Source organism: Entelurus aequoreus, linkage group LG01 (genome assembly GCF_033978785.1).
Source record: "Entelurus aequoreus isolate RoL-2023_Sb linkage group LG01, RoL_Eaeq_v1.1, whole genome shotgun sequence".
In the NCBI taxonomy this organism is placed as follows: Eukaryota; Metazoa; Chordata; class Actinopteri; order Syngnathiformes; family Syngnathidae; genus Entelurus; species Entelurus aequoreus.
The window spans coordinates 31551012-31662070 of NC_084731.1; the positions used below are offsets into that span (position 1 = coordinate 31551012).

The 111059-nt window shown below is 41.5% G+C and overlaps 4 protein-coding genes across 5 annotated transcripts in view; 2 read left to right on the forward strand and 2 right to left on the reverse strand.

Annotated features, from left to right (window-relative positions):
* pmepa1 (prostate transmembrane protein, androgen induced 1) overlaps nucleotides 1-11897 on the reverse strand; it is a 41262-nt gene extending 29365 nt beyond the window's left edge. For both annotated transcript variants that reach the window (XM_062047727.1, XM_062047719.1), the window contains exon 1: nucleotides 11649-11897. In XM_062047727.1, the coding sequence (XP_061903711.1) occupies nucleotides 11649-11733 (85 nt within the window). In that variant the 5' untranslated portion in view covers nucleotides 11734-11897. The remainder of the gene's footprint in view (nucleotides 1-11648) is intronic.
* Nucleotides 11898-35588: 23691 nt separating this feature from the next.
* LOC133660896 (uncharacterized) lies at nucleotides 35589-37758 on the reverse strand. The gene has a single exon (XM_062064391.1). It carries the CDS (start codon nucleotides 37521-37523, stop codon nucleotides 35904-35906), a length of 1620 nt encoding a protein of 539 aa, XP_061920375.1. The 5' UTR covers nucleotides 37524-37758; the 3' UTR covers nucleotides 35589-35903.
* A 4088-nt stretch (nucleotides 37759-41846) lies between these two features.
* Nucleotides 41847-59359, forward strand: ccndbp1 (cyclin D-type binding-protein 1). The gene is made up of 11 exons (XM_062047706.1): nucleotides 41847-42041; nucleotides 45760-45819; nucleotides 46071-46150; nucleotides 46237-46318; nucleotides 47903-47999; nucleotides 50511-50584; nucleotides 53672-53748; nucleotides 53832-54085; nucleotides 54752-54812; nucleotides 55696-55742; nucleotides 59118-59359. Exons 1-11 carry the CDS (start codon nucleotides 41954-41956, stop codon nucleotides 59224-59226), a joined length of 1029 nt encoding a protein of 342 aa, XP_061903690.1. The 5' UTR covers nucleotides 41847-41953; the 3' UTR covers nucleotides 59227-59359.
* A 156-nt stretch (nucleotides 59360-59515) lies between these two features.
* On the forward strand, nucleotides 59516-95996 carry tgm8 (transglutaminase 8). The gene is made up of 15 exons (XM_062047694.1): nucleotides 59516-60061; nucleotides 74836-75018; nucleotides 75267-75515; nucleotides 78120-78238; nucleotides 78340-78468; nucleotides 78552-78729; nucleotides 83513-83648; nucleotides 83775-83884; nucleotides 88592-88707; nucleotides 88817-88943; nucleotides 89036-89193; nucleotides 91992-92166; nucleotides 94893-95056; nucleotides 95155-95288; nucleotides 95630-95996. Exons 1-15 carry the CDS (start codon nucleotides 60037-60039, stop codon nucleotides 95778-95780), a joined length of 2154 nt encoding a protein of 717 aa, XP_061903678.1. The 5' UTR covers nucleotides 59516-60036; the 3' UTR covers nucleotides 95781-95996.
* The last annotated feature ends 15063 nt before the right edge of the window (nucleotides 95997-111059 follow it).

Consider the following 111059-nt stretch of genomic DNA (forward strand, 5'->3'; position numbering starts at 1 on the left):
ACCAGGTACCGTGAGTATGCAGCCTTGGCTGCTAAACATTTGATAGCTTGACCGTATGTGCGCGTCACGTACGTAACTTTTTAAAAATATATAAGCTTTATGAACCTTGGGTTAGGTGAACGGTCTTTTGGGCTGAGTGATTGTGTGTGTTGATCAGGTGTTTGAATTGTATTGGCGTGTTCTATGGAGCTAGGAGCTAGCAGAGGAGCTAGGAGCTAGCATAACAAACACGTAGGTGTTTTTATGCAGGATTAATTTGTGGCATATTAAATATAAGCCTGGTTGTGTTGTGGCTAATAGAGTATATATATGTCTTGTGTTTATTTACTGTTGTAGTCATTCCCAGCTGAATATCAGGTCACCCCCGGCTCTCACAGCATCTTCCCTATCTGAATAGCTTCAACTCCCCACTAGTCCTTCACTTGCACTTTACTCATCCACAAATCTTTCATCCTCACTCAAATTAATGGGGAAATTGTCGCTTTCTCGGTCCGAATCTCTCTCACTTCATGCGGCCATCATTGTAAACAATAGGGAACTTTGCGTGTATGTTCAATTGACTACGTCACGCTACTTCCGGTAGGGGCAAGCCTTTTTTTTATCAGATACCAAAAGTTGCAATCTTTATCGTCGTTGTTCTATACTAAATCCTTTCAGCAAAAATATGGCAATATCGCGAAATGATCAAGTATGACACATAGAATAGATCTGCTATCCCCGTTTAAATAAAAAAAATTCATTTCAGTAGGCCTTTAAGAACACACATTAAGGTGAGTTCAAAGTTTTACTGCACATAACTATTATCAACTGTTTCCAAACAACAAGTCATTGTTTTATGTCAATATTATAGATATATGCTGTTTTTATTTACTGTAAGCAGATAAAATGAATAACAGTATAGGGTTAGGCCAAAGAAAATGTACATAAAAATAAATACATACAGTGGGGTGTGGGGGCCCCCAGAGGGAGTTGTAGGGTGTCCCCTGCTAAATGACAGTTAATAGTAATGGATCCTTATTGGGGCCATTTGGTTCCATATGTCCACTCTCATTTACATTATCATCATTACCTGTATAAGAACTTAAAATGTAGCAGTTGGGCAGTTGCTCCTTCTGGAGACATTGCCCCCTGGTGTTTTGGAAGAGAATTACAAGTCTGATGCCACACACCCCCACGGAAGAACTATAAAATAAGACGCCGTCAGAGGGGACGCAAGCTACGTGACGCGAGAGTATACACCAGGCTACAACAGGGCCTATGACAATGAACCTTTCACCCTTCCCCCAATTCTCAGATGTCATAAACCTCTGCTTTCCCAGACAGACCTCGGGAATTACATCCATTTGATGTAAAATATGTTGATTTTAAAGTAGTTGATATAAAGTGAGTGATATGATCTCCATCCATCCCGTTCGGGGTCGCGGGGGGTGCTGGAGCCTATCTCAGCTGCATTCGGGCGGAAGGCGGGGTACACCCTGGACAAATTGGTATAATCTCAATCCAGCATATTTTTATTTAGTGAAGACAAAAGTGAAGGTAGCCAGAGCAACAAATAAACAGCAAGTAAAAGCCTGCAAGCAAAGCATCTCCAAAATGGAGACTCAGAATTTGGTCAAATCTACGCAGCCTACACTTCAGGCCCTCATTGACAGTGACAATGATGCGGCCGTCTTAGAGAGGAAAGACACAGGTCCAGTAATTAGTCAGCATCCGATGACCTCACGTCTTCAGCAGACATGATTAACAAGTTTGGAGTCATTTCAAAAGCCTGCAGGCTAATTAAGCAGAGCACAAACACACGGAGGTATTTATGGATAGGACACTAATTAAAAAGGGACTCAGCATGTGTGGAGCTACACATATTCATGGCTCAGAATGCAGACTGACTTCAGATTAAATAATGGCACAACGAGGGGGCCCAAGACTACCAGGGCTCAGGTTAAACGCTGGCTTGTATGCAGATGATATGCACGGCGTCACCCCAAACCCAGCAAAAGTGGCTACGACCGTGACCTCCAGACGCACACGCTGCCTTAATTTGCATATATGCACGATCAGACGCTCTTTGTGGCGTGTGAGAGAGTCGCTGGCGTCTAGACCGGGTAACAATACAACAGCTGAGAGGTCGATTTAGAGGAGGAGTGATTCGTCCCCTTTTTTTTTAAAGCACGAGGACTGGGCGGCAGGAGGAGACAAGGAGACAAGGAGACAAAGACGATAAGGAAGGGAACACAGACAGCAAACAAGAATGTTCTTGACAGGTCCAGACATGTTTGCACCAGCAGCAATCAGGACGCAGAGGATGCGATGAGTCAATGAATCAGCTCAAACAGAACTCTTCCTTTAGTATACTTCACCAAGTATACTGAGTGCACTTAGTTCCTGAGTGTGCAAGTTTTTACAGTGTAGTGTAGGTTTTTGTCAACTATACCCTGGCTATCGCTTGTCAAATATCCTCCAACATGCATAGAATTCCTATTTTGATCAAAATAAAGAGCTAAAAGTGTTTTGTTAGCCAAAAGCCTTGACCCTCAGATAACCTCTCCAAGTTCATAACGACACTAGAGTCAGGACCTGGATTTGCTTAGTGAGTCCAGGCCAGCAGTGTGAGGAGCACACACCCTCCTAATGATCTCATACTATACTGAAAAGCACACACACACACACACACACACACACACACACACACACACACACACACACACACACACACACACACACACACACACACACACACACACACACACACACACACACACACACACACACACACACACACAGCTAGCCTGTGAGTAATGCTGATGTCATGTTCTTTTGACTAGCAAGTCATTCACTCAGAACAGGTGTGTGTGTGTGCGTGTGTGTGTGTGTGTGTGTGTGTGTGTGTGTGTGTGTGTGTGTGTGTGTGTGTGTGTGTGTGTGTGTGCATGTGTGTGTGTCGCCCTGCAATTAGAGGGAGTTGGAACTAGACGAGGGAGGATGTAAGGAACTAAACATGACTAAAGAGAAGCTCATGTGTTCCTGAGGAGACAAACAAATGTGGCCATGCATCATCAATGACTATTTGTCTTCTTCTAAATACAGAATAGACATGCATACAACATATAAGGAATGTAACGATGAACAGTAGCAATGATAACCGCGGTAAAACTCCCGACGGTTAGTATTACCTTCTTCAAATGAAATTAAAGAAAAACAGTAAATGATGACTTCACTTTGACAAACTCCCGGACTGAATAGCGCCAGCTCGATAGCTTAAATGCTAACATGAAAACAAGAGATGATATATAGATTCTATAATCTGAGGCATACGAGACCCAGGTGTTTTTATGGTGAGTTCATTATTTGTTACGTACTTTTCAATTAAATAAATCTTAATGTACTACAGTACAAACCAATATTTAAAACAATAAAAGTCTAGCCAATAAAGCAGATAAGATATTAAGACTAAAACACTATCAGTGAAGCATAGGAAACACACATGTAAAATAGTGTTTATTCTAACAGTGTGTCTATTTTAGTTATTAAAATAACTTGGTCAAAAGATTTCAGTGTGTGTCTTTTTCGAGCACATTGAACAATAATGCCATAATAATGTTAACTGTTACATGCATTTTTCATGTCATTACATCCCTTTTTTGACTAAAGGAGTGTCTCGTGTGTGTGTAAAATATGTTGGTTTCAAAGTAGTTGATATAAAGTAAGTGTTATGATCTTGTCATGATGCGTCATCTATGTTGCTGCTTCTTGATCTTAGCGCTGCTTTCGATACCGTCGATCATAATATTTTATTAGAGCGTATCAAAACACGTATTGGTATGTTAGACTTAGCCTTGTCTTGGTTTAACTTTTATCTTACTGACAGGATGCAGTGCGTCTCCCATAACAATGTGACATCGGACTATGTTAAGGTAACGTGTGGAGTTCCACAGGGTTCGGTTCTTGGCCCTGCACTCTTTAGCATGTGCATGCTGCCGCTAGGCGACATCATACGCAAATACGGTGTTAGCTTTCACTGTTATGCTTATGACACCCAACTCTACATGCCCCTAAAGCTGACCAACGCGTCGGATTGTAGTCAGCTGGAGACGTGTCTTAATGAAATTAAACAATGGATGTCCGCTATCTTTTTGCAACTCAACGCCAAGAAAACGGAAATGCTGATTATCGGTCCTGCTAGACACCGACATCTATTTAATAATACCACCTTAACATTTGACAACCAAACAATTACACAAGGCAACTCGGTAAAGAATCTGGGTATTATCTTCGACCCAACTCTCTCGTTTGAGTCACACATTAAGAATGTTACTAAAACGGCCTTCTTTCATCTCCGTAATATCGCTAAAATTCGTTCCATTTTGTCCACTAGTGATGCTGAGATCATTATTCATGCGTCCATTACGTCTCGTCTCGATTACGGTAACGTATTATTTTCGGGTCTCCCTATGTCTAGCATTAAAAGATTACAGTTGGTACAAAATGCGGCTGCTAGACTTTTGACAAGAACAAGAAAGTTTGATCATATTACACCTATACTGGCTCACCTGCACTGGCTTCCTGTGCACTTAAGATGTGACTTTAAGGTTTTACTACTTACGTATAAAATACTACACGGTTTAGCTCCATCCTATCTTGCCGATTGTATTGTACCATATGTCCCGGCAAGAAATCTGCGTTCAAAGAACTCCGGCTTATTAGTGATTCCCAGACCCCAAAAAAAGTCTGCGGGCTATAGAGCGTTTTCTATTCGGGCTCCAGTACTATGGAATGCCCTCCCAGTAACAGTTAGAGATGCTACCTCAGTAGAAGCATTTAAGTCCCATCTTAAATCTCATTTGTATACTCTAGCCTTTAAATAGACCCCCTTTTTAGACCAGTTGATCTGCCGTTTCTTTTCTTTACTCCTCTGCCCCCCTCTCCCTTGTGGAGGGGGGGACACAGGTCCGGTGGCCATGGATGAAGTGCTGGCTGTCCAGAGTCGGGACTTGGGGTGGACCGCTCGCCTGTGCGTCGGTTGGGGACATTTCTGCGCTGCTGACCCGTCTACGCTCGAGATGGTCTCCTGCTGGCCCCACTATGGACTGGACTCTCACTATTATGTTAGATCTACTATGGACTGAACTTTCACAATATTATGTCAGACCCACTCGACGTCCATTGCATCCGGTCTCCCCTAGAGGGAGGAGGAGGGGGGGGGGTCACCCACATATGCAGTCCTCTCCAAGATTTCTCATAGTCATTCACATCGACGTCCCATTGGGGTTGTGAGTTTTTCCTTGCCCTTATGTGGGCTCTGTACCGCGGATGTCGTTGTGGCTTGTGCAGCCCTTTGAGACATTTGTGATTTAGGGCTATATAAATAAACATTGATTGATGATTGATTCATGATCTTAATCCAGCATCTTCTTATTTAGTGAAGACAAAAGTGAAGGCAGCCAGAGCAACAAATAAACAGCAAGTAAGCCCACAAGCAAAGCATCTCCAAAATGGAAATTCAGAATTTGGTGAAATCTATGCAGCCTACACATCAGGCCCTTGACAATGATGCGGCCGTCTTAGAGAGGAAAGACACAGGTCTGGTAATTAGTCAGCTACAGGATATTGAAAAGTGACGGACATCTGGCATCTCTCATGGGAATACGACAACACTACAAGATCCTGGAGTGCGTTATTTTGTGAGGTGTTAGTTCTTCCACACCAACCTCATAATTTGAATTGTTTTTGTCCTCTGGGAACACAAAAGGGTATTTCCCAAAACGCCCCCACGATTTTAGAAGCATATTGTACAAGCACAATGTCCAAATGTCTTGCTGAATGATTAAGAATCAAGATTCAGGGACAACCTCTTATTTATATATTTATTAATTGAACTAAAGTTTTCCCCTTCACAGTAAAATATATTCTTGTTTGCAATAGTGTGTATTAGTAGTGAGAAAAAACAACAGGTGTGTGATTCATGACTCAATCAACACATTTCCTGCTTTATTTAGTATTTAAACGTCATCTTCATCATGCTGTTCACATTTTGTTATTATAAGGCTAAGACGACAAAGAACTATTAATAAACATAGGCGGCTTCAACAGGATATTCTCAAAAGGTAAGTAGCCACTGAGTTTAGAGCAGGGGTGAGCATTATGTAGATTGCAAGCTACTGGTCGATCGCCAGTCAGGGATTAAAAAAAATAGTCCTAAAAATTATCGATCATCAATCTTCACTATGATGTCACTTTCGTCACTTGATTGACATTTGCGGCACCCGAGGATCTTGTGAGATGACGCTGGTTGCAGCAAGCTCAGTATTATGTAAAAAACGACTGACAGGAAAGCAAGAAACACTTTATTTCAAAGACCGACCGCACAGTTCCTTTCTTCACAATAAAAGTGCTGCTCTATTCTTCCTGTTCTAACAAAGTAAGAGTCTCAGAAAGCTCGCGCACACAAGCTAGCAAGCTACGGATTTTGCAGTCAATGTATTTCTTGTAAAGTGAATAAAAACGAAAGTGAAACCTGGACAAATCAGATGCCAAAAATCAACCACTTTCATGTGGTATTGGACAGGAAGGAGGACTTTTTTCTTCTGTTTCTCCAATGTAAATTCTAAAATGTAGACGTTAGCAACACTACTGTGAATCCTGTCTGATTCCAATCGATTCAAGTCATCAGAATCAGGTAATATACCAACTTATATTACCTGAATTCTATATGAAAGAAAGGAATCTGTATGTTATGGTTTGAGTTTATTTCAAACATGCATACAATTACAACATGATACATGTGCTAACCATACATGTATTTTTATTAAACCCCTTTAACATGTTAACAAAAAAAGAATGTTACATAAATAAATGAGTTATATACACACACACACACACACACACACACACACACACACACAAACACACACACACACACACACATATATATATATATACACATACACACACACATATATATATTAGGGCTGCAACAACTAATCGATTAAATAGATTTAAATCGATTATAAAAATAGTTGGCGATTAATTTAGTCATCGATTCGTTGGATCTATGCTATGCGCATGCGCAGAGGCAATTGTATTTTTTTATAAACCTTAATTTATAAACTGCAACATGTACAAACAGCTGAGAAACAATAATCAAAATAAGTATGGTGCCAGTATGCTGTTTTTTTCCAATAAAATACTGGAAAGGATAGAAATGTAGTTTGTCTCTCTTATCCGATTATTAATCGATTAATCGAAGTAATAATCGACAGATTAATCGATTATCAAATTAGTTGTTCGTTGCAGCCCTAATATATATATATATATATACACATATATATATTAAGGCTGCAACGAACAACTAATTTGTTAAGATACATTTTTGATTATTATTTCTCAGCTGTTTGTAAATGTTGCAGTTTATAAAGGTTTATAAAAAATTTTTAAAAAAATGTAAATAAAAAAGTAGCCTCTGCGCATGCGCATAGATCCAACGAATCGATGACTAAATTAATCGCCAACTATTTTTATAATCGATTTTAATCGATTAGTTGTTGCAGCACTAATATATATATATATATATATATATATATATATATATATATATATATATATATATATATATATATATATATATATATATATATATATATATATATATATCAGGGTTTCCCGCAGCGCTTTGTTGTTAAGGCGGCCGCCTTAAAAACAAAGAGCCACCGCCTAAACTAAAGTCTTAACCTGCTCAGCTTAGTTCTGCCTCTGTCAGTACGTCTCTGCAGCACCAAGCATTTTCCCACCCACAAAACCATCTGATTGGCTGTTACCGCTCTGCGTGTAACCAATCATCAGTGCGTATTCAGAGCGCATGTAACAGCCAATCAGCAGTGCGTATTCAGAGCGCATGTAACAGCCAATCAGCAGTGCGTATTCAGCGCGCATGTAACAGCCAATCAGCAGTGCGTATTCAGAGCGCATGGAGTCAGTGCTCATGGCAGAGGCAGGCAGAGAGGAGAGGAGAGGAGAGACGGTGCAGGTGAGCAGAAAGGTGTTTTTAGCAGGTAAGCATAAGGCAGCGGCCTCTCCCTAAATTATAATAAACACTTCCAAGTCAAGTACTAGTAACATCACTATGAGCCCGTTGACGTTCTAGAAACATAAGCGGCAGCTCAGCTCGCTCGCAGTCATTGAGGTGAAGGCTAATTAGCTTTTAGCTTAACGTTAGCTCACTGTGCGGTGTGTGTGCGTGCGTGTGTGTGTGTGTTACAGACAGCAAAGCCCTGTCTGTCTGAGAGAAAGACAAGCACTATTATTATTTGAATTGCAGGGTCCCTGCTATCATATGTTGATAAAAATATAACATTACATAATAAAAATCCACTACGGGCTTCCTAAATGCTGTAATAAATTAAAGGCCTACTGAAATGAATTTTTTTTATTTAAACGGGGATAGCAGATCTATTCTATGTGTCATACTTGATCATTTCGCGATATTGCCATATTTTTGCTGAAAGGATTTAGTATAGAACAACGACGATAAAGATTGCAACTTTTGGTATCTGATAAAAAAAAGGCTTGCCCCTACCGGAAGTAGCGTGACGTAGTCAGTTGAACATATACGCAAAGTTCCCTATTGTTTACAATGATGGCCGCATGAAGTGAGAGAGATTCGGACCGAGAAAGCGACAATTTCCCCATTAATTTGAGCGAGGATGAAAGATTTGTGGATGAGTAAAGTGCAAGTGAAGGACTAGTGGGGAGTTGAAGCTATTCAGATAGGGAAGATGCTGTGAGAGCCGGGGGTGACCTGATATTCAGCTGGGAATGACTACAACAGTAAATAAACACAAGACATATATATACTCTATTAGCCACAACACAACCAGGCTTATATTCAACATGCCACAAATTAATCCTGCATAAAAACACCTGCGTGTTTGTTATGCTAGCTCCTAGCTCCTCTGCTAGCTCCTAGCTCCATAGAACACGCCAATACAATTCAAACACCTGATCAACACACACAATCACTCAGCCCAAAAGACCGTTCACCTAACCCAAGGTTCATAAAGCTTATATATTTTAAAAAAGTTACGTACGTGACGCGCACGTACGGTACGGTACGTGTTATGCTAGCTCCTAGCTCCTATGCTAGCTCCTAGCTCCATAGAACACGCCAATACAATTCAAACACCTGATCAACACACACAATCACTCAGCCCAAAAGACCGTTCACCTAACCCAAGGTTCATAAAGCTTATATATTTTAAAAAAGTTACGTACATACGCAAAAAAAAGTTGCGCACATACGGTCAAGCGATCAAATGTTTAGAAGCCAAAGCTGCATACTCACAGTAGCACGTCTGCGTCTTTGTCATCCAAATCAAAGTAATCCTGGTAAGAGTCTGTGTTGTCCCAGTTCTCTACAGGCGTCTGTGTATCGAAGTCAAAAGTCCTCCTGGTTAGAGTCTCTGTTATCCGAGTTCTTCCATCTTGACTGCATCTTTCGGGAATGTAAACAAAGAAGCGCCGGCTGTGTACTGTTGTGGCTGACTACGTTCGAAAAATACGTCCATTTCGCACCGACAACTTTCTTCTTTGCTTGTTCAGCTTCCTTCTCCATAATGCAATGAACATGATTGAAACAGATTCACGAACACAGATGTCCAGAATACTGTGGAATTATGAAATGAAAACAGAGCTTTTTCGTATTGGCTTCAATGTGGAAGGCATACCCGTGTTCCCCGGTCTACGTCACGCGCATACGTCATCCTCAGAGGCGTTTCGAACCGGAAGTTTAGCGGCAAATTTAAAATGTCACTTTATAAGTTAACCCGGCCGTATTGGCATGTGTTATAATGTTAAGATTTCATCATTGATATATAAACTATCAGACTGCGTGGTCGGTAGTAGTGGGTTTCAGTAGGCCTTTAAGCATGATGAGTTGAGCATATGTCAGCATGTGGCCCCACTTTTAACTCTTTTTTTCAAATGCTTATTGTATATACAGTATATCCCAATACGAAGGTCTCGGGGTCTTTCTGTGTGGAGTTTGTATGTTCTCCCCTTGACTACGTGGGCTCCCTCCGGGTACTCCGGCTTCCTCCCACCTCCAAAGACATGCACCTGGGGACAGGTTGATTGGCAACACTAAATTGACCCTAATGTGTGAATGTGAGTGTGAATGTTGTCTGTCTATCTGTGTTGGCCCTGCGATGAGGTTGCGACTTATCCAGGTTGTATGTGTGTGTGTATATATGTGTGTGTATATATATGTGTGTGTATATATATATATATATATATATATATATATATATATATATATATATATATATATATATATATATATATATATATATCCCAGCTGTACACTACATTATATATGTATATATATGCATATAAATATATAGGGTGTACCCCGCCTTCCGCCCGTGTGCAGCTGAGATATGCTCCAGCGCCCCCGAGCACACACACACACACACACATATATATATATTAAAGTTAAAGTTAAAGTACCAATTATTGTCACACATACACTAGGCGTGGTGAGATTATCTTCTGCATTTGACCCATCACCCTCACCCTTTGGGAGGTGAGGGGAGCATTGAGCAGCAGCGGTGGCCACGCCCAGGAATCTTTTTTGAGATATATATATATATATATATATATATATATATATATATATATATATATATATATATATATATATATATATATATATATATATATATAAATATATATATACACACACACACACACACACACATATATACACACACATTATATATACACATTTACACACACATTATATATATATATATATATATATATATATATATAAATACACGCATAAATTCAATATTCATCATTGATTTTTTTTTTAGTTGAGTTGTATACAAATATATTCATTTTATATATATACACACACACAACTGAAAATAAAAAATAAAAATCAATGATGAATATTGCAGTCAAGGTCCTTGTTGGAGAACAGCAAGGTGTGCAAAATTTTTAACATTGCCACATTTAACAGTTGGACAATAAAACGTTTAGTAAAGGTGAAATTATAAACCCACCTGTTATTTCACCCGATAATAGTACTAACTTTTTGTGAGAATTGTATGTACTTTAAATAAACAAACACGCATGACAAGCAACAATAATTCAGACATGCTGATGACCTTTAATGGACCCGCCGTGACCACACTTGCACACACACACACACACACACACACACACACACACACACACACACACACACACACACACACACACACACACACACACACACACACACACACACACACACACACACACACACACACACACAGACAAGCTGTGGGACTTCCCGGATGCTCGCACAGCAGACGGCTAGACGTCTGGTTTCGGATGACGAAGCCACGATGACAAAAAACTCTCAAGCCAGCCTCTTTTTGTCCTCTTCCCAGCTATCGCAACCCGCTAGCTAGCCTGTATGTCCCACACTTTCTTCACGCCACCGACAGCCTCGCGAGCAACAAACGTCAAAGTTGACATTTTCTATCGCCGCAACAAAATGCTGACAGCAACTTCAAAATAACGCCAATTCTACGCAAGACGCCAAATGGGTCAACTGGTAACTTTGGGGGAAAAAAACAAAAAACATATAAAACAAGAGTTTTACTTACTGATGTCCATGACGTGCACGGAGCTGAGGCGCGTGCAGTCACACGCACACGAGACATTGGCGGCTGTTGCGTTCAAGACGCCCATTAAGTAGGAACATTTAAACTCATCGACCTCCTTTTCTTCCTTACTACTATATTTATCTATACGAATTTGGACGTTGCAATAAACTATTTCTAAAAGGCTCAGTTCCGTTTCGTCCGCCGTATGACCGGCGACTAAACTGCTAGCAGACGTCTGGCAGCTCTAGTCTAGCCCCCCCCCCCCCCCTCTCTCTCTCTCTCTCTCTCTCTCTCTCTCTCTCTCTCTCTCTCTGCGCGCTTGTACGTGCACGCGTGTGCGTGTACAACTGATGTGTGTTGGTCCACGTCATTACCCACTCACAAACCACGCGTGTGCCCTGTCTCATTGCCAAAGCCATCAGCGCTAATACAGAGTTAGCCAATTAGCATGTGTTATGTTTTTTTCTTCCTGTAAATACTAACAATAACGACGCTACGTAGATGACGTAGTCCTGCAGTCGTGGACGACGGGACGACAGTCTGGACCAATAATGACGTCATGTGATGACTTCACTCGTGATCACAAAGTGTGAGCAAGTTCGTTTTAAAGATGTGCTTTTTGGATTTACACTGTATGAAAAAAAAATTGTATGAAAATGAATTTTACCTTTGCAACCTCATTATACTATTGGCTAAGTTTTATATTCATAAATGTAAGTTTTTCAACACCCGACCTGTTTTTTGTGCCTTTAAAAAAGAACTAGAACTCTACTTTAAAATGCTCTCTACCTCTAACAACCAAAAAGCTGTGAAAACTATGATGCTGTGTTCCAAATTTAAATTATTTACAGAACTTGTGTGAGTGAAGTAAATTATATTTATATAGCGCTTTTCTCTAGTGACTCAAAGCGCTTTACATGGTGAAACCCAATATCTAAGTTACATTTAAACCAGTGTGGGTGGCACTGGGAGCAGGTGGGCAAAGTGTTTTGCCCAAGGACACAACGGCAGTGACTAGGATGGGGGTAGCAGGGATCGAACCTGGAACCCTCAAGTTGCTGGCACGGCCGCTCTACCAACCGAGCTATACCGCCCTATGGCTTTACATTTTGTTATATATATATATATATATATATATATATATATATATATATATATATATATATATATATATATATATATATATATATATATATATATATATATATATATATATATATATACTACCGTTCAAAAGTTTGGGGTCACCCAAACAATTTTGTGGAATAGCCTTCATTTCTAAGAACAAGAATAGACTGTCGAGTTTCAGATGAAAGTTCTTTTTTTCTGGCCATTTTGAGCGTTTAATTGACCCCAGAAATGTGATGCTCCAGAAACTCAATCTGCTCAAAAGAAGGTCAGTTTTGTAGCTTCTGTAACGAGCTAAACTGTTTTCAGATGTGTGAACATGATTGCACAAGGGGTTTCTAATCATCAATTAGCCTTCTGAGCCAATGAGCAAACACATTGTACCATTAAAACACTGGAGTGATAGTTGCTGGAAATGGGCCTCTATATACCTAAGTAGATATTGCACCAAAAACCAGACATTTGCAGCTAGAATAGTCATTTACCACATTAGCAATGTATAGTGTATTTCTTTAAAGTTAAGACTCGTTTAAACTTATCTTCATTGAAAAGTACAGTGCTTTTCCTTCAAAAATAAGGACATTTCAATGTGACCCCAAACTTTTGAACGGTAGTGTATATATATATATATATATATATATATATATATATATATATATATATATATATATATATATATATATATATATATATATATATATATATATATATATATATATTGTGGTGACCCAAACCATATAATGAGAGACATTCACCTAAGAGGACACTGTAGCTTTAAGAGAAGAGGCGGAGGGGGAGTTAGCTTCTTCTGTTTCCGGTTGAGAGGTCGTTGTTGTTGTCGGATGTATGACATGCTAGGTTGGAGCTAGTAAACTTCCTCGACTACGCTCACGTCTCCTGTCTCGTTGTTTACAAACTCCACATTGGTGACCCCGAGAATACGAACTACGAATACGAGCATGTCAGACAATGAAGGCGCTGACAATTTTGTTGATGCGGTACCCGCAGACGGAGTAGCTGCTGCTAACAACAACATGGCTAACGCGGGAATCTACGCCGCTACTGTGAAGTTACCCGATTTCTGGCAGCATAACCCACGGCCGTGGTTTCAACACGTGGAAGCCCAGTTCCAGCTAAGGGGAATAACGCAGGATGCTACGAAGTACTTCCATGTAGTGGCGGCGTTGGACGCATCAACGACGGCGCGAGCGATGACACTGTTGGAGGCTCCACCGCCTGCTGGCAAATACGATGCTTTAAAGGCTTTCCTCCTGAAGTTATTTGAGCTGTCGGAGCTGGAAAAAGCGGACCGTTTACTGTCCCTACATGGCCTCGGTGACGGGAAACCGTCTGAACTGATGGAAAAAATGCTGTCTGTGCTGGGATCAGCCGACCCGGCGTTTCTGTTTACACACATTTTCCTGAGGCAGCTCCCCGCACCGGTACGCACACCGATAGCCAGTTCTCCACTCGCCGCCTCCAAGGACTACCGTGCTTTGGCCGCTGAGGCGGACAGGGTTTTCCTGGCCAACCGGCAACAGTTTGTGCATGCCCTGCTGCCCCACCAGGCCGTCCCGCCACCTCCTATGGATGACTATGTGGACACCGCGGCTGCGGTGACGGCTCGCCGCCAACCTGAAGACGGGCTCTGTTTTTACCATGCCAGGTTCGGGGCCAAGGCGAAGCAGTGTCGCAAACCCTGCAGTTACAGGATTCAGGGAAACGCCAGGGCCGGCGCTCGTTAGCGGCTACGGGCGCCGGCCGTGACTGCAAGCTGTTGTTCATCAGGGACTCCTTGTCGGGCCGGCGGCTGCTGGTGGACTCTGGTGCGCAACGCAGTATACTACCAGCACAAGCTGTGGACACGATGACCGGCAGCCACGGCCCCCAGATGGACGCCGCCAACGGCACCTCCATTCGGACGTACGGTGTCAGGCGCGTGGATGTTAGTTTTGGCGGCCGACGATTCGGTTGGGATTTTGTGATGGCTGCTGTATCCACCCCGCTGATAGGTGCGGATTTCCTCTGTGTGTTCAACCTGCTGGTGGATATTAAGAACTGTCGCTTGATTGATGCCGTCTCTTTTGCGTCATACCCCTGCACGCTTGGGGGGGCTGGGGCGTTGTGCCTCGCTAACACACTCGCCACCGGGGATCCATACCAACGCCTGCTCGCCGGTTTCCCTGGGCTCACCACGCCCACCTTTTCCTCGGCGGTGGCCAAGCACGGTGTGGAACATCACATCGCCACTGTGGGCCGCCCGGTTTACGCCCGGGCCCGACGCCTCGACTCGTCCAAGCTCGCAATAGCCAGGGAGGAGTTTTCGATGATGGAACGCCTCGGCATTGTCCGCCGTTCGGACAGCCCGTGGGCTTCTCCGCTACATATGGTTACTAAGGCCGGCGGGGGTTGGCGCCCTTGCGGAGACTTCCGTCGCCTAAACAACGCCACGATCCCCGACCGGTACCCCATACCGCACATCCAAGATTTCTCTTCCCACTTGGCGGGCGCTACCATCTATTCCAAAATTGACTTAGTGCGAGGCTACCACCAGGTACCGGTCCACCCGCGAGATGTCCCAAAAACGGCTGTCATCACACCCTTCGGGCTCTTCGAGTTCTTACGTATGCCGTTTGGCCTTACGGGGGCGGCGCAGACGTTCCAACGTCTTATGGACTCTGTGCTCCGGGACATGCCATTTTTGTTTGTGTACTTGGACGACATCCTTGTGGCCAGCGCGTCGGTGGAGGAACACATGACACACCTCAGGCAGCTGTTCGAGAGGCTTAGCGAGCACGGCCTCATCATCAACCCAGCCAAGTGTCAGTTCGGGGAGTCGTCCATCACTTTCCTCGGGCACCACATCACTCCGCAAGGGGCCGTTCCCCTGCCCGACAGGGTTGAGGCTGTCGCCGCGTTCCCCCGTCCCCCTACTGTACAGGCCTTGCAGGAGTTTTTGGGCATGGTGAACTTTTATAACCGTTTCCTGCCTCGTGCTGCACACGTCATGCGTCCCCTTTATGGGGCCCACCGGGGGAAGAAGTCTAAGGACAAGTTGGACTGGTCCCCAGAGATGGATGAGGCTTTTGAGGCTGCCAAGTCTGCGCTGGCCAATGCTGCGCTGCTAGCTCACCCATCGCCGGCCGCCCCTATAGCCCTTACGACGGATGCCTCCGACTATGCCGTTGGGGCCGTATGTGAGCAGTGGGTGGCTGGTGGATGGCAGCCATTGGCGTTCTTCAGTAAACAGCTCCGGGAAAATGAGCGCAAGTACAGCACCTTTGATAGGGAGCTACTGGGACTTTTCCTCGCAACCAGACACTTTCGGTTCCTGTTGGAGGGCCGGCGGTTCACCGCTTTCGTGGACCACAAACCGCTGACGTTCTGCATGGCCAAAACTTCGGAGCCGTGGTCTGGGTGTCAGCAGCGCCATCTCGCGGCGGTCTCTGAGTTTACTACGGACATACATGTGTCTGGCAAGGATAACTTTGTCGCCGACTGCCTTTCACGGGCTGTTGTTAACTCCGTTCACTTGGGGCTTGACTACGCCGCTATGGCAGCGGACCAGGCCAAGGACGCGGCCGTTCAGGACTACCGGTCGGGCCCTACGGCGCTGCGCCTGGAGGACGTGGCGTTCGACGCGGCTAACATTACCCTCCTCTGCGACGTCTCCACCGGCCAACCGCGACCCCTGGTGCCTGCTTCCTGGCGGCGCCGGGTTTTCGACACCGTCCACGGCCTTTCACATCCTGGGGTGAAGACCTTGACCAAGATGGTGAGTGTCAAATTTGTTTGGCCGGGGCTCCGCAAGGATGTTAGAGCCTGGGCCAGCTCGTGTGTGGCGTGCCAGCGCGCCAAGGTGCACCACCATACCAAAGCCCCTTTGGCGCCGTTTGTGGTTCCAGAGAGGCGGTTCGACCACGTGAATGTTGACCTTGTGGGCCCTCTGCCTCCCTCCCGTGGTTATACCTTCCTCCTCACTATTGTGGACAGGGCTACCAGATGGCCGGAGGCTATCCCCTTGTCCTCGACGACGGCCGCGGAGGTGGCACGGGCGTTCATCGGCTGCTGGGTGGCCCGTTTTGGCACGCCTGGTGATATCACAAGCGACCGAGGCTCCCAATTTACCTCTGAGCTCTGGACGGCGGTTGCTGAGCACCTCGGGATGAAGATCCACCGCACTACTGCCTACAACCCGCAGAGCAACGGACTGTGCAAGCGGTTCCATCGGGACATGAAAGCAGCTCTGCGGGCCAGCCTCACGGGCGGCGACTGGGTGGACCGGCTTCCGTGGGTCATGCTCGGCCTGCGTTCAGCCCCTAAGGAGGACCTCCAGGCATCCGCCGCGGAGCTGGTGTATGGCGAGCCTCCACGGGTTCCAGGGGCGTTCCTTCCGACTGCTACGGCTCCCTGGTCGCCCGCCTCTCACCTCAGTGCGTCCCGGAGCGCTGCTGACGCCTTCGTTCCCGTTCCGACGTCTCGACACTGCCTTCCCCAGTCCTACGTCCCCAAGGATCTGCCATCGGCGAAATACGTCTTCATAAGACACGACAGCCATCGGTCCCCGCTGCAACCCCCATACGACGGGCCCTTCCGTGTCCTGGAGGCGGGGGATAAGAACTTTGTGGTAGACATGGGGGGAAGACCGGAGCGGGTGACTATAGACCGTCTCAAGCCTGCTCACGCGGACATTGGGGAGCCGGTGCAAGTGGCCCTGCCGCCGCGACGGGGGCGCCCTCCTCGGTCGGCCCCTGCGCCTGCCTCTCTTCCGGCCCCAGCTCCACCTGTGGCTCGCGTTTCGGGCCCATCTGTTTCCCCTCCTGTCAGGCACAGCCGTTACGGACGGAAGGTCCGCCCCCCCGGCCCGTCACCTGTTTTCCCATTGACTTTGCACTGTGTTGGTTACTGTTAATTTACTGCAGGGTCATGTTTTTCTGTTATGCAATTGCACTTGTTCTGTTTTGCAGGGTTTTGTGTAGGTGAATTCTGGGGGGGCCTGTGTGGTGACCCAAACCATATAATGAGAGACATTCACCTAAGAGGACACTGTAGCTTTAAGAGAAGAGGCGGAAGGGGAGTTAGCTTCTTCCGTTTCCGGTTGAGAGGTCGTTGTTGTTGTCGAATGTATGACATGCTAGGTTGGAGCTAGTAAACTTCCTCGACTACGCTCACGTCTCCTGTCTTGTTGTTTACAAACTCCACAATATATATATTGCATTCTATTGTAGTTATTTTATTGAGTTTACAACCCCCTGCCACTGTTTTGTACTGTTTTTGTACTGTTTCTTACGGAGCCCCTAAAGTTAAAGTTAAAGTGCCAATGATTGTCACACACACACTAAGTAAACGAATAAGTGCAGGTGTGGATGGGGGAAAGTGACCACATACAGGGGCTTACGGATCCACCAGGGGAGGAAGAGAAAGGAGAGCGAGAGAAAAGGCATACAACATCCTTGCACTGCTCTGGCAGATAAGACAAGCAGGACCCCCAGCCGGGGAGAGAACCACAGAGCCGAGGGTCCAAACATTGTTGGTATGCGGTTGGTAGAGGAAGAACTTCCTGAGCGGAGCAGTACCCCCCTGGCATGTGAGCATGCTGAAAATAGACCTGCCAGCCCCCCAGTCACCCAGCAAACAGAAAAGAGGGAACCAGGAAGAAAGTGCACCATCAAGTGGCCTAGAGCAAGTGATGTGAAGACATGGCAGAAACTGGACTCAGACCTCAGTCTAGTGCTGGAGCACTCGCTACGTGGTAAAGTGGACAAGAAACTCAACTTTCTTGGGGACATCCTGTACAAGGAGTGCAAAGCTAGATTCGGTAGCCTCACCAAGAAGCAGCACAATCCACCCCCAAGAAAGGGCAGGAGGGAGGCTGAGATTGACGCCCTGGTGCAAGATCGGCGCCAGCTCCGCAGGAGATGGAGGAAAGCATCGGCAGGGGAGAAAGAAGGCCTGAAGGTGTTATGGGATGAGGTGAGACAGAAGCCGGGCAGCATGCGAAGAGCAGAACGTATTCGCAGACGCAGGAAAAGAAAGGAGAAAGAAAGAGCTAGCTTCATGAGGAATCCTTTCAAGCACGCCCGTCAGCTTCTGGAGGAGAAAAGAAGCGGGAAACTGGAAGCCCCCAAGGAGGAGCTTGAGCAGTACATCAGGGGCCAATACAGCGACCCAAAGAGGAATGATCCGTTAGGTTCACCAGGATACGTCCCTCTTCCACCTCCTCCAACCACGCAGTTTGACGGCTGCCCTCCTCGACTGAGCGAGGTAAGAGCAGTCGTCAAGAAAGCGAGGTCAGCATCAGCTCCTGGGCCTAACGGAATCCCCTACAAGCTATACAAGAACTGCCCCCAAGTGCTGAAATGCTTGTGGAAGCTAATGAGCACAGCATGGAAGAATTTACTCATCCCGTCGGAGTGGCAGAGAGCTGTGGCAGTGTTTATTCCGAAGGAACAGGAGTCCCATAACATCAGTCAATTCAGGAGTATTGCTCTGTTGAATGTCGAGGGAAAGATCTTCTTTGCAGTCATGGCCAAGAGACTAACCTCTTACCTCACAAAGAATGGCTATATTGACACCAGCTGCCAGAAAGCAGGAGTACCAGGTTTTCCAGGATGCGTGGAGCATTCTTCAATGATTTGGGCACAGATCCAGAGGGCCAAGCAGGAGAAGAGCGACCTCCACGTGGTGTGGCTTGACCTTGCCAACGCTTATGGTTCTGTCCCGCACAAACTCATCCAGTTTGCATTGGAGTTCTTCCACGTCCCTGTTTCCATCATCAACCTGGTAAGCAGCTACTTCAGGGACTTCCAGATGTGTTTCAGCTTCCAGGATTTTACAACAGGTTGGCAGCGTCTGGAAGTAGGCATCGCCATGGGGTGTTCCATCTCCCCAGTCCTCTTTGTCGCAGCTTTTGAAATCATCCTCCGCGGAGCCCGCCAGACTGTAGGAGGAATGAGGCTGCAGACAGGGCAGAGGCTTCCACCACTCCGAAGCTACATGGACGATGTCACTGTGGTGCTGCAAACAGCCCCATGCACGAGAAGATGTCTGAAGAGGCTGGATGAGCTAGTGACATGGGCACGGATGAAGATAAAACCCTCCAAGTCACAAAGCCTCTCCTTGCACAAAGGCACCAGGAGCGACAAAACCATCTTTGTTGCAGGAGGTGAGCAAATCCCTCTACTGGTCAACCAGTCCATCCAAAGCCTGGGGAGGCAGTACAATGCGGACCTGTCGGACAAGCACGCAGGCAAGGCAGCACGGAAACAACTCTCAGAAGGCCTAGCGAGTATTAACAAGAGCCAGCTCCCCGGAAAGTACAAGTTGTGGTGCTACAACTTCACACTGTACCAAAGGGTTATGTGGCCACTGAAGATTTGTGAGATTCCATCCTCAACAGCCAACGGGTTGGACAGACTAGCCAACTCCTACACCCGAAAGTGGCTGGGCCTACCGCGTTGCTTCTCCGACACTGGCTTATTTGGGGAAACTTCGCTGCATCTGCCGATCCAGTCCATCACCCTGGGCTATAAGCAAGAGAAGGCCAGACTGGTTCTTGAGCTGGAAGAATCTTCAGATCCTACAGTGAGGAATGCATGTGTACCCACCCGAACAGGCCGGAAGTGGCAAGCAGGGCCAGAGGTCGCCAAGGCCATTGGCAGGCTCCAACACCAGGAGATAGTCGGCAGGGTGCAAGTGGGGAGAGCGGGGCTTGGCTGGGGTGATTCTCTGGTCCAAGGCCACAAAGAGGGAACGCAGAGCCATGGTTGTGGAGGAGGTCTCAAGGGCAAACCAGGAGCAATATACTATCAAGGCCGTGTCTCAAGGTCGCCAAGGAAGATGGACCACTTGGGAAGGTACCATCAGCAGACCCATCAGCTGGGCCGACCTATGGAAGATGCCACAAGCCAGACTCAGCTTCCTACTCAGGGCAACTTATGACACCTTGCCATGCCCCAGAAACCTCCACCAGTGGTTCGGCCAGGAGGAGAGCTGTCCCCTGTGTGGTGCTCCCAACGACAGCCTGCAGCACTTGCTATCAGGCTGCAAGATCGCGCTGACACAGGGTCGCTACAGATGGCGGCATGATCAAGTCCTGAGGAAACTGGCCGAAGTCCTGGAGAGCAGTAGACAAGAGGCCAACAGCCAGCCCATAGCCAAGCAACTTCCTGTCATGTTTGTGAGGCCAGGGGAAGGCAAAGGAGACACCAGCCGACGAGGCCCCCGCAGTTTCCTCTCTCTGGCAAGGGACTGGAGTATGAGGGCTGACATCGGCAAACAGCTCCAGTTCCCCCGTGAAATCACCACCACTTCACTCCGCCCAGACATCGTGCTGTGGTCTGCTGTTACCAAGGCTGCCATACTGATTGAGCTCACCATTCCCTTGGAGGAGGGAATCCAGGCAGCCTACGAGCGCAAAGCAGCCAAGTATGCAGATCTGGCTGCTGAGTGCAGAGAGGCAGGTTGGTCCACTACCATCTACCCTGTGGAAGTAGGCTGTCGGGGCTTCGTCGGTACATTAACTATAAGGCTGCTCCGAGATGTGGGAACGACTGGGGCAAAGCTCCAAAGGGAAACTAAGGCCCTTGCTGAGGAAGCAGAAAAGGGAAGCTTCTGGTTGTGGCTGAGGAGGAGGGATAAGTACTGGGGGTCAAGGCAATAAGATGGGTCAGCTGCAGGGGGTGGCAGGGAGACGTCCCTGCCACCGCTCCGCCACCAGGAGGCGTTCCGGGGTTAAAGAGAGCGAAACTCCAATGAGCGGTGGTCCCCGGCTGATGACCCTGCAGCTGACCCAAGGCGCTGTAGGAGGCGCGTCAGGCATACTTGCCCAGCAGAAACAACACCATATCTGTACAATCAATCTGTGGCGAAATTATTCTCTGCATTTGACCCATCACCCTTGATCACCCCCTGGGAGGTGAGGGGAGCAGTGGGCAGCAGTGGTGGCCGTGCCCGGGAATCATTTTTGGTGATTTAACCCCCAATTCCCGCCTCCACCCGCGAAGCGGGCGTAGACAGGAGACATTAAACCCCCCTCCTCCCTCCATGGGAGGGAGGCGAGTTGGGTGCCCTAAACCCCCCCGGTCAGAAGCGGATGCCGGTTCACGGTTCCGAAAGGCGAGCGGCCCGCCAAGAGACATGGAGGGAAAAAAATGTTTTGCGAAATCTCGCAAAAGTTTTTTTTCCTATGTCAGTGAACCGGAAGTAAAACAGACACAGCGATGGTCAACCGGAAGTGAATGGAGGAGCCTACCCATCATCCGTGGGAGAAGTTTATTGATTTCTATTTTAGTATTGGCCTAACATATAAAGACATCAAATCGTATTATGGTCCCACAACAGAGCACAGAAAATGGGTAGGCTCCCGAATGCTCCCGCTCCTCCATCGCTGTGTCTGTTTCACTTCCGGTTCGCCATCGCCGTGTCTGTTTTACTTCCGGTTCACTGACATAGGAAAAAAAAAACTTTTGCGAGATCTCGCAAAACATCCATGTCCCTTTAGGGCTCTGTAGTTTCTGTACTTGTTTTTGATTATTATTATTTCTTGATTGTTTGTAAATGCTGCATATTATAATTAAAGGTATATTAAAAAAACATCCATCCATCCTTTTCCTACCGCTTGTCCCTTTTGGGGTCGCGGGGGGTGCTGGAGCCTATCTCAGCTGCATTCGGGCGAAAGGCGGGGTACACCCTGGACAAGTCGCCACCTCATCACAGGGCCAACACAGATAGACAGACAACATTCACACTCACATTCACACACTAGGGCCAATTTAGTGTTGCCAATCAACCTATCCCCAGGTGCATGTTTTTGGAGGTGGGAGGAAGCCGGAGTACCCGGAGGGAACCCACGCAGTCACGGGGAGAACATGCAATCTCCACACAGAAAGATCACGAGCCCGGAATTGAACTCAGGACTACTCAGGACCTTCGTATTGTGAGGCACATGCACTAACCCCTGTTCCACCGTGCTGCCGGTTTATAAAATAAAAAAATAAAAAATAAAAAATGTGAGCAAGTTTGCAATTGCAAACATGGTAACTACACTAGAGGGACACATTGCTCATTATTAGTATTGATGTTATTACAGCGTTAATTCTGTTTTAATGACAGGACAACGGTCTAAAAAGCAGTCAAAGTAAATCAAATCTACTAATCCTCCTGAGTCACCTGCCCTGAAAGGGCAAAGTTGCAGCAGTGACCCGGCCTCTGCTGCCCCCTCCTGGGGCTCAGTGTGTACACAGGCTGCCAGGCTGGACAAGACACTTTTGACACAGTGGATGAAACAGTGCCTTACATAGAGAGCAGCATAGCCGTGTTGTGCGTCACGGTGTCCTTGTGGTGTGTGGATGTTGACACACAGTACTGGGGAAACTCACTGGGTGACATAGGGGGGGGACATATTGGGAAAACACACTGGGGAATATAGATGTGTTGTGCATACACTGTAAGTTGTAGATGCTATGTCAGCACTCCTTCATTATGAATGCATTCCACTTCTTGCTTACTCCACATTTGATGTTAAATCAGAGTTTTAGGACATTTGAATGAGGACTATGCTCACACACGCGCGCACACGCACACGCACGCTGCAGCAGTGTGTGAGGTAATGTCTGTCTGAGTGTGCAAGAAGAACAAATCCTCTCATCCCTTTTCTATCTTATTACCTGACACTGTCTGCCTTCAACAACAACCCCCCCACTCCCCCCACAGCCACTTTCCACCTTCACACACCGCCACATGTCCATGTATAGGCACAGACAGAGACACAGACATGTGTTTCTTTAGAAGTTGATACTGTTCCAGCAAATTGGTAAATACTTTGCATCCCAGTTTACAGCATGAAACTGCAGCGCTGGCTAAGCCGATTATAGTGTGTGTGTGTGCGTGTGTGTGTGTGTGTGTGTGTGAGACAGAGAGAAAGAGCTTGGCAATGCGTAATTAACCCAGACATACACACACACACACACACACACACACACACACACACACACACACACACACACACACACACACACACACACACTGAAATGCTGTGTTAGGGAACCCTATCAGTCACACAAGCTTTATAGTGTGTGTTTGTGTGTTTCCCGTGCTACCAGGATATAAATGCTATTCCACATTCACGCTGCGGGGTACTCTACCTTTTTTTTACTACCTTTTTTTTACTGCACGAGTGTCAAACTCTAGGCCTGGGGGCCAAATCTGGCCCGCCACTTCATTTTATGTGGCCTCCAAAAGCCCGGTGGAAATAATATGCCTCAATAAAGTGCTTGACAGAAAAAATTTAAACAATGCATACAATTGCATATATTTTAAACTGTATTACAAACCCCGTTTCCATATGAGTCGGGAAATTGTGTTAGATGTAAATATAAACGGAATACAGTGATTTGCAAATCCTTTTCAACCCATATTCAATTGAATGCACTACAAAGACAAGATATTTGATGTTCAAACTCATAAACATTATTTTTTTTGGGAAAATAATAATTAACTCAGAATTTCATGGCTGCAACACGTGCCAAAGTAGTTGGGACAGGGCATGTTCACCACTGTGTTACATGGCCTTTCCTTTTAACAACACTCAGTAAACGTTTGGGAACTGAGGAGACACATTTTTTAAGCTTTTCAGGTAGAATTCGTTCCCATTCTTGCTTGATGTACAGCTTAAGTTGTTCAACAGTCCGGGGGTCTCCGTTGTGGTATTTTAGGCTTCATAATGCACCACACATTTTCAATGGGAGACAGGTCTGGACTACAGGCAGGCCAGTCTAGTACCTGCACTCTTTTACTATGAAGCCACGTTGATGTAACACGTGGCTTGGCATTGTCTTGCTGAAATAAGCAGGGGCGTCCATGGTAATGTTGCTTGGATGGCAACATACAGTATGTTGCTCCAAAACCTGTATGTACCTTTCAGCATTAATGGCGCCTTCACAGATGTGTAAGTTACCCATGTCTTGGGCACTAATACACCCCCATACCATCACAGATGCTGGCTTTTCAACTTTGCGCCTATAACAATCCGGATGGTTCTTTTCCTCTTTGGTCCAGAGGACACGACGTCCACAGTTTCCAAAAACAATTTGAAATGTGGACTCGTCAGACCACAGAACACTTTTCCACTTTGTATCAGTCCATCTTAGATGAGCTCAGGCCCAGCGAAGCCGACGACGTTTCTGGGTGTTGTTGATAAACGGTTTTCGCCTTTCATAGGAGAGTTTTAACTTGCACTTACAGATGTAGCGACCAACTGTAGTTACTGACAGTAGGTTTCTGAAGTGTTCCTGAGCCCATGTGGTGATATCCTTTACACACTGATGTCGCTTGTTGATGCAGTACAGCCTGAGGGATGGAAGGTCACGGGCTTAGCTGCTTACGTGCAGTGATTTCTCCAGATTCTCGGAACCCTTTGATGATATTACGGACCGTAGATGGTGAAATCCCTAAATTCCTTGCAATAGCTGGTTGAGAAAGGTTTTTCTTAAACTGTTCAACAATTTGCTCACGCATTTGTTGACAAAGTGGTGACCCTCGCCCCATCCTTGTTTGTGAATGACTGAGCATTTCATGGAATCTACTTTTTTACCCAATCATGGCACCCACCTGTTCCCAATTTGCCTATTCACCTGTGGGATGTTCCAAATAAGTGTTTGATGAGCATTCCTCAACTTTATCAGTATTTATTGCCACCTTTCCCAACTTTTTTGTCACGTGTTGCTGGCATCAAATTCTAAAGTTAATCATTTGCAAAAAAAAAAAAGTTTTTAGTTTGAACATCAGATATGTTGTCTTTGTAGCATATTCAACTGAATATGGGTTGAAAATGATTCGCAAATCATTGTATTCCGTTTATTTTTACATCTAACACAATTCCCCAACTCATATGGAAACGGGGTTTGTAGTATCTAATCATGTAATATAATGTTAAACCTTTTTTTTTGTTCAAATAAAAATAAATACCTTATTTTACAGACTATAGAGCAAACCAGTATATAAGCCGCACCCACAAAATTTTATAAAACATTTTATTTCCATATATTAGCCACACTGGACTGTTAGCCACAGATACGTTGCGAAATTAGTTATTTACACAGAAATATTTGGTGAATGTTTATTAACATACATTAATTGTTTCCAAACAGTTCATGTCACACGACAGTAAAACATCTGATCTATTAAAACAGAAGTCATCGTCATGGACCCACTAGATGCAGAATCTCGCTCGCCAATCATCTAAACAGAGTCAATTACTCCACAATTACGTTTTGGTAAATTTACAGAGGAATTTGTGAAACTGAAACAAAACAAAAATAATTCCATTGTAAGTTAATAATACTAACACAGACACTCGTAAATGTGTTAGCATATTAGGTAATACTAACGACGCTAGCTCGATTATATTACAATGGCACGTACAAATATGCATGAAAACACTACTACTGACATCATACATGGGATGGTTTAGTATTTATGAATTATTTTAGTTATGTTGTAAAAGTTACAAAAGTGGCTTGGAGTGATGAATGAAGAATCCATACGAGTAGACGCTATGGACGGCTAGAAGATGGAAGGGCTATTGTACATCCGGTTATAAGCTCTAAACAGAAGTGGACTGCAGCGCTGCAGCACCTGCAGTGAGCAAACTCGTCCAAAAGATGGCATCATAGCACAAACAATAGCACACCTTTGCGGTGTCTTTGCTTGTTTTTTTGAAAACTATATGCATTATGGCAGTCAGCGAAGAAAAATCCATAAATTAGCCACACTGTTTTATAAGCCGCAGGGTTGAAAGCGTAGGGAAAAAAATAGCGGCTTATAGTCCGGAATTTACATCACTATAATCAAATGCATAGGGAATGGTGTATTGATATAATGAAGCAAATCCATACATTTACATTCATATATTATTTACTGTTACAAACGGCCTTCTCAGGGCAGCCATAACTGTGCTGTAGCCCTCAATGAAAATTAGTTTGACACCCCTGCCTTACTGAAAATGATGGTACACATCTGCAGTTTATGTTAATTTAATGTCAGTAGATTTACAGGAAAAAATAACCTACCAGTTCCCATAGCAACAGTCATTTTTAGGTTTTTGACTGACTTTGCTGAAGTAAATTTCAATTGATTGTATGGACTTCCTGTCTGATGCTATATAGCATTATAGGCATTAATATTTCAGGATAAAAAGATTCCAGTTTTGCCAGCTTTTAGTAGGGCTGGCACACTTCCATACTTACATTAAACGTTTGAGTGCACAAGTGTGTTTACACTGAGAAGTAGGGCAAAATGCATTGCACCGTCAGTGCGCGAAGGTTGCAGTCAAAATGGACAAAATGGTGACACTTAGCACCCTCAATCGTCGCCATCTTGACTTAGAAGCGGAAGGGGAAATAAGTGCACAGTGTACATATTGAAGTGTGTGTGTGTGTGTGTGTGTGCTCTCACCTGGATCTATTAGCCTCTGCAGTAAGCCCCGCCCTTGTCTTCTTGTGTGCAGCAAATCAGCCTCTTGCCTGCCCACCTGTTTATCAGAGTATGGTTTATTTTGTTATATATCATGATATATACATGGATATGAATATGACACATTTTTAGAGAGGTTATTCTGGAGGTTAAGTGTACACACTCTTATGTTCACTTCCATCGTTTTGTTGTTGTCTGCCATTTGGCCGTGTTCCCCTCCAGCTCCTCTCTTCTTGCATCTTTTTTCTCATCCAATCGGCGTCTCCCTCTTCCCTGTCCTCCTCCTCCCCGCCGTGCGCCCCTCCAACCCCCACCTCATTATTCAGTATAATCTGTCGTCTAGACAGTGCACACACTCCCCACGCAGATCACACCTGAGGGAGGGCGATAGAGAGAAAATGGGAAAGGAAGGGAGAAAAAGAGGTGACAGAACTTGTGTGTTTTAAAATAGATGAAGAGAAGGTGAGAGAGGGGGAGTGGGAGGAAGTGATGGAGATGAAAGAGAGGTGGTGAAGAGACTGCAGCTTGACAAGATGAAGCATTGTCATAACTTTTATGCTGGCGAGGACCTCCTTTCTTCATAAACACATTATTATTATTGTTATAAAGGCAGAATATTACATCCAGCAGGGGGTCCAAACTTGTTCCATCAAGGACGGCATACTAACAAATCAAAGCCTATTTTAATAATTTTTATTCTTCAAACAGGCAAAAACCAACCCATGTTGATATACTTGGACATTACACCCATTTGTTCATTATCTATACCAGTGTTTTTCAACCACTGTGCCGCGGCACACTAGTGTGCCGTGAAATACAGTCTGGTGTGCCGTGTGAGATTATGTAATTTCACCTAACTGGGTTAAAAATATTTTTTGCACACAAGTAATTATAATCCGTAAATAATGTGCCGGATTGTAAATAATGTAAATAATTCAATGTATATACCCTGATGATTATCTTGTGAGATGACTGTATTATGATGATATAGTATATATCTGATAGTATATATCTGTATCATGAATCAATTTAAGTGGACCCCGACTTAAACAAGTTGAAAAACTTATTCGAGTGTTACCATTTAGTGGTCAATTGTGCGGTACTTCACTGTGCAACCTACTAATAAAAGTCTCAATCAATCAATCAAAAAATTGTTGAGTGTCGGTGCTGTCTAGAGCTCGGCAGAGTAACTGTGTAATACTCTTCCATATCAGTAGGTGGCAGCGGGGAGCTAATTGCTTTGTAGATGTCGGAAACACGTTGTGTCGTGATCACAATATGCAGACGACAGCGGGAGGCAGCGTGCAGGTACTAAGGTATCTTATGCTTTAACCAAAAATAAACAAAAGGTGAGTGCCGCTAAGAAGCGAAGTATATTTATATAGCGCTTTTCTCTAGTGACTCAAAGCTCTTTTACATAGTGAAACCCAATATCTAAGTAACATTTAAACCAGTGTGGGTGGCACTGAGAGCAGGTGGGTAAAGTGTCTTGCCCTAGGACACAACGGCAGTGACTAGGATGGCGGAAGCGGGGATCGAACCTGCAACCCTCAAGTTTCTGGCACGGCCACTCTACCAACCGAGCTATACCACAGAAAAAGGCATTGAAGCTAAGGCATGGCTATGCAAAACGAAACTAAAACTGACCTAGCTGCAAAGTAAACAAAACACAAAATGCTGGATGACAGCAAAGACTTACAGCGTGTGGAACAGAGACGGCGTCCACAAAGTACATCCGTACATGTCATGACAATCAACAATGTCCCCACAAAGAAGGAAAGCATCCGCACAACTTAAATAGTCTGGATTGCGAAAACAAAGCAGGTGCGGGGAATAGCGCTCAAGGAAGACATGAGACAGGAAACAGGAAAATACCAACAAAACAGGAAAAAAACACCAAAATTGGAGCGCAAGACAAGGACTAAAACACTACACACAGGAAAACAGCAAAAAACTCAAAATAAGTCACAGGGTGATGTGACAGGTCATGACAGTACACCTACTTTGAGACAAGAGCTAAAGTGATGCATGCTTGGTTATGGTTTGAATTTATATCCAACAATTGCGAAAACTACTTTTTATTGTCAATATCGGCTACTGAGTTTTGTTTTTTAATGATTTCTGCTTGTGGTGTGCCTCAGGAGTTTTTCAATGCAAAAAATGTGCCTTGGCTCAAAAAAGGTTGAAAAACACTGATCTATACCACTGGAGCTTATCCTAGCTGACTGCAGAAAATAATGTAAAACACATACAAATGACGAATGAAATGAATAAGTCTCTAATAATTCATCCCGTCCCCATTTGAGTTACCAGTTCTCACCACCTCCAAAATGTGCGTACGACCACCGAAGAATTTGCGTTAACATTGCCGTAAAATCTTACTTTCAGGTCTTATTTTGTGCTACGCAACTTTTATAAATAAACCTTTAATTTTTGATGGGTGGTGTGGTTATAGATTTACAAAACTGGACCTTTACAATAATCTGAAATTTAGATTTTATGCAGTTTGGGTAACATAAGTATAAATTAAAAAACACAAAAACATGCACCTGGGGATAGACTAATTGGCAACACTAAATTGGCCCTAGTGTGTGAATGTGATTGACTGATTTTCTATCTGTGTTGGCCCTGCGATGGGGCTCCACCCCTTGTGACCCTCTTGGGGTCACAAGGGGAAATGGATGGCAAATTAACACAGCAATTCATGAAATATTACTTAGGATACAATATTATTTTAACAACTAAAACTATGAATGTTTGTGGAGCTGTGTACTTCATAAAAAAAAAAGGTGAAATAACTGAAAACGTGTTTTATATTCTAGTTTCTTGAAAATAGCCACCCTTTGCTCTGATTACTGCTTTGCACACTCTTGGCATTCTCTCGATGAGCTTCAAGCACACCTGTGAAGTGAAAACCATTTCAGGTGACTACATCTTGAAGCTCATCGAGAGAATGCCAAGAGTGTGCAAAGCGGTAATCAGAGCAAAGGGTGGCTATTTTCAAGACACTAGAATATGAAACATGTTGTGAAAGTCTCTGTGTGGGTTCTCCTTGGACCGACAGAATCTGCGGGACCCGAAGTCCAGGTTCAAACAAGTCTTTTATTTTTTTGGTTTATAATGTGCAATGTTCTGGTCTATCGCTCGCGGCCTCTTGCTCGCTCGTCTGTGTCTGCTCCTCTCTCCCCCTCATGGCCTCGGACGCTACTGATAAAGTAGACAGGTGATTAGATAACCACCCCCTGCTGGGCAATCTACTCACCTGTCAGCTGGGCTTTGAAGCCGGGCCATACACACTCCCTTCCGCAGGAGGCGTGCCGACCACGCCCCCCTCCACACATGTTTTCAGTTATTTCACCTTTTTTTGTTAAGTACATAACTCCACATGTGTTCATTCATAGTTTTGATGCCTTCAGTGACAATCTACAAAGTAAATAGTCATGAAAATAAAGAAAACACATTGAATGAGAAGGTGTGTCCAAACTTTTTTTTGTACCGTTACACCCCTAATATATATATATATATATATATATATATATATATATATATATATATATATATATATATATATATATATATATATATATATATATATATATATATATATATACATACATATACAGTATATATAATGAACCGAACTGTGACCTCTAAACCGAGGTACGTACCGAACCGAATTTTTTTTGTACCGTTACACCCCAATATATATATATATATATATATATATATATATATATATATATATATATATATATATATATATATATATATATATATATATATATATATGTATATTAGGGGTTGTACCGTTACACCCCTAATAATATATATATATATATATATATATATATATATATATATATATATATATATATATATATATATATATATATATATATATATATATATATATATATTAGGGGTGTAACGGTACAAAAAAAATTCGGTTCGGTACATACCTCGGTTTAGAGGTCACAGTTCGGTTCATTTTCCGTACAGTAAGAAAACAACAAAATATACATTTTTTGGTTATATATTTACCTAATTTGTAAACAATGGCATAACATACATATACACACAGGGTCCATTGCCAGGGTTAATGTGGTCAAAATATATAAAATAAAAACTAAATAAGATAAGGCTCAGAATGGTTTCTTAACAAAACATTTCTACATATAAAGTGTTTTTTTTGATTGATTGATAGATTGAGACTTTTATTAGTAGATTGCACAGTAGAGTACATATTCCGTACAGTTGACCACTAAATGATAACACCCGTCCCCAATACGTTTTTCAACTTGTTTAAGTCGGGGTCCACGTTAATCAACATTAAACTGCCTCAAGTTGTTGCTCAGATTAAATAAAATGACAAAACTTTTCTTCTACTTCTTGGAGACGGCGTGGCGAAGTTGGTAGAGTGGCCGTGCCAGCAATCAGAGGGTTGCTGGTTACTGGGGTTCAATCCCCACTTTCTACCATCCTAGTCACGTCCGTTGGGCAAGACACTTCACCCTTGCTCCTGATGGGTGCTGGTTAGCGCCTTGCATGGCAGCTCCCTCCATCAGTGTGTGAATTTGTGTGTGAATGTGGAAATACTGTCAAAGCGCTTTGAGTACCTTGAAGGTAGAAAAGCGCTATACAAGTATAACCCATTTATTATTTATTTACATACAAACCCCGTTTCCATGAGTTGGGAAATTGTGTTAGATGTAAATATAAACCGAATACAATGATTTGCAAATCATTTTCAACCCATATTCAGTTGAATATGCTACAAAGACAACATATTTGATGTTCAAACTGATAAACATTTTTTTTTTGCAAATAATGATTAACTTTAGAATTTGATGCCAGCAACACGTGACAAAGAAGTTGGGAAAGGTGGCAATAAATACTGATAAAGTTGAGGAATGCTCATCAAACACTTATTTGGAACATCCCACAGGTGAACAGGCAAATTGGGAACAGGTGGGTGCCATGATTGGGTATAAAAGTAGATTCCATTAAATGCTCAGTCATTCACAAACAAGGATGGGGCGAGGGTCACCACTTTGTCAACAAATGCGTGAGCAAATTGTTGAACAGTTTAAGAAAAACCTTTCTCAACCAGCTATTGCAAGGAATTTAGGGATTTCACCATCTATGGTCCGTAATATCATCAAAGGGTTCAGAGAATCTGGAGAAATCACTGCATGTTAGCAGCTAAGCCCGTGACCTTCCATCCCTCAGGCTGTACTGCATCAACAAGCGACATCAGTGTGTAAAGGATATTACCACATGGGCTCAGGAACACTTCAGAAACCCACTGTCGGTAACTGCAGTTGGTCGCTACAAGGCGAAAACCGTTTATCAACAACACCCAGAAACGCCGTCGGCTTCGCTGGGCCTGAGCTCATCTAAGATGGACTGATACAAAGTGGAAAAGTGTTCTGTGGTCTGACGAGTCCACATTTCAAATTGTTTTTGGAAACTGTGGATGTTGTGTCCTCCGGACCAAAGAGGAAAAGAACCAATCCAGATTATTATAGGCGCAAAGTTGAAAAGCCAGCATCTGTGATGGTATGGGGGTGTATTAGTGCCCAAGACATGTGTAACTTACACATCTGTGAAGGCGCCATTAATGCTGAAAGGTACATACAGGTTTTGGAGATACATACTGTATGTTGCCATCCAAGCAACGTTACCATGGACGCCCCTGCTTATTTCAGCAAGACAATGCCAAGCCACGTGTTACATCAACGTGGCTTCATAGTAAAAGAGTGCGGGTACTAGACTGGCCTGCCTGTAGTCCAGACCTGTCTCCCATTGAAAATGCGTGGCGCATTATGAAGCCTAAAATACCACAATGGAGACCCCCGGACTGTTGAACAACTTAAGCTGTACATCAAGCAAAAATGGGAAATAATTCCACCTGAGAAGCTTGAAAAATGTGTCTTATTTAATTATGTTGTTAATTATTATTTGCAAAAAAAAAAAAAAGTTTATGAGTTTCAACATCAAATATCTTGTCTTTGTAGTGCATTCAATTGAATATGGGTTGAAAAGGATTTGCAAATCATTGTATTCCGTTTATATTTACATCTAACACAATTTTCTAACTCATATGGAAACAGGGTTTGTACATCTTTGGAATAATCTTGCTAACTAAAATGGATAGCATATCCAGACTTATCTACCCGGCTTGTTCCCTGCTTACTACAACCAAGATTGTTAGAACTATTAATGATATCAACCTAAAATTTATTTGGAAAAATAAAAGTCATTATATATAAGAAAATAAATATGGTTAAAGATGTCGAAGAGGGTGGCTTAAATATGATTTACTTTAATATAATGAATGGGTCAAATGCAGAGGACAAATTTCACCACATCTAGTGTGTGTGTGACAATCATTGGTACTTTAATCCCTGCTTGGCACTCAGCATCAAGGGTTGGAGTTGGGGGTTAAATCACCAAAATGATTCCCGGGCGCGGCGCCGCTGCTGCCCACTGCTCCCCAAGGGGATGGGTCAAATGCAGAGGACACATTTCACCACATCTAGTGTGTGTGTGACAATCATTGGTACTTTAATCTCTTTAATCTTTAATGAATTCTCAAAGCTAAAATGGTTAAAAAAATGATCTTGTGAATTCATGTTCAATCCATCCATCCATCCATTTTCTACCGCTTATTCCCTTCGGGGTCGCGGGGGGCGCTGGAGCCTATCTCAGCTACAATCGGGCGGAAGGCGGGGTACACCCTGGACAAGTCGCCACCTCATCGCAGGGCCAACACAGATAGACAGACAACATTCACACTCACATTCACACACTAGGGCCAATTTAGTCAATCAACCTATCCCCAGGTGCATGTCTTTGGAGGTGGGAGGAAGCCGGAGTACCCGGAGGGAACCCACGCAGTCACGGGGAGAACATGCAAACTCCACACAGAAATATCCCGAGGCCGGGATTGAACTCACGACTACTCAATATGGTACATAATTCCAAATGTCATATTCCAGAGATTGGGAGGTATACATTTTCTGTTGCTTTGTGACTTTCGTGTAAACTCATTACCAGTCTAACTGTCTGATTAGCACCAACAGACCCTACTTTACTGGAAATGATTGTTTAAACACAATTTCTCTCCACACAACACACCTATATGGAATAACCTTTACATTCTAGTTAATAGAAAATCCATATATATAGAAGAATGCTACTCTGTAAGTATTGGTGCTGTCAGACATTTTATGGATAGCTGTGGGATTTTGTTAACCTATGAAAAAGTGTGTGAAAAGTATCAATGTTGTTAAAAAAATCAGTTTCAGAAGATCACCAAAGTATCTCTATCCTTAAAAACTATGGTGACTCAAGATGTTTTATATTCAAACACGACTCTTTGTCTGAGAAACTTTAATATTGAAGATGTTCCTTTCTGTGATGAAAAATGTTCCAACAAATATATGAGGGCAGTTTTAGTGAAATAATACAGTATTTTCCGGGCACAAGTCATTGACAATATATCCTAAAGGAGTTTACAAAAGTTGAGCTAAGGAAAATAAGGACAATTTATGTTAAATACCCAATTTTTCCCAAAGTTAAAGAAACACATTTTAAAATGATTAATAGAATACACCCTCCAAAGGGTTTTTTGAAACTAAAATTTAACATTGAGGTTGTATCATCTGTGGAGCTGTAGAGGTTGTCAATCATCTGTTTGTGGAATGTGATACTGTACATCTGTTTTGGGAGGAGATCAGAAATTGGCTGAGAGAAAAGGGTGTGGCGATGTCCCCATTTACAATGGAAGAGATCAAATTTGGCATATTTATAAATGATGGCAACATAGAAATCCTTGTCAATGTTATTATGCTGCAAGCTAAATTTTTCATACATAAATGTCGATTTCTGAAAGTGAAACCTACATTTTCTCATTCGCTTAATGGTTTCAAATGATCAATTAAATCTTGGAAAATGGTTAAAAGTACAAAAGCCCTTAAATTTATATCTTTATTGGAGAAATTTAAAGTGAGATTTAGATTAGCCTTTGTAATGGCAATCTTCACCTTCAAATGTTCCAATTTATTGTCATTACTCAACAGGTTTGAGGGAGTGATCCTACGCAGTATGAAACATTGTATATGAAGGAGGTCCAGTCGGAAATCCAGTTTATGCATATTTATTAACGAATTTGCAGGGTGAATGAAACATACCAGGGATTATTGCAGTGATATTGTGTTATATGTTCTCCTGCCTGTTGCTGTTGTCTGCTGTGGTCTGCTGCTGTCTGCTGCTGGTAAGAACGGTTTGTGCTCCCACACCTGAGTCCTTCCTCGTTTGGCTCACCTGTGCTCCTACATATGCCTTCCCCCCTGCACTGCTCAACCCAAAAAGCCCGCCACCTAGTGACAAAAGAAAGTAATGCCAACACAAAAATAAGGATGCCTTAAATGGCTCCTACACACGGGCCCCTAATTGTTTACATTGTAACAACTACTTGGAAGGGAGCCATTCAAATTCACTTTTACATGATTCTTCTTCTCAGTTTTTGTTTTTTTTCTTTTTTTCTTTCTTTCATAATTTCAAAATAAAAATATGTTGGCATTTATAGTTCATTAATCTTGAATCTTCATTAATCTTCAATTTCAGTCTTTTGGAGGAGACATATCTTGGTTATTGGTCTTTCCAGTATGCTATTTTTGTTCTTTTCCTTGTCTTTGCCTTTTCCTTCTTTGTCTTTTCCTTTGTCCACTTCATCCTCTTCTTCCACCACTTCTTCTTCTTCTTCTTCTTCTTTAATTTGACAGGATCATTTTCAACACTACTCACAGCAGTTTGAACTTCTTTTCTTTTCCTAGTCAGTTGCAAGAGTGTGGTCTTTACTTTTAAAAGCCAGGCTATTGCAATCTTCAGTCTCATCCAGGATGAGAAGTAGTGGATGAAATAGTTAGTTGGGTTCAACTGACTTTTGACAATGGCATTTACTGTGATGCCAGGTTTGATCTCTGGATCATCAACAGAGATTTTGGATTCAACTTGCAAGATTGGCCATTCTTGGTTTGCTTTCCAGAGAAAATCTTGTCCTCTTATCCAATTTTTGTAGCCTAGGAAGCGATCTGCTGTCAGCCCTCTTGATGCTGCATCTGCAGGGTTTTCCTTTGTGCTCACGTATCTCCATTGTGATATGTCGGTAGCATCCCTTACAAAAGAGACTCTGTTTGCTACAAATGTTTTAAAGCGTTTGGTTTCGTTGCTTATGTATTTAAGCACGGTTGTGCTATCCGTCCAGAAAAATGATTTCTCCAGTTTTAACTGTAGATCCTTTCGCAGCATTGTGTCAACTTTGACAGCGAGGACAGCTGCAGCCAGCTCCATTCTGGGAATTGTCATTTGTTTTAATGGTGCCACTCTTGATTTTCCTATGATGAATGCAACATGCACTTCTTTGTTTTTGTTTTCCAGTCTTAGATATGAGACGGTTCCGTAGCCACTCTCACTGGCATCCGAAAAGTGATGCAGCTGTGAGTGTGTGATTTGACCAAAGTGTGTAGGCTTCATGCACCGGTCAACTTTAAACTCCTTCATTTTGCTGAGATCTGCTAACCATCCTGTCCACTGTTGAGAGAAAACGTGTGGTATGGTTTCATCCCATCCAAGATTTTCCTTGTAGAGCTCCTGCATAATCATTTTGGCTGGCAGAGTAAATGGTCCTAGAAATCCTAAAGGGTCGTATACAGAGCTGACCACAGACAAAAAGCCACGTCTAGTGTGTGGTCTTTCTGGTACAACAACTGTGAACTTGAACACATCAGTTTCCACACACCAGTGTAGTCCTAGGGCTCTTTCCATTGGTAGATTGTCCTTGTCCAAATCCAACTCCTTGATTTCTTTAGCCCTGTGCTCTTGTGGAATAGATGTTAATACAGCACGGCTGTTGCTGATCCATTTGGACAGAGTAAACCCACCCATTTGGCAGAGAGCAGTCAGATCTTTTACTAATTGTACTGCTTCTTGTTCTGTGGGAATCGAACGTAAACAGTCATCTACATAAAAGTTATGGCGTACTGTGTCTGTCACCTCAGGTGGAAAATGAGCTTGGTTGTCTTCAGCAGTTTTCCTCAAAGCGAAATTTGCACAACTTGGTGATGACACAGCTCCAAATAGATGTACCTTCATCCTATATTCAGTCAGATCTTGCTGCATATCACTGTCAGGCCACCATAAGAATCTCAGGTAGTCGACATGCTTATCAGACACCTTAACCTGATGGAACATGGCTTTAATGTCTGCCATCAAGGCAACCGGTTCTTGTCTGAATCTGATGAGGACTCCGATAAGTGAGTTGGTAAGATCAGGACCCTGAAGTAGTTCACAGTTCACTGATGTTCCTTTAAAGACTGCACCACAGTCAAAAACAACTCTTAATGTTCCTTTTTTTGAGTGGTGCACACCATGATGTGGAATATACCAGAGTCTTCCATCTTTTCTATTCAGCTGGTCTGCTGGTACCAATTCAGCATAGCCACTGTCAATCATATCTGTGAGGAAAGATGTATATTCTTTATGGAACTTTTCATTTTTGTTGGACTTGTGTTTCAGGCTCTGGATGCGTTGCTCTGCAATACAACGGTTGTTCGGCATGATGGGATCTTCTTCTTTAAAAGGTAAGTTTAAACAGTAATGTTCATCTTTAATCTTTGCAGAGTGACTCACAACATCAAGAAACTTTTCCTCTTCTCTTGACATTTCCTCTGTTTCCTTACTGGATCTTTCACTGAAATCTTGGTTGTACTGTTTGACTAATAACTCCTCCAGGTTTAGAATAGATATTCTATTGACATCAGCAACAGGGCAGCCATTATGCCTGCTGGTGTCATCTCCTTTTAAAGGACCATAAATGACCCATCCCATTAGGGTCCTCACTGCGTATGGCCCGTCCTCCTGGCTATTGACCACCTCCCAGGGTTCCAGTACCTTAGAGGCATTCGTGCCAATGAGGAGGTCGATGTCAGAGTCAATTTCAGGTAATGTGATATGATTTAGATATGGCCAGTGTTTCAAATCCTGCTGTTTTGGAATATTGTGTGGTGAAACTGGCATGGTTTTGTGTGTAAATACATCAGGCAATTGAATAAAGTCATTCGTATTTATCCCGGCTATTTCCAGTCCAGTGATGTGGTAGCTGGTTTCGGGTTTCACTTGATTCATGGTTTTGAGAAGGATGTTTGTTCTTTGTCCTGTAATGTTCAGTGTCTGCATCAGTTTTTCTGTGCAGAATGTGGAGGTGCTTCCATGATCCAAAAATGCATATGTTTGTAATGCTGTGTCTCCCTTGTTGCTTTTAACTTGTACAGGTACAATGGAGTAGATGGGGGGGTCATCCCCGGCCCCAATATGACCACAAGTATGCTTGGGAGGTGGGACAACAGTATTGGTTCCAATTGATTGGGTTTGTGTTTGTTCTGTCTGTTCAATGTGGAGTATTTGTGGATGTTGTTTTTTACAGATTTCACATAATAGACGATTTCTGCAGTCTCGACTTAAATGTCCTATTTTCAGACAGCCAAAACAGACTCCTTTTTCCTTTAAGAAGTCTATTTTTTCTTTGTGCTTCTTCCTCTTGAATTGTGGACAGCACTCCAGTGTGTGACCACTCTTCTTACAGAACAGACAACTGTGAGATTTGACAATCACATTCCTTTTTCCTTCATTTGACTCCACAGTTTCTATGGGTATTAATGTTGTTGCAAAGCTGCTTCTTGGACTTGACTTTACTCTTGGCTTAGGGACGGATGAGGGTTTGACAGTTGATTGCTTAGTGTCCTGAATGTTACCAAACAGTGGATCAGAGAGTATTTTGACTTGTTTTTCAATAAAGTTCACAATGTCTGGGAAAATGGCACGATGGCCTTGCTTCTCCTGTAGGTCACAGGCCTTGTTCCTCCACTGCTCTCTGAGCTTGTATGGAAGCTTTAGGATGATGGTCCTCATATTAGAAACAACATTCATTTCTTCCATATAGGCCAGATTTTCCATTGCATTGGAACAACTTCTGAGGAATAGAGAGAATGCTCTCAATCCTTTTATATCCTCCAATTTAATTGTTCCCCAGGAAAAAGCCTTTTCCATATATGCTGTTGCAATATGATATTCATTACCAAAATGTTCCTTGAGTAGCTGTCTTGCCTTCTGGTAGCCTTGGGACGGAGGCATATGTTGGCAACTTTGAACCAGCTCTTTTGGATGCCCTCTAGTATATTGTTCCAAATAATGCAAACAGTCATAGGTGTCACACTTTTTCTCCACTCCATATTCAAATGCCCTTATAAAGGTTTCATACTGAAACGGATCTCCATCAAACACAGGTACGTCTCTTGATGGTAAAGAGGAATGGACATTCTGCTTAACTAATAAGGCATTAAAATCATGTTGTGCTTTTAGTAAATCAAGAATGTGATCTTGTTTGATGGCATTTGTGACAGGGGATGTAGTGTGACCTGTATGACCTTTAACATCCTCTTTTTTCATTGGTACAGTTGATTTTGACAGATTGTCAGTTTGCATTAAAGAGTGAGCAGCCTGTCTTGGAGTCATGTAATGAGCTTCGGTATATTTTTCATAAATGAATTGTTTTGGCTTCCCAACCTGTGTGTCAGAGAGGGGCATTGTTTTCTTTGGAGCAGCAGCTCCCTTGTGTGATTCAGAGCTCATTCTTGACACTCTTGATCCTTCCCTAGATCCCATGGTTGCAAAAACTTGCTCCCTTGCATTTGCTGCTGCCAGCTTGGTTTCCATTTCCAACTTTTCCTTTTCCATTCTGAGTTGTTCCTGTTGTTTTGCGAATTGTTCCTGTTGTTTTGCGAATTGTTCCTGTTGAATTCTTTGTTGTGATTCAATCTGATGTTTTTTCTCCAATGCAGCAGCTTCTGCCATGAGAGCAGCCTTTTCGGCCTGGGCTCGAATGCGAGCAGATGAGGTAGAAGAGGTTGTTGATGTTATGGAACTGCGTGTGATTGAGACATTCGATGCCCTGTCCTGGGCTCCAATATCAGAAAGTGTAACACCTAAATGTTCATCATGGGCAAGTGGGACATGCATTTCATCTTGGACTTGTGTTTCAACTGAGCCATGTGTTTCAGAGACATGCAATTGGGAGTCCTCTTCCACAGGGGGAGTGTCATGTGTGGTTAGCTTTTTCAACTTCTGATAACCATTCATGCACAAGTTTTATGAAACCTTCTTGTATCTTAATCTTTTCTTGAAACCAGTCATTTTTTCTATCAAGTTCCTCTTCAGGCAATGGTAAGGCAATCAATGAGGAATGATTTTCCCTTGCCTCTCCACACAAATGAATCAATTCATCCAATTGACCTCTTACAGCATTTGCATTTTCATCATTTTCATTTGAATGCATGAGTTGCTTCATTGTGTCCATTATTTTAGCAGCTTTTTTAACACATGCTCCTGTTGCTTTATGATAATTGTCAACTTTCATTTCCAAGCCTTTGGCAGTATACTTTATGGCTCTTTTTCCCTTTCCAAAATATTGTACATTTTCCTTTTCAGGATCCACATTTTCGCCACCTTGTGGCTGTACATCATCTTTGCCACCAGACATAATTGGCCACGTCCCTTGTGCTGCTTTCAGCTCCACACAACTCACCCTATAGAGCTGGCAGGTGTTTCCAATCACCCTGGCTGATGAGCAGCAGCGTGGCCGTGGCACAGTTTGTCCTCTTGCGGCTTTTTGATGTCCTTCGGTGTGTTCTTCTTGTTGTCCTTTTCACTCGAAGAGCAGCGTTCTTACTTGAATGTAATGGCAATCTTCACCTTCAAATGTTCCAATTTATTGTCATTACTCAACAGGTTTGAGGGAGTGATCCTACGCAGTATGAAACATTGTATATGAAGGAGGTCCAGTCGGAAATCCAGTTTATGCATATTTATTAACGAATTTGCAGGGTGAATGAAACATACCAGGCATTATTGCAGTGATATTGTGTTATATGTTCTCCTGCCTGTTGCTGTTGTCTGCTGTGGTTTGCTGTTGTCTGCTGCTGGTAAGAACGGTTTGTGCTCCCACACCTGAGTCCTTCCTCGTTTGGCTCACCTGTGCTCCTACATATGCCTTCCCCCCTGCACTGCTCAACCCAAAAAGCCCGCCACCTAGTGACAAAAGAAAGTAATGCCAACACAAAAATAAGGATGCCTTAAATGGCTCCTACAGCCTTCTTTTGTATTTTGTATCTTGTCCTATTTTTTTTATAACTTATCGTTATTTTTATATTCTATTTGTATTTGCTTTAATTTTCTTTCCTTTAATCATTTCGTGAAAGACAGCATTTGCTCAACCCGATGGATGTTTGAAATTGTTGAGATGTGTTGAAAGTGCCTTGTTTTTTGTGTACATTGCTCGATAAAAAAAAAATAAAATAAAAAAAATCAATCAATCAATCTATGTTTATTTATATAGCCCTAAATCACAAGTGTATCAAAGGGCTGTAAAATAAAAAAAATACCGGTTCAAGATGGCAGACGAATTTTCTGCGCCACAGCACCCAATGCGGCATCTATTATGTATGATATTTATGTTTTTTTTTTTTTTTAAATGAACTTCCCCCTGTTGCCTCGTCTTTTGTCATCCCCCGGTAAACAAACATGCTTCACGTCTTTAGTTCCACAACACGCACGGTTGAGGCTGAGTGGAAACTTTTCTTGTCGACATGAGTGTGGACAACTCGACTGAAGATGTTTGTGTCACTTTACGCAACTTGCTGAACACCATCCAGTGCGTCACAGCCCGGGTCAGAGGTCAGTGTGACGATGCACATATTTAGCTAGGAACGTGCTGGCGTGACGTGATACCGAGCTCAAATGTGAACGTTAGCATGGTTAGCATCCACACAACGCGTCTTTGCCAGCCTCTCCTTATGTATTTCGATATGCGCGTTCGCTGGCGGTCTAACTTTCGAATCACGTTAATTTGTACTTACTGGGCGGTTGTCTTGTGTGTTTAATGATTGGCCACTGGTGACGCAGGCGTTTCCTTTGGGCTTGTTTTGCTAATAGCCAACAATCAGAACATCACACATGTCCGCTTGTGTGGTAAACCAACGAATCTCAAATATATGTACATATGTTCTACCTACATAAGCTTGCCGTAACAGCACTTCTAAAACTATACCAAATGAGTTGGACGAAGTGAAATATTACTGCATTTAAAGGCCTACTGAAATGAATTTTTTTTATTTAAACGGGGATAGCAGATCTATTCTATGTGTCATACTTGATCATTTCGCGATATTGCCATATTTTTGCTGAAAGGATTTAGTATAGAACAACGACGATAAAGATTGCAACTTTTGGTATCTGATAAAAAAAAGGCTTGCACCTACCGGAAGTAGCGTGACGTAGTCAGTTGAACATATACGCAAAGTTCCCTATTGTTTACAATGATGGCCGCATGAAGTGAGAGAGATTCGGACCGAGAAAGCGACAATTTCCCCATTAATTTGAGCGAGGATGAAAGATTTGTGGATGAGTAAAGTGCAAGTGAAGGACTAGTGGGGAGTTGAAGCTATTCAGATAGGGAAGATGCTGTGAGAGCCGAGGGTGACCTGATATTCAGCTGGGAATGACTACAACAGTAAATAAACACAAGACATATATATACTCTATTAGCCACAACACAACCAGGCTTATATTTAATATGCCACAAATTAATCCTGCATAAAAACACCTGCGTGTTTGTTATGCTAGCTCCTAGCTCCTCTGCTAGCTCCTAGCTCCATAGAACACGCCAATACAATTCAAACACCTGATCAACACACACAATCACTCAGCCCAAAAGACCGTTTACCTAACCCAAGGTTCATAAAGCTTATATATTTTTAAAAAGTTACGTACGTGACGCGCACATACGGTCAAGTTATCGAATGTTTAGCAGCCAAGGCTGCATACTCACGGTACCTGATATTCAGCTGGGAATGACTACAACAGTAAATAAACACAAGACATATATATACTCTATTAGCCACAACACAACCAGGCTTATATTTAATATGCCACAAATTAATCCTGCATAATAACACCTGCGTGTTTGTTATGCTAGCTCCTAGCTCCTCTGCTAGCTCCTAGCTCCATAGAACACGCCAATACAATTCAAACACCTGATCAACACACACAATCACTCAGCCCAAAAGACCGTTCACCTAACCCAAGGTTCATAAAGCTTATATATTTTTAAAAAGTTAGTACGTGACGCGCACGTACGGTACGGTACGTGTTATGCTAGCTCCTAGCTCCTCTGCTAGCTCCTAGCTCCATAGAACACGCCAATACAATTCAAACACATGATCAACACACACAATCACTCAGCCCAAAAGACCGTTCACCTAACCCAAGGTTCATAAAGCTTATATATTTTAAAAAAGTTACGTACATACGCAAAAAAAAGCCAAAGCTGCATACTCACAGTAGCACGTCTGCGTCTTTGTCATCCAAATCAAAGTAATCCTGGTAAGAGTCTGTGTTGTCCCAGTTCTCTACAGGCGTCTGTGTATCCAAATCAAAAGTCCTCCTGGTTAGAGTCTCTGTTATCCGAGTTCTTCCATCTTGACTGCATCTTTCGGGAATGTAAACAAAGAAGCGCCGGCTGTGTACTGTTGTGGCTGACTACGTTCGAAAAATACGTCCATTTCGCACCGACAACTTTCTTCTTTGCTTGCTTGGCTTCCTTCTCCATAATGCAATGAACATGATTGAAACAGATTCACGAACACAGATGTCCAGAATACTGTGGAATTATGAAATGAAAACAGAGCTTTTTCGTATCGGCTTCAATGTGGAAGGCATACCCGTGTTCGCCGGGCTACGTCACGCGCATACGTCATCCGCAGAGGCGTTTCGAACCGGAAGTTTAGCGGCAAATTTAAAATGTCACTTTATAAGTTAACCCGGCCGTATTGGCATGTGTTATAATGTTAAGATTTCATCATTGATATATAAACTATCAGACTGCGTGGTCGGTAGTAGTGGGTTTCAGTAGGCCTTTAAAGCATGGGTAGTGTGGAACATCCGGCCACTCTATGACGTCATTTATTTGAATTTGTAGCTGCCGTATTGTAATTGTTGTAAACAAACTCGGAAGGATATACAGTACAGGCCAAAATATTGGACACACCTTCTCATTTCAATGTGTTTTCTTTATTTCCATGGCTATTTACGTTGTAGATTGTCACTGAAGGCATCAAAACAATGACACCTGTGAAGTGAAAACCATTTCAGGTGACCACCTCTTGCAGCCCATCGAGAGAATGCCAAGAGTGCGCAAAGTAGTAATCGGAGCAAAGGGTGGCTATTTTGAAGAAACTAGAATACAAAACATGTTTTCAGTTATTTCACCTTTTGTTGTTAAGTACATAACTCCACATGTGTTCATTCATAGTTTTGATGCCTTCAGTGACAATCTACAATGTAAATAGTCATGAAAATAAAGAAAACACATTGAATGAGAAGGTGTGTCCAGACTTTTGGCCTGTACTGTACATCTATATATTTTTAAGATATTTAATATTTTGTATTGTATTGTCTCTTACTTTTACCTTCTTTAACATAGTTTTGTTTGTATTAGGGTGTTGATTGCTAAACCTAGTGGATATTTTAAAATATTGAAATGTATTAGAAGGGCCTTAATTTGTTTGTACATTGTGAATACATATTATCTGTGTGTTCAATTGTTCAATTAAAAAAACTCAATCATCGTCATCTTGGCTACTGGTGGAAGGGGTTGGTGCTAACTAGAGTGGTTAAAGGAGAGAAGAAGTGAATAAATATTGATACATATACCGTATTTTTCGGACTATAAGTCGCTCCGGAGTATAAGTCGCACCGGCCGAAAATGCATAATAAAGAAGGAAAAAAACATATATAAGTCGCACTGGAGTATAAGTCGCATTTTTTGGGGAAATGTATTTGATAAAACCCAACACCAAGAATAGACATTTGAAAGGCAATTTAAAATAAATAAAGAATAGTGAACAACAGGCTGAATAAGTGTACGTTATATGACGCATAAATAACCAACTGAGAACGTGCCTGGTATGTTAACGTAACATATTATGGTAAGAGTCATTCAAATAACTATAACATATAGAACATGCTATACGTTTACCAAACAGTCTGTCATTTCTAATCGCCAAATCCGATGAAATCTTGTATGTCTAGTCTCTTACGTGAATGAGCTAAATAATATTATTTGATATTTTACGGTAATGTGTTAATAATTTCACACATAAGTCGCTCCTGAGTATAAGTCGCGGCCAAACTATGAAAAAAACTGCGATTATAGTCCGAAAAATACGGTAATTATTTCCGGTTAGTGCGCAACATTGCATGAAACACAGCCACCTCACGCTGCGATTGATATAACTTGAGCCTTTCATCAAGGCCTTCATTACATTACGTCTACATTGTTTCTAAATTACATACTAATGTCCATAAATGTGTAATATAAATCTTTCTGTCGTAGATGGAGAGTCCAATGAGTCTGATGGAGACTTCAACCTTTCTACCTTTTGGGACACTTTGAGTTGAGTATAGTTTGTCACAACTTGGTGTCTTTTTGCTGTCCTGAAAGAAACAACAAAAATGGACAACATCTCATACATTTAAATCCTTTACTTTAAAATTCAATAGCAAATTTTGCTTCAGTTGTAGTATTCATGTGAGAGTCATTGTTACTGCCGCCGTTTGTTTCTTCAGGATTGGCAAGTGCTGACTATTTCTTCCATAGCATATGATTAACTCACATGGATGTTGCATTTTGATTGTGTGTCCCAGACCAGGCGGGGAAAGTTGTGTCTCAGGAAGCCACCAAAGTCAGCCTCGCCTTCTCCAAGCCGCCGCTGCCGTCACCGCAGGTCTCAGCAGACATTACGGGAATATGGTGCTTTTGACTTACATCAGAGAAAATGTGACACTACTCTTTTGTGTTTCTGTCCTGCAGGATGGAGGGACCCTGGCTGAGTCCATCCTTAAGAGTGTTCTGAGCCTTTCAACAGTTTATTACTGGCTTCCTAAGAGTCAAGGTAACCACCGTTACCAACATCACCACCAGTTAGTAATATGTGTGGCCTTTGCTGTCATCATAAAAAACCTAATGTTATAACACATATCATAACACAGTGCATCTGGGAAGTATTCGCAGCGCTTCACTTTTTCCACATTTGGTTATGTTACAGCTTCATTCCAAAATGGAATAATACCTCATATTGACAATGTGACAATTTTTTTTTTAATTTAGCAAATTTATTAAAAAAAATAAAAAATAAAACAATCACATTTACATAAGTATTCACTGCCTTTGCTCAATACTTTACTTTGTTGATGCATCTTTGGCAGCAATTAAGTCTCAAGTCTTTTTGAATATGATGCCACAAGCTTGGCACACCTATCTTTGGGCAGTTTCGCCCATTCCTCTTTGCCCATTCGTCTTCGCAGCACCTCTCAAGATCCATCGGATTGGACGGTAAGCATTCGTTTTCATCCAGGATGTTTCTGTACATTTCTGCATTCATCTTTCCCGCTATCCGGACTAGTCTCCTCGTTTCTGCCACGGCAGGATACTTGAGGGTGCATGGGAGTTTGCCCAACCAGTCTAAATGTGTTTTGTGGACTTGGAGAAGGCATTAGATCGTGTCCCTCGAGAAGTCCTGTGGCGAGTGCTCAGAGAGTATGGGATATCGAACCGCCTGATTGTGGCGTTCCGCTCGCTGTATGATCAGTGTCAGAGTTTAGTCCACATTGCCGGCAGTAAGTCAGTCCCATTTCCAGTGAGGGTTGAACTCCACCACGCCTGCCCTTTGTCACAGATTCTGTTAACAACTTTTTATGGACAACATTTCTAGGCGCAGTCAGGGGGTTGAGGAGATCCGGTTTGGTGGCTGCAGGATTAGGTCTCTGCTTTATGCAGAAGCTGCGGTCCTGCTGGCTTCATCTGACCAGGATCTTCAGCTCTCACTTCTTCGCAGTTGAGTGTGAAGCAACTGGGATGAAAATCAGCACTTCCAAGTCCGAGTCCATGGTTCTCGCCCGGAAAAGGGTGGAATGCCTTCTCCGGATTGAGGAGGAGATCAGGTTTTTGGTCACCTACCTGACTATAGACCAAGATGAATGCAGCAATGTACCGAGACATCCTGGATGAAAACTAACGCTTCCTATTCAAACTGATGGAGAGTGACAGGTGCTGCAAAGAGGAAGGGACAGATAGGAATGGGCGAAACTTCACAAAAAAGTTGTGCCAAGCTTGTGGCATCATATTCAAAAAGACTTAAGGCTGTAATTTCTGCCAAAGGTGCATCAACAAAATATTGAGCAAAGGCTGTGAATACTTAAGTACATGTAATAAAGTGTTTTATTTCTAATACATTTGCAAAAAAAAATTAAAACCTTTCCACATTGTCATTATAGGGTATTGTGTGTGGGATTTTGAGGACAGAAATGAATTTATTATAACAAAATGTGAAAAAAGGGAAGCGCTGTGAATACTTTCCGGAGCTTTTCCATTTTTAAGTTGTTGAAAATCCTGTTGATTGCTTTGCCGTAGCTAAGCTAGCATTAATCCAAAAATACCAGTGAACAGCTTTTACCGCGTTTGTCTCCTGTCATCGCAGGCATCAATCTGCGGCAGCAAGTCCGAGAAGCTACCGTCGAGGTCCTAGAGGGGATCGCACAGCTGCTGGAGGTCATCCTGACTTCACCGCTACAAAGGTATGCCAAGTAAGGGCACGTATGACATCTTACCCTGGGATTCCACCAGGTGCATTTGTGTTCCGTTGTGGCCGTGCTCCGGGTTTGCTGCGTGTTACGTGCTCCGCCGACATCAACCAGCTAGAGTGATGAGACCAACAAGTTCTTTAAGGAATTTGGCACATTTGCAGGAGAAAATTGATATGTGGGATAAATTCAACAACAAACAGGCAGAAGATCCAGCTGGAGAAGGAGAATAGGGGTGGATTTGCTTAAATTTGTATTTTACGCTGGTTTATTTTTTTTTGCTTTCAACATGAGTTAGTAACCTATTATTAAACATTGTGCATTTTTTAAATGAAAATAAACCTGATTTATTTTATGTGTTGGACTTATCTGTGCAAAGTTGCTTTGGTTTTGCTGCAAATAGAAGCCTTGAGTATTTGCTGGCGACGGAATGGACACACAACGCAAGGGAGTAAGTGGAAGTTGAAATATTAATTATAGTGGAACTGTATTGGCTCTGAAGCCGTACTGAACAAGCACTCGGTGGGAGTTTTTTGGTCATTGTAAGCAATACTCAGCGCATTTATTTCCGTTTCCATAGCAGCGCATTTTCGACTTCCAGCGACAAATGTGTGTTCCAATTTCCGGAAACAAACGTGAGTGCGTTCTAATCATGGGAGACTTGGTAAGAGACAACGAATCATTTTTGGACAAATGAGGATTCACATCCTTATCTTTTTGAAGCTGAATATATGGAAGGTGAACCATTGGTTGTAGAAGCTAGCACGAAAAGAGGCTGTAACGTTCGAGCAGACAGAAGCCGAGAGAGTGAGGTCGGCGTGACTTCAAATTCAGATTCAGATAGGTTTTATTTGAACATATATAGTTTCAAAATGATGCATCACATTTAAAAATGTTTTCATTTTCTTTACATGTCCAAAATGAGTAGGAAGAAGCAGTGCTTATTTAATTCGACCCTTTTTCCACTTCATATCAATTACTTACACATATGTTCACTCCCTGTACTGTGCATGTACACATTTCTAACATTTTGCACATTACAATCGGTGTACTGTTAATACAACAGTTTTTTTAATAACAAGATAAGTCACTTTTTATGAGATAAAAATCTTCTTTTTTTATTTTATTTTTTTTACTCAAGTTTAGGACATTTACCAGTATTCTTCTTCTTTGTACTTTGTAAACACTTGTAGTTTGAACAGTTTCTTGAAGTGGATCTTGTTAGTACATTGTTTCACTTCTTTACTTTATCCATTCCACAATTTAATTCCACATACTGATATGCTAAAAGTCTTTAGTGTTGTGTGTGCATACAAATGTTTTAGGTTACATTTTTCTCCAAGGTTATATTTCTCTTCTTTCGTTGAGAAGAATTGTTGTACATTATTGGGTAACAGGTTATAGTTTGCTTTGTACATAATTTTAACTGTTTGCAAATTCACCAAATCATTTAATTTCATTATTATTGATTCAATAAATAAAGGGTTTGCATGTTAACTATTTCCAGCATTGTGTATTATCATAATTTACCTTTTTTGTAACACGATTAGTGATTGTAATGTGCTTTTGTAGTTATTTCTCCATATTTCTGCACAATAACTCTCAATATGGTAACACTTCTGAGCAGTAGAGAATATGAAGTGATTTTTGGTCCAGAACATATTTTTCTTTATTCATTATAGAAAAATATTTCTTGGTCATTTATGTTGTATATTTTTTACATGAGATTTTCAGTTTATTTGATCATCTATTATTACACCCAAAAATGTGTTTTCCCTTAATCTTTTAATATCTACTCAAATGCTTCTCCAAGTTTTCCATCTATTGGACATACTATTCTGCTGTTACCTACTCAGTGACCTAGTGGTTAGAGTGTCTGCCCTGAGATCGGTAGGTTGTGAGTTCAAACCCCGGCCGAGTCATACCAAAGACTATAAAAATGGGACCCATTACCTCCCTGCTTGGCACTCAGCATCAAGGGTTGGAATTGGGGGTTAAATCACCAAAATGATTCCCGGACGCGGCACCGCTGCTGCCCACTGCTCCCCTCACCTCCCAGGGGGTGATCAAGGGGATGGGTCAAATGCAGAGGACACATTTCACCATACTGATGTTGTGTTACTACACTAGAAAAAGAGTTCCCCCGTGTTAGCTCTTACAATAACAATGTCGCTACAGCTTGGGTATTACACAGGTTAGGGAAGGTAAAGTTAGTATTGTTGGAGGTTTTTGAATGCATTTTTAAAGTGATTTAGAGGCAAAATGGATTGATCCCATTTGCTGCTATGCCACCTAGAACAAGATTATTATTACAAATTAGAATGCAAAAAAACTAAAAATTGTGTCTTTTTGTCTCTCAAAATGATTGTGAACTATAGGCAAAAAAAATAAAATAAAAGTGCAGTTCCCCTTTAAGCAACAATTGGAAAATAAGGGTCTTAAGAGTATTATTTTCCCACGTTAACCTTTTTTTTTCTTCTCTGCCCTCATTCTCCTTCTGAACAGTCTTACCCAGGAGCAGTTGACGTCTACCGGAAGTGTGTGGTCAGCTTGTGATCACTTTGCCCAATTGCCTCAAGGTTAGTCACTATCTATCTGTATAATGTAATTGTCTATTTAGAAAAATGAGCAACGACGCATAAGTGTGTGTTTTTGTGTAAACGGGTAAAACAGACCTTTTGCGTTGATATCGGAAGAAATGTGCGACATATTCTCAATGTTTTTAAAACGTTGTTTTATTTTGTGCAGTGTTAGATGCCTGTGCATACGCCTTACAACACGGAGAAGCAATAAAACAAACGCTTATGATGTTTTCGTGAGTGCTGATTTTAAAGATAATTTACCCGACATTGTACGTTTAACATATTGCTATGTACTGTATGTAAACCTATGTGTTATGCTGCATGCCAAGTCAGTTGTGGTATGTGTCTAATTAATGGATGCCTGCGAGTGTGGCTGTATGACAATATGTTGCTTAAACCTTGGTTGGTTGGTTTTCTACCCCTTGTCCCAAAAGGGACAAGGGGTAGAAAATGGATGGATGGATGGATGGATATATTACATATTTTACATATTTTCTTTACAACATGTCCAAAAAGGAGTAGGAAGAAGCAAGGCTTATCTAATCCTCCCCCTTTTTCTCTTCATAGCGATTACTAACACATACTTTCTGTTCTCAATTTGTACTCAATTTACATCAATGTGTTCTTTTGTCACATTAACGAGGAACATAGAAAATGGGATTTCTATGTATAGAGTCATTCCAGTCTTCAACTGACCCAGTAACTGGAATCATTTGCTCTAGGTTGGTTCCAATATTTACAAAGTAGTTATTAAAGTGTTCCACTACTTCGTTCATATTGTCGTTTGTTACGTTTCCATCTGTGAAGTATTTAGGGTAATCCTTCTTTGCGCTGTTTTTAATGATACTATTGAGTATGACCCATGTAGCTTTTTTTTTAAAAGTACCAATGATTGTCACACACACACTAGGTGTGGTGAAATTTGTCCTCTGCATTTGACCCATCCCCTTGTTCACCCCCCGGGAGGTGAGGGGAGCAGTGGGCAGCAGCGGTGGCCGTGCCCAGGAATCATTTTAGGTGATTTAACCCCCAATTCCAACCCTTGATGCTGAGTGCCAAGCAGGGAGGTAATGGGTCCCATTTTTATAGTCTTTGGTATGACTCGGCTGGGGTTTGAACTCACAACCTACCAATCTCAGGGCAGACACTCTAACCACTAGGCCACTGAGTAGGCTCATGTTATTTTTGTTATTGTCTAATAATTGACTGTTATATTCTTTTGTACATGTTTGTAAAATGTTGGTTAGCTTATTTGTATACTTTTTGTAACTATTTTCTGCCTCTATAGATTTTTGTGTTATAAATATTATAAATACAATTTTTTTTTCTTACAAGCATTTTTCAGGCCTTTTGTCATCCATGGTTGATTGTTCTTTTTCTGCCTTCTACCTAATTGTTTCCATGGACAATGTTTATCATAAAGCGTCATGGACGTACTGAAAAAATGACCATAAGCTTAGTTTATATCATTTTCACTGTACACATTAAAAACTAACTATTAATGTGAAGCTATAACACTGAAACACCCTCAGGAAGAGGTGCTTTAAGACATGGCTTGCTAGCTAGCGGCTAAAGTCCAGCCCCAGTCGGCAGTGTTATATCTACTTCTAAATCACTAATCCTCGCCTCCATGGCGACAAATAAAGTACGTTTCTTACAAGTATCATCCCTGCAGGACGAGGAATAGCTAAACATGCTTCACTACACACCGTAACTCACCGGTGTCAAAATGTAAACAAATGCCATGGGTGGATCTACACCTAACATCCACTGTAATGATACCAAGTACAAGAGCGTATCTATTCGATACTACTATGATTACGTCAATATTTTTTGGCATCACAAGATCTTCTTTCATTTAAAAAAAATATATTATGTTTATAAACTCAGGAAATATGTCCCTGGACACATGAGGACTTTGAATATGACCAATGTATGATCCTGTAACGACTTGGTATCGGATTGATACCCAAATGTGTGGTATCATCCAAAACTAATGTAAAGTATCAAACAACAGAAGAATAAGTGATTATTACATTTTAACAGAAGTGTAGATAGAACATTTTAAAAGAGAAAATAAGCAGATATTAACAGTAAATGACCAAGTAGATTAATAATCAATTTGTACAGTTTGTCCCTCATAATGTTGACAAAATAATAGAGTGATAAATGACACAATATGTTACTGCATATGTCAGCAGACTAAATTAGGAGCCTTTGTTTCTTTACTTACTACTAAAAGACAAGTTGTCTAGTATGTTCACTATTTTATTTAAGCACTAAATTGCAAAAAGAAACATATGTTTAATTTACCCTAAGATTTTTTGTTAAAGACAATAATGCAATTTTTTGTGGTGCCCAAGTATAGAAAAGTATCTAAATAATTTTATTACCGGTACAGAAATATTGGTATCGGGACAACACTTGTGTGGCACAGTGATTTGTAATTCTGCTTGGCTTTGTGATTTTTAAATATAAACTCATGCTATACACGTTATCAAATAAATTGTCAATGTACTTTTCACTCCCACATGGCTTAAGAGCTGCTTGGACAGTTGGTTGACAGCCCTGAGCTTGTACCTCACTGGCTAACACCGCTCGACTTAACTCCTGTGTGCGTATGAGGTGTGTTAAGAAGCAGAGTTATAATGCCATTTATTGTACGGAGTTAGAACGACAAGCTACAGAGTCAGCGAAAACACAAAAAGAAGCACACAATTCTTCTGTGGCGGTACAGATTTAATTTAATTAAGCTAGCCACTGTATCTAGCAAGATAGTCTACATCTAATTTGCTGTTGTTTTTCTTACCAATGCACAATAGCAATTTGTGGCAATATTGTAACTACCACTTTCTAGATCCAAATACTGAAAGAGAAAAATATGATAACAAGAATTCAATATTCAATATTACATGCGGTAATTTTATTTTAACAAGAAACACTTAAATGGGAATTTAGTTTAATTCAATATGATTATATGTTGTATATAAATGGATGAACATATATTTTTTAAATATGTTATATTGGAGCACTTTTATAGTTGTATATACTTCTAATAAAGTTGATTCATTTTTAAATTTGCAGACAATAAGGCAGCGGCACTGGTGGTCCTCTCCAGTCAGACTGGAGTTGTCAAAGACGCCATTGAGGAGGTGGAACAGGTACACACGACATGCAAGATCAAGCGAGAAGAATAAGACACAGTATCAGACAGAAAGTGAAATGCATCATCTCCCAAAACCAGGCGCTGTCCGAGGCACACGACCCGTTCAGCGACGTCCTCGATGATGAGGAGGAGGAGCCTCGTGGTAACCAAGACACCTATTGGTCGGAAAAGGACCGGCGTGTGATTGCCGCGTGCCAGGGGATGATGAAAGTGTCGGCGGCGTGCCTAAGAAAGCTGACGTCAGCTGTTAAGGCAAACGGGGACGCCGGCACGCCCCAGAAGGTGGCACAGCTTGACGACCTGGCGGATATTGTTAAGCAGATCAGCCCTGAGTACGCATGCGTGCAAACACACGCACACACGCACACGCACACGCACACGCACACGCACACGCACACGCACACACACACACACACACACACACACACACACACACACACACACACACACACACACACACACACACACACACACACACACACACACACACACACACACACACACACACATTGCATCATCTCAAAGCCATGGAACATTACAGTTGTAGAGCAAGTTGCAGAGGACAGTGGCTACTTCAGTCCTATAGGTGGTGGTAATGTGCATTACAAACTACTGAAGCAAACCTGATTTGTTATCATAATTTTTCCTCAGAACACCCAAAGCCCCACCATAAAGTTTAGTAGAACATTTTCAATGTTTCTTGTGACGAACGCACGTACTTGCTGTAAAGACATACACTATTGCATGATAGCAATGAGAAGAAGAAATACTTTTAATGATGTGGTTATTAAAACCTGTCACATTTCAAACATGACGGAGAAACTATTAAAGGCTTAGCTGCTTTTATTGTCAGTTTGGTTTGTGTTTGAAGAACAAGATCAGGCTTGTTTTAACTTACTAGTTTTTTTGTTGTTGTTGCTCCACACCACAACTGTCATCAAACACAAATGGAAAAGCATCCCTTAAGATTTGTTCCTCTTTTTGTTTGCTCTTGTCAGAGTTGACGACCTGGCTCTCTGTCTTTACCCCCCTATGGACTACAATGGTGTGGAGAACAATGTAAGTATATATTTACTGTATATTACATGTAATATACAGTACAGTGAATCAACTTATTAGCTTACCCTCCAAGCACAAAACAACATACGGTCTTCAACTCCAACCTCTAGCTCACAGTGCGGACAACACAAACACAAGACATGCTGGGAAACACACACTGACCTTCCCCTTTGCCTTTCTGGTTGTCGATACAGTTTTTAATATATATATTAGTGTGTGAGTGTTTGTTTTGTTTCTTCATACAGTCGTTGCTTACCATATCGCGTTTCGAAGTGAGCAACTTCACTCTATTGCAGTTTTTCAAAGTATTTTTTGCCTAAATTAAGCATTTTCAAACATAGAACTAAATTAACTAAAATTATCAATACTACATTAGTATTGACCACTAAATGAGACTACACCAATCAGGGCATTGTTCAGTATTATGGCCACTGATTGGCTCAGCATCAGGCATCATTTCTATAAATTGAATTTAAACTGATAAAGAGTGTAATGTTGACTATGTGAGTGTTATTTCTTGCCTAAAGGGTGCTCATAATGTTAAAAACCGTGTTTAGAAAGTCGGGAACAGTTTATATAATGCTCTAGCTATATAAAATTGATTAATAATGAATTGATTAATAATGTGTGTTCTTGTCTCTCATAATGATTGTGAACGATTGGCAAAATTCCCCAAAAATTGCAGTTCCTCTTTAAGAGCAAGAACTTTGTTGGCTGTTTAAGCAGACGAACAAGACCCGGTTGCACTGGAAAATGATTCAACAAACATTTGCGTCCTTTACTCAACAGCATTAAATACTTAAAAAAAGAATATATTGAAAACAGTTTAACAATTAAGTACTACACTGTAGCCACAATAATAAACATGTGCTTATGTTTACAGTTGTCTAAACTGGCTGCACTGATGAAGAACCTTCTGGCAATCATCAGGTGAGCGGCGTTTTTATTTAAGGCAAAAGTTTACATGCACACATTGGTCACCCTTCTGCTGTCGCTATGAGGTTTTAAGATATTTTTGAACTGTTGTGTCTGCTTCTGGTCGTCTGGCACATGATGGGTTTGAACTAGGGTTCACAAATCCACACTAACTGAAAGTAATTTAAGGTAGTGGTACCTAGGGCTGGACGACAGTGGACCAAAACCCATATCCTGATATGTTTTGGCTGAATACTGATATGCGATATGTATCACAATATGTTTGTTTTTAGAAAGTGAATTTAGACAAAGTCAAACTCTAATATGCATGTCAAGTTATTTTATTCAAACAAATACTTGACAAGAGTAATTTTCTGGAAATTTTAAAGTTTCATTTATAGATAGATGCACATAAAAAATAGTAAAAAACCTTGAAAATATTATAGGAATAGTTAAGTAGAGTCCTCAAATTTCCTTTAAAGCAAACCTTTAGCTATGCTCAAATACTCAGCTAATAACAAAACCACACAAGAACAAAATATAAAATGCAGTCTTGTTTAAGGGGACATTTGAAACATCAGCAGCAACTTAAAAATAATAGTGTTTTTTAGCTCAACATTTTAAGAATACACTCATTTCCTTAAATATTTAAGACAGGATCACCAAGCTGTCAACTGCAGGATGCTGTGTGCCAGGTGACAATATTGCCACTGCAGCAAAACACCCTTTCAGATTGTGTATACATTTGTTGTGGCAGGGCCTCTTGTGCAAACTAGTTGTGACTGGGAAGCTTATATAACGAGGTAATTATTTCTGGCAACTTTTTATATCCGTTTTTTTCATACCGTTGCAATTGGGAGCATATGTATTTACACAAAGTTGGTATTTTGACAGAACTGTCTTCTCCATCGTTTTTAATTGCATCTCTCTCTCTCGCGCATCGTTGATTTGATAGAATCATGTAAATTGCAACCCGCCAGCCTGCTGTCATGAACGCGTGTTGCCCTTAGTGATGCCGAGTGTTGCAGAGGCTTGAGTCAAACGGACCCGATCGCTGGCAACGTGCTAAACAATAAATACAAACTATGAACATAATAAATCAATCAGTTACTGCACAATGTCTGCTCTCACTGGGATGCTACTGAGGGTATGTTCATATTTTCCCGTTTAAATAAAAAAATTATCATAATCTTCCTGCAGGTTAAAAAAAAAAAAAAAAGGGTGACTCAACACAGCATGTTTTTGTGTGTTTCTTGCCACCCCTAAGTTTAAGTTGAATGTCTAAGTTGACCAAATTCTCGTTTTATGTCTACAACCTTCTACTATACTTGTGACAGGCATGATTTCTAATCTAGAATTATCTTTTACCAACTCAGAGGCGATGCAGCAGCAGCTCAATATGTCTACAATGTAGCTGCATTAGCTAGTTAGCTCTCTGTGATCACGGTGCTGCTAAACATAGTTCCTCAAGTTAGCGCATATAATAACAATATTGCTAATACTTGGTGAATAGTCAGGTCACGAGATGTAAATGGAGTATTGTTGCCAGATTTGGGATGTTTTTAGAGGGTTTATAAGCACAATAGAGTACTCCCGTTAGCTTTATTGTTAGCCACCTCGTACTTGCCGTATTTTATGAATTAGAATGCATAAAAAAACAAAAAACATATGTGTTCTTGTCTTATATAGGATTGTGAATGATAGGCAAAATTTAAAAAAAAGTGCAGTTCTCTTTTTAATTTTTTTAATTTTTATTTTATTTATTCATTTATTTCAGGCAATGACATAAAAAAGTACAAGGTTGACAACACATAATTATATAAATTAATTTAATGCAAAAGGTAATGTACAGTATAAAAGCATGAAGCATACTGGTCCAGTTTTGCCTGAAAGGGAGTGGGAAGAAGATTATTTATTTAATCCCACCCCCAGTTTTCAATTCAGTGATTAATACATTGAGTTTCACTGTTACTATGTTTAAGGATTATACAAATGTTGTATCATAGTGGCATTACCACAGGTAACAATAATTATTACACTGTAACAATAATTTGTATCAACAATGTATGTCAAGGTGTGTTGTTGACGAACCCCAAGATGCAGAGATGGCGGCAGGCATTGAGCGGGAAAACATGATTTAATGTTCATAAAATAAAAGATAAAAACACAAACCAGGAATTAGGAATAGCCAAAACTGAAAACAGGAACCAGCAAACAGAAAAACTGGAAACAGCTAATGGCTAACAAGAAAACACAAAACAAAAGAGCTAGGAGAAAGCAAACTACAAATAGCTAACAGGAACAGTTTACCGCTACGACGACAGGTAGTAGCTGTAACGCTATCGACACGACATGTAGGAATGACAATAATCTAGCCCAGACTGGACGGGAAGGCAGGTTCAAATAGCAGCTGGCGTATTGACACCAGGTGTGGCCAGGTGCCAATCAGCCACAGCTGAGGGGACAAAGCACTCAGGGAGATAATCAGGAAATGAAGACAAAATAAAAGCACTGACAGGAAACTAAGACAAACGCAAACAAACTGTCAGGGGCAACCCTGACAATGTAGGACATATGAATATACCAACAATGGTAATAGACAAAATACCAACAATGGTAATAGACAACATAGCAAGGAAACATTAAGCACATGTTAACACTTTGAAACAGAGTACAACAGCAGGTCAAATTAAAGACCCTCATCTCTATATTTGAACCAGACCCGATGTTTGTATAATAGTTTAAATTGATTAATAGTTTGGCATTGCTTGTGTTGTAAATCCAGTTTGTTCCATAGTTTTATTCCGCATACAGACACACAAAAACGTTTACGCGTGGTTTGAGCTCTCGGCAATGAGAAATATCCAAAGAAAGCTAGCTTAACAGTTAGCATGGCTACTCCTCTCCTGCCTAAATTTTGCTACGTGTGTCTGCGCTAGTTAAACATTTTAGAACCATCTGTATTACTTTAACATACTTAAATAATCAATATTTGGACGTTTGTCCATCGATTCAGAATCGTACACGTCCCAATGGTGATGCATCCAAGAATCGATCATTTCCCCCAGCCCTAGCACTTAATTCAGATACATTATAATATGAATCATTACTGTGAAATTACAGTAGTAATACAAAACACTCGTTATATAAATAGATTTTGGAAGTAACTTGCCTAGACTTGATAGTGAAAAAAAGAGCTGGCGGGGTGTGTTGTGTTGGCTGTCAGGAAAATATGCCAGACATTTCCTGCCTTTTAAAAAAAATATATTATTACTCTTTGCTCATATGAAATTCTAATGAACATTCATCTAATAGATATGATTAAGTTGCTTTTTTTAATCTCTTCCTCATGTTTCTATTTGCCTTGCCCCTCTGTATTCCCCCACGTAGGTCAAGTCATGTCTGCGGTGAATCTGAGCTGACGTGGGTTCACTTTTTAGATGGTGCTGTCGATCACAACCTGCAAAAAGCCAAAGATCTCATTCAGCTGGACAGCTAGTGTGTGTGTGTGTGTGTGTGTGTGTGTGTGTGTGTGTGTGTGTGTGTGTGTGTGTGTGTGTGTGTGTGTGTGTGTGTGTGTGTGTGTGTGTGTGTGTGTGTGTGTGTGTGTGTGTGTGTGTGTGTGTGTGTGTGATTCCATTGCAGTACAGTCAGTAACAAGGACTAGTGTGTTGAGTGATCATGTGATCAGTACACACAACAAAACTCTCATTATTATTACACATTTTAATTATATTACATAATTGTATGTTTTTTTTCCTATTTGTTGTGACTCTCTGAGGTAGTTTATTCCTCAATTGTGCCGTGGATGCAGTATCACAACTGATACAGTCACTTATTTACACAACCATCACATTATAAATAAAAATGTCATGACCATAATCGATTTACAGAATTTTCTCATTTTCTCAGTGCTTTTCTTAAAAATACCTTAAACCTAAACCTGACTTCAAACTTTAGCCCTAATTATTATAATCTTTACACTATTCATACTTAACCATAACCATTGAGTTCCCCCCTAGTTCCACAAGAACCGTGTTGGTTTTGAATGACAGCCAGAACGAGGTAGCTGGCCAAATCAGAACATCAAGACTGTGTTTGTTTCTTGGGTCTTTAAAGCGGCAAGTAATTAGGTACGTAAAGCAATACTAGAAAATATAAACGCCACAGTGGGTTTTCACAGTAAAAGCAGATACTTTTTCAAACCTGACTGACTTGTCTGTCAGCGGTGTTGAGCTTGGCAGGTATTTCAAGGTTGCGTCCTCTCGTAGTGCACCAGTCTGCTTCTGAGAGACCAAGCAGGATAAAGATGACTTCAGTGGGAAACAACTCTGGTAAGTCCTTTTACTTTCTTTATCTCCATGCTTCTTTTATTTACCGTCTTTACTGCGCTCTCTTGTAGTTGTTGCATTGTTCTTCATTTCTTACAATGAACATAGAGAGCACAGTCTACCAAGTCAAATGTGTTGTGTGTTATACATACTTGGCCAATAAATCAGATGTTGACTCTCACTCCCAAAGGTAACTGTGTTTGTTGACATTGTAAAGTTTTTTTCCAATGGCATAAGCCTTCGGAGTTTTTCAACTTTAAAGAGGACATATGATGATTGTAATTTAATTTAACATTTAACATTTAACACACTACCTTGTGGTCTAGATCAGGGGTCTTCAACAAGGGGTCCAATGAACAGTGAGGAGGGAGGGACCGCCTGCCTTTACGGCAGTTGCAACGACTAGATCTTTTTAAGCTCTGACCTGTTTTGGCCATGTACCATCTATCTTATAGCAGGACACAGCTATTACAACATGCTGGTGATCGCTCCAAACACCAGAAAGAAGCACCTCCTTCTGACTTGTGATTGGCCACAACGTGCAGCGTTTGAGTACATCCTTACTTCCAATGGGATTTGCGTATTTAAAAGGGGGCGTAACCTTTGATTGATTGATTGAAACTTTTATTAGTAGATTGCACAGTACAGTACATATTCCGTACAACTGACCACTAAATGGAAACACTCAAATAAGTTTTTCAACTTGTTTAAAGGCCTACTGAAACCCACTACTACCGACCACGCAGTCTGATAGTTTATACATCAATGATGAAATCTTAACATTGCAACACATGCCAATATGGCCGGGTTAACTTATAAAGTGCAATTTTAAATTTCCCGGCAAACTTCCGGCTGAAAACGTTTCGATATGATGACGTTTGCGCGTGACGTCAACGGTTGAAGCGGAAGTATTCGGAGCCCATTGAATCCAATACAAAAAGCTCTGTTTTCATCTCAAAATTCCACAGTATTCTGGACATCTGTGTTGGTGAATCTTTTGCAATTTGTTTAATGAACAATGGAGACTGCAAAGAAGAAAGTTGTAGGTGGGATCGGTGTATTAGCGGCAGACTACAGCAACACAACCAGGAGGACTTTTAGGATAGCAGATGCTCTAGCCGAACTACCTCACCTTGACTTCCTCCGTCTCCGGGCCGCCAACCGCATCGGTGATCGGGTGAAGTCCTTCGTCGTACCGTCGATCGCTGGAATGCAGGTAAGCACGGGTCGTGATGAGCAGATGAGAGCTGGCGTAGGTGCAGAGCTAATGTTTTTAGCATAGCTCTGTCAAGGTTCCGTAGCTAAGTTAGTTTCAATGGCGTCGTTAGCAACAGCATTGCTAAGCTTCGCCACGCTGGAAAGCATTAACCGTGTAGTTACATGTCCAGAGTTTGGTAGTATTGTTGATCTTCTGTCTATCCTTCCAGTCAGGGACTTATTTGTTTGGTTTCTATATGCAGTAAAGCCTGATGCTATCACGTTAGCTCAGTAGCTAAAGAGCTTCGCCGATGTATTGTCGTGGAGATAAAAGTCACTGTGAATGTCCATTTCGCGTTCTCGACTCTCATTTTCAAGAGGATATAGTATCCGAGGTGGTTTAGAATACAAATCCGTGATCCACAATTGAAAAAGGAGAGAGTGTGGAATCCAACGAACCCTTGTACCTAAGTTACGGTCATAGCGAAAAAAGATGCGTTCTGCACTGCACGCTAGTCCTTCACTTTCACGTTCCTCATCCACGAATCTTTCATCCTCGCTCAAATTAATGGGGTGATCGTCGCTTTCTCGGTCCGAATCTCTCTCGCTGCTGGTGTAAACAATAGGAAAATGTGAGCAGCCCTTCCTCCGGTGTCGTCACGCTACTTCCGGTAGGGGCAAGGCTTTTTTTTATCAGAGACCAAAAGTTGCGAACTTTATCGTTGTTGTTCTATACTAAATCCTTTCAGCAAAAATATGGCAATATCGCGAAATGATCAAGTATGACACATAGAATGGATCTGCTATCCCCGTTTAAATAAAAAAAATTCATTTCAGTAGGCCTTTAAGTCGGGGTCCAATTATTCATGGTAAGGGATGGTAAACCTAGGCATGTCATGTCAAGCCAACTCCTTAGATACATTTTCTACATTGATTGCAATGTAACAAAGAAATGTGCTTAGATTTGTGTGTGCACACACTTTAATACATTTAAATTTTTACTGGCGTACGTACTTTCCTGGATTTGAACGTAGGTCTATTTTTTTGTAGGAACACCACGCTACTCTAGTTACACGAGGACCCTGGTTAGGCTTTTGGAGGTTTTTTTTCTTGTTTAACCTAAATGCATATGCTCTAATAATTTTTAACACAGGTTGCACATTAAAATAAGAAAAAGAAGGAAGAAATTCACTTTCATAAAAACATTATAATTATATTTTAATATGATATGTTGGATCAAAAAGTATTTGGTTAAGCCGTTATGGAGTACTTTTTCGTCCTATTTGCTTTAATTAAATGAATAAAATATTTGCAGTATTTTTTACCTTTCTGTGTTTTTATCTGAAGCAGCACTATGATAGGGCTGTTTTCATAGAGGCTAGATACTAGTAGATAGTGCCACTATCTAGCCTCCATGAAAACATATTTTGTATGATCACATTTGTTTTGTCTTACAGTCCAGTTTAGAGAAGTATTTGATCTTTGATATTTAATCCTCTATATTGGTAGACCAATACTAAAAAGACAAATGGGACCAAAAAGTATTTGACAACAACTTTAACAAATACCCTTTGGCCCCATTTATAATATCATAATATCATTGTCCATCCATTCATCCATTTTCTACCGCTTGAACCTCTGGGGGTCGCGGAGGGTGCTGGAGCCTATCTCAGCTGCATTTTGACGGGGTACACCCTGGACAAGTCGCCACCTCATCGCAGGGCCAACACAGATACAGACAACATTCACACACTAGGGTCGTAATGTTTTAATCCCTTCTTCTTTGTGTTATTTTAATGTGCAACTGGAATTAAAATGATCAGCGCATATGAATTTAAGTTAAAAAAACAAACTACAAAGACATCTATGCCTCACATGGTGTAAAGATCACCACACATCACTGGGAGTCACAGACCACCTTATCTGTTCAGGAATGGTTTTTCAACTTTGACGTAGATGGCTTCCCTCACTTTTCTTTCGAAACCATCTTTCCACAATGTTGGAAATAAGTTAATATATATTTTATGTTATTATTATGCATTTTTAAGTTTTTCATCATGACAAGTGAGTGACCTGCCTCCCCTAACCCCATGTTCCTGTTTTATTCTACACACTGTAAAGACATGAACATGTACAGTAGGGGTTAAATCACCAAAAATGATTCCCGGGCGCGGCACCGCTGCTGCTCACTGCTCCCCTCACCTCCAAGGGGGTGATCAAGGGGATTGGTCAAATGCAGAGGACAAATTTCACCACACCTAGTGTGTGTGTGACAATCATTGGTACTTTAACTTTAACATGTAACATACACTTATAAGCAGTGGTTGAACCTGTTTCTTCCCTAAAACCTGACCAAAGCCTACTTCTGGTTTCAGAGGTTACTCTTCCTGCTCACTAATTAATAGTTAGTTTGTGTTTTTACTATTTCATGCACTGTGCATCAATCAAATGTTGACAAGTAATGACACACACAACGAATAAAGTATGTGTCGCAATAAGGTGATAGTTAATGGTAAATGAAAAATAAAGTAAATAAAAGAGATTAAAATGTTTAGTTAAGGGTTCAGTTAAGAATCAGTTCTTAGTATGGCAGAACAATTTTACATCATAGGAAAAAAACGACAGGTACAATGAGAAAAATACTATAAGTTTAATACCTTTATGATGCATTAAATAGAGCATTTACAAGGGCATGCCCGTAAGTCTGGTTCGGATTGACATCAATACGACCCCACTTAAAAAAAAAAAAAAAAAGACTGTAAAACAGCATGCAGAACAATCCAAAACTGCCTGCAGGGCTCATTTCTAAATACATAAATCTTTGTGATGCTTTGAAATCGTTTAACCCGAATATCTGACATTTATAGATTAAAAAAGAAAAGAAAAGCATAATAGATCCCTTTTAAAGTTCTAGTAAAATCAGTGCAGTGTGTCATACATATACAACTAGAAAAGCACTAGGAGAGCGCAGACCTCTGCCAGGCCCACCCTCCCAGTAGTTAAAAAAGTCCTAAATCCAGAAGGTGATCCGGATCACTCCCAAGATTCAATCACTTGTTCCTTGTTCAGAACTTTCCTGAAAGTTCAATTTATATCCGCCCATAACTTTTTGAGCTACGTATTGCGGAATGAAAGAAATAGAGTGAATTCACTGCAGGGTTGCTAGTATACACACACAAAAACGTAAAGTAAGGTAGTAGAAATTATTTAGATCAAGCCCAAAACCTAATCAGTTTGTAAACAACATGCAAGGTTTCAAGGGTATGACCCCAGGATTCACAGACGGCAAGCAATGTACAAGTTAGAAGGTCCTTCAACTAGGAAAAATGCAGGAACAAAAGTAGAATTGGCAAACAAATAGCTAGTGCAATACAATAGACAATGAACCAGCCCTGTCTAATGCATGACACTGGAAGATAACCGCCCCTGATTGCCAACCAGGGACAAATGAGGAGAATAACGTTCAGAAGCTGCCGGATACCCAAAACAGGAAATAGATTAAAAATGAGCGTGCTACACAAGAAGAAACACTAAACATAGGAAAAACAAAACAAACCAATAAACTTTCATACAGACTGTAACACAGTTGTTCCTTGTTCAATTTTGGACATTTCCTAACAGTTTCATGAAAATACGCTCATAACATTTTTATTTATGTTGCTAACTAACTAACAGACAAACCAAGGGAAATGATTACATAACCTTAAGGCTGGGGTAAAAATGCATATATAATACAATTGTAAAATAAATAAATCATAAGTATGCATTTTTTACATACTTTTGCACATCTGCGGTCCCTTCCAGAGTTTCACGTTGTTCCCATTGGGTTGAGTTTTTGTCTTGCCCTGATGTGGGATCTGAGCCGAGACATTTGCGATTAAGGGCTATATAAGTCAAATTTGGTTGATTGATTGATAATTGTTGTAAAATACAAAATATGGCTTTGTAGTCGCCACATTGAAAGTCAATTGCTGTGTTGGTGAGAATAGCGGGCAGATATGAGTTTGACATTTTTTTCTGCTCCTATTCATTCATAATTAACTTAGAGTTATGTTGGTTGTTTTATTTTAATTTTTTTTATTCTTGTTTGATTTTTATGAATGGAAAAAAATAAATAAACTGAACTAATATATATTTTTTATTTGTCAGGGACAATGCAGCGTACATTATTGTATTCCGACACGTGACTTCTTACCGGAAGTTAAAACCACTGGTGGTCAACCAAACCAAGATGGCTGTTGTACAGCAAGCAGCACACAAACTATCTGAGTACAAAAGAGGCTTACATCTTCCTGCAAAAAGCAGATATGAGCAAAAAAATCTAACTATGCAATGGAATTGATCCCTATACTTTATCAAAAAAGATTTGTTGAGTGATATTCTGGGTTATTTGTCGGTTGCGTTCCCAGACATATCGAACTATTGTACTCCAGGCGCCATTCTACGTGACAAAACAAATAGAAACTTGGAAAAGCATGTAGGTCTACAACTTCTTTGTTTGTGGCTGGGTCAAGAAAATTGGTATCAAGACTCTCCCGGATAAATATGCATCGTTTTTGCTTCTGTTGTCGCATGTGCCGTTTACAAGTAGCGTGTTTCCCCTGTCTTTATCAAAGTAAAACTATAAATGTCAACATTGTGTATGTGCTGAAAGCTTTATTTATGATTGTTGCCTTTGGTAAAAGCTTAACTCTTTTAGGTTTTGGCTCACAGCTGCTTTCTTTTATTTAGACACGCTGAGTTGGTGCTTTTCGAAACACTCGTGGCAAACGTGTTTAAGAAATACAAATAATATCAAGATAATACTTACATGGAAAATAATAACTGTTAAAAGTATATCAAACAAACCTTTATTGAAGTGATCACTGCAAACTCATGCATTCTTTGGCTCTGCTCCCTTTGAACTGAATAGATTGATTGATTGATTGAGACTTTTATTAGTAGGTTGCACAGTGAAGTACATATTCCGTACAATTGACCACTAAATGGTAACACCCGAATAAGTTTTTCAACTTGTTTAAGTCGGGGTCCACTTAAATTGATTCATGATACAGATATATACTATCATATATACTATCATCATAATACAGTCATCACACAAGATAATCACATTGAAATATTTACATTTGTTACAATCAGGGGTGTGGAGGGGGTGGGGGATAGGATATGGACAGCAAGTAGTGGACATATAGAGAGAGAGAGAGAGAAAGAGAGAGAGAGAGAGAGAGAGAGAGAGAGAGAGAGAGATCAGAAGGCATAAGAAAAAGTATCTGCATTTGATTGTTTACATTTGATGATTAGCAATCCGGGGAGGGTGTTAGTTTAGGGTTGTAGCTGCCTGGAGGTGAACTTTTAGTGCGGTTTTGAAGGAGGATAGAGATGCCCTTTCTTTTATACCTGTTGGGAGCGCATTCCACATTGATGTGGCATAGAAAGAGAATGAGTTAAGACCTTTGTTAGTTCGGAATCTGGGTTTGACGTGGTTAGTGGAGCTCCCCCTGGTGTTGTGGTTATGGCGATCATTTACGTTAAGGAAGTAGTTTGACATGTACTTCGGTATCAGGGAGGTGTAGTGGATTTTATAGACTAGGCTCAGTGCAAGTTGTTTAACTCTGTCCTCCACCTTGAGCCAGCCCACTTTAGAGAAGTGGGTAGGAGTGAGGTGGGATCTGGGGTGGAGGTCTAGAAGTAACCTGACTAGCTTGTTCTGAGATGTTTGGAGTTTAGATTTGAGGGTTTTGGAGGTGCTAGGGTACCAGGAGGTGCATGCGTAATCGAAAAAGGGTTGAACGAGAGTTCCCGCCAGAAGCCTCAAGGTGCTTTTGTTGACCAGAGAGGAGATTCTGTAGAGAAATCTCGTTCGTTGGTTAACCTTTCTGATTACCTTGGTTGCCATTTTATCACAGGAAAGGTTAGCCTCTAGAATGGAACCTAGGTAGGTGACCTCATCTTTCCTGGTGATAACAATGTCACCCACTTTTATGGTGAAGTCATTGACTTTCTTAAGGTTGATGTGGGACCCAAACAGGATGGATTCTGTTTTACCCAAGTGTATGGATAGCTTGTTGTCAGCGAGCCAGGTGCAAGTTCTACACAGCTCAGCACTGAGGATTTTCTCCACCTGTGACTTGTCCTTGCCGGATACCAGCAGGGCAGAGTCATCCGCAAACAAAAACAATTCACAGTCGCATGCCGATGACATGTCATTTATGTATATTAGGAACAGTAAAGGTCCCAATATACTGCCTTTGGGGACTCCACAGCTCACCGAGAGGGGGGGGACACGGTGCCGTTCACCTCTACCGCCTGCTCCCTCCCCTCCAAGTAAGATTGCATCCAGCTCCATGAGGTTTTGTTAAATCCGATTGCTCTGAGCTTATCCAACAGTATAGCGTGGTTAACGGTGTCAAAGGCCTTCTGAAGGTCCAGCATGACCATGCCGCAGTATTTGCCCGCGTCCACCTCATGTTTGATGTGGTCGGTCAGATAGAGAAGGCATGTGTCAGTGGAGTGGTTAGTTCTGAAGCCGGATTGGAATTTGTACATGAGTTTATTAGTGGCAAGGTAACTATCGACCTGTTCATAAACTATTTTCTCCATTACTTTCGAAATGGAGCTGAGAATAGAAACAGGTCGGTAGTTGCCAGGTTCCAATTTGCTTCCTTTTTTAAAGAGGGGAGTTACTCTTGCTATCTTAAAATCTTTTGGTACTTGGCCTTGTGTAATTGATAGGTTTATTATGTGTGTGATGATCGGGGCAATGATGGAGGCAGAGTCCCTGAGGAATCAGGAGGGAATATTATCAAGGCCGGCGGCCTTGTTAGGGTGGAGCGCGCTCAATTTTTTAAACACCTCATCAGCTGTGACCATTTCTAATTTGAAATCATCGTTGGATACTCCTAGCTTTCTGTAGAAGGCTTTAATGTGTTCTACACCAAAGCGACCAGAGTGGTGGGACAGCTTGTTGACAAGAGTTGCGGCTATGCTGGTGAAAAAGATGTTAAGTCTGCTAGCTACCTCCATTTTGTCTGTAATGAGGGAGTCACCCTCCTTGATGCTGATGTTGGTGAGTCTTGTTTTAAGTTTCTGGCTGCAACCAGGAAGCTGGTTGTTGAGAATTTTCCAGAGCTCACGTGGCTTATTTGTGTTTTCCTCTATTTTGTCGTTAATGTAATTTTTTTTTAAGGATTTAGTCAGGTTGGTTGACTTATTTCTTAATTTATTGCATTGCTTTTTGAGAGTTGAAAGGAGTAATTTGAGGTTGATGTTATTGGGTTGTTTATCTACTTCTGTTTTACATTTTTGGTATTCAGAGTATTTTCTGTCTCTGTCTTTAATGGCAGCTAATAGGTCCGGATTCATCCATGGTTCAGAGCGGGCTTTGATCCTGACTGTTTTCACGGGAGCCATGTCATTTAGTATCTTTAGGAACGCCGTTTTGAAGCGATCCCAAGCAACATCGACCAGGTTGCTCGCGAGCACAGGGGACCAGTCCCACTCATCTAATTTTAAATTGAAATTGTCATTGGAGTATTTTTTGAGGGATCTGGATTGGGCTGTTATGTGGCCATTGGTTTTGGGTTTAGCTATTTTGCGGGTGCAGAAGGTTAGATAGTGGTCGCTAAGACCACAGATCATGACCCCACTATTTTTTATTTTAGGCCGGTCTGAAGTGAGAATGAGATCTATGGTTGATTGGGTGGAATCACACACCCTTGTAGGTAGCGCTATTAGCTGGGAAAGACCGTGCAGATTACAAAACTTGCTGAAGGATCTGAAGACAGGCGCATCTTTGCGTTGAATATCTGTGTTCAGATCCCCAGTTATAATTTTCTCCACGTTGTCTGTCCCTGCCAAGCATTCTTCCAAAGCCCCATAGAAATCACTCTGATTAGGGGGTCTATAAACAGTCCCTATTAGTACCGGCTTAGCGTTTTTAAATTTGATTTCCGCCCACACAGATTCCAGGTCATTGTGGTTAAGATCAGTGCGAGTTATGTATTTTATATCTTGGTGAATATACATACAAACGCCCCCACCGTGTTTATTCCTATCCTTTCTGATAACCGAAAAGTTTTCTATTTCTATCTCTGACTCAGAAATACTTTGATCAAATTTGGTTTCAGAGAAACACAAAATTTTTACCTTCGTGTTGAGGAACATTTCTCTGATTTGGTCGAGTTTGGCTCCAGAGAGGCTGTTCACATTAAGGTGGATGATGTGTAGTCCACTGGAACCAAAAAGAGCATCAGAGTCCGCTGTGTTGTGGTACTGACCAGAAAAGTTCTTGGTTGTTATTGCTGTTGAAGTTGAAGAAGAGAAGGGAGAGAGAGGAGAGAGAGAGAGAGGCATCTTCCTCCAGGTGAAGGGGGAGGGGGAGAGGGGGAGGCCAGGTAGGGTTGCTGGGGGTGGATTTCCTTTTGGCTGGCTTTTTTGAGGACAAAGAGAATAACGAAAATGTTTTTGTAAAGGCGCCTCTAAATCCAGTGTATGCCGTGTCCTCGACCGTCGTGGCCGCGTGGACCCCCGCCATCTCGTGCAGTTCCCCGCCATCATCGATGACTGGTTCGCCGTCCACCGCCGCCGCTGCGTTGTTCACCGCCGCTGAGTTGTTCACCGCCGCTGAGTCGATGCCTTCTCCGATGACTGGGTTGTCCTCAGCCGCCGAGCCTCCGACCGTGTCGATGAACGGGGCGAAGTCCTCCGCCGAGCCGCCGATCGCTGGAGCACAGGTGAGCTTGAGCTGAGATGAGCCGGTAGCCGAGTTAGCTTCGATGGCGACGCTAGCAGTAGCATTGCTAGTCTTCGCCAGTCGGGACAACATTAACCGTGTTGTTGCAGGTCCAGGGTTGAGTTCAGTGTCTCCTGATAGTAGAAGTAATAGTAGTATTATTGACTTTCTGTCTATCCTTCCAGTCAGGGGTATGTTCCCTTTGCCTCGATGGCCAGTCAAGCACGATGCTAACACGTTAGCTCCAAAGCCAAGGTGCTTCGCTGATGTATTGTCATGGAGATAAAAGTCACTGTGTATGTCCATTTCGCGTTCTTGACTCTCATTTTCAAGAGGGTAAAGTATCCGAGGAGGTTTAAAATATAAATCCGTGATCCACAGTAGAAAAAGGAGGAAGTGTGGGATAATCCGAGCAGTTGTTTGAAGTGTGAGCTGCATGCTTTTCTTGTCGTTGTTTCGTAAAATCTTGCACTCTTCCGCCCTTTTTGATTACCTCTTGAGGAAGTCTGAAAAAATGTGTATCAAATTCGCGATTTGAATGATTCGTACAGCCGAAAATAACACAGGCATAGGGCATTTTTTTTCGAGAAAGGTTAAATGGTGCCTAGTACCAATTAAGAACAGAGCTAGCTTGACCACAACACATATTTAATGGATGGGATGTGAGTCAGATGTGACCTCAGCAAAATCCAAGCAATTGCTTAAATTAATTAAGGCCAATGCCATAATGATATGTGTACAGTACATACAGTATCAATCAATCAATGTTTATTTATATATCCCTAAATCACAAGTGTCTCAAAGGGCTGTACAAGCCACAACGACATCCTCGGTACAGAGCCCACATACGGGCAAGGAAAACTCACCCCAGTGGGACGTCAATGTGAATGACTATGAGAAACCTTGGAGAGGACCGCATATGTGGGTAACCCCCCCCCTCTAGGGGAGACCGAAAGCAATGGATGTCGAGTGGGTCTGACATAATATTGTGAAAGTCCAACACATCAGCGAAAGTCCAGTCCATAGTGGGGCCAGCAGGAACCATCTCGAGCGGAGACGGGTCAGCAGCGTAGAGATGTCCCCATCTGATGGACAGGCTAGCGGTCCACCCCGGGTTGGGAGCAGAGTAGAAAAGAAAAGAAAAGAAACGGCAGATCAACTGGTCTAAGAAGGGAGTCTATTTAAAGGCTAAAGTATACAAATGAGTTTTAAGATGAGACTTAAATGCTTCTACTGAGGTAGCATCTCTAACTTTTACCGGGAGGGCATTCCATAGTATTGGAGCCCGAATAGAAAACGCTCTATAGCCCGCAGACTTTTTTTGGGCTCTGGGAATCACTAATAAGCCGGAGTTCTTTGAACGCAGATTTCTTGCCGGGACATATGGTACAATACAATCGGCAAGATAGGCAGGAGCTTGACCGTGTAGTATTTTATACGTAAGTAGTAAAACCTTAAAGTCGCATCTTAGGTGCACAGGAAGCCAGTGCAAGTGAGCCAGTATAGGCGTAATATGATCAAACTTTCTTGTTTTTGTCAAAAGTCTAGCAGCCGCATTTTGTACCATCTGTAATCTTTTAATGCTAGACATAGGGAGGCCCGAAAATAAAACGTTACAGTAATCGAGACGAGATGTAACGAACGCATGGATAATGATCTCAGCATCGCTTGTGGACAAAATGGAACGAATTTTAGCGATATTACGGAGATGAAAGAAGGCCGTTTTAGTAACACTCTTAATGTGTGACTCAAACGAGAGAGTTGGGTCGAAGATAATACCCAGATTCTTTACCGAGTCGCCTTGTTTAATTGTTTGGTTGTCAAATGTTAAGGTGGTATTATTAAATAGATGTCGGTGTTGAGCAGGACCGATAATCAGCATTTCCGTTTTCTTAGCGTTGAGTTGCAAAAAGTTAGCGGACATCCATTGTTTAATTTCATTAAGACACGCCTCCAGCTGACTACAATCCGGCGTGTTGGTCAGCTTTAGGGGCATGTAGAGTTGGGTGTCATCAGCATAACAGTGAAAGCTAACACCGTATTTGCGTATGATGTCACCTAGCGGCAGCATGTAAATACTAAAGAGTGCAGGGCCAAGAACCGAACCCTGGGGAACTCCGCACGTTACCTTAACATAGTCCGAGGTCACATTGTTATGGGAGACACACTGCATCCTGTCAGTAAGATAAGAGTTAAACCAAGACAAGGCTAAGTCTGTCATCCCAATACGCGTTTTGATACGCTCTAATAAAATATTATGATCAACAGTATCAAAAGCGGCGCTAAGATCAAGAAGCAGCAACATAGATGAAGCATCAGAATCCATCGTTAGCAATAGATCATTAGTCATTTTTGCAAGGGCTGTCTCCGTAGAGTGATTTGCCCTGAAACCGGATTGAAAAGGTTCACAGAGATTGTTAGACGCTAAGTGTTCATTTAGCTGCTGTGCGACAATTTTTTCGAGGATTTTCGAGATAAACGGAAGGTGGGACACCGGCCGGTAGTTTACCAAGAGATCAGGATCGAGGTTAGGTCTTTTGAGTAGAGGATGAATAACCGCTTTTTTGAATGCTAGGGGAACAGTGCCAGAGGAAAGTGATAAGTTTATAATATTTAACACTGATGGACCTAATAATACAAAAAGCTCCTTGATAAGTTTCCCAGGAATTGGGTCAAGTAAACATGTTTGTTTTGTCCCATTTACACATTTTGACAATTCCTCCAATGTTATTTCATCAAAGAGAGAGAAACTATTTTGGAGGGCGGTATCCGTCGTATATACAGTCGTATTTGTGTTAATAGAACCCAGTTGTAGCTGGGATGCATTGTCTTTAATCTCTTTTCTAATTACTTCAATTTTCTTATTAAAGAAATTCATAAAGTCATCTGCTGAGTGGGTGGAGCTACTGGGAGGAGTCCCTTGTTGGGTTAGCGATGCTACTGTACTAAACAAAAATTTAGGATCATTTTTTTTGAGGTGGATGAGATTTGAGTAATATTTAGCTTTAGCTGAGGTAAGCATGCGTTTATAAGTTATTAAACTATCACACCATGCTTGATGGAAAACCTCAAGTTTAGTCGCACGCCATTTGCGTTCCAGCTTTCTACATGATAATTTCTGGGCTTTAGTTTCTTCTGTAAACCATGGGGTACGCCTTTTAGGGGCCCTTTTTAGCTTTAGCGGTGCTACACTATAAATGTTGTCGCGCAGGGCGTCATTAAACTTGTTAGTGAGGTTATCAATAGAGCCCACATAATTTGGGAATGGTGCCATTACCGAAGGCAATAGGTCAGTAAGAGTCATCGTGGCAGCATTAATGTTGCGGCTGCTATAGTAGTTATTATTATTATTATTATTAGTTGACAATGAGTCAGAACTTCGAATTTTATAAGGTAATGATCGGACATTACTTTAGTGTACGGGAGTATCGTAACTTTAGAGGTGGTGACACCCCTGACAAGCACTAGATCTATCGTATTACCGTTGCGATGCGTGGGTTCATTTATTATTTGTGTAAGACCACAGCTATCAATTATAGTCTGGAGCGCCACGCATGGAGGGTCCGATGGGGTATTCATATGGATATTAAAGTCCCCCATTATGATTATATTGTCGGCGTGCGTCACTAGATCAGCAACAAACTCTGAGAATTCACTGATGAAGTCCGAATAGGGCCCAGGGGGGCGGTAGATAACAGCCAGGTGGAGAGGCAGCGGTGTGACAAACCTCAAAGTGAGCACCTCAAACGAGTTATATTTATTATTTAGGTTAGGTGTAACATTATAGTTTTCATTGTATATTAGTGCGACACCCCCTCCCATTTTAAGAGGTCGGGCAACATGTGTATTGGTATAGTTAGGAGGAGATGCCTCATTTAGCGCAAAAAAATCGTCTGGTTTGAGCCAGGTCTCGGCGAGACCAATGACGTCAAGTTTGTTGTCTCTAATGACTTCATTAACTAATAACGTTTTGGAAGATAATGATCTTATGTTTAAAAAGCCCATATTATAGGTAGTGGGCTGTTTTGAGGATTGTTTGTTGAAATTATCCGAAGTAGCAATATTAATAATGTTGCGTTTATTATGCGTAGTGCACTTTAAATAGTTTCGACCATATCTAGGAATTGATACGACGGGAATATTCAGATTGTTTGCTTGATGTTGCGATAAACTGAACGCATCATAGTTAGCTACCTCAGTACAATGTATGTCTGCCTCTGACACGGTCACAAAAGAAAAAACATTATGTGAGTTGTGTTTTATTCTAAGAGAATTGCTATGTGTGCAGGGATTATCCAGCCTGGCGCCGGCTAGTTCTAGTTTAAATGGCGTCTCCACGCTTCTTTGGTTAGCTTTTCCCTTTGTTGTTAGCCCCGCTCGGCATCCCCGCTTCTGCTTCTGCTCACACCGCTTACGTCGTCTCCATTGGCGGTCACCGCTAGCACTTGACTCCGCTGCTACAAAGGCCGCTCGATGTAGCCCGCGAAGTATTCCCATGCTAGCGAGGAGGTCCACCGTACATGCATCTTTCAGTCTATAACGACCCGATCCATCCACATCCAGAATTGTCTGTCGGTCGTATGTGATCACAGAGTGTTCACGCTTTGAGCCAGCCATGAAATTGACAGAAATGACGGGTGTTTTTTGCCAAATCGCTCTACACTCCCAAGAGCGTTAGCAAGCCGCTGCATAGCAATGCACCGCCATCTTGTCTTCCAAAGTATGATGTAAGGTTTGTAGCCAGTTGGCTAGTTTGCAACCCAAGGCCCTGAACGGCCTTGAATATTATATGTATATTAAATGTGTAGACATTGGGCGTCTCATAGTACTTTTTGCTTTCTTTTGTCAGTCCTCCAGGAAGTGGACCTCCATAGTAAGACCAATAATGAGGAGCACCACACCAGTGAACTCTCTGAAGATCAGCTGATCGTGCGGAGAGGACAGTCCTTTAAGATGACCGTCAAAGTTACAAAGCCTTTTAAGCCCGACCTTCATTCCCTCTTACTCACTGCCACAACTGGTGGGGCACAGGGTAGGTAATCATTAGCTCTCCAACATGTGTTCCGTTTAACAGCAGTTTTTCTTAATTGCTTTGAAATCTGTGGTTATTATCATCATCTTGGCCTTGCTTCTGTTGTGACATTGCACAAAATAACCCAAAGAGAGGGGGAATCTGTATTTTTTGTGCAAAATATTTACTTGAACTCCCAACTGTACGACTTCAGGGGTGTTGACATTGATAGAATTCATTGTGAAATCAAACGAATGTTACCTCACCAGGAGAGTACTCCTCTGAGGACCAGGGCACCTTGTCACGCTTCGGTATCCCAGACTACCCCAATCGTTCACCTACAGCAAAGGCCATTTGGACAGTCCAACTTCATGACAGCTCCTCGCTGATGTCCCTGATCCTGCTCATCACCCCCCCGCCGGACACCCCCATCGGAAAATACACCTTGACAGGAAGTCTCTGGGATGAGGAAATACAGCTGGCCACGCTTGTGATGCTCTTTAACCCCTGGTTCTCAGGTAGGCTTGTCTACTCTCTGTCCAGCTGCAGACATACAAGTACGGTATAATTAAGTCCCTTATTGACTCATTCAATCATTTTATATTTGTTGTAGCAACATTTTTTGCTAAAACGTATGCCAATCTGCGTGTGTAATCAATTTCACATGTCCGCGTACCAATGTGTGTCTGTATATCAATCTGTGTGTGTGTAATCAGATCCATGTTTGTGTGTTCTATATTGTCTGTCCGTATTTCGATCTGTGTTTGTGTAAAAAAATAAATGTGTGTCCGTATTTCAAATTATGTGAAGCAAAATCCTTCGATAGTCTATTTACACCTGACTTTTGCTACACTTCTGCCATGGAAGATTTGTGTGGGATCATTCAGATATGTGTGCGTGTAATAAAATCTGTGTGTGTCCGTATTTAGATTTGTGTGAAGCAGGAACCCTCGACTGGCTGTCTTTTAACATGTGACTTTAGCTACACTTCTGCCGTGGAAGATATGTCTGCAGCGATCCGAACGTTTACAAAGTCTGGAGCTTCACTTTTCCTTTCCTTATACTCGCCACTAGTCGGCGCCTTGCAGCCGCGCGCACTTGTGTTGGGTTAAAGCCAGGAACAATAGACTTTCAATCATTTGCTATAACATTACTGATAACTTATTTGAAGACAAAAATACTTCTACCAACTAAGTTACTGCTAAAACATGAACTTTATGTACAGCAAGTGATTGAAAGTAAAATTTTCTTGGCTTCAACACCAACACAAGTGTGAGTGGCTGCAAGGCCCCGACAAGTGGCGAGTATAGGTAAAGAAAAGGTGAAGCTGCCGACAAAGCTTTTGTACATTAGGGCTATGAATCTTTAGGCATCATGCTATTTGATTTGATTCTTGGGGGTAACGATTCGATTCAGAATCGATTTTTGATCCAAAACGATTCTCGATTCAAAATCAATACTTTTTTTAATAAGATTGGGTGCAAGTTCTATGATTAAATCCATTGGTCCATAAAAAAAGATACACAGCTAGATTAATTTATATATTACTTAAAAGAAAACTCCATCCATCCATCCATCTTCTTCTGCTTATCCGAGGTCGGGTCGCGGGGGCAGCAGCCTAAGCAGAGAAGCCCAGACTTCCCTCTCCCCAGCCACTTCGTCCAGCTCCTCCCATGGGATCCCGAGGCGTTTCCAGGCCAGCCGGGAGACATATTCTTCCCAACATGTCCTGGGTCTTCCCCGTGGCTTCCTACAGGTCGGACGTGCCCGAAACGCCTCCCTAGGGAGGCGTTCGGGTGGCATGACCAGATGCCCGAACCACCTCATCTGGCTCCTCTCGATGTGGAGGAGCAGCGGCTTTACTTTGAGCTCCTCCCAAATGACAGAGCTTCTCACCCTATCTCTAAGGGAGAGCCCCGCCACCCGGCGGAGGAAACTCATTTCCGGCAATGCGGACCAAGCTCTGACACTGATCGTACCTGGGAGTGGACCGCCACAATCAAACAGTCCGATACCCCATACTCTCTGAGCACTCCCCACAGGACTTCACGGTCGAATGCCTTCTCCAGGTCCACAAAACACATGTAGACTGGTGTAGAGGATGTAGACTGCACCCTCAAGGACCCTGCCGAGAGTATAGAGTATAGAGTCCACAGTTCCACAACCAGGACGGAAGCCACACTATTCCTCCTGAATCCGAGGTTCGACTATATGGCATAGCCGTATAGAAAACTGGTTTTGTTTAATAAAATTCTGCTCAAATGTTTAATGAAATCAAATACAGATAAGGCAACAAAAAAAGTATCCCACGTTTCTCATTTCTAAAGTAAATATATACATCATATTTTTACACCTACACTGTCAGATCTACATCAACAATATGATTTGCCTGAGTCGCTGGACAGGACAGATATAAAAAAAATAGATTTTTGATTTTTTGGAATTGATTAAGCATTTTTACAAATAGGAATCACGATTACTTTGAAAATCCAATTCTTTTTTTTGGACACCTTTACTGTACAGTTCAGATCGCTGCACGCGCACACAGATCTTCCACAGTAGAAGTGTAGCAAAAGTCATGTGTAAAAAGACAGTCAATCGAGGGTTCCTGCTTTACACAGATATGAATACAGACACACACGTTGTAATACACGCACACACACATCTGAATATGTAGACACATGGTATTACACGTGCACAAATTTGAATACATACACACAAACATTCCACGGCAGAAGCGTAGCAAAAGTCACAACCAAATAGGCAGCCTATCGTGGGTTCTTGCTTTACACAATTCTGAATATGGACACACATTATTTTTACACCCACACAGATCTAAATACGGTCAGGCAGATTTTTATTTTGTTTACCCACACACAAATCATAATATGGATACACAAACTATAACTTGCACACGCGGATCTGATTACACACTCACAGATTGAGATACAGACACACACTTTAGTACACAAACATGTGAATAGGATTACACACGCGCAGATTCAGATACAGGCACACACATTAGTACACGGACATGTGAATTGGATGACACCTACAGATTGAAATAGGTGTTAGCGAATATTTTTTGCAACAATAATACTTCCATATAATTTATTCTGTAGGAGACTCTGTTTTCATGTCTGATAAAATGGAGAGACAAGAATATGTGATGAATGAACAAGGAGTGATTTACAGAGGAAGTACAAATTACATCTCTGGAATGAACTGGGACTTTGGCCACGTATGTAAACAAACCTGACTTAATTGAGTTTAATGCTAACATTATTTTATGGTATTCTATTACAATAAACTCCCAAACACTTGTCTTGTATTCCCGCCCAGTTTGAAGACGATATGGTGGACATTTGCCTCATGATTTTGGACAAGAACCTCAACTACACAAACAACCCAAGCAAAGACCTCGCCTCTCGTGGCAGCCCCATCTACATCAGCCGCGTGGTCAGCGCCATGGTACGGCTTGTTTCCATGGTGACTGGATGCAGTGGCTGTTGCTTGATGACTTGTTGACGTTTGTGATGATGTCGTATGCGTAGATCAACAATTTCGATGACCCTGGCGTCCTGCAGGGCAACTGGTCAGACTCGTTTGAGGGCGGAGTCTCCCCTTCCCACTGGAGCGGCAGCCATGACATTCTTTCTAAATGGATAAAAAATGACTGCCAACCTGTTAAGTTTGGTCAGTGCTGGGTGTTTGCTGGCGTGATGTGTTCAGGTAACTTTTGTACTTACCTCTTGCTCTTATTGCATTTGACTACTCCTATATGAAATGTCCTCTTTGTCAAATTATTAAAGCTCAACTGCTTCCACATTCCTCAACTAATATAAACTATACCAACATCCACATTTTCCACTCATGCAGGACACAATGGCTTTAGATAAGGGGTGTCAAAAGTATGTCCCGTGGGCCGTATGAGGCCAGCAATTAGGTTTAATCCGGCCCGCAAGATCAGTTTGCTAAATATAAAAAAGAGCTGAACTTTTTTAATGAAAGAAACTGCTGTTCTAAATTTGTCCACTGGATGCCGCAATAGTAATTCAAGTGTAACCCACGTCACACATGACAGTGTTAAAAGATGATTTGTCAGCTGACTTTAAGCACCCTCTGGATTGGCTGCCGCTACTCCAATCAGCGCAGGTGCAAGCAATCAGCCGCTCCTGTTGTGGCTGGCAGCAGATGGCGGCAGTATTGACTCACAATACATTCTTTCATTGTAAATGATCCACTCAACAGACAAAGTAATAAAACATTAAGCTGCAAAGACTTAAGTCAACATGACCATCATTTTTGTAGTAAGAGTCCATGCAGTGCTTGCAATTGGTTGAATGCACGATGCACACCCTGAACACCATTGTAAAAATGTGTGTTTCTACGTTTGTTGTTTTCTCTATTTTATTTTATGCTTAAGTCTATGTTCACATTGTTTAAGTTATGTTAGTAGTTATGTTTCTCAGTGGCCTAGTGGTTAGAGTGTCCGCCCTGAGATCGGTAGGTTGGAGTTCAAATCCCAGCCGAGTCATACCAAAGACTATAAAAATGGGACCCATAACCTCCCTGCTTGGCACTCAGCAACACGGGTTGGAGTTGGGGGTTAAGTCACCAAAATGATTCCCGGGCGCGGCGCCGCTGCTGCCCACTGCTCCCCAAGGGGATGGGTCAAATGCAGAGGACAAATTTCACCACATCTAGTGTGTGTGTGACAATCATTGGTATCTTTCATCTTTAATGTTAACTTGATTTCGCCTACAGTGTCATTTTAATAATTGTTGTGTTTATATTATAATTGCAATATTTGAATGATGATGAATGAATTTGTTTCGGCAGTTGTGGATTTCACCATTACGGCGATTTAAGGAAACATTTGATTACCTTTCCAAATATTTTAATGGTGAACTGCCAACACGAGAATTCTACACAGAAAGTGCTCAGTTCAATTTTAGTACTAGGTGGAACAATCCCATGATACAAAATAACCTGAGTAGAGTGGTAACAGTAGGCTACCTCTTTCGGAGCTGCTTCAAAGCGGTTACTGTGTTGGACCTGGATGGGTGGGATTGCAAAAAGGGGGACAGAGAGGAGGAGGGGGGATGGTTGACAGCTTCATTGGGGTCATCAGGTGGGCACCCTCCTTCACCGGTGTTTCAATGATAGGCCCACGACACCTCCAGAGGGCTCATCAGCAACACCTGGCATCCCAGGTGAGCCCCTCTGCTTTTAACCATTATGTGATGTAGGTCTTACTAGAGCTCCAGATGGTGTCTCTCCTCTTCACCTACAGCCACCGACTGGCTGTCTCTGCTGCTCCTGAGAGGGCTTTGATGGTGTTTCGCAGGGTTTGGCCTTAAACTCCAATGCCCATAAGCAGCATGATGGTTGTCCGGCCCACAAAACCTCTAGAGCCAACTTCCACTGTCCAGACCTTGGCTTTCCATTCATTCTGCTCAGCATTAGCTGCCAGTTCGGTGTACTTAAGGCTTTTGCGTTCAAATGCCTCCTCCACAGTAGCCTCCCAGGGAACCGTGAGTTCTATTATGTACACGATATGCAGTGAGGAGGTCCAGAGCACAAGGTCTGGTCTGAGGTTTGATCTGGCTATCTCTGAAGTAAAGCAGAGCTTTTGATCGAGATCCACCGCTATTTTCCAGTCACGAGCCTTTCCGAGCTGGCGTATGTCTTGTGCATGGCCTTTGGTTGACTCTGCACCTTCTCGGATGAACTCTCTTGTGGATGTATGATGTAATTTTGGCGGGGGCAGGGCATATGATCTTCACTCTTCTGGCCTCTAACGTGGCTGTTCGACACTTCAGAACCTGGTTGTGCCGCCAGGTGTAGCGCCCTAGTGACAGACTTGTCTTGCAGCCAACGAGAATGTGTTTGAGGTTAGCTGAAGATGGACAGAGGGGGCACGTGGGGTCCTCTCCGTACCACTGTTTGAGGTTGGAGGGGGAGGGAAGGACATCATAAGTGGAGTGTAAGATGAAGCTGATGTGAACTGCCTCCATGCCCAATAGCTCCCTCCATGAGATCTTTCTCCTCTCAACTCCTTCCCAGCTCATCCACTGTCCTTGCTTGACTTGTGAGACAGCCTTTACACATCTTGTTGCCTGCTTGTGCTGACGTACCTCCTCTACAACCAGCCGACGTCGCTGAGCTGGAGCAGCCGTATGCCATAACGGTCTGCTCTCCCCAAGGCCAAGGCCTCCTCTCCCCTGCTGCACAAGGCCAATGATGTCTCTGTGCCTAAGATCCTCCTTTGCTTGCAGAGTAGCTGCCGCTGCAGTCCTTTTCCTTCCGGTCACCAAGGTAGGAGCTGTTTGGGCAACGCATGGGCCATGAGACTCTGTTAGCGTCATTTCCAGCCTTACCTTTCTACACTTAAACTCCTCTACTAGGCTGGAAACAGGAAGCTCCAGAACACCTCTTCCATACAGTCCGATGTTACTGAAGCATTTGGGAAGACCCAGTCACTTCCTAGCAAATGAGCTAACCACCCTCTCCAACTTTTCTACCTTTGTGGTTGGTACGTCATAGATGGTAAGAGGCCACATTAGCCTGGGTAGCAACCCAAATTGGAGGCACCACAGCTTCAACCGGCTAGGGAGCATGGTGTTATCGATGTTTTCAAGGCCAGTTATAGTATCCTGCTTGAGCTGGTCCACCTGCCCTGTGTCTTTGAGGGTGGCATGCTACCAACGTCCAAGACTCTTGACAGGCTTATCAGACACTGACGAGACCAGTTATGGGATCCGGGACACTGAAATAGTGGAATGCCACCCAGAGGAGATCATGAGGCACTGACCCAAAGGCATTTGCTGGGTCCAGGAACAAAACATGGAGATCTCTTCCACCCTTTTTGGCAGCTTGAATTTGACTCCATATCATGTTCGTGTGCTCTAGGCACCCCGAGAAGCCTGGAATCCCTGCTTTTTGCACCAAAGTATCAATGTATTGGTTCCTGTGAGCCACTACACTGAAGAAGATTTTGCCTTCAACATTGAGAAGGCAGATTTGGCGAAACTGGCTGATGTCCACAGAGTCCTTTTCTTTGGGGATCAGGATGCCTCCTGCCCTCCGCCATGCAGTTGTAATTGCTTGTTTCTGCCACACCACCTTCATCAGCCTCCATAGAAAGTGTAAAACCTCCTGAGTTTATAATTCCAATATTTGAATGATGATGAATGAATTTGTTTTGGCAGTTGTGGATTTCACCATTGCGGCGATTTAAGGAAACATTTGACTACCTTTCCAAATATTTTAATGGTGAACTGCCAACATGAGAATTCTACACAGAAAGTGCTTAAAGTTTAATAGCTTTGTAAAAACACTGAGACAAAGTCTAAGTTCATTGTGTTCTTCATGGTGTTTTTCAAACTGCACCATTTTTTCCTCAGAATTTTCAGCTAACTTAATGTGTTTTGCCAAGAGGATTATTTGTAATATGTACATTTTCAGAATGTGCTTGTTCAATTTTTGGCCAGAGTAAAACAAAGAAAACTATCTGAAGTTTTCTTTATTTTAAAGTTTTAATGCCATGATTTTACCAGTCCGGCTTGCGTGAGAATGGATTTTTAGGCATTCCAACAAATGCTCACATTTTATCCACAACGTTGCGATAGCTTGAATTCACGCATATTCAACCAATCCCCACAAGTCATGTGCAGCCGCGCAACTTTATTTGAGTCCCGCTATTTCCCCACACATTTTGGTCAATCATGAACATTTTCCCCAATCAAATGTTTCCCAATGAACCTTAGATGCTTATTTTTAGAATGAGCGAGGAAGCCCACACACACACGGGGACAACATGCACACTCCACACACACACGTGGAGTTAATAATGTCAAAATGTGTTAAAACGAGGATATTGGTAGTTTACACAGGCTTGACCAAGAAATGTGTTAATTAACTTGAAATACCATTCCCTTCAACTTTCTCTCCTTCCCTTTGCCGAGTGCGACCTCCCTTCAGCTGCACGGCCAGCTGAAGGGCTGCTGACAAGTGATTCGGATACACATTTTTATGATATTTGAGATGTTTTTCAAACTAATTATGGCCAACAGTATGTAAATAATGGACTACACTACCATTCAAAAGTTTGGGGTCACCCAAACAATTTTGTGGAATAGCCTTCATTTCTAAGAACAAGAATAGACTGACGAGTTTCAGATGAAAGTTCTCAGCCCATCAAAATTTCCAGGCCAACAATTTCCTGTAATTTCACACTTTTCATGCACAATTTTAGATAAGCTTTAGCTCCTCAGGATTCACACGCAATTTCTACACAAATTCCCTTCTGTAGTTATTGTTGTTATTAGTAATATTGTTAGAACCTGAGCTTTTGTATACTGCACTTTTCGTATGATTCTGTTTTCAGTGCTCATTTGGCTAAATCCTATGTTCTCTCTTTACCATATTCCATTGATCTTTGTTTGTCTCTTGGTACCATTGAGGTCTGACCTTTGAACTTTGACGACAAACCAATGCATTTTTCCTCCAGTCATGCGGCTGCTGGGCATCCCCACCCGTGTGATCACCAACTTCCAGTCAGCCCACGACACTGATGCCAACCTGACCATCGACGTGTACCACCCGTTAGAAGGCGCCGAGCACATCGAGTCAGACGACAGCATCTGGTGAGCGTCAGGCCCGTCATGTCATTGTGTCCATGACTGTATTCATTAACATTCATATATTTCTCTGTAGATTCGATCCAACATGAAATTAAGATAAACAACCTTGTATTTTGCCCTCTGCTGTAGGAACTTCCATGTGTGGGTGGAGTCATGGATGTCGCGTCCCGACCTGAATACAGACGGCAAATACGACGGCTGGCAAGTGTTGGATCCGACACCACAGGAAGTCAGCGATGGTACGTATTCAGTGGTATTGATTGACCCATGTGATCACATACACTTTGTGCTCCATATACAGTAAGTCAAGCGACTGTTTGGAGCACAGGGTCCGTCAAGAGTCACATACAGAAAAATTAAATGATGCTATTTTCATATGTTTTCTTTTTTTCTTTAACACAACTCCACTGTAGGTTAAGATATGCTAAGCTGCTCAATATATTTCAAAAATTATTATTGTTAGTGTGGTGTTCTCTTCAAACTTTTAATATCTAGTGGACTTTTCTCAACTCACATTAAACCTGAAAAATGATGCACAACAGCCTTAGTCAAGTTAATAGAATACATTTTTGATGGGTTTTTAAAAAGCTCAATATGACTAATTAATGTCAAAGATGTGTGAATTGTAATGTTTTATATATGTTACATTTGGTGTTCATGGTAATCGTATTCCTGAATTTGACACTTATGTGTGCCAAGTACCACAAATGTATACTTTGAATTGAACTCAAGAACATCTTTGTGAAATTCCCCAAACTTGTCCCAAACGTTTATGGGACAAGTTTTACCAATACCCTCATTTTAACACATTTTGACATTATTAATAGTTTTGTGCTGCAAAATTTTCGGTTTGTGCCATTACAGTTTTTAGGTTATTTTAATGTCATACAGCCCCTCCAACTTGTCCAAATCACCCCAAACTTGTTCCATTTGTTTGTGCTACATGTGTTGTTGATTTGTGCTGCTAAAAATGTTGGTCTAACTATTATAGTTTTCAAGTTAACATTTTGTGATTCACCTGTGTCCAAATCTCCACAAACGTGTCCCAATCGTTTGTGCTATGTTTGTGCTGCAAACATTTTCATTTGTGCTGTTACGGTTTTTAAGTTAACGTTTTATGTTATTTTGTTATTAGACTGTAATTAACGTGTTATTAATGACTATACCCTAACTATGCCAAAATCTCTGCAAACTTGTCCCATGCTATGTTTTTGCTGGTTTGTGCTGCAAAAATATTTGGTCTAAATATTACTGTTTTTAAGTTATTAACGTTTTGTGATTCACCAGTGATCATAAAATGTTAATAACTTAAACTCTGGAAAAAACTGGTTAATCTGGTCGGCTCAACGCACACGGATGGGACGCCCCTTTCCCCTTCGTAAGAGCCCTAAAGAAAGAAAAAGAAGAAGATTCAACTGTGAAGTTGTATATAAATATGTATGTATATATACACTACCGTTCAAAAGTTTGGGGTCACATTGAAATGTCCTTCTTTTTGAAGGAAAAGCACTGTACTTTTCAATGAAGATAACTTTAAACTAGTCTTAACTTTAAAGAAATACACTCTATACATTGCTAATGTGGTAAATGACTATTCTAGCTGCAAATGTCTGGTTTTTGGTGCAATATCTACATAGGTGTATAGAGGCCCATTTCCAGCAACTATCACTCCAGTGTTCTAATGGTACAATGTGTTTGCTCATTGGCTCAGAAGGCTAATTGATGATTAGAAAACCCTTGTGCAATCATGTTCACACATCTGAAAACAGTTTAGCTCATTACAGAAGCTACAAAACTGACCTATATTCTTGTTCTTAGAAATGAAGGCTATTCCACAAAATTGTTTGGGTGACCCCAAACTTTTGAACGGTAGTATATATATATATATATATATATATATATATATATATATATATATATATATATATATATATATATATATATATATATATATATATATATATATACACACAGTTTGTGTATATTTACAGTCACGATCAAAAGTTTACATACACTTGTAAAGAACATAATGTCATGGCTGTCTTGAGTTTCCAATACTTTCTACAACTCTTATTTTTTTGTGATAGAGTGATTGGAGCACATACTTGTGGTCACAAAAAACATTCATTCTTTTATGAATTTATTATGGGTCTACTGAAAATGTGACCAAATCTGCTGGGTCAAAAGTATACATACAGCAATGTTAATATTTGGTTACATGTCCCTTGGCAAGTCTCACTGCAATAAGGTGCTTTTGATAGCCATCCACTAGCTTCTGGCAAGCTTCTGGTTGAATTGTTGACCACTCCTCTTGACAAAATTGGTGCAGTTCAGCTAAATTTGTTGGTTTTCTGACATGGACTGTTTTCTTCAGCATTGTCCACACGTTTAGGTCAGGACTTTGGGAAGGCCATTCTAAAACCTTAATTCTAGCCTGATTTAGCCATTTCTTGACCACTTTTGACGTGTGTTTGGGGTCATTGTCCTGTTGGAACACCAACTGCGCCCAAGACCCAACCTCCGGGCTGATGATTTTAGGTTGTCCTGAAGATTTTGGAGGTAATCCTCCTTTTTCATAGTCCCATTTAAAGCACCAGTTCCATTGGCAGCAAAACAGGCCCAGAGCATAATACTACCACCACCATGCTTGACGGTAGGTTTGGTGTACCTGGGATTAAAGGCCTCACCTTTTCTCCTCAAACATATTGCTGGGTATTGTGGCCAAACAGCTCAAAGTTTGTTTCATCTGATATATATATATATATATATATATATATATATATATATATATATATATATATATATATATATATATATATATATATATATATATATATATATATATATATATATATATATATATATATATATATATATATATATATATGTGTATATATATATATATGTATATATATGTGTATATATATATATATATATATATATATATATATGTGTATATATATATATATATATATGTATATATATGTATATATATATATATGTATATATATGTATATATATATGTATATTTATATATATATATATATATATATATATATATATATATATATATATATATATATATATATACAAATGCTAGTTTAATGCTAGCAAAATGTTAGTTTGTCCAATTACTTTTGGTCCCTTAAAAAGTGGAAGGCACATATAAAATGTGTTGTAATTCCTACACCGTTCACCTGATTTGGAAGTAAATACCCTCAAATTAAAGCTCAAAGTCTGCACTTAAAGCACAGCTTGATTGTTTCATTTCAAATCCATTGTGGTGTTGTACAGAGCTAGAATACTGAAAATTGTGTCAATGTCCAAATATTTATGGACCTAACTGTATGTGTGTGTGTGTACATATATATGGGTATATATATTTATATGTGTATATATACTGTAAACCATATTATAATAATACCGTGACCGTATTACCATTTTTGCTGTTTTATTGACAAAGTGGGCTGATTAGGAAAAGTTTACTCTTTTTAGTTAGATAGCAAAATACTTCAAAATTCATCTTACATTTAAAGGGGACCTATAATTATTTTAATCTACATCTGTGCTCTCAGAGTGCTTTACTAGTTCACATTTAAGATTGATTTAATTAAAACATATTTCATCCTTGACCAATTATTGCGTGCACACACACAAACAAAACACACACACAGTTTTGGTTTCAGTTCACTGCAATGATTTAAACCATGGGTGTCAAATTCTGGCCCGTGGGCCAAATTTGGCCCGCCGTGTAATTTCATTTGGCCCTTGAGGCAAAATCAAATTAACATTAGAGCTGGCCCGCCGGTATTATACAGCGGCAGTGCTGCTGTAACACCGCATTCACCGCTAATACTCATACTTGCCAAGACTCCCGAATTTCAGAGCCCCTCCCGAAAATCTCCCAGGACAACCATTATCCCGAATTTCTCCCGATTTCCACCCGGACAACATTATTGGGGGCGTGCCTTAAAGGCACTGCCTTTAGCGTCCTCTACAACCTGTCGTCACGTCCGCTTTTCCTCCATACAAACAGCATGCCGGCCCAGTCACATAATATATGCAGCTTTTACACACACACAAGTGAATGCCATGCATACTTGGTCAACAGCCATACAGGTCACACTGAGGGTGGCCGTATAAACAACTTTAACACTGTTACAAATATGCGCCACACTGTGAACCCACACCAAACAAGAATGACAAACACATTTCGGGAGAACATCCACACCGTAACACAACATAAACACAACAGAACAAATACCCAAAACCCCTTGCAGCACTAACTCTTCTGGGACACTACAATATACACCCCCCGCTACCACCAAATGTTGATATTTACCTCAGAAGGCTGCAAATAGAAAAGAGGCGTTCAATTTTTTATTTAAATTTTATTTAATATACCATTGATGTTTTTTTGTTTGTTTTTTGAAAGTAGGTTTTGCACTATTAAGTTATATAAGCATTGCTTGTTCCAACTTCCATATTCAGTGTTAAAGCAAATCAGTGTAGCAAACTGAGCAATAATTAATGTTTTATTCATGCACTTTCTCTTGCTACTTCAAGGCTTGAATGTTGGATTCATTCATCATTGTTATTTTATTTTCAAATGTATTATTAGCCTGAGGAAAAAGTTTATTTTGATATTTACCTCAGAAGGCTGCAAATAGAAAAGAGGCATTCAATTTTTATTTAAATTGTATTTGATATGCCATTGATATTTTTTAATTATTATTATTATTATTATTATTTGAAACTCGATTTTGCATGTCACTATAAAGTTATATAAGCCTTGCTTGTTCAATATTCAATGCAAAACTTGTTTGGGTCCCTATTAAAAGGTTAATTTGTTCAACCTTGGCCCGCGGCTTTGTTCAGTTTTACATTTTGGCCCACTCTGTATTTGAGTTTGACACCCCTGATTTAAACGGTCTCCTCTCTTGTAGGCATTTACCAGTGCGGCCCCGCCTCAGTCATCGCCATCCATGACGGTGAAATAAATCTCCCATACGACATCCCATTTGTTTTCGCCGAGGTCAATGCAGACTGTGTGGACTGGATTGTGAGTACGCAGATTCAAGTCACCTGACAAGGCGTGAAGTGAGAATAGCACAATTTAAATGAAATAAAACCTGTGTGTGTGAATGCGTGCGCTTGTGTTTGTGTGTCAGGTTATATCAGACGGGACCAAAATTTCCATGTTTTCCGACACCAAGCGAGTTGGCAAGAAAATCTCCACCAAGGTGGTGGGTTCCAAAGAGAGAGAGAACATCACCCGCTCCTACAAGCCCGAAGAAGGTGAGTATTGAGGTGACACCCACCCCCCGTTCCCCAACCATCCTAGCACCTCACACCTTTACGTGCGCTCACGCATTGCATCATTCTCCAAGGCTCCGAGGAGGAAAGGGCTGTCTTCAAAAACGCCATCAGCAAGGACGAAGAAAGCGACGACGAAGTGGACGCACCCATGGAGAGCATGACTGACTACAAAGCCTCACCGGAACCGCCCCCCGTCTCAACGCCACTACTGGTCATGCACTTTGAGGAGGTGCGTCACACAAAAAACAGTATGATCGTTTCCAGCATAACACCAGCAGCTGGACTTGGGCAAAAAGGTCCATGACTGAAGGTTTGGATGTAGTGTACTAGTTATTGCGCAGATCTACAACTCTGTCCATAAGGTCATTTGATAGCTTTTTGGTTTTGAGACTGTTTCTGTGACTGGTGTCTCCTATATTCTTAATGAGTGAGGAGTACTTTCCTAAAGGGGAATGAATTGTTCACAATCATTATGAGAGACAAGAAGACAAAAGGTTTTTTTTTTTTTTACTTTCTAACATAAAAATCGGCTTGTTCCAGTTGATTAGCAATGCAGCTAATGGGAGCAATCAATTCTACCTCTACATCAGTTTAAAAATGCATTCAAAAACCGCCAACAATACTTCATGTACGTTCCGTAACCTGTATAATAACCAAGCTGTTGGGACATTGTTATTGTAAGAGCGAACACGGAGGAAGTATTTTTCTAGCGTTGTAACTCATCGGCGTACTTCGGTATTAACTACGGGGAGCGATAAGCTAGCTTGTAAATCAGCCCGAATCGTGCTTGAGTTTGTGAGGCACAACCCTGCGATATGCGATATGATAATAACCTGTACTGACTGAAAAACATGAACAATCCTTTTACAGTATACCTGTATGTAAAGCAGGGGTCCCAAAACTTTTTGACTCGGGGGCCGCATTGGGTTAAAAAAATTTGGCCGGGGGCCAGGCTGTGTATATATATATATATATATATATATATATATATATATATATATATATATATATATATATATATATATATATATATATATATATATATATATATACTGTATATACATATATATATATATATATATATATATATACTGTATATACATATATACATTGTCTTTATAATCCGTTTTGTCATTTAACATCAATTAACATTGATGTTCATCAACATTTAACATTGTCACGTTATCGATGGGAAAATTCATTTTTAGACAATATGATTTGCCTGAGCGACTAGGAGACACCAAGAGTAACAAGCGGTATAAAATGGATTAGAAAGGAAAGATTTTAAAAAAAATAATAATAATAATCCTTTTTTTTTTTTTTTTTTTTTAAAACTTGGGGCTTCCTGTGGGCCAGATTTTGGATGCTGGGGGTCGGATCCGGCCCGCGGGCCGTAGTTTGGGGACCCCTGATGTAAAGTATAAGCCCTAGTAGTGGGGGAAATAATAGATTTTTAGATGCATCGCAATTCGGGCATGGGCAATTATAAAATCGATTGGTAAACGTCAATAATCGATATGCAGACAGTTGTAAAATTTGGCTGACTGCAGCAAGCCACCTCACTTAGAGATCCGACCAGCGATCCGATGGACAGTTTGGGCACTCCAATAATTCGGCATAGCTTGGCTCAAAAGTTCCAGATTTGCAGTGTGACCCATTTGCACCGACCTCACTCTCTTGGCTTCCATCTGCTCCAACGTCTCATCCTCTTCTTCGTGCTTGCTTCTATAAACATTCTCTGTTCGTATATTCAGCTTCGAAAAGATAAGGTTGTGAATCCTCATTTGTCCAAAAATAGTCATCTTCGTTGTCTGTTACCAAGTCTGCCTTGATTACAACACAGTCGCGTGTTTGTTTCCGGAAGTAGGAACACACAGTTGTTGCCGGAAGTCGAAAGTGCGCTGCTATGGAAACGGAAATAAATGCGCCAGGGAAGGAAGTCCCGCTATTGATTAAAATGACCAAAATACGGTAAATATTGTACATATTACCTATTGTTATGAACATGTCTGTTACTATATTATATATAGACTTACAGCTTGTATATAAAACGTTGATAGAGGGTTTTGAAGTTGTTTTAGAGGGCTTTGAAAGCTACAACAGTGGGTTCCATTAGCTGCATCTTCCAAGCTTTTTTTATTATCTTCAAAATTCCCCCCTTAACCCCCCCAAAAAAGAGATATATATGTGTGTTATCATCTTTCATAATGATTGTGAACGATTAGCAAAATTCCCCAAAAAGGGTTCCTATTATGCAAAACAACTTTTCTTACCTTACCTGTTTTTGTGTATTTGGGATCCCCATTAGTCCCGAAAATGTGAACTCAAACTATTGAGTCATGGCAAAGATATTTATAAAACAATCTTGCTTTCATCCAAATTTGCACCAAATTTGAGACTTTAGTGATGTATGTTGCCTTAGTTACATCGGTGGATATGTCCATAAAGGGTAGAGGTTTACCCAAAAAGCTTTACATAAGTCTGCCATTTTTTTCAGTTGTATTCCGACGTTGTAGTCTATAAATTCCTTTTTCTCTATCCTCTTGTTGTGGGACAGACTGTCTCGTACATGTACGTGCATCCTCCGCTGTTGCCATTTGTAATACAAAGTAGCGTATAGTTCTAACTTATATCTGTCAGTAAAATCCATCAAGTACTAAAAACTACAACATGGTTGACAGGTTGGAGACACAGTTGAAGGGGGTTTGGCCTAGAGGAGGGCTTTGGCATGTAAATAAGATTGCTCACGAAACGGTGCATTCTGAAGAGACAGTCAGAAAGTGGCTTGAAGATGGTCTGTAAAACATAACCCATGCAAAATTTTGAGCAAATAACCACCATCACATGCTATGTAGACCACAGGGAAATGTTTTAAATGTAGAAAAAATATATATATATAACCCCTTCAATGAACGGGACTTAATTGTGTTTCGTCCAAAGAGTAATGGAGTGGACGCCAATGGAGGCCATCCTTCTCCTTGTTTGTTATCGTGCTTGGAAAAAAAAACCTGACTCGTGTCTCCACAGCTGTCCACGCCGCAGTACGGGGAGGATGTGCGGCTGAATCTGGTGCTGAGTAGCGAGAGCAAAGTGGACAGGCAGATGTCCCTTCGCATCAGCGTGAAGGGAATGAAGTACAACGGCACCTTGGTTCTCGTCATCCTCAATGAGACCAAGGAGGAGACACTAAAGCCTGGCAAAGGTAACTTGCTTTTAAGACACTGAAAACCGTTTTTTAGGCTTTGTATATGCGAGTTAGCAAGTCGTTTTTTGTTATTTTTCCCCTAAAGACCTACACTGTCCTTATGTTTAGTGGTTATATATACCTCTTGCATTGGCATGTGTTTTAGAAGCCTGTGGATGTGTTTTCATGTATCAAATGGAGTAATTCTGTCAGTATACTTTAATAAGTATGCTGTGTACACTGTATTTAAAATGCAATCCTTATTTCTATAAGTGCGCTACGACAGTAATGGATTTGGTACAGCACTTTGCCGTTGCCTAGTCTAAAAAGGGATGTGTAACTTAAAGGACAGACGCTATGGACTTACCTGTTCTAATTGGACAGTTTGTTTAACAAAAGTTAGTTAATACAAATTATTTAGTCTCGCCTAAAGCAAATCTTTGCAGCATACGCAGGTGTGCATTGAACATCTGGGTTGGCAATTCGCTGTACTAAGCGAGAGAGACAGAGAGCTTCCGCCTCCACCTTTGTGCTTTATCTCCCAGGCACCCTGTCTACTGTCCAATCACTATCTAACAAAGAGTAAGGGAGAAATAATCAGTAAACAAGATACAAGTGAGGGCGTACGTGCGCTCAAGAGCTAAGTACACACTGTACGTAGTATACTTACTGTAGTGCAAGTAGTGTATGAATTGAAACATGATCAGTGTCTCAACTGGGGCACATTCTGTACTTTCACTGATGGCCTGATTTACCAAAGGTTTGTGTGTACTAAATTCCATGCAAACTTGATAGCCAGTGATGGGCAAGCGACTTTGAAAATGTAGTTGAAAAAAAAACAATGACTTGTGTGTTGTTTGTAAACAGTTGGTAATGGTTATGTGCAGTAAAACTTTTAATGAGCTCAACTCACCTTAATGTTTTTTCCTAAATTTGTGTTGGACATTTTAGATGAAGAGAGCTGTTATGATTTTGGTTTACAGAGCAAACAACTAGGAACTAAGGTTTTGGGCATTGTTTTCTCTAAACGCATACATTTGTCTAAATATGGCTAAGGACACACAATATTGTGTGTGCGTGTGGACATCCTGGACATCGTCTTCATCACTAAAGGAAAAAAATCTAATCTGCGGGAGAGAATCCCTCTGGCATTTTCAAGTATGTTTTATTTTTTATTTTTTTGGATTCGTCAGCTTGAAGCGCCCCTCTGTCTCCGACTCCCTGAAAATCACTGATTTGGATTTAAGATTTAGGTTTGGATTTAACATTTAGGTTTAGATTCAACATTTAACGCTCACATTAAGATAAACATTTTAAGATTTAGGTTTAGATTTAAGATTTAGGTTCTAGATTTAACATATAACGCTTTCATTTAGATATAGATATAACATTTAGGTTTAGATTTAACATTCAGGTTTGGATTTAATATTTAGGTTTGGATTTAACATTTAGGTTTAGATGTATTACTTAGGTTTAGATTTAATATTTAGGTTTGGATTTAACATTTAGCGCTCACATTTAGATTTAACATTTAGGTTTAGATTTAACATTTAGCTTTAGACTTAACATTTATCTTTAGATTCAACACATAGTGCTCACATTTAAATTTAGTTTTAAGATTTAGGTTTAGATTTAAGATTTAGGTTTGGATTCAACATTTAGCGCTCACATTTAACATTTAGCGATCACATTTAATATCTAGCCCTCACGTTTAGATTTAAGATTTAGGTTTAGATTTAATATTTAGCGCGCACATTTAGTTTCAGGTTTAACATTTGGTTTAGATTTAACATGTAGGTTCAGATTTAACATATAGATTTATATTTTTGATTTAGGTTTATATTTAACTTTCAGATATAATATTTAGAGTTGATATACTTAATTTAAACTTAAATGAAAACCTAAATCTGAGAAAAGTGAGTTCAATCTGAGAAATATATCTGCTAGAAAAGTGGGACTGAACTTTTACATTTGGCACCCTGCACCGTCATGTCCGTGGAAAAAAAAAGTACCAATATTTTTAAGAGGCAGTACGGTACAGTTGTTTAATTCATGAGTTCTGCGGTACTTTTTTAGTACCGGTATACTGTACAACAGCTAGTACTCACAAAATACTCCTTTAAATAAGGCAGCCTGCATCACTTTTTCATTGCACATGCAGTCTTGGTAAATCGCAAGCAATAGTACACGCTTTTTTATAGATTGCACACACTGTTTAGCGCGTGGTGTTTGAATCGTAGTATATCAGGCACTTAGTCTCTTGAGTGCATAAGTGCATTCTCACCGAGAAGTCAGTACCTATATTTTTCACTCAAAATGGTGAGCGCGCAGTGCTCCAAACTGACCTCTCTCGACTTGGCAAAAGGGGATGTACTAACTTAAAATAATGGCGGCTGAGGAGCAACCTGTAGCGAGTGAACAGATGAAAAAGCTGGTAAATATTTTGAGTAGGTGCGCAACAACAGTAATGAATTTGCAACAGCAGTCCACTGTCAAAATGTGTGCCCTGCCTAAGCATACTTAATGAAGTGTACTAGTGGAAGTATAAAGTATTCAACACTTGAGTGCAACATCAGAGTATCGACAGTGCACTGTTTTTTTCCATACACACTTACAGAGTGCAATCAGAAGTGTAAGTATGGAAGTGCGCCAATTGAGATACAGCACCAGATTTAGTTTTGTTCTGCCCATGTGGACATGGACTGTTAACTAAAGACTGACGTGTCCTCATCCTTTTCCTGCAGAGCTGTCCATCCCCATCCTGATCCCCTTCCAGACCTACTACAAGCACATGCACGTGTGTGACAGCTTGAAGGTGACGGCCATGGTCACAGACATGCGACATCCCGATAAAATCTACCTTGCGGAGGACAACGTGTTGCTGCAGGACCTCCCCGTCCTCGTGTCGGTTGGTAGACCCAAACATACCCTCCCAAATAAGAGCAGAAACAACGATGACTTTGTGAGAAGAAATGCTCCCATAAAGGTTGACGGTCTGTATTGCAGATTTCCGACTATGTCAGACAGAACCAAGAGGCGTCCGGAACAGTGTCTTTCATGAACACCACCACTGTGGCCATGACGGGCATGACGCTGGCTCTGTCTGGAAGTGGCCTCATGAAGGAGGAGATGGAATTCTGGTCCGAGTCTTTTGTGTTCCAACATTTTTGATACAATTTGTATGTCAGTAAAACAGTTTTTGGTCTATTTCTTTTGTCAGTTAAACATTTGGGAAAAAGCTCTTTATTTAATGTGATTAATCTGAATTAATCTACAGCAACCTTGTAATTAATCTGATTAGAAATGTTAATCGTTTGACTATAATGAATACATTTGACGTTTTTACAAGATTTGGACAACATTGATTTAGCGGCATACATTTGTGATTGTACCTAAGTATCATTCACAGTGAAGATATGAAGCATGGAATTATCAGTTTGAATCTTTAAATCTTTCCTCCCCCCTCCATCCCCACTCCTAGGCTTCCAGATTTGCCTCCCAATAATCGCATCCGCGTCGGATTCGTATTCGTCCCCTATCGGGCTGGAGAGAAGACGCTGGCGGCCGACATTCACTCTTCCATTTTTAAAGATTTCAAGGGCAACTGCACCTTTAAAGTTAATCGCCTTTAGATGCTTTTCTGTGTGTGTATGTTTTAAATCAATAGGTGTTGTCTCCAAAAGAGACTCAATGTGTGTAGCTGGATTGTAACATGGTGCTTTGAAGGCAAACATCAGCAGAATATGTCCTCCTTTGGCATGCAGTTTGGTTGAAACATCTCATACACTGCTGGCTTACATGATAATTCAAATGATTGACACTTGCCTACACGGAGAGGCTTGCAATAATAAAACATTTGCTGGAAGTCCGTTTGGTGTTTCCACCATGATTCACTGCTTGTCCTCATTCGGGTCATGGGTGAGCGAGAGCGTATCCCAGCTGATTTAAGGTTTGTTTAAAATATGTGGTGATAAATGTATTTGGCAAGAAACCCATGCCAGAAGATGCTGTCCCGCTACAGTCCTTTAGATGGCGGTAATACGCAATGTAACGCAGAGTTGTGTATAAAGAGAGTATGGCCAACTCTGGATTTCCTCAATGATTGGTCAAAAGTCACTCATGTGACTAACTCATGGGATTTTAATGAAAATGGGAAGAGGTTTAGCCATGGTCAGGAAGTGCTCCACCTACTTGACATCCTCAACAATGGGTCAAGTCATACAGCCCTTGGTTTTCTGTCATCTTCATTACTGTCCTATAATATGGTCCGCTACGACTAAATCTGACCTGAACAAACTGCAACTTGTTCAGAACAGAGCGGTTAGACTGGTACTTAAATGTTCTTTGCTAATATTTCATTTATGCATTCACGCCTGTCCTGGTTGTCTGTTGAACAAAAGATGCATTGTAGTCTCCTTATGTTCTTTAGAACTATCATGTTAGATCAATCACCAGATTACTTTTACAGTTTTTAAAATCAACTAACACACATATTCATGACACTAGGAATGCCAGCAATGGCTATTTGGCACTCTCTGCTCCCAGGACCAATCTCCTCAAACATAGAGTCATGTATAGATGTATACCATTCTGGAATCGGTTGCCATCTCACATTCATTTCTCACAAAGTAAATTGTCATTTAAGACAGCTTTGAAGATACACCTATTGCAGCTGCCCACATGACGTGAATTTTTAATACTGGATTTAACTAGCTTTTTTTATCTTATGCTGTATTTTTTCTTTGTATAATGTTTGGTAATGCATGTATTCTTTATATTTTTATTATTATTCGCCTTGGCATCAGCTAATGGGGATCTGTTCAATAAACAATAAACTACAGGGCGCCATGACTGCTACTAACTTTGAGCTGATGCTATGTGTTTGCGGCGCTTTTCCGTTAATTTTTCGATGCCCTGTTGTGCAGCATGGGCCTGCTCCACCCACGAGAATTGAGGAAAGCTTTTACATGGCTTTCCCTGCAGCCCGGAAATAAGACACACATGGGAAGTAAAGGGTCGCCATTAACACTGGAGAGCCACCGATTACTGCGCGAGGGAAACGACACAGCATCTGCATTTTGTTCAGGACAGAACACACAGAAGCTAATACAAATAATAACAGAAGAAATGAACCAATTAAAGAGATGGTTTGACAAAAACAGACTATCTTTGAATGTCGGTAAAACTAAAATATTGCAATTCGGTAGCAGCAGAACAGAAAGTCAAATACAAATAGCGGACATTAAAAGAGTAAAATAAACCACATTTTGGGTGTAATAGATGAGAAAATGAACTGGCAACCTCATAAAAATATTGAACATAAAGTGGGAAGAAATATGTCAACAAAGGATAGAGCAAAATACGTTCTGGACTAAAAATCACTCCATATTCTCTACTGCTCGCCAGTGTTACCATATCTGAGTTATTGTGCAGAAACATGGGGAAATGATTACAAAAGTACATTTATTCACTTAGCATATTACAAAAAAGAAAGATGAGTTAGAGCAGGGGTGTCCAAACTTTTTCCACTGAGGGCCGCACATGGAAAAATTAAAGCATGTGGGGGCCATTTTGATATTTTTCATTTTCAAACCATAACACAATATATGAATTTTTTATTCATTTTACCTTAAGGGGTCCCGGGGACCATAATGGGTCTCAGTCATTAAAATGTTAAAAATAAGTCAGATTATTATTGTTTTTAAATTATTTAACGCTTACAGTAAATCTCTATATCAACTTCAAGTTGATATAAAGTAATACAAATTTTAAAAAATGTTTTATGGCTTTTCTGTTTTTTTTATAGTAAAACTGAAATATGCAGTATTTAGTAATTAGAGCCCTAAAAGATCAATAATGCAGGACACCATTGATTTAATTATTTCATATTTTTGAGTAATCACAGTGAAAAGATAAATTAAAAAATCAGTAAATATATTTGTGATCCAAAAGGTGCCCCACTCATAAAGTGATACATTTTTATTAGGTTTTTCTTTTACTTTCAACACTTAAGTTACGAGATCAACTTCAGATATATCTGTCGATTTTATGCTGGAACTATTATTTTGTTTGTTTTATGCGCTTTTGTCAAAGAGAACTTTGATGTTTTTATATGGCTACTACACAATACATGCAATATTTACCACATAAAACATTTTAAAGTGAAATATTTGAAGTAATTGGAGCCCTGAAAATAATTCATTTTAACATGGATTTTTTGTCATTATTATTTTTTTTTGATGAATGGCAAAAAAAGAAAAATAAAGAAAGACAAAAGAGAAAAAAACAGCCTGCATGGCAGCTTTTGTGTCAACATTGCAACTTTTTCTCGTTAGATTTCACCTCATTCCACTTTTTCTAATGTTCTTTTTTATTTTTACAATAGTATTTCCAGAATGTGTGGCGGGCCGGTAAACAATTAGCTGCAAATGGCCCCCGGGCCGCCCTTTGGACACCCCTGTGTTAGAGTAATACATAATGAGTGATACATAAAGCAATTACAAATACATTGGAGGCAGCCACCACAGTTGACATACTTCATACATTCAAAAGTCATAATTTCTCCATGATTGTTGGTCCAAAGCTTATAAAAATTGTGGTAAAATGAGGGTGATAATTATTTTTTTGGATCGTTCTTTGTATTTTTTTTAACGTTTATTGCGCCGTCGGGTGCGTGCCGGAGTGCCTGCTGGTCACAAAACACTACAGGAATGTAGCAGCAGAGTGCTTCAAATGGGCTCAAGATTGCTTTTGATAAAATAAAAGCATGTTTTATTGTAAGTTTATGAGCTGGAGTATGTTTAGATAAATATATAAACTTATTATTTTGGTTTATTTCATCAGAAAAACTGACGGGTTCTGGGATTACCGCCACAACAGGCACCGACCACCTTGTGGCCACAGCTCTGATCGGCTGCCTCAACAATATAGGCACGGAACATGGTCATGTTCGAAGTTCTTCCGGAGGTGGGAATTGAAACTCTCTCTGACGGGAGACTCTGCCAGACGTTCCCAGCAGAGGCTCACAATGCCTTTGGGCCTGCCAGGTCTGTCCGGCATCTCCCCCCATCGGACCCGACTCACCACCAGGTGGTGATCGGTTAAAAGCTCCACCCCTCTCTTCACCCGAGTGTCCAAAACATGAGACCGCAAATCCGATGATACAACTACAAAGTCAATCATCGAAATGCGACCTATGGTGTGCCGGTGCCAAGTGCACATATGGACACCCTCATGTTTGAACATGGTGTTTGTTATGGACAATCTGTGACGAGCACAAAAGTCCAATAACAAAACACCACTCTGGTTCAGATCAAGGCGGCCGTTTCTCCAAATCAGGTCTCACTGTCGTTGCCAACATGAGCGCTGAAGTCCCCCAGTAGAACAAGGGAATCACCTGAGGGAGCACTCTCCAGTGCTCCCTCTAGGAACTCCAAAAAGGGCAGGTACTCTGAGCTGCTGTTTGGTGCATAAGCACAAACAACAGTCAGGACCCATCCCCCCACCCGGAGGTGGAGGGAAACTACCCTCTCGTCCGTAGGGTTATACTCCAACGTGTAGGCTCTGAGATGCGCGGCAACAAGTATAGTAAAGTGAATTAATTAACTCATATTATGTTCTACATATGGTGAATGTTCACATTCAACTTGGAGAAAGTGAAACACCATGTTTAAATACATTTGAGTTTGAGTCCATAATAAAATAAGGAGCCTTATTTGGACATTCGCATGTGGACTGGAATTAGCTCTCTCACGAGAAGAAGCAATAAAAACAGGCTTCGGAATGCAAACGTAATAGCTCTATCCTGGAGGAGAGACTCCATGGTCATCTTAACGTCAACCTACAAGTTATGGTATACATCTGTTATCTTCCCAGTCACTTACACACAAACACCTCCTTACATGGTCAGGTTGTACTCTCCTGAATTAACATACACCCAGACAGAGAAAGAAGACTGTAGTTCGGCTCCTCCAAGTTAGGAGTTCCAGGAACTGCAGTCCTGTAAAATGACGCTCGCTTATAATAAAGCAAGTTTTAGTTCAGTAAAGCGTCTCCGACGTCTCTTTTGATCCTGCCTCGCTGCCGTGTCACCCTTCTGTCCGGACGAGGATGACAAGACCAGAAATACACATCAATAGCCACCCCCGCCCGTCGCCTCTCACTGTTGGCAGCCCCTCTCAAGAAGACTGGTTCCAGAGCCCTTGTTTTGCGTCAAGGTAAAACCGACTAGATCCAGCCGGAACTTCTCTTCTTCGCGCACCAGCTCAGGCTCCTTCCTCGCCAGCGAGGTGAGGTTCCATGTCCCAAGAGCTAGTTTATGTAGCCGAGGATCGGACCGCCAAGGGCCCTGCCTTCGACTGCCGCCCAGCTCACAGAGCACTCGACTTCTATAGACCATCTTGGTGAGTCCATAGGAGGGGGGACCCACGTTGCCTCTTTGGGCAGTGCCCGGCCGGGCCCCATGGGGGCAGGCCCGGCCACCAGGCACTCGCCATCGAGCCCCACCTCCAAAGGGTGGGCCCGGTGAGGGAAACCTCAATCCTTGCTTTTGTCTCTTCATAGAAGTCTTTGAGCTGCTCTTTGTCTGGTCCCTCACCTTGGACCTGTTTGTCATGGGAGACCCTACCAGGGGCATCGAAGCCCCGGACAACATAGCTCCTGGGATCATTGGGACACGCAAACTCTCCCACCATGACAGGGTAGCAGCTAAGAGAGGAGAAAAAATAATAAATAAGTTATTGGGCAAACGAAAACACTACAATAAAAAAACTGAGTAGCTTGGTTCCCAACTAACTGAAATGCATCTAAGGTGCTCAAGAAAAACATTTTCCCAGAGACAGCACCGATGCTAATCTCCTAATAGAAGCAACATAAACATAAAATAAAGCTTACATCTTTACATAACTTTAAACTAATTATAACTGTAACTCAACCACTTTAATTACCTTTTTATGCATCCACTGCATTGCTTTTATAATCCAGAACATGTCAAATCATATTTTGGCTACCACAACTAGAGTTATTTAGTGGATAAATTATACAGTATCGTACTGTATTTGCATATCGTTATGCAACTACTTTTCTTTGTAGACTGCAGGAAAACGCAATCCGAAATAAATGTACAATTACACCCCTACACACACAATAGTCCATTATTAAAAAGCAATTCCACCATTTGCTATTTGTTAACTCTCAAAGTCACTTTTTCCAACTCTGAAAATGATAATACTTAGGGTAACAGGACTGAGCGAAAACCAAGGACTAAAAGGTACATTTTAATCTTTTTTTAATTTTTTTTTAAGAAAAGCTTTAAGTAATGCAAAACATAAGATTTTTGGTGGTTTTAAATGACATTTTATTGTAAAGTCAAATTATTGAGGAACAGACAGGCATATGGTATTTTCCAATGGGCAGAATTTTACTGTTTGGTATTTGAATCACAATAAAGATTACACATTCAGGCCATCAGGTCAAAGTATAACTTTTATTTGCCTTTTTATTGAATATAATAAATATTTGTTGCTGTGTGCAAATGTTGGCAGTTGTATGATAAGGGAAAAGAATGGAGGTGTTTGTGCTACAGGTGTAATTTATGGTTCGTCATGGTTGGTGTGGTGAAGATTATTAGGCCCTAGCTGGTTGAGGATGTAAGAAACAGAATTGCCCAAGTGTTGTTGTACAGAAGTCCTGACACTTTCTTGTGGTCTTAAGGTGCTTAAATGTACACATGAGGACGAGGGCAATTAGAAATGCTTCACAAACATGCACATACATTTTGGAGTAGGTAAACATGATGGTTGTCCGTAGCTGATAATGATATGAGATATTCCGGTCTGGTATCATCAAAAAAACAAGTATGGGATTACAGGCAACAACACCACGCCAGTCACCATCGTTAAGCTCACCAACAGGAAATCCAAAATGGCAATGCTGACACAGGGAAAAAAACTGAAGGGCACAAATCTGTACATGAACGATCACCTCACTAAACGCAATGCAGCTATCGCCAATAGAGCACGTGACTTGAGGAAAGAAGGGAAAATTCAGGGAACTTGGAGCGCCAACTGCAAAATCTACATACCGTATTTTTCGGACTATAAGTCGCAGTTTTTTTCATAGTTTGGCCGGGGGTGCGACTTATACTCAGGAGCTACGTTACGTTACGTTAACATACCAGGCACGTTCTCAGTTGGTTATTTATGTGTCATATAACGTACACTTATTAAGCCTGTTGTTCAGTATTCTTTATTTATTTTAAATTGCCTTTCAAATGTCTATTCTTGGTGTTGGGTTTTATCAAATAAATTTCCCCAAAAAATGCGACTTATACTCCAGTGCGACTAATATATGTTTTTTTCCTTCTTTATTATGCATTTTCGGCCGGTGCAACTTATACTTCGGAGCGACTTATACTCCGAAAAATATGGTAAAGCTGAATGGAGGACCACAAGCAAGAGTCCTAGTTGTCAATGACATCAAGGATCTGGACGAATAGCAGAACTCCCAGCAACTACAACAACAACAACAACAAGTGTTGGAGCCAAAATTCCTTATTTGTTTATATTGTTTTTATTTTATTTTCTCTAAATTGATTGTTGGGTTCAGCATGTTTAATTTCCTTTTCGGCAGATTGCTCCGCCCACTTCCTGTTAAGAACCAGGAAGTGTTGACAGGGAGGGGACTGTTGTTATGGTGCAGTTACCATGGTAGCCTCCATAAGTTGGGCACAGGTGTGAGCATGGGCAGGGCGATTGGAGGACAAACAGTTTTCGACCGCGGTCGTGGTCGTGTTTGTGTCGTGACGTGTCATGTGGTATCGTGTTGTATCGTGCCGTGACAATGTGCCATTCAAGGTCAGCATACTTTGTTATTTAACCTACATTTGATTTGATTTAGATAGCTGGAATAAACGGATTGTCATATCCAAACACAGTTCTACAGTAATGGACATTCTATCATTTACACGCGTCAAACTGGTCAACACAGTCGCCCTCGGTACCAGCCCAAAGGTAAGGGCTGTACATTAAGTCGAAAACTATAGTCTTCGTTTTTGAAAAAGACTAAGTTTGAATGTCAGTAAGACACACAGTGGACACTTCATTAGGAACAGGAAGTAAATAGACTGCAAGCAGCGCGCAGTGTGGGCACCTGGAGCGCACGCTGAGACGGTGTTCAGCCACAGGCCGGGCTGTTTCGCCTCCTTTGGACCAGGAGAAGAGCCAGACAGTGGACGGGATCGTCGTTTGGGGCCAGGAGCAACGCAGCGACAGGCAGACGGAGGACGCCGCGCTGATCGAGACGGAGGACGCCGCGCTGGTCGAACAACAGCCACGGCAGCTGCAGCCCTCGTCGTTTGGAGTGACAGCTGAGCAGCGCTGGGACACGCAACGCTGTTTGAAGTTATTGAACTCTTTTCGAAGATATTGAACTCTTTTCGAAGAAACTCTTTTGAAGACAAGAACAATGTAAAGGTATGTAGCGCGCTACACGGGTTAATATATGGCCATATAATAGTGTGTGCACACAAAGACAGAAACAAAAAATCCAATGCATTGGTGGTTAATTTTCATTGTTGTTTAACCCATTAGTGGGTATTTTCTATGATGTTTTGAGCATGATTGCAACCCGTTCGTGGGTACATTTCAATTACAAGGTGGTGTTTTATGATTCCTTGTGCAAGCCCGTTCGTGGGTGAGGTTTGATTTGAACAAATGCAAATTAATAATTGCGGGTTTTGATTTTTGGTGTTTTGACTGACATTAACAAGGTTTCCATATATTTGATTTGATTTTGAATTTGTGGGTTGTGTATAATCATGGATCCTGGAAAAGGCAAACATGATGCTTTGGAAATGCATGATCATGCGTTAATGGAGGAGTTAAAGTTAACGCATTCAATTGGTGACACAATTAAAGGTCAAATGGAACCCTCACAGGCTGAATTGTCAGAAATGACTGAAAATCAGTCACAGCCTGCAGACATGGAAAATCAGGTGGACACAAATCAAACATCTGCTGTAAAAAAACGCACAGTGAAAATGACACCAAAAGCTCTACTGATGAGAATTGAAACACTTCAGAAGGAGAGAAGATCCAAATTAAACAAGGCAAGCAACATGCAGAAACATATCATGGAGAGGATGGAAATTGGAGAGGACAAAATGGAAGTGCAATCGTCTTTCACCAAATATCTCAATGTTGTAAAGGAAGCTGCAAGTGCACACCAATCCCTCCTACCAATTCTACCTACAGAGGACCAAATCAAAAACGACATATGGTACAAAGCCAAATTGATCAATGTACATGAATTTATTGAGCATGTTAACACCTGGATAAAAACACCAACCCTGGAAAATATTGAGGATTTGGAAAGCGAAATTAATCCAAATGACAGCATTTCTAATGTTATAAGTCACAAATCACATGGGAGTCACACACACTCTGGTTCTAGTCGGTCAAGCACCTCCTCAGCTCGCAGACAGGCAGAGGCCGAAAGGGCTGCCCTCGCTGTCCGCTCTGCAGCTCTAAAGGAAAAACATGCATAAGAAGAGGAGGAGGAAAGGATAAAAAGGAAATTGGAAGAGGAGTCGTCACAGATCAAAAGGAAATTGGAAGAGGAGTCGTCACAGATCAAAAGGAAATTAGAAGAGGAGAGGGAAAGAATCAGAAAGAAAAAGGAAATGATGGATCTGGATGCTCAATTGGCAGCTGCTGATGCGAAATTAGCAGTTTTAAAGGCTCCCAGCCTTCATGCTTCCTCCCATACAGCATCTGATGGCATGAGCTCCTACTTACAGAGAACTAAGGAACCACCAGTCACTCTCAACCCCCAGGCTAAAGCACCAGTCACTCTCAACCCCCAAAATAAAGACTATCAACCCCTCACACAGCAGCAGTCAAGCCAAGCTTCACCACCACCTCCACCACAGTCTATACACCATCCATCTGAGCAACAACAAATAACAGCATGGCAACTACAATATAGGACACCACTTCCCATTCAACCACCCACCTTTTGGCAAGAGCAACAGTCCATGCTTTCACACCCTAAACCCATACAGGTACAACTGCAACCACCACCTTCTTTACCAAACCAGCAGCAGGTCTCTTGGAATACAGTGCAGGACCACAGCCCTACAACCCACATGGACCCCCCTGTACAGCAAACTAACATTTTCCCTCCAACCAATGGCAACCCTACTGTAATTGATTTATTGCACAGGCAAAATGAGATTGCAACATTGCAAATGTCGTTGCAAACTTCTCATCTACTCCCACCAAGGGAGATTCCCTATTTTGACGGTGATCCATTACTGTACAGAACCTTTGTCATAGCATTTGTGCAATGTGTTGAGAAAAACACAAGCAACAAAGGAGACTGTTTGTACTACCTGGAAATGTACACTAGGGGTCAACCTAAAGAACTGGTACGTAGCTGTCAACACATGCCCCCAGAAAGAGGCTATGAGATGGCAAAGTTTTTGTTGGAAAAACACTTTGGTGACCAGTACCAGATAACAGCAGCTTACATGGAAAAAGTGTTCAACTGGCCTGTGGTGAAGTCTGAAGATGTACGAGCTCTGCAAGCCTACTCACAGTACCTTTGAGAATGTTGCAATGCCATGGAAAACTTGCAGTACATGCAGGAACTTAATATGCCAGCTAACATGAAAACTGTAATCTTCAAGCTGCCGTACAAGCTGCGAGAAAGCTGGAGAGTCTCTGCATGCAACATCATGGAAAACCACCATCGCAGACCTCAGTTCACAGACATTGTTGCATTTATTGAGCGACAGGTGAAAATTGTCTCAGACCCAGTCTTTGGAGCCATCCAGAATGCACCACAGACTACAGGAAGTAACCCTGTAAAAGGAATGAAATCACAAGGTAAACCCAAATTCCAAGGTAGCAGTTTTGCCACAACCATTAAAATCGAAACCCCTGATGCGGAAAATAAAACCAGATTTAAACCTGCTCCAAAGCAAAGTGCACCTGCTCATACCACAAACGCCTGTCTTTGCTGCTTTAAAAAACATGCTCTTGACCAGTGTCCTCATATGGAGGAGAAGACCCACAGAGAGAAGTTAACTTTCATAAGACAGAAAGGAATCTGTTTTGGGTGTCTTCATGTTGGACATCTTAGCAGGCATTGTGATAAGCGCTTGACCTGCAAGATATGCAAGCAAAACCATCCAAGGCTGCTTCATATTGGTCAGAAGGAAAGAGCAAGCAACATGATTCCAAACCAAAATAAGGCAAGGGGACCATCTGTGAGTAATGCACAAATATCGCTGCAAACATGTGAACAAACGGGGGCTGGAAATGGGATTCTGTCAATTCTGCCTGTACAGATAAAGTCCAGCAAAGGACACACAGTCATACAAACGTATGCATTCTTGGATCCGGGCAGCACAGAAACATTTTGTTCTGAAAATTTGATGACCAAGCTCAACTTGAAAGGAAGAAAAACTAAAATTAGTCTCCTAACCATGGGCCCAAAAACATCAGTTTCCAGTTACATGCTGACAGACTTAGAGATTTCAAACCTCACTGGGCAACAGTTCTACGACCTTCCCAAGGTCTACACCCAAAAAAGGATGCCCGTAACGACAAGTAACGTCATTAATGAAGAGGAGTTGGCTAAATGGCAATACTTGGATGGTGTCACTCTTCCTCGCATTCAAGCCGATGTAGAGCTAGTGATTCGGACCAATGCGTCTAAACTGCTTGAACCCTGGGAAGTGGTCAACAGTCATGGAAATGGACCATATGCCGTTAAGACCCTATTGGGGTGGGTCATCAATGGCCTTCCTGATTACAGTAAGAAGAGGAGTAAGATTGGCTGCTCCACTACTACTGTTAACAGGACCTCCATAACGAAGCAAGAGGAGCTGCTGCAAAATCAATAAAACCATGATTTACACGACAGGTCATCAGAAAAAATTTCCTAGAGATGACATGAAGTTCATGAAGGTCATGACTAAACCGTGCAAGCTTCAAAATGGACACAACACTTTGGAACTTCCCTTCAAAAAGAAGGATGATGTGTCTCTGCCCAACAATCAGTGCGTTGCTAGGCAACGCACTGACTTGGTCGGAAAAGGAGGTTTGGGAAAAAGGAAAGATTTCAAACATCTGATGTCACACAATGGCGGTACATTAATACCACTCAAAATCCTGCAGACAAAGCCTTAAGAGGAGTTGAAGTGAATCAGGATGAAGAAACAGACGAAGAATGGCCAGCTGATATGTTGGAGTATTGGATCGCAGCGGAGGACCCTGAGAGGTCAGTTGCCTGGATCCTGAAAATAAGGACTCTACTGGAGATGAGTCAAACGAGGAAATCACTAAGTGACAAAGTGGATCAGGAAATGATGCGCATTAAAGCTGCACTAAAAAAGGAGACAAGTTCAATACATCTCTGACCTATGCTGGAAACGCTGGTTAAGAGAGTATTTACCTTTGCTACAGGAGCGGCAGAGGTGGAGCAAACAGAGAAGAAGTCTCGTCCCAAATGACATTTTGTACTGATCGCAGACAACACCGCTCCACGTGGCTCTTGGTTACTTGGAAGAGTCATGGAAACTTATCCAGATAAAAAAGGATTGGTGTGTTCTGCTAAAATCAAAACTGAAAAAACACTAACTCAAAGATGGTTATTATTTGTTTATATTTATGGCTCCATTGTTATTTATTTTGAATTGTTCATGGCATCCTGCCCTTCTCAATTGGGGGCCGGAGTGTTGGAGCCAAAATTCCTTATTTGTTTATATTGTTTTTATTTTATTTTCTCTAAATTGATTGTTGGGTTCAGCATGTTTAATTTCCTTTTCGGCAGATTGCTCCGCCCACTTCCTGTTAAGAACCAGGAAGTGTTGACAGGGAGGGGACTGTTGTTATGGTGCAGTTACCATGGTAGCCTCCATAAATTGGGCACAGGTGTGAGCATGGGCAGGGCGATTGGAGGACAAACAGTTTTCGACCGTGGTCGTGGTCGTGTTCGTGTTTGTGTCGTGACGTGTCATGTGGTATCGTGTTGTATCGTGCCGTGACAATGTGCCATTCAAGGTCAGCATACTTTGTTATTTAACCTACATATGATTTAATTTAGATAGCTGGAATAAACGGATTGGCATATCCAAACACAGTTCTACAGTAATGGACATTCTATCATTTACACGCGTCAAACTGGTCAACACAGTCGCTCTTGGTACCAGCCCAAAGGTAAGGGCTGTACAACAACGATAATTGAGTTTGACGGAAAACAAAAATTTACATTGGACTACAAAATTACAACGCTCCAAGGGACTACCAAACAAGATGATCTTCATTCAGGTGCACATTCATCTACACTTATAGACATTCAGAGAGCAACACAAATTATTAGAGAACAGGAAAGTATGGAACTGAAAACCTTCAGCAGCATAGATCACAATAGTCCGGAATTAGATAAGGATATAGATCCAGATACAATTTTTTTCTTTCACATCAGGGATAATTGTTTTTATTATTCAGACGAACAATATAACGGAAACGTTAAAATAGACAACAAACTGTCGATTATTCATTTAAACAGCAGAAGTTTATATGCTAACTACAACAATGTGAAGCATTTTTTGGAACAATTCAACAAACTAAACTAAAATTATCGCTATCTCAGAAACACGGATGAATGCTAAAAAAAGGAATGGATTTTGACCTAGAAGGATATGAACTAAATTATATCAACAGAATCAACAAGAACGGAGAGGGAGTAGCTGTGTACGTGATGAAGAACCTAAACTACAAAGTGGTAAAAAATATGTCACTAGCTATTGATGATATCTTAGATTGTATTACCATTGAAATTTGTCATGAAAAAAGCAAACGCATACTGGTCAGTTGTATATATAGATCACCGAAGTCAAACATTGATACGTTTGAGAACTGGATTAAGGCAGCTTTTACTGAAATCAGTCAAAAAAATAACTTTCTCACGTGGAGACTTCAACCCTAACAAACCAAAACCCATAGATGACTTTATTGACACAATATATAGCATCAGTTTATATCCTAAAATCACAAGACCAAGCAGAATCTCAGGACACAGCGCCACATTTATTGATAATATTTTTACTAATGATTTTGATAACAATACCACAAGTGACCTGCTAATATCCGACATCAGTGATCATCTGCCAGTTTTCATAATCTATGACGGAAACTACAAGAAGAGTAAAAATTTATGACAAAAAGACTTTTCGAAGTATATGTAGTATGAGAGCTTTCAAAACTGATCTGAGAAAACAGAGTTGGGACAATGAATTCAGTGAAAATGATGTAGATGATGCATATGGTGTCATGACGTGGAGTCGATCCCAGGTTTCCACTGCAGCTGCAGGCACCTCTGCTAACCCCTCTGCTGGCAAGACGCTCAAACACACCTCTGCTCACACTGAGCACAACACGCCCACACAGCAACAAGTCTGCAAGCAATCACTGATCAGCACACCTGGACTTGATGAGGGCGAGCGGCATAAAGACCAGCGGACCCAAGGAACCTTTGCCAGAACGTCGCTAACCTTCCAGTAAGCATCACGTCTGGCATTCCTTTTCCCAGTGATTTCCTCGTCCTTGTTTTGCTCTATTTCTCTGTGTTTCCCCCTGGTTCATGCCCTTTTGTATTTCCACAGTGACTCTCCTAGTGATGGGTTGATGAGGCCTCATGAAGCGTTTCGACACATTGCAAAACTGTATTGACACTGTGTCGATACTGTGTCACTAAATACTGACATCTGCTGGACATTAAAAATCCCTACAGGCAACCTATGGACCGACTCAACTGACACTGATTTTATGACCTAGTATATACAATAATATAAACCAAGTCATTGTATTTCATTTAGGATTATTTCATATCTTCATTTAAATAAAAAAATATTTTTATCTTTTTTAGATACAGTCAAATAATGTGAACATGTATCGTGACTAGGATGGTAGAAGGTGGGGATTGAACCCCAGTAACCAGCAACCCTCCGATTGCCGGCACGGCCACTCTACCAACTTCGCCACGCCGTCATTCCTGTACCTTCTCTAGTAACAGTAGTGATGGGTCCGGCAACACAGATGCATCGGCGCATGCGTCGAGCTCATAGAGCGAAACCCTGTGTCGGTGCACGTACCCCTTTTAGAAAGTCACGTGACCGATCGTGAGCTGCTTTGGTCACGTGACCGATACGCGAACTGTATCGCACTGACACCTCCTCTGTGCCCTGTGAGCAACGTTCCCTCTAGATGCGCGCCTGCGCAATCGCGCAGTGCTCAAGCGTCCTCCGCGCACACCGTGCGCCGCACAGCCAATATATGCCGCGCACCAAATCAAACCCATCTGAATTCTAAACAAAATAAACACATTTATTCTGTGTAATTTTGAAATGCAACTTTGAGTGACAGTGACAACAAGCGGCCCTAACGGTGTTCGTCAACAACACGCAATGCGCCGCTTCCTAATAAACACAGTTTGGCGCGCAGGCGTCAGTGCGATACAGTTCATGAGCGGTCACGTGACCAGAACAGCTCATGAGCGGTCACGTGACTTTCTAAAAGCGATACGCGCACCGACACAGGGTATCGCTCTATGAGCTCGACGCATGCGCCGATGCATTGGTGTTGCCGGACCCATCACTAGACTCTCCTGACCTCCGTGATCGTGCCTTGTCACTCGACACCCATCCGGATTCCTAACTGCCCACCTCGATCCACGACCTCCCTGCTCGGACCCAGACCACGCTGCCCTGCTCTTGTCCACGACCACTTGCCTGTCCATGAACTGCCTCTTCGCCTTTGCCCCCTTGGATAGGACGAAAGATACAACCAACATTTACAGACAACAACCCTTGGTAACATTTACATTATAATTTTACACATAGTCAA

Bases quoted from the DNA above. Each gene is read 5' to 3' on its own strand.
- LOC133660896 (XM_062064391.1), bottom strand. From the start codon at position 37,523: ATGGCAGACATTAAAGCCATGTTCCATCAGGTTAAGGTGTCTGATAAG.
- ccndbp1 (XM_062047706.1), top strand. From the start codon at position 41,954: ATGAGTGTGGACAACTCGACTGAAGATGTTTGTGTCACTTTACGCAAC. The intron at 45,820-46,070 runs GTTGAGTATAGT...TGTGTGTCCCAG, and splicing joins TACCTTTTGGGACACTTTGA to ACCAGGCGGGGAAAGTTGTG. The intron at 50,585-53,671 runs GTTAGTCACTAT...TTAAATTTGCAG, and splicing joins CTTTGCCCAATTGCCTCAAG to ACAATAAGGCAGCGGCACTG.
- tgm8 (XM_062047694.1), top strand. From the start codon at position 60,037: ATGACTTCAGTGGGAAACAACTCTG. The intron at 78,730-83,512 runs GTAACTTTTGTA...TTTTTCCTCCAG, and splicing joins TGCTGGCGTGATGTGTTCAG to TCATGCGGCTGCTGGGCATC. The intron at 88,944-89,035 runs GTGAGTATTGAG...TCATTCTCCAAG, and splicing joins CTCCTACAAGCCCGAAGAAG to GCTCCGAGGAGGAAAGGGCT.